This window comes from Elephas maximus, chromosome 11 (assembly GCF_024166365.1).
Source record: "Elephas maximus indicus isolate mEleMax1 chromosome 11, mEleMax1 primary haplotype, whole genome shotgun sequence".
NCBI lineage: Eukaryota > Metazoa > Chordata > Mammalia > Proboscidea > Elephantidae > Elephas > Elephas maximus.
The window spans coordinates 106,713,154-106,834,219 of NC_064829.1; the positions used below are offsets into that span (position 1 = coordinate 106,713,154).

A 121,066-nucleotide genomic window follows, 5' to 3' on the forward strand; every position below is an offset into this window, starting at 1 on the left:
GTTTCCAAGGAGCGCCTGGCAGATTTGAACTGCACACCCTTTGGTTAGCAGCCATAGCACTTAACCACCACACCACCAGAGTTTCCTAAAAGCCCTTCTCAAAATGCCACTTCCTCAGCTCTTCCCAGATTAACGAAAGTGGGAGCCCCGGTCAGCACCAAGGACAGGTCCCTCACATTAGGTCTCAGAGCCAGACAACTCACCTAGTCTGGGGGAAAAAAAAAAATTGCCATAGAAGTCGATTCTGAGTCAACCCTATAGCAACCCTATAGCAAAGTAGAACTGCCCCATAGGGTTTCCAAGGCTGTGATCTTTACAGACACAGACTGCCAAATCTTTCTCCCATGGAGTGGCTCCCAGAACTAGTGGGTTCAAATCCCTGACCTTTTGGTTAGCGGCTGACTACTCAACCACTGTGCCAGTAGGGGGTGCAAATGTCAAGGAAACGGCGAAATGCCATCTGTCTTAGTCTTCCAGTGCTGCCATAACAGAAATACAAGTGGATGGCTTTAGCAAAGAGAAATGTGTTTTCTTGCAGCCTAGTAGGCTAGAAGGCATATTCAATAAAACACAAGTAAACATCTTCGTGGTATTCTCTGCTTTCAGCCAAGATCCATCCAACATCAGCAATGATATCCCTCCTTTCACGTCCTCTTCTGAATCCAGCTTGAATTTCTGGCAGTTCCCTGTCGAAGTACTGCTGCAACCATTTTTTAGTTATCTGCACCAAAATTTTACTACTATGTGATATTAATGATATTGTTTGATAATTTCCATATTCTATTGTATCACCTTTCTTTAGAATGGGCACAATATGGATCTCTTCCAGTCATTTGGCCAGGCAACTCTCTTCCAAATTTCCAGTTATAGACGAGTGAGTGCTTTCAGCGTTGCATCCATTCGTTGAAACATCTCAATTGGTATTCCATCGATTCCTGGAGCCTTGTTTTTTGCTAATGGCTTCAGTGCAGCTTGGACTTTCTCCTTCAGTACTATCAGTTCTTGATCATATGCTACCTCCTGAAATGGTTGAACATCAACCAATTCTTTTTGGTACAGTGACTCTGTGTGTTCTTTCCATCTTCTTTTTATGCTTCCAGTGTCGTTCAGTATTTTGCCCCTAGAATCCTTCAATACCGCAACTAGAGGTTTGAATTTTTTCTTCAGTTTTTTCAGCTTGAGAAATGCTGAGTGTGTTCTTCCATTTTGGTTTTCTAACTCCAGGTCTTTGCACATTTCATTATAATGCTTTACTTTGTCTTCTCAAGCCAGCCTTTGAAATCTTTTGTTCAGCTCTTTTACTTCATCATTTCTTCCTTTTGCTTTAGCTATTCGACATTCAGGAGCAAGTTTCAGAGTCTCTTCTGACATCCACTTTGGTCTTTTCTTTCTTTCCTGTCTTTTTAATGACCTTTTGCTTTCTTCATGTATGATGTCCTTGATGTCATCCCACAACTTCTCTGGTATTCCGTCATTAATGTTCAATGTGTCAAATCTATTCTTGAGATGGTCTCTATATTCAGGTAGGATATACTCAAGGTCATACTTTGGCTCTCATGGACTTGTTTTAATTTTTTTCAGCTTCAGCTTGAATTTGCATATGAGCAATTGGTGGTCCATTATGCAGTCAGCTGCTGGCCTCATTTTGACGGATGATATCGAGTCTTTCCATTATCTCTTTCCACAGCTGTAGTTGATTTGATGCCTGTGTATTCCATCTGGTGAGGTCCACATGTATAGTCACCAATTTATGTTATTGAAAAAAAGTATTTGCAATGAGTAAGTCCTTGGTCTTGCAAAATTCTATCATGCAATCTCTGGTGTCATTTCTATGACAAAAGCCATAATTTCCAACTCCTGATCTTTCTTCGTTTCCAACTTTTTCATTCCCATCTTCATTGCATGTTTGATAAATTTCAGACTGCAGAAGTTGGTAGAAATCTTCATCTTTGCCCTTAGTGGTTGGTGCATAAATTTGAATAATAGTCTTTTTAACTGGTCTTCCTTTTAGGTGTGTGGTTATTATTCTGTCACTGACAGCATTGTACTTCAGGATAGATCTTGAAATGTTCTTTTTGACAATGAATGCAACACCATTCCTCTTCAAGTTGTCATTCCGGGCATAGAAGACCATATGACTGACCGATTCAAGTGGCCAATACCAGTCCATTTCAGCTCACTAATGCCTAGGATATTGATGTTTATGCATTCCATTTCATTTTTGATGATTTCTAATTTTCCTGGATTCATACTTTGTACATTCCAGGTTCTAATTATCAATGGATGTTTGCAGCTGTTTCTTCTCATTTTGAGTCGTGCACCATCAGGAAATAAAGGTACTGAAAGGTTTACTCCATCCATTTCATTAAGGTTGACTCTACTTTGAGGAGGCAACTCTTCCCCTGTCGTCTTTTGAGTGCCTTCTACCCTAAGGGGCTCATCTTCCAGCACTATATCAGACAATATTCTGCTGCTATTCATAAGATTTTCTTCGGCCAATTTTTTTACAAGTAGACTGCCAGGTCCTTCTTCCTAGTTTGTCTTAGCCTGGGAGCTCTGCTGTAAACCTGTCCACCATGGGGGACCCTGTTGGTATTTGAAATGCCAGTGGCATAGCATCCAGCATCACAGCAACACGTAAGCCAACACAGTATGACAAGCTGACCAGTGGTGAACTTCTGAAAATTAGCCAGTGAAAGCATTATGGGTCACAACAGGATATTGTCTGACTCGCTTGCTTTGGATACATTGTCAGTAATGATCAATTGCTGGAGGAAAACATCATGTTTGGTAAAGCAGAGAGCCTAAAAGGGCAAGGGAGACCCTCACTGATGTGGGTTGGCACAGTAGCCGCAACAATGGACTTAAATATGCTGGTGATTGTGAGGATGAAGCAGGATATGGCAGTGTTTTGTTCTGATGTATATAAAGTCACTATGAGTTGGAGTTAACTTGATAACAGCTATCTATCCATCCATCCACCCATCCACCCATCCACCCATCCGTCTATCATCTATCTCCCTCCCTCCATATCTATCATATATAATTTAATACAATAATATATACATTTTTAATTGGTGAGGAACACAGAGATACACAGGAGAAAATAAACAGAAACAGAGGAAAGGAAAATAAATGCAGAGAGAGAGAGATCAGTTGACAGGAACAGACAGAGAAGCAAGGCCAGTGAGATAGAAAGAGAAGCACAGACTCAGAGAGACAGAGCAAGAGCGAGACAGAGACTGAGACTGACAGAACTACAAGGTGTCCCTCCTTTAACACGGACGCTCCACGAGGGAAGGGATTGTGCCTGTTTACTTCATTACTATATCCCCAGCACCTAGAGCAGTGTTGCTCAATTTGACAGGAAACCAGGCTAAGCAAGCAGAGTGTTGCAGTTCCCAAAGCTACCATGAGGGAGCAGTATCCCAAAGCCCTGAAGCCTCCAAAACTCCAGGACAGAGTGGTAGAGGACTTGCTGCCACAGGCATCTGACTTTCAGGATATCTTTCTCAGGGCTCAGCCTCGCCTCCCCACCCTGCACAAGCCTCAGGCGGTGAGTGACCTTTCCGCCTGAGACATCCTCTTCTTCACTCCCCTCCACCACCCGGCCTCTTTAAACAACACTTTGTCCTTGACGCCTTCCGGCTGGGCCCTGAGGCACCTGGGTCCTTTCCAGACCCGGAGATAGGGCTGGGATGGAGGTGTGGCAGCTGGGACAAGGCCAAAGAAAAGTCCCAGAGACTTTGAAATCAGTTATTCCAGGCTTCTGGGACAGAGGAGTCTGGGACTCAATGCTCTCCTCTCTCAGGACCCAGGATTCTAGGTCCCCAGACCCCCTAGCGGTCCAGGCCCCCACCCCTCCTCCCTCAGACCCAGGAACCCAGACCCCTAGCCCTTCCTCCCTCAGGCTCAGGAGCCCAGGTCCCAGCCCCCTCCCCCCTCAGACCCAGGAGCCCAGGTCCCTGCCCCCTCCTCCCTCAGATCCAGGAGTCCAAGCTCCACAGTCCATACCTCTAGCCCTTCCTCCCCTCAAAGCCCTAAGAAGTGGCCCCTGGCCCCTTCCTGTCTGGGCAGATCTCCACTTTGAGGTCCTCTGGTATTTCCCCTCCCTCCCTTCTGCAGAGACCCCTCTCCCCCTACACCCCCTTTAGGGCTGAGACCAAGACTGAGTCACAGGAAGCTCAGGCCCTGAGTCACCCCAGCCCCCCACCCCCAGCTCCTCCCTGGGGTGAAGGGAGCTGGCTCTGGAGCTGTGTGTCCTACCAACTGAACCCCACAGCCCAGAGTTTCCATGTGGAGGCAGGTGCCCTTCCCACTGTGACCCCATTGCTGCCCACCCTGGCATGGCCCATGCCCAGCCTTCACTGGTTTTTCTCTTTTAGTTGTGGTCTGTTTAGAGACAAAATCTCTCCCTGCTCTAACTTCAACATCTTGATCTAACTTCTGCTTCCTCTTCACCTCTGGGTTTCTCTCTCATCTCTGATTCTTAACTCTGTCTCCCTCTCTTTCTCTCCTCTCTCTCTTTTCTCTCCATCTCTCTCTCTCCTTCCCTCTTTCTTCTCCCTTTTCCTCTCTCTCTTCTCTCCTTTTCTCTCTCTGTCTTTTTGTCTCTCTCTGTGTCAGTAAAGATCTCTCTGAGATCATTCAACTCCAAGAAGGTAATCAATGCCACTAAACTTTACACGTAGAAACTGTTGAATTGGTATACGTTCTGCTGTGTATATGCTAAAAAAAAAAAAAAAAATGCTCAACAAACCAAAAAATACCCAATCCCATTGCCATCCAGTCGATTCCGACTCATAGCGACCCTATGGGACAGGGTAGAACTGCCCCATAGAGTTTCCAAGGAGCACCTGGTGGGTTTGAACTGCTAACCTTTTGGTTAGCAGCTGTAGCACTTAACCACTAAGCCACCAGGATTTCCATATGCTCAACAACAACAACAAAATAAAATGAATTATACAACTTAAACAAACAAACAAAAATCTGTCAGTCCTGTGTCTGTTCTTCACAAGTGCCTACACTGGGTACAAAAGCTGTGCAGGGGCTGAAGCAGGAGGTCTCTGTCTCAGGAGCTCCGACCCTCTCAGGCTGCCGCGGTCTCTGTGTCTCAGCTCTTGGTAGCTGACTGGCCCTTGGCCTCTAAGTGCGGCTGGGAGCGGGGGATGCAACTGGAAGTGCAAGGGTGTCCCAGCTGTGCTGGCGAATGGGTGGAGAAACCGAGGCAGAGACAAGCACAGAGAGGCCGAGAGAGAGAGAGACCCAAAGGTCAGAGAAACACAGACACAGAGAGAGAGATAAAGTCAGAGAGAGACAGAAACAGAGAGCACAGACAGGGATGGTGACAGAGAGACAGAAAAACAGAGACACAGGCAAGGATGAGCACCAAGAGAGGTGTGGAGGCAGAGAGACAGTGACACAGAGAAAGAATGAGAACCACAGGCAGAGATGGAGACAAAGAGAAGGAAGAGAGACATAGACACGCCAAGAGGCCAAGAGAGGCAGAAACAGAGACAAAAGGACAGAGAGGCACAGAGATATTTAGAGAGACAGAGATATAGAGAGACAAAGGCACAAAACCAAAAACCAAAAACCAAACCCATTGCCATTGGGGTCAATTTCCAACTCATAGTGACCCCATAGGACAGAGTAGAACTGCTCCATGGGGTTTCCAAGGAGCAGCTGGTGGATTTGAACTGAGGACCTTTGGGCTAGCAGCTGAGATCTTAACCACTATTCCACCAGGGCTCCAGCAAGGAGAGAAAAGCAAAGACAAGAGATAAAGACAAACCCAGAGGGCTTCAGAGCAAGAAAGCCTGAGAAAAAAGTCCAAGTCCAGGGAGGCCCAGAAACCCAGAGAGGGAGGAGTTAGGCACAGACAGACAGGGTGCCCAGGCTGCAGCCTCAGGGGTGTCTGTCGGCAGCACCTTCTCAGTGGACACGTGTGTGGTTTCTGGGAGCACCCGCCCGGGTGTGTCTCCAACAGTCTCCTGTTGCCGCATCTGGCCCCGAGTAGGAATCATGTGTGTGACTTGGGGCGGGGCACCCACACGGGTTGTGTTTTTGTCACTGGGCATGTCTGTGTGTATGGTTTGGTGTCTCTGGGTGTGTCTGTGTGGGTTGTGTTGGTGTGTTGCCAGGCATGTCTGTGCGTGAGTGTCTCATTGCTCTGTGGCTGGCGGGTCCGCGTCCCTGTATGACATGGAGCACTGGGGGTGCAGGGGTTTGTGTCTGTTCCTCCGAGCCTGGTAACCCCAAGAGCCCCACCCCATGTCACAGAGCAGTGTGGGGTGCTGCGCAGGTCACTCTGAACCTTGAGGTATATTGGGGTTTCTTCCTTTCCTCCACTCAATATGTGTAGTGTGTGTTTGTTGGGCTGTGTGTTACACTGTGCTGGAGTGTGTCTCTCTGTGTTGTATATGGTGGTGTTGCAACACTAGGTTTCAGCTGGGCCAGTGGGTCACATCTGCTGTCTTTGTGAAATGAGGTGCTTGTGGAGAGTTGTGTTGGGCAACGTTGTGTCAGTGTGTTTTGTGTCACCATGTGTTTATGTAGTTACATGTCACCGTGTATTTACACAGTTTTCTGTCATCTTGTGTTTGTTTAGTTTTCTCTCACTGTATGTTCGTGTAGTCTTGTTACCACCTGTTTGTGTAATTTTGTGTCACCATGTGTTTGTGTAGTTTTGTGTCACCATGTGTTTATGTAGTTTTGTGTTACCACCTGTTTGTGTAATTTATGTCACCATGTTTGTGGAGTTTTGTGTCACCAAGTATTTGTGGAGTTTTGTGTCACCACATGTTTGTGGAGTTTTGTGTCACTGCCTGTTTGTGTATTACTCTGCATATGTTGTGTCTGTGTAGCCACGTGTGTTGGAATAGAGCATGTGCTGAGCTGTGAGTGGGTGTTGTATGTGGTGTTCGGGTGTGGCTTGTGGGCAAGAGGCTGCCGGGCATGTTTTACTCTGTGTGCCACATTTGGGTGTTGGTGTCTATGTCACCTGTGGCCAGGGGCATCATTCTAGAATGTGTCTCATGTGGTGAGCCAAAATATATTGGAATGTCTCACCTTGGGCAAGTGCTGCTTGCTTTTCTGTGTGTCACTGTCCACTGTAGGTCTCTGAGTGTGTCCATTCATGTTGTTCTATGACTATAATCTCATTCTGCACCAGGATGTAGTGTGTGTCTGGGTGAAAAAGTGTGTGTCGTGAATCATCCTGTGTACATATCTGCCTGAGTCGCCGTGTGCCATGTGCTGGGTGCGTGGGGGCTGCCATGGGTGTGTCTCTCAATGTTGTGTGTCTGCCCATGTCGAGGTCATTCCATGGTTGTATAATGTTTGGGACACCATGAGTACATTGTGTACGTAGGTGTGTTGTGCATGACATTTGGATAGCTCTGTGCCAATGCATATTGTGTATTTGTGTATCACTTGGGGTATGTTGTGTTTGTGTAGCCATGGATATATTTGGGTGTGGCCGTTGGTGTCGGAGAATATGCTGTGCCAATGTTGAGTGCCATGTTTGTGTCTGTGCATAGACAACATTTGGGTGGCTAAATTTTTTTTTTTTTATGGGCCAACCGTACACTGCCTGCCTTGCTGAGTGTTGGTGTGTGTCACACCATGTGTGTGGTGTCTGGGTGTGGCTGTGGGTTTCAGAGCTTGTCGGGAGTTGTGAGTCACCCTGTGGACATTGTGTTGTGTGGCTACGTGTGTTCGGTTCTGTCTCCTGCCATGTGAGCATTTATCACCCGGCACTGTGTTGTGTAGTGTCTGGGTGTGGCCGAGGGTAGGTGTGTATCACACACAGTATAGACAGACCCTTGTGTGTGATAAAGCCCACTGTGTATCATTGTGTGTCTCTCTCCACGTGGATAGACGCCTCTTCCTTGCTGTGCCCCAAGACACACCCTGGTCTCTCCTTGGTCTGGGAAGGGGGGTTGGGGAGCCTCCCCTTGCCCAGGGGCGTCCCTGGCCCCTCCCCTCCCTGCCCAGCCGTCACCACCCCCCAGAGGGCACAGTGTTCCACGGTGCCTCAGAGCCAGAGCCCCAGAAGGAAAGCAGCAGGCTGACGACCTGCAAGCCACAGTGGCTGCCCTTTGCCTGCTGCGAGGTGGGGGGCCCTGGGCGGGAAGCTGGCTGAGCCCCAAGACCCGGGGGGCCATGGGCGGGGAGGTGGTGCCGAGCCTGGGGGCCCTGTGGCGCCGAAAGCGCCTGCTGGAGCAGGAGAAGTGGCTGGCGGGTTGGGCGCTGACGCTGGCGGGAATTGGCATCGTACTCATGGTGCTGCACGCGGAGATGCTGTGGTTCGGGGGCTGCCCGGTGAGTGGAGCCCTGAAGCTGGGGCATTGGAGGCAGGGGCCAGGCCTCCTCGGTGTGAGGGAGGAGGGGCTAGGGGTCTGGGCTCCTGAGTGTGAGGGAGGAGGGGCTGGGGGTCTGGACTCCTGGGTCTGAGGGAGGAGGGGCTAGGGGACCCGGATTCCTGGGCCTGGGAGGGGGCTGGGGGCTAGACTCCTGGGTCTGAGGGAGGAGGGGACAGGCTGGGGACTCATGGGTCCGAGGGAGGAGGGGGCTAGAGACTGGAACTCTTGGGCCTGAAGGAGGAAGGAGCTAGGAAATGGACTCTTGTGTCCTGAGAGAATTAGATGCTGGGGACCCACTCTGTAAGAAAAAGGGAACGGCATCACAGTGTCTCAGTCTTTGAAGGTGTCTAGATGACTGAAGGTCCAGGACCCCTGGAGTCTTGAGTCTCCCAAGGGCAGATTAGGGGAGAAGTAGCCCAAGCTTGGTGAAAGGAGGGTGGGAAGAAAAACTACTTCTTCCAGTAGGGGGAGGTTCCTCGGTCCTTATCTAACCTCTAACGTTTACCCATTGCCTCAGCGGCCAAGGGCAGAGCCCAGAAGAAACTGGCTCTGGGTGGAGGTGGGAAGTAGAAAATAAGTTCACCTCCCCCCATTTCCAACATTAAGGGGCTCAATTTCCTGTAGAATCTATGTGCTACTTAGTCTGGGAAATAATGGAGAGGTAGGTTTATAGAAGCCTGGACTCCTGGGTCTAAGGGAAGAGGAGGCTTGTGGCCTGGACTCCTGGGTCTGAGGAAGGAGGGGCCTCAGAGACTCTTTGAGGATGAGGGAACAGACTCGGAGGATGCTGGTGAGTGGGGAGGAAAAGGGCAAGTGGAGACAGGACAGGTCTCAGCAGATTCTAGCACATTTCAGCTCTGGTCAGGACAGCAATGGGGGCAAAGGTCTTGAGGACAGAGATCAGAATCAGGGGCTTATGGGGATAGCAGAATTGCTCGACAGGAGAGAAGGGGTTGGAGACTTGTCTGGGGTGAGAGTTGGGAACTGGGCTGGAGCTGCACCCAGTTTGAAGATTAGTTGGAAGGGCCCCAGGAGGACTGAGGCTCAGGCTGGGTTTAGGGGTGGGAGAGGCGGGCAGCTCTGAAGTGCCACACGGATGTCAGGGCAGGCTGGCTTCCTCTGGCCAGACTGTCCAAGGCAAGGGCAGCGGGCACTGGGGGGGTGGGGGTGGGGCCGCTGAAGTCCATGCCAACAGGAAGCATGGCCAGGGCCTGCCGGCCTCTCCCACGCTCACTACCCACCCAGCAGAGGAGGTGGGGGCATGGTGCCCTGGCAGATGGGAGGGGGCACAAAAGTCCTTCCTGCCCCATCCCCACCCTCCACCTTCTCTCCTCTTGTTTCTTCCTTCCCTCCATTACCTGCCAGGCCACTGCCTCCAGCTTTGGGACTTTGAGGATGCTGCTGCCTCAGTTTCCTCACCTGTAAACTGGGTGCAAGGGTCAAAATACATGACTCTAAGGGTCCTCCTCAGCCCCCTCTCTAGGGATGCCTTGGTAACATCCATGTCCCCTCCCCACCTCCATCTCAACCTAATGGGCTCATTTTACTGGGACCCAGACACCTGCTCTCCAAGGGGAGGGGCTGAGGGGAGGCAGTTGCCAAACCCTGGGGGCACACAGAGGTACTGGCACCGGTGGGGCAGAGGGCGAGGGATGAAGGGAGGTACAGAGAGGCAGAGACTGAAAGAGACAGAGATAGAAAGAGATAGAGAGTCAGATGGAGAAAAAGCCAAATGGAGAAGAGAGAGAAGGAGATGGAGGAAAGACCATGAAACCCACCAGGGAGAAACACCTCAAAACCCAAATACAGACAGAAGCAGAAACATCCCCAGAGATGCGGAAATTCAGAGCCAGGAGTATGGGCCAAAAATGCAGACAGGTCCAGGATTTGGGGGGCAGAGGAACTGGAAAAGTAGAGACAGCCACAGGGAGGTGAATTGCATGGGGGAGGAGGGGGGAGTGTGGGTGTGTCTAGTGGAGTGGAGGTTGAGAAACACTAAAGAAAGAGACAGGGAACCTGGGAGCCAGAGAAGGATGAAGGGTGTGGGAGAGGGCTGGGGACAACAGTCCCATTGTTCAGAGTGGGGGGCAGGGAGCGGGTAGGCCCCCTGCAGCAGGAAACTGGCCCTTTTCCCCTGCTCAGAGGCTGGGCCCTGGCCAGGCCAGGGGAGCTAACATCCGTCTTAGAAGAAACAGGTGTTGGGCTCAGCATGGGAACTCAGGTGGCCCCCTCCCCTTGACAACACCCCCCAGACAGGAACCCACCCACTTCTCCCTAGAGAATCTAGGGGTCCCCCCACCAAAAAAGAAAAAAAAAAAAAAACCCACTGCCATCAAATGGATTTCAGCTCATAGCCACCCTATAGGACAGAGTAGAACTGCCCCCATAGGGTTCGCTGGTGGATTTGAATCACTCTAAATCCTACCCTCCAGAATTCTAGATTCTTCCAAGGTATTGCCACACAAAGAGAGGAAAAAAAATTACTTCTCCGTGGTTTCTGGAGGCCCTGTGCTTCCGGCCAGATCTGCCCTGGGCTTAGAGCCAGGAGGAAGGGCAGGAGGGAGGGGAAGAGACACAGGGGGAAGGACTGGGGGGGCCACTCTGAGCTGGGGCTGGGGTCTCAGGGACTCAGCCCCCTGGATGAGATCAGGGCAGAGTGTCATTCATTCCTTGGAGACTGAGTGGTAGTTTCTAGGCCCCTCTGGAATTGGGTATAGGGGTGTTAAAGCTGGTTGTCAAGGCAGGACTAGCTGGGCAAGAAAGGAAGGGGAGGGGGCATTCTCTAGAGGCCAGATGTCTGTTTCTAGATACCCTCTCCCCACCTCATCAGGGCTGAGGAACTATTTTTGGTGGGAAGGGGGCTGGGGAATTAAGAAGAAAATAGGAGTTTCAAGGCTTCCCTTCAGAGGTGTAGGTCTTAGGAATAGAGCTGCAGAGGAGGGTGGACACTGGCATCTGGGACAGGGTTGTCTACTTAGGAAGGAAGAGGTCACTCTTCCTGGGGACCAGATGATGGTTTTGAGACATCAGGAGGAGCCGTTTTACATGGAGAAAGAGGCTAGGAAATTGGGAATTGAGAAGGGATGGAAGTTTTGAAGGAAAAGACAGGGAAAAGGCCAGGTGGAGACCTGGAATCTCACCCCCTTTTTCTATCCCTCCCCAACAGTGGGCACTCTACCTGTTCCTGGTTAAATGCATGATCAGCATTTCCACCTTCTTGCTCCTTTGCTTTATCGTGGCCTTTCACGCCAAAGAGATCCAGGTAGGACAAACCCTGCCTCTAAGCCCCTTCCTCGCTCCCCCGTAGCCCCCACCATGCCCTGTCAGCTTACACTTTCCATCCTCCTTTCATCCTCCTCCTCCTCCTGGGCGGAGTAATGAGGTTCCTCCACCTTGAGATGTGTCCACACCCTCCCCCATCAGGATGGGATGAACCACAGACAGACAGACAGACAGACAAAGCCACCTGAGGCAGCCCCAGCCTTCCTGCACCTGCAGCCCCCAGCCTCCCCTTGCACACTGCCCAGCCCTTCCAGCTCCCCCATTTCCTCTGATTCATACCCAGGGATCTCTCCACAGGTCCCTAGCAGCCTCACCTTGGGCCTCACCTCCCAGATCCCTGTCCTCCATCCCTTAAAAAAACCGAAATCAAACCCAGTGCCGTCGAACCGATTCCGACTTATAGCTCCATCCCTCGTTCACCATCAGTCCCAGACCCAAGCAGCCTAAAATCCCAGCGCTGTGTTCACAGGACCCTCGCTACTCCTGACTCTCCCCCTGCCCAGCCAATCTCCCCCAGACCCAAGAAGCCTTCTCATCCATAGCCCCCCATCTCCCCAGACATTCGACTCCCCACTTTCCCCCTCCAGCCTCATCCCCCAAATCCCATCCCCCATCTCTCCAGATTCTGTTGCCCTGCACCCCTTTCCCTCTTTCCCCTACCCTCCCAATGCCTTCCCATATAAAATGGGGATTATTGGCCAGGCGTGGTAAAGCCAGAAACCCTGGTGGCGTAGTGGTTAAGTGCTACGGCTGCTAACCAAAAGGTCGGCAGCTCGAATCCCCCAGGCACTCCTTGGAAACCCTGTGCTGCAGTTCTACTCTGTCCTATAGAGTCCCTACGAATCGGAATCTACTCGACGGGAACGAGTCTTGGTTGATGGTAAAGTCCACCTCAGCATCTGACATACAAGAGGTGCTCAGTAAAAAGTACACATTATCATTAATAACAATCATTCCAGCAGTTAAGTAACCTGGGTTTGTAGCCCAGCTGTGCCACTGCCCAACTGAGGGGCCGGGAGCAAATCCTCTCTGGGCCTTGGTTTCCTTCTCTGTAAAATGGGGGTAAGGATCGTCAAATCTCATAGTGTTGTGACATTCACTGAGTTACTCCACATAAAGGATGGAGACATGTTAGCCCAGCACGTCTAACGTGCCTGCTAAATGTTAGCTATTGGTACTGCTAGTATTATTAGTATCACAATTACTGCCCGTGCCCCAAAAGACAGGGGTAGGAGGGGGCTCCAGGGATGCGGAATTTGGGCTCCACTGAGGCACCCAGGTTCTGCCTATGTTGTTCACGCTGCATCCTCAGCACACGAAACAATGCCAGCCACACCGTAGTTGCTCAATAAGTGTTCATGGCCTGGAAATTCTGCAAGTGGACTGAAACTTGGGGGGCATGGAGTACGGAGAGATGTCTTCCTGAGGCTCTGCTCCTCTTTCCCCCCAAACCTCCCCAGCCCCCATCTCTGCACTGTCTCCTCCCCACCCGCCTCCGGGGCCAGAGTGCCCCCCTTATCTGGCGGTGCAGGTGGGCCGGCTGTGGCCTGATGCCAGCTCCCTGTCCGACCCCTCCCCGCAGCTGTTCATGACCGACAACGGGCTCCGGGACTGGCGCGTGGCGCTGACCGGGCGGCAGGCGGTGCAGATCGTGCTGGAGCTGGTGGTGTGCGGGCTGCACCCGGCGCCCTTGCGGGGACCGCCTTGCACGCAAGGCGCGGGCTCGCCGCGGGGGGCGGCGCAGAGCTGGCCCGGCTTCCTGAGCCAGGAGGAGGCGCTGCTGTCGCTGGCCATGCTGCTGCGCCTCTACCTGGTGCCCCGCGCTGTGCTTCTGCGCAGCGGCGTCCTGCTCAACGCTTCTTACCGCAGCATCGGCGCCCTCAACCAAGTCCGCTTCCGCCACTGGTTCGTGGCCAAGCTGTACATGAACACGCACCCCGGCCGCCTGCTGCTCGGCCTCACGCTTGGCCTCTGGCTCACCACCGCCTGGGTGCTGTCGGTGGCAGAGAGGTGAGACTGCTAGAGGCCCTGGAGCTGCAGCCAGCCACCCACTGCCGCCCTGTACGGTGGCACAGGTTGGGAGCCAAGCAGTGGAGAAAGCTCACATTTTCCATTCTCATCCTCCTGGCTGAGGTCTGTCCACACCCTCATCCACTGGGCTGAGGAACCAATCGGCCAGCCCCAGCCCTTCCTCCACCTGCGGGCTCCCGTCTCTTGGCCGCATACACAGACCTTAGGAAGCCCTTCCCTTCCGGCTCCCGGGCCTCCCCTGCCTCAGGTCTCCAGACATCTGTTCAGGCTCCAAACCCAGCCGCTGGCACCTGGCAGGGATTGCATCCGTCTAAGAGGAAACGGAGCCTTTTCAGAATTAGCACAGAGCAGAGGCGTAGGGAGGGGCTGTTAGAGAGGGGCATTCGTCCCCGGGGGCAAGTCCTAGCAGGCACCGGATAAGGCCTGCCGGCGAATCACGCCCCCCACCCCAACCCGGGTCGAAGAGGCCAGCGGGGAGAGGGTGCAAATTTGAGATTGCCCTTGGGCGCTTGTTACCCTTGCTAAAAAAAAATTTGGTAAAAGGACACTGTAGGTGCTAGAAGTGACCCTGGAATGGGAGTAATTAGGGACTGCTTGGAAGAAAACCCTATAGAGCAGTTCCACTCTGTAATACATGGGTTCGCCATGAGTCAAAATTGACTCCACAGCAGTGGGTTTGGTTTTTGGTTTTGGGGGTTAAAGAATTCCCTGTAGGGATTGGGATCCAATTCTAGGCTGCCTGGTAGATCCTGATACTGGCTGGATCTGTGCCCTTTCAGGGCTTCAATTTCTCTCTCCCAGAGAAAGAAATCGTGGAGAGTGTTAGCCAGTGGTTCTCCAAGTGTGATTCTGGGGCCAGCACCCTCACCTGGGAACTTGCTGCAAATGCACATTCCCAGGCCCCACCCAGACCTACTGAATCAGAAACTCTGAGGGGTGGAGCCCAACAATCTGTTTTAACAAGCCCTCCAGGTGATTCTGTTGTCTGTTCATGTTTGAGAAGCTCTGGTTTAGTGTATCTGGCCAAGAGCAAGAACAGCTGGCTTCAGGCCTTGCCTCCGGTTGTCTGTGTGACTGCTCACCCTCTCTGCGCCTCAGGTTCCTCTTCTGCAAAATGGGTGTCAAATCCCATCAGGTTTAAAGTCTCCCTGGCAATTTTAATCTTTGGTGGTTTTTCAACTCTTTCACCTCCCAGGATCTCAGTTTCCCCAATTTGGAAATTGCTCAGGATCAGTTTCCCTCTTGAAAAATGGAAGAACAGGAAAGGAGTCAAAGTCCACAATCCTAAGGCCAAAACCAAACCAAACCTGTTGTGGTCAAGTGAATTCCGACTCAGCGACCCTATAGAACACAGTAGAGCTGCCCCATAGGGTTTCCAAGGAGCAGCTGGTGGATTCAAACTGCCGACCTTTCAGCAGCCGTAGCTCTTAACCACTGTGCCACTAGGGCTCTCGTCCCAAGGCAGAAGTCCTAAAACTTGAATGCACTTGGGATGGGGGGGGATGAGTAGAAGGGCCTGTTAACAGTGCAAATTCAGGGCCCACCCCCAAGGATTCTAATTCAGTGGATCTGAGGTGGGGCCCCTGAGGCTCTGGGTGGCACAAAGTGCATAGCAGAAAGGTTGGCAGTTCAAATCCACCCAGAGGCGCCTCGGAAGAAAGACCTGTCAATCTGCACCCATAGAGAGTACAGTCAAGAAAACCCCGTGGAGCTGTTCTTCTCTGTAGCACATGGGGTCGCCACGAGTCGGAATCGACTCAACAGCAATGGGTTTGGTTTGGTTTTTAGCTTCTATAAAGTGAGGGGAAAGAAGGGCAGAGTTTCAACAAACCTTTTTGGTTCCAACTTTTTCTTTACTATAGGGCCACCTTTAGGTCACACAGCAGCTTTGTGAAAGTTAGAAAAATGCACCCCTTCCTCTGGGTGGATGCAGCCTCTGCCAGGGTCTGACAAGTGGACGTCGGGCTGGGTTTTTGTCCCGCTTGCCCCCTCAACCACGCACTTTGAATTTGGCAGCCATAGACAGGCTTTGGAATTGGCCAGACCAAGGTTCAAACCCCACAGCCCAGAGAGGTTGAGCATCTTGCCCAGGTTGAACAGCAAAGGGAGGATGCCCAAAGCTCAGAACTTATTGTTTTTTTGGGGGGGGGGGAAGGGAGGTCTAGGTGCTTCTTGGGGCTGTGGGAGCATACTGAGGGGAAGGGTAGTAAGCATATAAAAACCCCTGGGGCAGGGTTTCAGAACTAACCCACCTTTCCCCATAGACAGGCTGTTAATGCCACTGGTCACCTTTCGGACACGCTGTGGCTGATCCCCATCACATTTCTGACCATTGGCTATGGGGACGTGGTGCCGGGCACCATGTGGGGGAAGATCGTCTGCCTCTGCACCGGGGTCATGGTGAGTACAGCCCCCTCAGGGACCCTAAGCCTATCTCAAACTACTCATCCCCTAGGCCCAAGGGGACGATGGAGCCAGTACAGGCTTTCAGGGATACCCCCGAGAAACTCAAATGTCCAGACCCTTCACCTCCATAGCCCACTTCCTTACCAGGACCAAGACATCCAGCCCCATTTCCTTTTCATATTCACAAACCCAGCCCTCACATCCTTGCTTTCTCCAGAACCTAGGACCCCAGCCCTCATCCTCCTGAGGGACCCAGGTCACTGACTTCCCAGCCCCATTTCCTTCCAGAATTCAGGATTCCAGTCCCCAGCCTCATCAAGGCTCAGGCACCCTGGTTTCTCAGTCCTAGGCTCCTCCAGCCAACAATAAGCCAGCTGCTGTTGAGTCAATTCCAACTCATGGGGATCCTATGTGTGTCAGAGTAGCACTGTACTCCATAAGATTTTCAGCGGCTGCTTTTCTAAAGTAGATCACCAGGCCTTTCATCCAAGGCACCTCTGGACGGACTCAAACCACCAATCTTTCCTTTAGCAGCTGAGCACATTAACTGTTTGCACCACCCGGTGACTTCTAGGCTTCTTCAGGACCTAGGAATCCTGCCTCTCAACCCCCAGCCATTGTGAGACCATAGAATTTAGTCATCAAGAACATGCCTGAGGTCCCAGGCTACCTGGGTTCAAATCTTGCTTCTGCCACTGCCTAGCTGGAGGACCTTAAGCAAGCCACATAACCTCTCTGTGCCTCAGTTTCCTCATCTGTAAAATGAGGATGACAGTGCCAGTGTATTCCTCATGAGGTTGCTGAAATCAAATGAGTTAAACCAGGTAAAGGACTTCAAACAGTCCCTGGCACACAGGAAGTGCCCAGTTAATGGAGACGGGGGACAGTTGTGATAGTGTTGGTCCCAGGCACCCAGCAGCCCCAACTCCAACTCTTGTGCCCTCAAGGACTAAGGCAGAGGCTCTCCAACCCCAGACTCCAGCCTTTTCCCCAGATTCTGCCTCCTCCTGATTCCAGCTATCCGTCCCCTTTTTCCTGTAGACCCAGGCATCCAGCTTCCCCCACCCAGCCCCTATCCCCCTCTCGGACCCAGCACCCAATGCCTTGGCCTTCACTTCCCTGTGAGAGATCATCCCCTTTACCCTCAGGGACCCAAGCCACCAGCCCCCAGCCCTCAGCGCTGATGTTGTCCCAGGATAACCAAAGAATGACATGTTGAAATGTGTACCCCACAATGGTGAGTCTCAGGGACTAGGGAAGTGGGGCAGAGACCCAGCCTGGGAGACACTCCCAAAGAAAGGGTCAGTGACCTTTGTTTAACAAAAAAAACTTGAGACCTAGAGAGAGAGCGGTTTGCACTAGAGTTCATAGCCAGCTTCAGGCCAAGAACTTCCATGGCTCAATGGAATATAATAGCTACCTTTTACTGAGCACATACTCTCTGCCAGGCTCTGTTCTAACCACTTTCCAGGGGCTAACTCATGGAATCCACAGAGTAACAGTGTGAGGGGATGCCCATTTTACAGACAAGAAACTGAGGCACTGAGCCTCAGTTGTTCAGAGCTGGGACCGGAAGTCAGGCAGTCCCCAGAGCCAATGTTTCTAAACATCCAAGCTCTGAGAGGTCAAGAGCCGAACACGTGGTGGGGGGAGATGCTTCAGAGGAAGAGTCATTCCACCCCAAGGAGAAATGAGCAAGGGTCACAGGGCCATTGGAATTTGATGGGGCCCTGAAAGATGGAAGAAGTCCTTAGATGGTGCAAACAGTTTGCCATCAGCTACTAACTAAAAGGTTAACAGTTCGAGTCCACTAAGTGGAAGAAAGGCCTGGCGATCTGCTTCCATAAAGATTACAGACAAGCAAGCCCTATGGCGCTAAGCTCTAGTCTGTAACAAATGGAATGAGTTGGAATTGACTTGACGGCAACTAGTTCGGTTGTGTGTTTTGATTTTTTTTTTTTTTTTGAAGGCTTCAAGGCCTTGGGAGGAGGGAGGGTGCTCGGACCAAGGTGCTTGGGCAAATGAGGCAGAATATGGCCAGGGCTGTGAGTTGTCTGGGAGGTAGGTGGGGTGAGGAGGCAGCAGGGAGTGGAAGGCCTTGAATGCCGGGCTAAGAAGTTCGGGGCAGTGAGAGCCTAGAAGGAGATTAGAGTGTGGCGGCAGGGTCATAACTGGGTGTTAGGTCCCTCTGGGGTCGGGGTGGGTGCAGTGGGAGGCCAGAGATGGTCCAGGAGGGAGAGGACAGGGCCAGACCTGGGGGAGAGGCCAGTAAGGGTGGGAGGAAGGTGAGGGCACCTTGGTGATCAAAGTGGCAGGACCTGATGACCAACTGGATGTGAGAGGAAGGGGTATTGAGGGACCTGAGGTCCGCCCCCACGCAGGACCACCCCTCCTCCCCTCACACCCCTAACAAAAGTGGAATTCTGATGGTGTGAACACAAGGCACCGGATTTGGCTTGGGACATATGTGGTTTCCGATCCTAGCCCCCTCACTTCCAAACTGCGGTACCTTGGTCCCCTCTCTCCTCAGTCTGCTTGTCCACCAGTTGGGAATGGTCATACCTAGTAGAAGGGTTCAAGGAGAGATAGTGTACAGGGCTGGCCCACAGGCCCCACGGTGCCTGCTGTGCCCACAGGGGGTCTGCTGCACAGCCCTGCTGGTGGCCGTGGTGGCCCGGAAGCTGGAGTTTAACAAAGCGGAGAAGCACGTGCACAACTTCATGATGGACATCCAGTATACCAAAGAGGTGAGAGTGGGCCGGCAGCGCCTGGAGAACACCTCCTCCACCAAGGCCCTAGCCCTTCCTCCCTTAGACCCAGGAGTCCAGGCCCCCAGCCCCTCCTCTCTCAGACCCAGGAGTACAGCCCCCAGCCCCCTCCTCCCTCACACCCAGGAGTCCAGGTCCCAGCCCCCTCCTCCCTCACACCCAGGAGTCCAGGTCCCTGCCCTCTCCTCCCTCAGGCCCAGGAGACCAGGTCCCAGGCCCCCCCCAGACCCAGGAGTCCAGATCCCAGCCCTCTCCTCCCTCACATCCAGGAGTCCAGGTCCCTGCCCTCTCCTCCCTAGGCCCAGGAGACCAGGTCCCAGCCCCCTCCTCCCTCACACCCAGGAGTCCAGGACCCAGCCCCCTCCTCTCTAGCCCTATCTTCACTGAGGCTGTGCCACCTGCCCCCAGATGAAAGAGTCCGCTGCCCGAGTGCTGCAAGAGGCCTGGATGTTCTACAGATATACACACAGGAAGGACTCTGGAGCTGCCCGTAGGCATCAGCGCAGGCTGCTGACTGCCATCAGCACGTGAGGGCTTCTCTGTGTGCGCAAGTCCATAGCTCCTCTCTGCATGGTGTGGGCGTGCGCCTATGTCGGGACACCCACAGTGGGGCAGAACACACATCTGCTCGGATCTGACCGTGACTTTTTTTTTTAGATTGTATTAGATCTATTTAGATTGTATTAGATCTATCGTTATGTAACAAATTACCTCCAAATTTCACAGTTCAGATCAACACACGTTTATTATCTCCTAAGGTTTCTGAGGGTCATGAATCTAGCAGCAGTTTAACTGGGAGGTTCTTGCTTAGCTCCCTGCATGAGGTTGCAGGCTGGATCTGCATGGTGTATCTGTGTGTGTCTCAGTATCTGTGGGTCTGTGCCCTCTCTCTGGGTGCCTGGTTACCTGGGTCTCTACCAGGGACGGGCCCAGGGATGCAACCATGGCCTCCCACCCCTTGGCTCTCTGGCGATGTTTCCTTTGTACTGTACCTGTGTGGGTCTCTTCTCCCCTTATCCCGCCCACGAGTTCAGGCCACATCTGTGGACCAGGCTTTTAGGAGAACTGACCCCCTACTTACTCTTCCCACAGGTTCCGCCAGGTGCGGCTGAAACACCGGAAGCTCCGGGAACAAGTGAACTCCATGGTGGATATCTCCAAGGTACCGGGAGTCCTGTGGGAGGGGGTCTGGAAGAAGGGTGGGCTGGGGTGGCTGCAGGGAAATCTAGCCTAGACTGGGGAGTATGGGCAAGGGCCTGGCACACACGGGAACTCAACAAACATTTATGGTTGAATAAATGATTGAACGAATGATGCAATACAGTTTCTTAAACTCATTTAAGGCACAAAAAGCCAAAAGCCAAACCAGTTGCCACCGAGTCACCTCTGACTCATGGTGACCCGTGTGTGTCAGAGTAACACTGTGCTCCACAGGGTTTTCAATGGCTGATTTTTCAGAAGTAGGTCACCAGGCCTTTCTCCCAAGGTATTTTGGATGGACCGTTTGGTTAGCAGCCGTTCGCACCATCCAGGGACCATTTAAGGTCCTTTTAAACGAAGAAAAAAAAAAAGAAGAAAAGAAATTGCACAAAAAATCCCAGTGTCTGTTTTCATTGTCAAGTTATTTACTAAAACAAAACCAAGCCCATTGCCAAAGAGTGGATTTCAACTCATAGCGACCCTGTAGGACAGACTAGAACTGCCCTGCAGAGTTTCCAAGGCCGTAACCTTTATGGAAGCAGACTGCCACGTCTTTCTCCCGCAGAGCGGCTGGTGGGTTCAAACCGCCGACCTTTCAGTTAACAGCTGAGTGCTTAACCACTGCACCACCAGGACTCCTTAAGTTACTTACATGTGGACAGCTATAAAACTCCTTCCAGCTAGACTCATATAACAATAAAACCCAAAGCAAATTTACAAATCAAGTTCAAACATAAACGGCAAAACCAGTAAAATTCAAATTTTATAACAACCTCGATAGAAACACTGCTGACATTGTTTTAGTAAAGCCCAATCTCTGCTGTTATCTTGGAGGGTGTGCCCAAGGCCACAGGTGCGGCCACAGGTGCTGCCACAGGTGCTTCTATGCAGGGCAAGCTGGCCTGGGAGAACTTGGCTCTGCCACCTCTTTCTTCTTCTGTGACCACTTGATTCTGCAAGCACTCGGGGACGGGGATGTCACACCCCTTTGGCTTGGCTCACGGCACCTTTGGCTTATCTGGTGGCCTTTGGTTTTTCTCAGTAGTCTGCAACAATTCAAACAGTGGTAAACACGGTCACAGAGGCAGAACCCAAAACGGCAGGACAGGTTTGGTGAGAAGGTGGTGGCCCAGATCTGCCGGAAATGGCAAGTTGTAATTTCTGAAGATTATCAAGCCAAAAATGCAGAATTGAAAAATTTCCATCAAGGAAAAAAAAAAAGAATTTCCGTAGATAGTTCACAAACTGCTGAGGGTAAAGCTCTGACTGTAGTGAAAGGGCTATGTGAACTTTAAAATCAATTATTCATCAATTCCAGAAATATTTAATGAATACGTACTGTGTCTGCCTTGGAAGAAGTACAGCCAGAATGTTCCTTTAGAAGCAAGGATCTCACTTTGGACGTGCTATCAGGAAGGATCAGTCCCTGGAGAAGGACGTCATGCTTGGTTGAGTAGAGAGCCAGAGAAAAAGAGGAAGACCCTCAAGGAGATGGATTGATATGGTGGCCACAACAACGGGCTCAAGCTAACGATTGTGAGGATAGTGGAGGACGGGGCAGTGTTTCGTTCTGTTGTGCATAGGGTCGCTATGGGTCAGAATCGACTTGACAGCACCTAAAAACAACTACACAGGAGGCCTGGATTCCATTCCCAGCCAACGCACCTCATGTGCAGCCACCCCTCATCTGCTGCTGGAGGCTTGAGTGTTGCTATGATGCTGAACAGGTTCGAACGAAGTTTCCAGACAGGAATAAAGGCCTACTGATCTACTTCTAAAAATCAGCCAGTGACAACACTATGAAGCACAAGGGTCCAATCTGCAACCGATCCTGGGGATGGTGCGTGCGGGACTAGGCAGTGTTTTGTTCCATTGTGTGGGGGGTTGCCATGAGCCGAAGGCTGATTCGACTGCGGCTAACAATCATGCTCTAGGCTCAGTTCTAGGTGCTGCCTCGGGCATGTCATTTAATTGTTCTGGGCCTCAGTTTCCTGCCCTGTACAATGGGAACAGAATTCCTACTCCCCATGGCTTTTGGGAGGATTATAAACCATGCAAGTAGTCCTGGTGCTGTGGTGGTTAAGCACTTGGCTGCTAACCTAAAGGTTGGCGGTTCAAACCCACCAGCGGGTCCATGGGAGGAAGATGTGGCAGTCTGCTTCCATGAACGTTGCAGCCTTGGAAACTCTATCGGGCAGTTCTACTCTATCCTGTAGGGTCCCTATTGACTTGACAGCAACAGGCTTTTGTTTGTTTTTGATTTATAAACCATGCATGAAAAAGCACCTGGCAAAGTAGCTGGGACGTAGTAGGAGGTCAGTGGTAACTGTTATCATTAGAATAATTCTCAAAAACCTGTGTTGTTATCTGCTGTTGAGTTGATTCCAACTCATGAGGACCCCAGGTACGCAGAGTAGAGCTCCCCCGGCAGGTTTTCAAGGCTGTGATCTTTCCGAGGCAGATCGCCACGCCCTTGTATTCTAAGACACCTCTGGGTGGGTTCGAACCACCAATCTTTCAACAAGTAGTCGAACGCTTGACCTTTTGCGCCACCCAGGGACTACTAAATAGATGCTGGCTCCATTGCCCACCCGGCCTGCTGACCCTCGACCCTCTCTGCCTGCCCAGATGCACATGATCCTGTGTGACTTGCAGTTGGGGCTGAGCAGCTCCCACCAGGCCCTGGAGAAGCGCATGGACACCCTGGCAGGAAAGCTGGACGCCCTGACTGAGCTGCTCAGCACTGCCCTGGGGCCACGACAGCTTCCAGAATCCAGCCAGGAGGCCACATAGCTGGTGAGGGGGCTGGGACTCAGGCAGGAAGGTGTTCTGGAGGGAATGCCGGTGACCAGCACCCTGTGTGGCTAAGGGGGTGGGGCGTGGCCCGGAGACAAGGTCACCCTTGGTCTTCCGCTCCAGCTGTCTGGAGGAAAGGCATCTGAGTTTGGAGCTGGACTGGCAGGAAAGGAAGGAGACGGTCATTCTGCCTGCACTGACCCTCATTGCCCCTCTCTCATTTTCTTTGCTTGGCTTCTGTCTCTCTCTGCCTGTCCCTGGGCTCTGTCCATCCTATGCCTTTGTCAAAATGCCACCTGCACCCTGGTCTCTTGGTGTCCGGGGACATGGACCCTCTCCTCCGTCCATCTCTGCCCCCTGGTCTTTGTCTGCCTCCCCCTTGATGTGCCCCCACTGTCGCTCTCCCTGGTTTCTGCCCTGCCTGTCCACCTATCTCTCTGTTTTTCTGTCTCCCCAGAACTGATGGAGGAGGAATCAGACTACTTGCCCGGGTGATGAGGTGAAGGACATCCGCCTTGCCACTCCTGATCCAGCCCCTCCCACCTCAAGTGTGAGGACTGAAGGGGCCCACCTGGGGGTGGGTTGAGTCTCTGGTGGCTGCTGGAGGGGACACTGGCTGGAGGAGGAAGCCTTGGCCCAACCCTGCAGCCCCAAGTGGGAAAATGGTCGCCCTCCCCCTACACACTCATCAAAGACTTTCTCATTATGCTGCTATAGACAAAGTTAGAAGCGGAAGTGTCTGGGGGTTGGGACTCCTGGGTCCTGGGGTAGGAGCTGGTTGGGTCCCTGGAGTCCTGAATCCTGGGGAGCCTCAGTTACCACTGGATGGCATAGCTCAAGGAACAAGGTCTGGGCTGATTTGAGGAGGCAGGAGGCGGTGCCCCCTAGTGGAAGAGCAAGGAAGACACCATTTTTCCAGAGCTGCAGAGATTATCTGGCAGGGGATGGGGGGCCAGCCTGCCAGTCCAGTCTCTGTTCTTGTACTTTGTAATAAATATACGACCAAGTCAGAAGTGGTTGCTGTTTCTTCTAAACACGTGCAGACTCCAAACAGACAGGTCATCCAGTGGAAAAACCTTGCCCTGACTCAACCTCCATTTCCCCTCCAAGTGTCCTCCCAGCTCTGCAGGCTGGGGAGTCCTTAACACCCTCCCCATGCAGGTCAGCTCCAAGGCTAAGAACAAGGGCTTCAGATTCAGACCAGTCAGGGTCCAAATCCTGGCTGTGTAACCTGGGACAAGTGGCTTCACTTTTCTGTACATTCTACCTCACCTGTAAAACGGGGCCTCCTGGCCCTGGTGGTGCAGTGGTTAAAGCTAGGCTACGAACCAAAAGGCCGGCAGCTCGAATCCACCAGCCGTTCCTTGGAAACCCTGTAGGGCAGTTCTACTCTGTCCTATAGGGTCACTATGAGTCAGAATGAACTTGGCAGCAACAGGTTTGAGTTTTGACCCACGGAACTATCGTGAAGATTAAAACAAGGAGCGGCGCAGAGGGTTGGGTACATGTGAGATACTTTATCATTTTATTATTGTCACCGGTTTTCACACACAATGCATGCCTGCCTGCCCTTTTTCTTTTTTCTGCTGCCTTTTTCCCCTCTAAGGAGCCCTGGTGGTGGTTAAACGCTTGGCTGCTAACCGAAAGGTTGTGGTTTGAACCCGTGGGTCACTCCTTGGGAGAAAGATGTGGCAGTCTGCTTCCGTAAAGATTACAGCCTTGGAAACCCTAGGGGGCAGTTCTGCTCTGTCCTATAGGGTCGCTGTGAGTCGGAATCCACTCTATGGCAATGGATTTGGTTTTGGGTTTTTTTTTTTTTTTTCCTCTACTCCCACCTCCACCAGAACCTAGATGGCAACTCACCATCAAGAGACTCACAGGAGACCCAAACCATCCCACACACCTGTTTCACATCTGTACCAGGGGAGCCTGCTAGATTCTGAAAGGAAAAGGGTAGGGGGTTGACGCTTACAGAAGCCCTGTGTGTGCCCAGCAATTCCATCCCTGCTTTCAATAAATCACCCCAACATGCTTCCCCCACCCCACTCCATCCCCATTGTGCAGATATAGAAACTGAGATTCCATGAGGAGCGGGGTCCAGGAAGCTGCAGGCTCCGGATTCACACCCAGCCCTCCCTCCCTGTCCCACCTGAGGTGAGTCAGGGGCAAGGTGGCCTTGAGCCTCAAACCCAGGTCTGACTTCACACAGTGGCTTTCTTGCAGTATGAGGGGCTGATTCATCCTCCAGGCAGGTGGGGGGTGGGGAGCCCAGTTTATGTGTCATCCTCTGCTGAGCTATCTTTGGATTTCCCTAAAAGTCCACAGTCAGCCTAGCCCCTCAGTCCTGGAAACTAAAGCGCGGCCCTCACCACCCACTGCCACAGGAAGCTTGCTCCTGCCCTCCTCTAGGTGCCAGCCCAGCTGGGAGTAAAATGTGGGGGCCTGAGACAGGAACAAGACCCCTGAAAACATCTTGAACACCTTCTGAAGGAAGTCCTTCTAGTTGTGTTGCCAAAATTTCCCACCATTTCTCATTCCTCAGGGACCACTCTGACCTTCTCCCCCTCTTCAGTTGGCACACTCCTTCCTCCTCCTCCTTTAAGCTGTCACCTCCTCCAGAAAGCCCTTTATGAAGCCCCTAGATGGGCCAGGTACCTCCCCTGGGCTCTCCCAGCCCCATGAACCTGTCCCTATCACAATAATAATATCGAGCCAAGCACCATGCTAAACCTTTGGCATAAACAAAATCCCTACAAAAGGAGCCAAAGTGGGTATTGTTCATCTCATTTTACAGATGAGGAAACTCAGGCACAGAGCAATTAAGAAGCCTGTCCAAAGCCACAGCAAAAGAGGCAGAGGAGCTGAGATTTGACCTGGGTAGACCCTGGGTGGCACAAATGGTTTGTGCTCGTCTACTAACCAAAAGGTTAGCAGTTCAACCCACGGAAGAAAGGCCTGGTGATCTGCTTCTGTAAAGATTAAAAACCCATTGCCGTTGAGTCAATTCCGACTCACAGCGACCCTATAGGACAAAGCAGAACTGCCCCATAGGGTTTCCAAGGAGTGCCTGGTGAATTTGAACTGCTGACTTTTTGGTGTGCAACCGTAGCTCTTAACCGCTACGCCACCAGGGTTTCCGAGTTACAGCCGAGAAAACTCTATGGGGCTCAGTTCTACTCTGTAACACATAAAAAAAGATACGATCACCATAAATCAGAATTGACTCAATGGCAACAGGCTTATCTTTTTTTTCAGCCTGGCTCCAGATCCCTTGCCCTCAGGCCCTGGCCCATGCAGGCACTCAGGCACCTTCACACAGTACTTTTTGTTTACTATTGTAACTTCCACGCCAAGGGCGTTGTATATGCAGGGCTTCAGTGAATAGCACTGAGTGTACACACTGAATACTTGGCAGGAAGCGAAGCACCTCGCCTTCTACTGCTCGTTGTGTTGGTTTCACCTGAGACAAGTTAAAACTGTTGCCATCGAGTAGATTCCGACTCATAGCAACACCATGTGTGTCAGAGTAAAACTGGGTTCCACAGGGTTGTTTTCAATGGTTGATTTTTCAGAAGATCACCAGGCCTTTCTTCTGAGGTGCTGGGTACACTTGAATCTCCAACGTTTCAGTTAGTAGCCAAGGGCGTTAATGATTTGTACCACCCAGGGACTTCCAGACAAGGTCAGAAGGGACTTTTTATTAAGAAACTGTGAAAACCCAGGAGGTCCCTAGCTTTGAATTTTCTCAGGTCTGCCGCCACCTACCTGCCCCCATTCTCCTCTGGGGCACTCTGATCCCAGCGCCCTCTCTTGGCACTTTTAACACTCCCTTTCTCACTGAATCAACGCTTCCTGCAGGTGCTGTGCCCCGTGATGCAGCTGCAGACCTGAATAAGGGGCCTCTGTCCTAGAGGGGCTCATTTTTCACTGACTTGGGCTACTTCCCTCTCCTACTTTTTCTCTTCCCCACACCCGTGGGAGGACTGGCAGGGAAAAAGGGGATGGGGCATGCCCGGGGCTAAACAGTCAGTTATGGGCTAAGGCTGGGGCCAGGCTCCAGACTCTCCCTTTCCATGCATCCCCACATGGCCCCCCTGAGGACCTTTTTAACACTCAGACATGATGGGGCTTCTTCCTCACTCTATATTCTTCCATGGCTCCCACCAGCCCTCCCGTCAAGGCCTACCTCCTAAGCCAAGCTCTTTTTTCCTTTGAAATCTAATTTACATGCAATAAAGTACGCACATTTTAAGTATTGTTGTTGTTAAAAACCCGGGGCCGTCGAGTCAATTTCGACTCATAGCGACCCTATAGGACAGAGTAGAACTGCCCCACAGAGTTTCCAAGGATGTTGTTGTTAGGTGCCATCAAATCGGTACAACAGAACAAAACACTGCCCGACCCTGTGCCATTCTCAAAATCGTTGCTGTCTGGCCCTGTTGTTGCAGCCACTCAGTCATTCCACCCCTTTGAGGGTCTTCCTCTTTTTAGCCAACCCTCCACTTTACAAACATGAATGTCCTTCTCCAGGAATTGGTCCCTCCTGATAACATGTCCAAAATATATGAGACAAGTCTCTCCATTCTCGCTTTTAAGGAGCATTTTTGCTGTACTTACCCCAAGACAAACTTGTTCATTCTTCTGGCAGTCCATGGTATATCCAGTATTCTTCGCCAAATGCCATAATTCAAAGGCGTCAATTCTTCTGTCCTCCTTATTCATCGTCCAGCTTTCACATGCATACAAAGTAATTGAAAACGCCATGACTTGGGTCAGGCACACTTTTGTCCTTACAGTGACATCTCTGCTTTTTAACACTTTAAAGAGGTTTTTTGCAGCAGATGTGCCCAATGCAATGTGTCCTTTGATTTTTTGACTGCTGCTTCCACGGGTGTTGATTGTGGGTCCAAGTAAAATGAAATCCTTGACAACTTCAGTCTTTTCTCTGTTTATCATGATGTTGCTTACTGGTCCACTTATCAGGATTTTTGTTTCCTTCATTTTGAGGTGTAATCTGTACTGAAGGCTGTGGTCTTTGATCTTCATCAGTAAGTGCTTCAAGTCTACTTCACTTTCAGCAAGCAAGGTTGTGTCAGCTGCATATAGCAGGTTGTTAATGAGCCTTCCTCCAATCCTGATGCGTCAATCTTCTTCATATAATCCAGTTTCTCAGATTATTTGCTCAGCATACAGATTGAATAAGTATGGTGAAAGGATGCAAACTTGATGCACAACTTCTCTGACTTTAAACCGTGCAGTCTCCCCTTGTTCTGTCTGAATGACCGCCTCTTGGTCTAAGTAAGTACAGGTTCTTCATGAACACAATTAGTGTTCCAGAATTCCCATCCTTTACGATGTTGTCCATAATTTGTTATGATCCACAGTTGAATGCCTTTGCATAGCCAATAAAACACAGGTAAATGTCTTTCTGGTATGTTCTGCCTTCAGCCAAGATCCATCTGACATCAGCAATGATATCCCTGGTTCCGTGACCTCTTCTGAATCCAGCTTGAATTTCTGGCAGTTTCCTGTCAATGTACTGCTGTGACCGCTTTTGAATGATCTTCAGCAAAATTTTACTTGTATGTGATATTAATAAGGTTGTTCAGTAATTTTCACATTCTGTTGGACCACTGTTCTTTGGAATAGGTACAAATATGTATCTCCTCCAGTCGGTTGGCCAGATAGCTGTTTTCCAAATTTCTTTGCATAGACAAGTGAGCACTTCCAGCGCTGCATCTGTTTGTTGAAACATCTCAATTGGTATTCCATCAATCTCTTCAGTGCAGCTTGGACTTCTTCCTTCATTACCATCGGTTGTTGATCATATGCTACCTTATGAAGTGGTTAATGTTGACCAATTCTTTTTGGTATAGTGACTGTGTATATTCCTTTCATCTTCTTTTGATGCATCCTGCATCGTTTAGTATTTTCCCCATAGAATCATTCACTATTGCCACTCAAGGCTTGAATTTTTTCTTCAGTTCTTTCGGCTTGAGAAATGCTGAGCGTGTTCTTTCCTTTCAGCTTACTAACTCCAGGTCTTTGCACATTTCATTATAATACTTGACTTTGTCATCTCGAGCTGCCCTTTGAAATCTTCTGTTCAACTCCTTTACTTCATCATTTCTTCCTTTCTCTTCACTACTCTGTGTTCAAGAACAACATTCAGAATCTCTTCTGACATCCATTTTGGTCTTTTCTTTCTGTCCTGTCTTTTTAATGACCTCTTGCTTTCTTTGTGTATGGTGTCCTTGATGTCATTCCACAATTTGCCTGCTCTTTGGTCATTACTCTTCAAATCTATTCTTGAGATGGTCTGTAAACTCAGGTAGGATATACTTGAGGTCATAATTTGGCTCTTGTGGACTTGTACTAATTTTCTTCAACTTGAATTTGCATATGAGCAACAATGTTCTCTTCCACAGTTGGCCCCTGGCCTTGTTCTGACTGATATTGAGCTTCTCCATCGTCTCTTTCCACAGATGTAGTCAATTTGATTCCTATGTATGCCATCTATCGAGGTTCACGTGTATAGTGGCCATTTATATAGATTAAAAAAGGTTTTTGCAATGAAGAAGTTGATCTTGCAAAATTCTGTCACTTGATCTCCAGCATTGTTTCTATCACCAAGGCCATATTTTCCAACTACTGATCCTTCTGTGTTTCCAACTTTTGCATTCCAATCACCAATAATTATCAATGCATCTTGATTGCATGTTCCTGCAATTTCAGACTGCAGAAGTTGATAAAAATCTTCAGTTTCTACATATTTGGCCTTAGTGGTTGATGTGTAAATTCGAATAGTTATATTAGCTGGTCTTCCTTGTAGGCGTATGGATATTATCCTATCACTGACAGCACTGTGCTTCAGGACAGATCTTGAAATGCACTTTTTGATTTTAAGTATAGTCTCAATTAACTTCTACAGTGCATTCACCTGGGTAATCACCACCCAGATCAAGCTATGAAGTTTCCAGCCCCCGAGGGCTTTTGTTCCCTTTCCAGTCAACACCCTCCTCTGCCCCAGGTCACCGCCAACCCAACCTCTATCACCACTATTCATTCTGCCTGTCTTTGAACTTCAGGTGAAAGGAATGTACCTGCCTTTGAGCTCCTTATAATGGCCGTGAGGTCCATCTTGGCCTCTCATTCTTTTCCACTTCACAGTAGTGTTTCACGGTGTTGATATATACCCACAGGCCTCACCTTGGGGGCTCTCCAGATCTGGCCTCTCCCGGTACTGGCTGCTCTAGCCACACTGGGCTCCTCTTCTTTCCCAGACATTCTTTGTGAGACCTGCCCACTGTTCTCCCCTCCCTCTTGCTCCATCCACTTGGAACAAACATCACCTCTATTTACCCAATTTTTTTTTATGACCCATAAATTAAAGGAAGCAATATCATCTACATCAAAACCAGACTGGCAGTCCAAAGACTCGCTTTGAGCTTTGATGTTGTATGGAATAGCTCCCAACCTATAAAAACCAGGAGAGTGGTTTTTACCATTTGGAAGGGGGAGTGTACAGTGGTAAAAATTTCCTTTCTTTTACTGGGGGTGATCTGACCCTAGTTCAGTTCACGTCCAACCCTTCTTTCTACCTGTGTCCTGCTCATACCCCGTCTCACCTACCCAAGAACAGGGCACTTAAGTCTATCATCCTTTTTCCCTGTATGATTTCATCAGCATACAAACATGCTATAATTTGTCTCCGTTTAAAAACAATCTCCCTAGAACTTGATGAAATATTTTGGGTTCTCCATTATCCTTGAAGTTCACTACTATGCACCAACATCCTGGAATTAAAATCCAGCATCTTTATTTTATTTATTTATTTTTTAAAATTGTGCTTTAGGTGAAAGCTTACAGCTCACACAAAAATTTATACACACATTGTTATGTGACCTAAGTTGCTATTCCTATAAATGTGACAGCACACCTTCCCTTTCCACCCTGGATTTCCCATGTCCATTCAACCAGCTCCTATCCCTTTCTGCCTTCTCATCTCACCTCTGGACAGGAGCTGCCCGTTTAGTCTTGTGTATCTAACAGTTCTGGCTCTAGGTTAGCAGACAGTCTGGGGGCCATGTCTTCTGGGGTTCCTCTAGTCTCAGTCAGACCATTAAGTCTGGTCTTTTTATATGAATTTGAGCTCTGCACCCCACTTTTCTCTTGCTCCATCAGGGACTCTCTGTTGTGTTCCCTGTCAGGGTGGTCATTGGTGGTAGCTGGGCACCATCTAGTTCTTCTGGTCTCAGTGTGATGGAGTCTCTGGTTTATGTGGACCTTTTTGTCTTCTGGGCTAATATTTTCCTTGTATGTTTATTGTTCTTCATTCTCCTTTGCTCCCCTACATCCTTATTTTAGAAGCTATAAAATACCCAGTATGTAGAAATCCTTTTAAGGTAAGCTCTTACAGAACAAGCTCTTACTCTATGTAACAATGTGAACACTCTCACAGACATAAAGAGCTAAATTAAAGCCAGACACGCAAGAAGACGTGCTCAAAGATTTCATTTATAGAAAGTTCACGAAGAGGCACTGCTAATTTATAGTGACAGAAATCAGATTAGTAGTTGCTTCTGGAGTGGAGGAATTGATAGGGAAAGGGCACGAAGGAATTTCTGGGCTGTTGGGACTGTTCTCTATCTTGTGCTGGGTGGTGGCTATACGAGTATTTACATTTGTAAAACTTCATTGACCTGTATGCTTAACAGCCATGCCCTTTATGCATCTACAGCATTTAAGTTTATACCTCAATAAAAAAAGTTATAGAAAAAAAAAGTACTTATAAACTTGTCCTACGGAACCTGTATTATGATATTGAGAAGTTTCCATAACATATTCAGACTGGAGGGAAAAACAGGCTTCCCTTGACCTCGTAAGCAACACTGGTGGCATGGTGGTTAAGCGCTTGGCTGCCAGCCAAAAGGTTAGCCATTTGATCCCACCAGCCGCTCCTTGGGAGAAAGGTGTGGTGGTCTGCTTCCATAAGGATTACAGCCAGGGAAACCCTATGGGGCAGTTCCACTCCAGCCCATGGGGTCGCTATGAATTGGAATTGACTAGACACCAACAGGTTTTTTGTCTTGACCCCATGTCCACTTTGGCTTCTTGTATGTATCTTCACTCCCCTTTATAGTAAAATTTCTCAAACAAGTTGTCTAGACACATCAAGCCCACTCCAACCCCACCATCGATCCGCTAAGTCCAGTTGTCAAGGTCACCAATGACCTCCACTTTGCCAAATCCAACGGTCGATTGTCTCAGTTCTTTTGACTCTTGACATCTTTTGAGCATCTAACACGGTCAATTGCCTGCTCTTTGGAACTCTTTGTTCCTTCAGCTTCCAGGTCACCAGTCTCCTGATGCCCCTGCATCCTCACTGGCTGCCCCCTCTCAGCCACTCTTTAGGGTGCTGCTCCTTTCCCAGAGATCCGTACATGTGGGAGTCCCCAAGGCCTTGTCTCTGCTCTCTCCAACCCCTGGGACTGGGTGAGCTCAGTAAATCACAGGGCTGTAGAATGTTTGTTGTTGTCGGGTGCCGTGGAGTTAATTTTTGACTCTTAGCATGGGGTCAAGACAAAAAACCTGTAGCTGTCTAGTTGACACCATTGCATTGAATTATCAAACCCAGTAGAGAAGTAGAGAGTGCCTTGGGAGGAACGGTTGGTGTCAGAATTGGTAAGGATGGCAGACAAAGGAGGCGTGTGCCTGACCTCTGCCTCATCAGAATCACCCTTGGGCTATTGATCTTGATTCTCCTTCCCCCTGGTGAAGTTAGAGGAGGTCAGGCACCATCCCCATGCCATTTTTACAGTGTGGGAGGAGAAAACGGAAGGAAGCAGTAAATGTCCATGCCTGTCAAAGCTGGGTGATGGGTAGGTGGGAGTTCTTTGTGCCATTCTACCTTTGTGTTGTTTTTAAAATTCCACAATGAAAAGTCAGGGAAAAAAGGTCTATATCCCCAAACCCAGGCTTCTCTCCCTAATTCCAAACGCTTACTCCATGCTCAGTGTGCTCAAAGTTAAGAAGTTCAGAGCCTTAATTAGTAAAAAATGTCTGCCTCGAGCATCATGCTCTTTTAAGATCTATCTACAATGGATCAAATTACAACAGCAACTTGGAAGATTACATAGGAAACTTAGGAGGTAGTGAATTTATGTTAACGGGGGAGGAACAACTCAGAAAAGGAGGGTGAGAATGGTTGCACAACTCGAAGAATGTAATCAATGTCACTGAACTATACAAGTAGAAACTGTTGAACTGGTGTATATTTTGCTGTGTACATTAACATATTAACAACAAACAACAGCAAAGAGTTCAAAGTTTGTCAATTCCCAAGACTACTCCATAAAAAGCACTACTCTTCATCCTGTTGGTCAGGCCCCGAACCTTTAGGACTATTAAGTCATCCCTGACTCATGCTTCCTCTCACACCCCACATTTAATATCTTGGCCCTGCCTTGAAAGCAGATACCAGTTCTCGATCCTTCTCACCTTCTGTACCAGTACCACCCTCCTGGCCAGAGCCACTATTGCTTCACACTTGGTGGGATATCAACTTCCTCATCTCTCAGCTGCAGGCCATTCTCCTCACAGCAATCAGCATTGTTCGTATTTAACTTTTTTGTGCAGAGATAATAGTCATATGGTTCAAAAAAGGTAAACCGTTTCTAAAAGTATGTATTGAAAATTCTTCCTTACAGTCCTGATTCACACGCGCCCATAACCATCTGTTACTTTTTGTATACACTAGAGGAATCTTTATAAGATATACATCGGAACATGCTGGTCGTCTTGGTTACCTAGTGCTGCTATAACAGAAATACCACAAGCGGATGGCTTTAACAAACAGGAGTCCATTCTCTCACACGTCAGTAGGCTAGAAGTCCAAACCCAGGGCGTCAGCTCCAGGGGAAGGCCCTCTCTCCGTTGGCACTGGTGGAAGGTCCCTGTCATCAATCTTCTCCTGGTCTAGGAACTTCTCTGTGCAGGAACCCTGGGTCCAAAGGACACGCTCTGCTCCGAGTGCTGCTTTCTTGGTGGTAGGAAGTCCCCCTGTCTCTCTACTCGCTTCTCTCTTTTATATCTCAAGAGACAAACTTAAGACACAACCTAATCTTGTAGATTCAGTCCTGCTTCATTAATATAACAGCTGCTAATGCCACCTGATTAACATCATAAAGGTAGGATTTACGACACATAGGAAAATCACATCGGAAGACAGAATGGTGGACAGTTAGTTACACAATACTGGGAATCATGGCCCAGCCAAGTTGACACACATTTTTGGGGAACACAATTCAATCCGTAACAAGGAGCCACAGAGATCCTAAATCCTCTTGATCTAAACTGCTGAGTCAGAGGCCGGGATGGGCAGAGTGAAGGAGGCAGCACAGTGGAGTCTCATAAGCATCAGTGCATAAAACCTACAGGAGATAACCGTGTTAGGCCTCTCCTTCCTCTTCCCCTTGGATGTGTGGGGATTCTCTGTATTTATTGTCTGTGGTTAGATTTATTTGCTTTCTCAGACTTTTGGGATATAACTATTAGTTGATGGGAATGGCTGAAATGGGAAGAGTTGACACATAAATAGAGGTAGGACCAACGTAGATGGTGAATTTTTTTCTTTAAACCAGAGCTTTTACCACATATTGATTTCATATTTTTTCCTATCTCTGCTTACTTTGGAAACCCTGGTGGCGTAGTGGTTAAGTGCTACGGCTACTAACCAAGAGGCTGGCAGTTCAAATCCACCAGGTGCTCCTTGGAAACTCCATGGGGCAGTTCTACTCTGTCCTATAGGGTCGTTACGAGTCAGAATTGACTCGATGGCAGTGGGTTTGGTTTTTTGGTTTTGCTTACTATTAGTTGTTAGAGCCAACAAACATACAAAAACAAAGTCAATAAGCCTAGCATTATTTTGTGTACGTACTGGGTTTTTATTTTAGTACAATAAAGATAATCACTTGACAGAACTTTGCATTTTTATTACTGGGACAGCAGCAGTATATCCTATGATGGTATAAGAATGAAAGCCTCAAGAAGATCTTTGTGCTTGCTCTTGAACCAGAGATTGGTACTGTTGTCAATTGAATTGTGCCCCTCAAAAGTATGTATTGAAGTCCCTGTCTCTGTACCTATGGATGGGATCCTATTTGGAAATAGCATTTTTCCTTTACTATGTTGATGAGGCCATACCAGAGTAGGATGGGTTCTAAACCTAATCACTTCTGAGTTATTAAAAAAAAAAAAAACTGAATAGACATAGAGACATACACAGATGGAAGATGTCGTGTGAAGACAGACATACACGGCAGATGTATCTACATGCCCAGGAATGAAAAGGATTGTCACAACTACTAGAAGCTGAAATAGACAAAGAAGGACCTTCCCCTAGAGCCAGTCCCTGATTTCAGACCTCCAGCACCCTGAACTATGAGAAAATAAATCTGTTTTTAAAAGTCAGCCACTTGTGCTATTTTTTAAACAGCAGCATTATGTAACTCCTCCACTTGCTGTGCAGCCTTAGGCAATTCATTTAATCTCTTTGAACCTCTTTTCCCACATCTGTTAAAGGAAAGTTATGATAACAGAATGAGACATGTAACCTGCCCAGCTCAATGCTTGGCACATTGTGTTAGCTTGACAAATGTTTAATTTCCTTCTGATGTTAAAGAGTGGTGCTACCTTTTACTCTCATGAAAAAGAAGTGTTTTAGGCTGGGTTCTCTAGAGAAGCAAAACCAGTAAAGCATGTAAATATATATACAGAGAGATTTATATCAAGGGAATGGCTCATGCAGCTGTAGAGACTGGAATGTCCCAAGTCCATGGGTCAGGCTGGAAGCTTCTCCTGATTAATGTAGCCACAGAGGCTGGCAAGCCCAAGATCGGCAGGTCAGAGAGCAGGGGTGTTGCTCACGGGCTTGGAAGATTGATGAATCTCAAGATCAGCAGGCAAGACAGCAAGTAAGCAGCTAGCTCATGTCCCAGGAACTGGAGGTCAGATGAGCAGGAGCCAGCAGCAAGATCCAGAGAGAGAGCAAAAGCCCACAAGCCTTGCCAGAATGTTCACTTATATTCCACAGGCTCAAAGAAACTTCCTTTCAACTGATTGGCTACTCACAGCAGATTCCATCATGGAGGTGATCACATTATATCAAATTTCATCATGAAAGTAATCACAACATCATACAACTGCCAAAACAGTGAGAATCATGGTGCAGTCAAGTTGAAACACAACCTTAACCATTACACTGGTCAATGGCTTGCTACACTTAAAGTACATTCCAAAGCCTTTATCATAGCTTGCAAGACTCTATGAACCATCATTCTGATGAGGGACAAAATAGATGGTCCCAGATAGAATGGGAGAAAAATGTAGAATAAAACACAAATTCTTAAAAATGGCAAGAAACCCCCAGGACTATTGGCCTGAGATACCCACACCCAGACATCATGTTTTAGCTCAGTAACAGACTGGCTCATAAACAATATCACCCATGAGTACTGTGCTCTTTAAAAAAAATCATCTATATGAGACCAAATGATCAACAGTTATTCTAAAGCAAAAATGAGAAGGTAAGGGCGGGAGGCAGGGAAGCTAGATTAATGGAAACAGAACAACCAGAACGAAAATAATGAGACTGTTGACACATTATGAAAAATGTAACCAAAGTCACTGAATGATATGTATAACCCACTGCTGTCACATTGATTCCAACTCATAGTGACCCTATATGACAGAGTAGAACTGCCCCATAGGGTTTCCAAGACTGTAAATCTTTACAGAAAGAGACTACCACATCTTTCTCCCATGGAACAGCTGGTGGGTTCGAACCTCTGACCTTTTAGTTAGCAATTGAGCTTTTTAACTATTGTACCATGGGTGCTCTTTAATGGTATGTACAAAAATGGTATGTATTTTTTTTTTTTTTATAGAAACTGTTAAATGGGAACCTAATTTCCTGTGTAAGCTTTCACGAAAAACACAATGTCTTAGTTATCTTGTGCTGCTATAACAGAAATACCACAAGCGGGTAGCTTTAACAAACAGAAATTTATTTTCTCACAGTTTAGGAGGCAAGAAGTCCTGATTTAAGGTGCCAGCTCTAGGGGAAGGCTTTCTCTGTCGGCTCTGGGGGAAGGTCCTTGTCTCTTTGAGCGTCTGCTCTTGGGTGAGCCCCATGTGGCTGAGCATCTCTCTTCCCCCATCTCTGCTCTCTTGTTTAATCTCTTTTATATCTCAAAAGAGATTGACTCAAAATATACCCTACACTAATCCTGCCTCATTAACATAACAAAGAAAAACCCATTCCCAAATGGGATTATACTCACGGGCATAGAGGTTAGGATTTACAACACATATTTTGGGGGGACATAATTCAGTCCATACATTCCACCCTTTACCCCCTCCCCATTCATGTCCTTGCCACACGCAAAACACATTCACTGCATCACGTCATCCCAAGTCTTAAATCAACTCCAAATCTAAAATCTTATCTTTGGACTCATCTAAAGCGAATATGGGTGAGACTTTAGGCATATTCCATCTGGAGCCAAAATTCCTCTTCATCTGTGAACCCATAAAATCTAGAATACAAGTTATCTATTTCCAAAGTACAATTATGGAACTGGCACAAGGTAGACATTTCCATTACAAATGGGAAAAATTGGAGGGAAAGAAGGGCTAACAGGCACCAAGTAAGTCCAAAACCTAGCAGAACAATTTACATTAGCTCTCAAGGCTTGAAAATAATTCTGTCTTCTGAGATCTTTTGGGCAACGGCCCCACCCTCCAGATTCTGGGTGTTGGCCACACTCTTTGGATTCTGGGTGGAGTCCCCTAAGCTCTGGGCTTCAGCTCTGCCTTCCAGGCCACTGGAATGACAATTCTACTTCCTTGGCTTAGGGTGGTCCCATTCTCCTAGTCCATCTGAGTGGCCACCCCATCTTCCCCTCCTCCTCCCTGTAGTCCCTGTTCTTCTGCCCCCTGGGTATGGCAGCCCCACCCCCTCAGCTTTCGGTGGTGGCCCTATCCTCTTGGCCAAGCTGAAAGGCAGCCCCACACTCTGAGTTGGTAAAGATCTGACTCATTGAAATCAAGGAGGCAGTGGCTTTACCCTTGGATAACCCAGAGGCCTTGGCCCCACCCTTTGAGACTGAGGCATTTCTGCTTCAAGTGCTCCAACAGTTCTGTTGATCTCTGAGCTGCTCCAGGGATGGTTCTTTTCTTTCCCTAGAGGACAACAGATGACGCTCATTTGGCCTGTTTCTTGCCTGCTGAATTCTAAGAGGCAGACAGCATGCTTTCCAGTAGTTCTTTTTCTGTCCCCTTCGGTCTAAACTGATGGGTTTTCTGCTGTGGTAGTTGGTGAGATCCATCAGTCACAGGCTTAATCTCTTTATCAAAAGATTGTGTAGCCACCTCCTTGGTCAACATCCTAGGTCACATGTCCTTAGTCTGTACAACAGAATTTTCCAAGTCTTTAAGTTCTGTTTTCATTTTGCACAGTTCATTCTTAAGTCCATCTCTTTCCTCTTGCATTTTATTACAACCAGCAAGGAGAAACCATACAGCCCCTTTAAGATCTTGCTTAGAAATTTCATCAGCCAGATACCCAAGTTCATTATAATTTCTCCCTTCCGCCAAACATTTGAATACAAATCAGACAAGTTCTTTTCCACTGCATGAAAAGCATCGCCCTTTCTCCATTGTCCAATCACGTTCATCATTTTCTTTTAAAGCCTCACCAGAAACACGTTTAATGTCCACATTTCTAGCAACATTCTGCTGCTGGCGCCATAGGTGTTCTCTGAGATGATAGGGATTTTCTCTATAGCTCTCCTCACTTCCTTCTGAGCCCTCACCAGAATTGCCTTTGGTGTCTGTAATTCTACCAACAGTCTCTTCGAGGCAATCTAAGCTTTTACTATTAAGCACCTTAAAACTCTTCCAGCCTCCACCCAATTCCAAACCACTTCCACATTGTAGTTATTTGTTAGAGTGGCACCCCACTCTTCCGGTACCAAATTGTCTTAGTTATCTAGTGTTGCTATAACAGAAATACCACAAGCGGGTGGTTTTAATAAACAGAAATTAATTTTCTCACAGTTCAGGAGGCTAGAAGTTCAAATTCAAGGCGCTGGCTCTAAGGGAAGGCTTTCTCTGCCTGCGCTGGGGGAAGGTCCTTGTCTCTTTGAGATTCTACTCCTGGCCCTGGCCGATCTTCATGTTGCTTGGTATCTCCCTTCCACATCTCTACTCTGCTGTCTTGTTTAATCTCTTTCATATCTCAAAAGAGATTGACTCAAGATACGCCCTACACTAAACCTGCCTCATTACAGTAACAAAGACAACCCATCACCTAATCAGCTTAGAGGTTAGGATTTATAGCACACGTTTTGGGGGAACATAATGGAATCCATAACACACACACACACACACACACACACACACACACTCTACAAATCTGGCCACTGTCTACACCTCTATCCCTAATACTCTTACCTGTCTTCCCCTCCCTTGCTCTGCTCCAGCCACTCTGGCCACCTTGATGATCCTTGAACAGCCAGGACCGCTCCCACCTCAGGGTCTTTCCACTTACCGTTCCTCAGCATCTTTACATGGATTATTTCCTCCCTTCTTTTAGGCCTCTCCTCAAACTTCACCTCAGAGCAGCCTTCCCTGACCACCTGATGTAAAATAGCACCTCTGTCACTCTCAATTCCCTTACCCTGATTTTTTCTTCCCAGCGTCTTTTACCTGATGTCATATTTTATCTGTTGTTGTTGTTAGCTGCCATTTAGTTGACCTCCAACTCATGGTGACCCCATGCACAATGGAATGAAACTCTGCTCAGTCCTGTGCCATCCCCAGGATCAGTTGCAGGTAGGTCTGTTGTGACCCACAGGGTTTTCATAGGCTTATTTTTGGAAGTAGATTGTCAGGCCTTTCTTCCTAGTCTTATTCTGGAAGCTCCACTGAAACCTGTTCAGCATCATAGCAATAAGCAAGCCTCTACTGACAGATGTGTGATAGCTGCATGTGAGGTTCATCGGCCAGGAATCAAATCTAGGTTTTCTGCATCGAAGATGAGAATTCTACCGATAAATCACCAATGCCTTTTTTAATATCTAGTCATTTATTTTTTTGCCTGTCTTACCCACTAGAATGTCCACTCTCAGAGGGCACGTGTTCTGCCCCGTTCTCTATGGTATCTTCTGCTCCTACAGTGGTGCTTGGCAGACAACTAGAGCTCAATATCTGAATGAAGGAAATGAACAGAGCAGTGAATGAATAGATGAAAATAGATCATTTGACAATGGCCCTCAGAATTCCCAAAGCACAGACACTTTGATCCACCAATTCCACTTAAACAAGGTATTCTACAGGTCAAACTACCATATACGTGTAATCAGATGTACACGCGTAGTAATTGCAGCAAATGTTTGTAATAGCAAAAGTTCAGGGACAGCCTAACTGCCCGTCACTTGGGGAATGGTTAAATAAAGTATGGTACGTCCACTTAAATGAAGTGTGGTACATTCACACATCGGCATACCTTGCAGCTAATAAAAGAGAATAGGCGGCTTTCTGAGTGTCTGACCACACCACTGACTCACCACCAGGCAGGCTGCCCGGTGCCAGGGAAAAAATGTGAGTTTGCCCTGGAGTAACACAGGCTTGGGTTTGAATCCAGGCCCTGCGGCTTCCTGGCTGCGGGGCCTTGGGTAAGGCCCTTCTCTTTCGGGCTCATTTTCTGCATCTGTTAAATGAGGAAAGGGGAAGTTTTGTGGTGAGGTACATAAACCAGGGTACACAGTGAGCCCATGGTCAATGCCGGGCCCCTTCTTTTCCCTTTCTGAAGTCATTTCCACCTCTGAGGGGTGGCTGCCCAGATATGAAACTGGCATGGAGAATGGTCTGGAGTTGAGAAATTCAGAAAAGGAAAACAGACCTGGCCTGAGAGGGAGGTGCTAAAAACGGACACTAACAGACAATACACAGATGGCCTATCACATGTATTTCCTAGTAAATACTCAAAATCTTCTGGAGAATTTGTAAACAGGAGAACTCGGTGTGACTGGCCCTTTCATCCAGTCTGTGGCAGCCTGGAAGGTCCCTGGGTGGTGCAAACGGGGTGTGCTCAACTTCTAACCTAAAAGATTGGTGGTTAAATCCACCCAGTGGCACCATGGAAGAAAAGCCTGTCCATCTGCTTCTGTAAAGATTAGCCAAGAAAACCCTGTGGAGCAGTTCTAGTCTGTAACACATGGGGCCACCATGAATTGGAATTGACTAGATGGCACCAGGTTTGTTGTCTTTTTTGGTGGCAGCCTGGACAAATGCTTTTGCCATGCACTAGTTGAGGGGACGATGGCAGTAGGGACGAGGCCTGGACGTAATCGGGCAGCTCAGAATCACCCACCATCATCATCATCACAGATCTCAAAATAATGACAACACGTAATGCTTATTATGCACCAGGAACTGTTCTAGGCACTTTCATACTCTTAACCCCGCTGGCAACATTATAAGGTACCTTTGAATTATGGGGGTGACGAAGAGTATTGAATATGCCACGGACGGCCAGAAGAACGAACAAATCTGACTTGGAAGAAGTATAGCCAGAATGGTCTTTAGAAGCGAGGATGGCGAGACTACCTCTCACATACTTTGGACATGTTATTAGGAGGGACCAGCCCCTAGAGAAGGACATCATGCTTAATAGCGGGTCATCAAAAAAGAGAAAGACCGCCAATGAGAAGGATTTACACAGTGGCTCCAACAATGGGCTCAAGCATAATGACTGTGAGGATGGTGCAGGACTGGGCAGTGTTTTGTTCTGTTGTACACATGGTTACGGAGTCACACAGCACCTAGCAACAACAGGATAACCATTTTACAGATGGGGCTGTAGAGGCAAAGAGGGTTAAGGCAACTGGCTAAGGTCGTGCTGATATTTACGTCAGCCCAGTTACATGCTCCTAACTCCAGTGCTTTGCTACAACAGTAGCTCTGGAAGGAAACACAATAAACTGGAAACAATAGTGACCTTTAGGATGGAAGATGGGGGCCGGAGTAGGGTATACTGTGCATTACTTCGGCTGCTTAAATTTCGTCGGTAGCTACATGTACTGCTGTTGTTAGCTCCCACTGAGTTGGCCCGGACTCGTGGTGACCCCACGCACAATGGGATCAGACCATTGGGATCCATAGGGTTTTCACTGGCTGATTTTCAGGAGTAGATGGCCAGGCTTTTCTTCTCAGTCCGTCTCAGTCTGGAAGCTCTCCGGAAACCTGTTCAGCATCATGACAACACCTAAACCTCCACGGACGGAGAGGTGGTTGCAGCCGCGGAGCATGAGGTGCGCTGCCTGAGAATCGAATCCGGCTCTTCCACACGGAAGGTGAGCGTTCTACCACTGAACCACCACTGCCTCCTCTACATGGATTAAATTCCATTGCCACTGAGTCAATCCTGACGCACACCAACCTTACAGGACAGAGGAGAACTGCCCCATAGGGTTTCTAAGGCGGTAGTCTTTACTGAAACAGGCTGTCACCTACTTCTCCCGCCCAGCGCTGGTGGATTGGAACCACCCACCGTTCAGTTAGCAGCCGAGAGCTAACCACTGAGGACCAGGGATCCTTCATGTACTACCCGCTCAAACATAATTTTTAGAGAATTTTGTTTAATGAGATTTCAAATGAAAAGTGGTAAATTTCCCATTTACCTATATATCTATGAGCACGTGTGTGTTTAGTTCCCTCTCATCTTAAAAAATCTTTAATTTCCCATCGGACACCACCACCACTAGCTTTACACTGCGCATGCGCTCTCCGTAGGCTGCAATCCCCGCCCATTTTCCTCTTTGGCGCGAACAGGGCTCCGCCTGCAGGCGTTTCAATTTTTGACCTTTTTTTTTTTTTTTTTAAGTGAAAAAGTGGAGACCCTGGTGGCATAATGGTTAAGTGCTAGGGCTGCTAGGGCTGCTAACCAAGAGGTCGGCAGTTCAAATCTGCCAGGCGCTCCTTAGAAACTGTATGGGGCAGTTCTACTCTATCCTATAGGGTCGCTGTGAGTCGGAATCGACTCCATGGCAGTGAGTTTGGTTTGGTTTAGTGAAGGAGTTAATAGGCGGTTTTGCCCTCCCCCCGCCGCGCCATCAGTGGTTAAGCTGTTGGGCTGCTAACCAAAAGGCCCGCAGTTCGAATCCACCAGCCGCTCCTTGTAAACCCTATGCAGTAACCTCTTCTTAGCTATTCCCCCCGCCTGGAGTACACCTGTTCGTCCTTTAGGGTCCAGCCAGACCTGCACTCTTTCATATGTAATTTGATCCCCTGGCTGTCTCCCTCCACAGAACAAGCGGGATCTTTTCCAGGGCACACGTCAGGTCTGATTCATTCCTGTGTTCTCAGTACACAGCCGCACAGGACCCTGAAATCTTCCCTGCTGCCCCACCCCACTGCATCTCGCCAACATCGCTGACAGGGCGGGACTCGAACCCGAAATCTTCGAAGTCTCCTCTCTCTTCTCCGTGACCCGTCCACCACCAACCCCCGCCCAGCGAAGTGCATGCGCACTGAGGCCGCCTCATCCACGCATGCTCCGCTTGACGCTCACGCTCGTTCTCTCGCGCCCAGCCCGCAGCGCATGCGCACGGCCGTCCGTCCGCGGGACCAGACCTCAGTTTGGCACCGCGATACCATCTGTTCCTATCCCTCTTTCGGACCGGCCTTCCGTGGGTGCCACTTCCGGGAGGCCGGTTCTGGAGCGCCGGCTGCTAGCTTGCTCCTTCTCTCTCCCACGCTTCCGGCCCCCCAACGCCGTATACCGGCCGCACCTACTCGTCCCCTTTACCACCTTCTACAACGCGCCCCAACAACCATTCAACTGCCGCCCTAGGTAAGGAGACCGCGTGCCCTCAGGAGGCGCGCGCACCGTCGGGGGCGGGGCACGTCATCGAGGCCCCGCCCCCGCTCCCTCCCTCGACCGTTAAATCGTCGCTCGGACGCCCCAGCGGGTGTGAGGAATTGAGAAGGGAGCCGGGGTCACACTGTCCGGTACCGACATGGCGGAGGGGCGGGGCGGGAGGCAAATAAACAATGTGTAAATAAAAACCTCAGTTCTGAGAGTACCCTTGAGAGGCCTGTAAACTGGCCGAAATGTACTGGGGAGAGCCCTCCTATAATGTGCAAAGAGAATGTTAAGTTCTGGCGGTACCCTGATATGCGTCCTGTAGCCAGACCCTTAAATATTGGGAGGTCCTCCAACTGGTGTGTAAATAGAAACGTGAGGGGTTTTCCACAGATGCGTGTAAGCAATTGACTAACTACTGGCGAAGACCCTGAATAATAATAATAGGAAAAGCCCTATTAAAAAAAAAAAAAAAAGCCACTGTCATCGAGTTGATCCTACAGGACATGGCAGAATTGCCCCATACGGTTTCCAAAGTTGTAATCTTTATGGAGGGGCCTTGGTGGTGCAGTGGTTAAGCGTTTGGCTGCTGACCAAAAGATCGGCAGTTCGAATCCACTAACCCCTACTTGTCTGGTCTTCTGCTATTAGTGTTCAGTGCATCGAATCTGTTTTTGAGATGGTCTTGAAATTCAGGTGGCATGTACTCAAGGTCCTATTTTGGTTCTCCTAGACTTGTTTTAATCTTCAGCTTGCGCATGAGCAGTTGATGGTCTGATCTGTAGTTGGCCTCTGGCCTTGTTTTGACTGATAGTATTGAGCTTTTCTACAGTCTATTTCCACAGAAAGAGTGGATTTGATTCCTGTGTTTTCCATGTGGTGAGGTCCGCATGCACAGTCGGCACTTATGTCCTTGAAAAAAGGTTTTTGCAATGAGGAAGTTGTTGGCCTTGTAAAATTCTGTCATGAGATCTCTGGAGTCCTTTCTATCCTAAGGGTGTATTTTCCAACTAAGTGTTCTTCTTTGTTTCCAGTTTTGCATCCCAGTTACCAGTCATTATTGATGCATCTTAATTGCGTGTTGATCAATTTGAGACAGCACAAGGTGGTAAAAATCTTCAATTTCTTCAGCTTTGGCATTGGTGCTTGGTGTGTAAATTGGAATCACAGTCCTTTTAACTGGTCTTCCTTGTAGGTGTGCGGATATCTTCCTCTCACCAACAGCGGTGCACTTCAGGATAGATCTTGAAATGCCCTTCTTGGCAATGAATGCAACGCCATTCCTCTTCACGTTGTCATTCCCGGCACAGTAGAACACATGATTGTCTGACTCAGAATGGCCAATACTGGTCCATTGGAGCTCAGTGATGCATAGGTTATCCATCTTTATGTGTTCCTTTTCATTTCTGCCCAGTTCCAATTCATACTCAATACATTCCATGTTGTGATTATTAATGGGGGTTTGCAGGTGTTATTGTTATTTTGAGTTGTGCCACAAGAGCAAATGAAGGTCTTAAAAGCTTGGCCCCATCTACATCGTTAAGGTCGACTGTCCTTTGAGTGGAGGCCCTGATGGCATAGTGGTTAAGTGCTGTGGCTGCTAACCAGAAGGTCCGCAGTTTGAATCCACCAGGTGCTCTTTGGAAACCCAATGGGGCAGCTCTGCTCTGTCCTGTAGGGTCGCTATGAGTGGGATTCGACTCGACGGCAATGATTTTTTTGTTTGTTTGTTTAATCTTTATGAAAGCAGACTACCACATCTTTGTCCCAGGTAGCCATTGATGGGTTCGAACCGCCAACCTTTCAGTTAGCAGCGGAGCATTTTGACCATTGTGCCACCAGGGCTCCAAGGCCTTTAAATATATGCTTAAGTACATAAGGGGCTGTAGAAAAAAGTGTAGACTCTTAAGTTTTTTTTTTTTTTTTTTTTTTGGGTGGAGGAGTTCCTCCTTGGGTTGGGCATAAATATAGAGTTAGAAATTGGGGGAGTCTTCCCAAATAATTTACAAATAGGCACTTAGATTCTGGGAGATCCCCATAGGGCATGTGAAGAGATGTTTAAGAACTGAGGACGTCCCCCAAAGAATGTGTAACTAGACTTGTAATTTCTGACGGGGTCACCATAGGAGTCCTCTAAACAGACAGTGAAGTAGACTGGCTTTGTGAGTTTTGGGGGAATCCCCAAAAGCCTATAAATAGCATTAGGGGGTTCCCAAATTATGTGTATGTAGCCCATAGGGGTATAGATAAAGCCAGATACTATGGAAGTATCTCTGTGGGGCAGTTATACTCCACCCTATAGGGTTGCTGTGAGTCAAAATCTACTTTATGGCAATGGGTTTGATTTTTTGGTTTTTGGATACTTATTTGCAAGGGACAAGGATCCTCACAGCTATGTAAACAGACACTTAAGTGCTGGGACAGAATCCCCACTGAGGCATGAAAACAGACACTTAAACACTAGGGAGATCTCCAGAGTAATGTGTAAACAGACACTTAATTGCAAGGGAGGAAGTGTTCCATAGTTGGTGGGGGGTTCAGTCTCAGGGACTGTAAACAGTCATTTAGGTGATGACTGAATCACTTTTCATAAGTATTTGTAAACAGGCCTTTGTCCTCCTTTGTCTAGGAAGACAAAGTCTTGAACCCAGTTTGTGGCTGGGCAAGAGGTCACACCAGTGAGAAAGGAGCTAGACAAGTCCCTTCCTGGGTATCGAGATTACCCCTGCATCCTGTAAACAGACACTTAAGTGTTAGAGAAAGTATTTCTCACAGGGACTTGTTAATGTACTAAGGTGAGGGTAGGAGATTCATAGAGTGATTTAACAGGAGCTGTGAGTCGGTTGTTGTGTTTTTGAGTCAAAATCGACTCAACAGCAATGGGTTTGGTCTGGTGACGCAGCGGTTAAGAGTTTGGCAGCTAACGAAAAGGTGGGCAGTTCAAATCCACGAGCCACTCCTTGGAAACCTTATGGGGCAGTTATACACTTGTCCTATAGGTTGCTATGAGTAGAAACTGACTAGATGGCAGTGGGTTTGATTTAGTTTTAAGAACTAAGCAGGGCTCAGCAAATTTTTTCTGTAAAAGGCCAGAGAGTAACTGCTTTAGGCTGTGCAGGCTATACTGTCTCTTGTCACAACTCTGCCATTGTATCAAGAAGGCAGCCATAGACAGTTTGTAAATTGATGGGTGTGGCTATGTTCCAGTAAAACTTTACTTACAATAATGGGCCAGGCAAGATTTGTCCCATAGGCTGGTAGTTTGCCAACTCTGACCCCTGGGCATGAACAGATGGCCCCATAAACCCATTGTCAGAATTGACTCATAGCAAACTGTCTTGGTTATCTGGTGCTTCTATAACAGAAATACCACAAGTGGATGGCTTTAACAAAGAGAAATTCTGTCACAGTTTAGGAGGCTAGACATCTGAATTCAAGGCGCCAGCTCCAAAGGAAGGCTTTCTCTCTCTGTCTGCTCTGGGGGAAGGTTCTTGTCATCAGTCTTCCCCTGGTCTAGGAGCTTCGCAGCACAGGGACCCTAGGTCCAAAGGACGCACTCTGTTCTTGGCTCTGCTTTTTTTGTGGTAGTAGGTCCCCATGTCTATCTGCTCACTTGTCTTTTATATCTCAAAAAGAAGGCATTGACTCAAGATACAACCCAATCTTGTAGATTGAGTCCTACCTTATTAACATAACTGCGTCTGATCCTGCCTCATTAACATCGTAGAGGTAGGATCTACAACACATAGGAAAATCACATCAGATGACAAAATGGTGGACAACCACACAATACTGGAAATCATGGCGTAGCCACGTTGACATGCGTTTTGGGGGGATACAATTTAATCCATAGCACGACCCTGTAGGACAAAGTAGAACTGTCCCATAGGGTTCCCCAGGCTGTAATCTTTACAGAAGCAGACTGCTACATCTTTCTCCCATGGGTTCGAACTGCCGACCTTTCAGTTAGCAGCCAAGTGCTTAACAACTACGCCACCAGGGCTCTTCGGATGGCCCCACAGAGTACTGCAAAGAGATAGTTATTACTCAGAGACTCCCCTAGAATGACGTGTAAACAGCTGGGGGAACTCTTCCTGGGGATCTGTAAACAGATACTTAAAGGGTGGGGAATGGGTTGTATAGGTAGATATACATTTTATGACATCTTAAATAGGATAATTTAAGCACTGGTGGACCTTGAAATAAAGTGAAATTCAGAGTGAGGGTTAGCAGACCGTCAGGAATAGAAAGTAAACACGCTGAAATGTAGACAAACGTTTGTGTAGTGACAAGCTAAAAGATCCTTGAATGCTGGAACCTCACTCCCCCATCCCCACATACGTGAATAATGGATAAGCAAATGTCATGTTACTGATTTGTAAGGAAATGCCTTACTGTATTTTGGGAAAGAGAATGTCCCATTTTTATGTGAACTTGCCCATATGAATTATATCTATGTTGGGGCAAAGTGATTAATAGTTAGGAATAGTTTGGCCTGCAAGTAAAAGAAATGTATTTGGTTTTCACTGCCCCCAGAGGTAAGCAATTCAGAGTTCATATGGGACCCCCCAAACCGTATATCTTTCTACTGTATCTGTCTTCTGTTAAATTGCTTCACAGTCCAAAAGGGCTACGTGCATTCTAGCCTCTACACCCACGTTCTAGGCAGCCAGGAGGAAGAAGGGGCAAAGGCTCCCTGGAAAGGAAGGTTTCTAAGAGCTGCCAAACCACACTTCTGGTTTCATACCATCGGCCAGAAAGAACCTAGTCAAGGAGCTATGCCTAACTGTAAGCACGGCTGGGAAATGAGTTCTGCATAGCCACGTACCCAGCTAGGGACTGAGGGTTCTGTTTCTCTGGAAGTGAAGAATGGATATTGGGAACCACATCCACAGGGCTCTCTTCTGAAAGGAAGTGTCTCATGTAGCCCACCGTAAGCCAAGGAAAGCAGGAGAGATGTCTCTTCATCCTGGAATCCCCTCATTCTCTCTATAGGTGACCATGTCAGAGTCTGGGCACAGTCAGCCTGGGCTTTACGGGATAGAGCGGCGGCGACGATGGAAGGAGCCTGGCCCTGGCGGCCCCCAGAATCTATCTGGGCCTGGTGGTCGGGAGAGGGACTACATTGCACCGTGGGAGAGGGAGAGACGGGTGAGTGTCTGGGTCCAGTGGCAGTGTCCATTCATCCATTCATTCCACAGATACTCATTGTGTACCTGTCAGGTGCCAGGCACTAATCTGGATGCTGGGAATAGATCTGTGAACAAAACCAACTGCCCTCATGGAGTAAGAGGACAGAGAGTGGTAAAGGGGCTGTTTTAGATGAAATGGGTGGGGAAGGCCTCCCTGAATAGGTGACTTTTGAGCAGAGACCTGAAGGAGTGGGGGAGAATAAGCTGTGCCAAAATCTGAGTGAAAAGCATTCTAGACAGAAAGAACAAGTGCAGGTGGCATGTTTCTAGTGTGTTCTAGAAGTAGCCAGGAGGCGGTTGTGGCTGCTATGGATGAAGAAGGAGGGAAAGGGATAGGAGATGAGGTCCAAGGTGTAACTGGGACCAGATCACTGATGCAGGGCCTTGTAGGCTTTGGAAAAAACTTTGGGTTGCACTCTGAGTGAGCTTGACATTGGAGAGTGAGCAGAGAGGTGCCATAGCTCATGTTTTAAAGAGTTGTGTAATAACAGCAACTGTTTGTATTGATTGTGCATACTGCATGCTGGCACTGTGCTAAGTGTCGTACATCTTTTGGAAATTCTTGAACCCTCACAGCAGCTACTTCATGATGTTGAACCTGTGATAGATCTGATTTCAGCCTCAGAGGTGAAGGGACTTGCCCAGAGTCACAGAGTCCATAGGCTAGAACCCAGGCCCAGCTGAATCTCAGGAACAGCACCATTCTGCTTGCTGTAGAGAGGGTGTCCTGGTCTTGGAATCGGGGGCCATGGTTTGGGTCTAGGCCTTGCTTTGCTCCGCTCATGTGCTTAGGTGACCCACTGCTGGAGTTTGCCTGCCTCTGAGAACTGTTTCAAGGGTGGAAGAACATTACAGTTGCGACCAGTTTCTGGGCCCTAAAACTATGCAACACGAAGAACAATTTACCTAGCACAGTGAGCTAGACTCTTGCTTGTTTCTTCTCTTGGGTCACAGCGTAAGTGAGAATGCACAGTCTCTCTTTCCACACACATCCTTGTGGGGAAATGTTATCATTTTTCTACATCTCCAGTCCCTGTACAAGCAACTCCCAAATCCCTGTCTTTGTCCCTGACTTTGCCTCTGAGCTCTGGCAGCCTCCTCACTTGGCCATAGGTTTCTCACATCCTCCATGTTCCCTGCCCTGCTGACCTCAGCATCTTCCCACCATTTCTCCTCTTCCTTCCTATACCAATGACGGCTACATCATCCCGGATGCCTCTTTCCCCTGCGCCCCTCTCACCCACCCCTAGGCAGGCACCAAATGGCTGCAATTCTACCTCCTGAATGTATCTCTGATCTCACAGCCTCGGTCCTAGGTATCATCCAATCCACGCTGGACCTTCGCACCTGTCTCTGTCCCTGGCGGCCTGGAAGCGCACAGCCTCTCCTCCTCCAGGTCTTCCCCCAGCCCCAACTTGTCTTCTTTCCGAAGCATTTTCACATCATCCTTTGGTTTGTTCTTCATTAGAAGCCAGTGAAGTAAGCAGGGTTTCAGTAGGTAACCCCAATATATAGGTAAAGAAGCTGAGGCCCAGTGAGGAATAAAGACTCCCCCAGGGTTACTGAAGGAATCGAAGAAGGCCCAGGACTCAAACTCAGGTCTCTCCCCTGTCAAGCAGATCAGGGATGAGTCAGAGGAGGCGTGAAGAGACAAGATTTGGGAATAAGTCTGTCAGCTTGGCTAGAGTGATAGAGGGGCTGAGAGGAGAGGAGAGGTGACGAGGATAGCACATGCTACCAGCAGCTCTTAGTTAGTGAGTGCCTGCTCTGTGTGTCCCTTTCATCCTGAAAATAGTCCTGTGAAGAAATTCCTATTCCCATTTTGATGAGGAAACTGAGGCTTAAGTGAGGGTGGTTTCTTATCCAAGTTCATGCAGCCAACAAGAGGCCGAGCATGGTTTAAACCCAGACCTGTCTAGCTTGAGAGCTCTAACTCCTTCCACCTGGGCTTGCTGTCTAGCAGAGGCAGCTCGATGGAGTGGTTGAGGGCATGGTTCCAGAGCCAGATTGCCTGGGTTCAAATTCAGGCTCCATACTTACTGGCTGTGTGATTTTGGGGAAGCCACTTAACCTCTCTGTTCCTCAATTTCCTCATCTGGAAGATGGGAATAATAGTACCTACCTCATAGGGTTGTTGGTAGGGTTGAGGGGGTTAATACATGAAGGTGTTCAGAATGGTGCTCGCGCATGCAAATGTCCAGGAGAGTCGGGGAGTCATTCTTGAGTAACTACCCTCCCTCACCACAGGATGGCAGCGAAGAGACAGGAGCTTCGGTCATGCAGAAAACCCCCATCATCCTCTCAAAACCTCCAGCAGAGCGGGTGAGCAGGGAAGACCCTTCAGAAGGAGGGAGGCAGGGAGGGATTAGGGCAGGGACCTTTCCCACTGACTGGAACCTACTTGCCTCCATAGTCAAAGCAGCCACCACCGCCAACCCCAGCCCCTGCTGCCCCGCCTGCCCCGCCCCCTCTGGAGAAGCCCATTGTCCTCATGAAGCCACGGGAGGAGGGGAAGGGGCCTACGGCCAGTACAGGCGCCTCTACCCCCGAGGGCACTGCCCCACCACCCCCTGCAGCCCCTGCACCACCCAAGGGAGAGAAGGAAGGGCAGAGACCCACACAGCCTGTGTACCAGATCCAGAACCGGGGCATGGGCACTGCTGCGCCAGCGGCCATGGACCGTGAGTTGGGGCTAGGCACAAATGGGTGGGAGCTGGCACTCCCTCACGCATAAACCCTTACCCTTACCGTGTCCTCTCTCTCCTGCTTTCTCCCATCTCCAGCTGTTGTGGGCCAGGCCAAACTATTGCCCCCAGAGCGCATGAAGCACAGCATCAAGTTGGTGGATGACCAGATGAACTGGTGCGACAGTGCCATTGAGGTACCGGGGGTGCCTCCCTGCTGAGCTTCCCCAGGTCTCATATCCTCAGCCCCTACCTCCAGCCGCTTGGTAGGCAACACCAGCCTGGACAGCTTTCAGGGAATTGCAGCAGTGAGAGGGGGTAGAATCAGAAAGTTCTCACCTAGCGAGGGCTGAATTTCAGTAGCTTATGCCAGCTTAGCCGTGCTGGTTGTTAAAATACTGGAATACTTTGATGCTGGCTGTCAAAGAGGTGCTCCCACTGCCAGCCCATGTGTCCTGGGATCTCCTGCATCGTCCCACGCAGGGGGCCTGCTGCACTCAGCTCCAGTACTCCTACCCTTTCTGAGTGTTCAGAACTATGCCAGTGTTAACGATTTTGAATGTTACTCCCCAGAGGTTCCCCCACTTCCCTCTCAGTGGCCCTCACTCTAGTTCAGACTTCACTCTCCTGGACCTTCGTACCTGCCTCCAGTCTCCCAGTCTTCATTTTCCCACCTCTGCTGTCACCCCTGCTCAACTCAATACCCTGCCCAATAGCCTGGACTCAGGACCACCTGCAGACCCGCTGTTACCTGGCCCCATCTTATCTCTACCTCCACTTTCACATGGATGTCACCTAGGAAGCTTTAAAAAAAAAAAAAAGGCCGATACTTAGGCCATACCCGTCGGCATTGTCCTGTAGAACTCTGCAATGATGAAAATGTTCTATATTTGGGCTATCCAATATGGCGACCATATTGAACAGTATAGCCCTAGTATATTCTAATTTAACGTGTCTAGGGTTTTTTTTTTTTTTTTTTAGGGTTGTACTCAAGAGTTGCTTTTTTTCTTTCTTTCTTTTTTAAGTCTCCATGTGATTCTAAGGGGGGCAGCCACAGATGAAGACATAGATGTGTCTTTCTGGAGGAGAGTGTTGTTTGCCCTCTGGTGGTGAAAAGTTAGCAGAGGTGGTGGCCCAGAGGTGAAGGTCAGGAATTTCCAGAAGGGCTCCAAATCCCACAGACGAGAGCCAGGACAGACTGATCTCCCCTTCCAATACTCCACTCCCTTTCTCATGCTTCCCATGTTTTCCCAACCTGCCTAAAGCCAAAAAGCCTCCCAGCGTTCAGTCACTGGGTCCTTTCTTCTCTGACACCCTTCCACTCACCGTTTCTTCCCAAAAGAAAAAAAGGCCAGGCTTTTTTTTCCCTCTGTGTTACAACCATACTGAAGTCCTTTCAACTTCTTGACCACACCAGGCTCTTTCCTACTTCAGAATCCTCACAGCTGCAGTTCTCTGTGCCAGGAACATTCTACACACTGCTATCACCACCATGTAAACACACAGGGTCTTTGCCCAGTTGAGGGTACTAGGGCTTTAGAAGTTTTTCTTGAGGTGGGCGAGCCACAAAGATCCCTCCACCCCCAGCAGCTGACATGTTTGACAAAGATACATCCCTACATCTTCCCACAGTACCTGTTGGATCAGACGGATGTGTTGGTGGTTGGTGTCCTGGGCCTCCAGGGGACGGGCAAGTCCATGGTCATGTCATTGTTGTCAGCCAACACGCCAGAGGAGGACCAGAGGTGAGGGGCACATCAGATGTTTGTGGAAGGCCAAGATGGAGGCTGTCACCGCCACCTGGGTGGGGGAGGGGTAGGCCTGGGGATTGTAATGGTTTTACTTAGGGACGTTGGGAAGTTGCTTCCTCTCCCTGGGCCTCAATGCCTTTATCAGATGACGATGATTATGGACTGGACCAAATCTGTGTAGCTCCCATTTTGTTCCTTCCTTCCTCCCTTACCCAGGAAATGACACAGAGCACAGCTGGGAAGTGGGATGATGCAGTCATTAAGGCTTTCAGTTGAAGCCCACCTCAGTCTGGCCCTGCTGCTCACCAGCTGGTTGACCTTGTGCAGATCACTTCACCTTCCAATATCCCACTTCCTCACCTAAAAGTGGGTTTTGGGAGGATGAAATAAGATCGGGTAGGCAAAAAGTTAACAAGCACCTGGCACACAGCACAGGCTCGAAGGATGGTGGATGACATGGCCTGGGAGATAGAGTGGGGAAGGAGAGCTAGATGCAGGGAGCTGGGTTCTAGCCAGCCCCTGATGTGTCACTTTAGGAGAAGGGCTTTACCTCTCTGGGCCACGGAGGATTGTTCAGGAAGATTTCCTGGCCTGAACAACATTCTCAAGTGAAGACGTGGCGTGACCATGAAGATAAAGGGTGGAAGCTACTGTAAATAAAGGGTTTTGAGGAAAGTAGAGCTTCAAACAGATGACCCAAAGGTAGGGACAAAGAAGGAAAAAGGCAGGGATTAGGGAGTGGGGTAGATAAGCAATCTAAGGGAGAATCAAAGTGGGGGATGAGAAGGGGCAGTAGTGACTTGGGGTTGTAAGAACAGAGATTCATTTATGTTATCTCCAAAAAATAGGGGTTTCTTTCTTTTATAAAGTAGGAGATATTACTCCAGATTCCACGGATGGGCCCTGGGGACCGTGAACCCCTTAACAGTATGTGCAGAATTTTGCCCACATCTGCAGTCAGGCTGTTCTTCAGTAGTTTTCACCAGATCTCTGAGGGGGCTGATGGAGACCTAGAAAAGGTTGAGAACCACTGTTGAGAGCAAGTACATCCACTGGAACTGGGTTCCGAGGTTTTTCCACCTTTGGTGGACTACCTGCTTCCTTCTTAGGTCGGTTCTCCTCTCTGCTCACTAATAGCTTTAGCTCAACTTGGCTCCACTTGGCAATAATATTCATTTCACCTTCTACCCACAACTAGCAAAATTTACCTCTGACTCTGGGTTCAGATTCCTGAGATAGCATCCTATTGGCCAGCTTGTCTTTTTGAGCCATCTCAGCCTCTGGTATGGTGGCCTTTGGTGCTAACACTTGTCATCAAGTCCTATCGGTTTTACCTCCTAATTTATAATTTGTCTGCTTCTCACCCCCTCTACTCCCGCTTCCCTGGTCCAAGCCACTTGCATCTCCCTAAAAAAACGCTAAAAGCCCCTAACTGGTCTCCCTGTGTTTAGTTCAATTCGGCAAGTACTTATTGAGTGCCTACTGTATGCCATGCACTGTTCTAGGTGTTGGGGATACAGCAGTAAATAAAGCTGACAAAAATCTTTGTCCTCATGGAGATTTCATTAAAAAAGACAGAGTAAGCAAAATAAATGTATTTGGTATGTTAAAAAAGGGTTAACACAAGGGAGGAGGTTATAGTTTTAAGAAGGGTGGTCAGGAAAAGCCTTGCTAAGGGGGACATTTGAGAAAAAGCAGACTTGAAGGAAGTAAGCATTCCAGTCCGAGGGATTGGCAGGCTCAGCACCTCTGAGTCAGGAACTCGCCTGGCATGTGTGCAGAATAGCTCAGAAGCTGAGTAGCTGGAGCAGCATGAGCAAGGGGAATCACAGGAGATGAGGTCAGAGAGGCAGAGAGAGGCCCAGTAGTACTCGTAGGCCATTGTCCACTCTTTCCAGCCTGCAGTCCTTGCCACATTGTAGCAAGAGGAAACTTTTTAAAACCAAAATCTGATCTGATCACTCATCTGTGTAAATCTCTTCAGTGGCTTCTCCAGGCTCATAGGCCAAAGCTCTCCTCCTTACTGTGTCCCACAAGGGCCTGCGTGGCCTCTTCTTGCCACTTCCCCTCTTCCTGAAATATTCTTCCTCTGCTTCTGTCCTCACACACACATGCCCTTGCATAATTAACTCTGTTTTTCTCTTTCGCCCTCAGCATTGTTATTCCTCTCTTCGGGGCAGCCCTCCCCAGCCCCACACACTAAGTCATCCCCACTCAATGCACTACTTACAGCTCCTTCTAGTACCCACAGTTACTGATTTACGTTTATTCATAAGCTAGACCAGAAGCTTCGTGGGAGCAGAGACTTTGTCTAGTTCCCTGCTGTATTCCTTGGTATCTGGCACACAGGAGGTCTTCAGTACCTCTTGTGTTTAAGTGGGAGTCTGCCTGCTCTTTGTCAGACAACACAAAGCATCTCAGAGAGGTAGGAATTTCCCTTTGAGAGGTAGGGACTTTTGTCCTGATTTTACAGATTGAAAGAAGTAAAATCGAATTTATCCAGATTGTTAGGTAAAAATCCACTTATCCCAGTCATGGGGTGACCAAGCTGAGCTAAGTGGTTTAGAGCAAGGCCCAGCCCTACCTGCTTTGCCCTCATGTCCACAGCACCCAGCACAGGTAGAAATGAGGGAGACTTCCTGATGGGGAAGAGTTGGGAACCAAGACACCAGACTACCTCTAACCGTGGGGGTATTCAGTGCTGTATCCCCAGTGCCTGGCATAGAGCAGGTACACTTGGTAATTAATAGCTAACAGTAATATACCACTATCTGTCAGGCACTTTTCTAAGGTTTTTACATGTATTAACCTCACAGTAACCCTAGAGGCTTGGTACTGTTGTTACCCTCATTTTACAAATGAGGAAACCGAGGAGAAAGAGGTTAAGGACCTTGCCAAATACTATGCAACCCGGAAGAGGCAGGGCTGGGATTTGAGCCTCAGCAGTCTGGGAGTCCTTGCTCTTAAACGCCTCCGTCTACTGACTTTGTTAAATGAACTAACAAATCTGCTAATAAGTAGGAGTGAAGCCATATGGTACAAAACATGGCCTCCCCAGACAGCAGGGCCATCGAATGGAAGGCTTTGTGGGCAGGCAGGGAACCTGGCCTCACATAATCACTTCACAAGGTCACGTTCTGGAGACATCAGGGGTACCTCTCATGTACCCCGACTCCCTCCTCTCCTCAGGGCGTATGTTTTCCGGGCCCAGAGCGCTGAAATGAAGGAACGAGGGGGCAACCAGACCAGTGGCATCGACTTCTTCATTACACAAGAACGGATCGTTTTCCTGGACACACAGGTGCCAGCCCTCACCTGCCCCATCCTGCTGCATGGCTCATCTACCCCCATCCCTGAATGCTTTCAAACCAGAACCCTGCCTGGGTCCCATGTCGTTCCAGCCAAGCCACAGGCATGCCGGGTGCCTTTGGGCAAGTTGCCCTGAGTCTCCTCTTGTCAAGTTTTGTGTCCCTCCCAACCAGCTTCTACCTAGTAGCCTAAAGAACTTTCTGGCACAGTGGTTAAAAGTATGGGCCCTGGAGCTAAGCTGTCTGTATTCAGATCCTGCCCTTAGATCTTACTATCTGGGTGGCTTTGTATAAGCTTTAATCCCTGTAGATCTCAGTTTCTTCAATTCTAAATGGGAATGATAACTGTACTCAATTTCATAGGGTAGTTGTAAGGAATCAGCGAAACAATCCAGGCAGTCTTGCCACAGGACCAGACGTGTGCTTAGCCCCCAGGCTCGTCACTACTGTTCCAGCTGAGCTACCATGAGTTCGTTGACTGGCAGCTTTCCTCACCTTCTTTGCTCTCAGGCAAAGTCTGTGTTTCTCATCCTGGCATTCAGAGCCTGTGAGAGCTTGACGCCTTCAGACTCTTCTAGCCTCCCCCTCTGCAGTGTGCTCACCAGCCCCACCACCACACATGCACCAAAGGCCTCGCATAGTCTCTCCCCTCTGGGCTTTCCACGTCCCCTTCCCTCTACCTGGCACCACCTACAAGCCGTCTGACCTTGACCAAGTTACTTAACATTTCCACTCCTCAATTTTCTTTTCTGTAAAATGGGGGAAACAGTATTGCCCACTTCCTAGGGTTTTTGTGAGTTTCAATCAGTTAATACAAGGAAAGGCTTTTTGACAGCACCCAACACATCAAAAAAAAAAAAAAAAAAAACTAAACCCACTGCCATCAAGTCAGTTCTGACTCATAGCGACCCTATAGGGCAGAGTAGAACTGCCCTGTTGTATTTCTTAAGGAGCAGCTGGTGAATTCGAACTGCCAACCTTTTGGTTAGCTGCTGAGCTCTTAACCACTATGCCACCAGAGCTCCAAACTTGTTACCATCAAGTGGATTCCAACTCATAGCGACCCTACAGGGCAGAGTAGAACTGCCCCATAGAGTTTCCAAGGAGTGGCTGATGGATTTGAACTGCTGACCTTTTGGTTAGCAGCTATAGCTCTTAACTACTGCGCCACCAGGGCTAACACTCTTAGCTGTTAGTACCATTATTATTAGAACACACTTTTTCTCCTTGCTTTTTTGCCTATTTAATGCTTTCTCCAGGGAGCCCTGGTGGTGCAGTGGTTAAGCACTGAGCTGCTAACTGAAAGGTTGGCAGTTCAAACCCACCAGTGGGAGAAAAGACCCAGTGATCTGCTCCCATAAAAATTACAGCCTTGGAAATGCTAAACAGCAGTTCTACTCCGTCCTGCAGGGTTGCTGTGAGTCAGAATCAACTTGAGAGCAACGGGTTTTAAGGAGCCCTGGTGGTGCAGTGGTTAAGCACTCAGTTGCTAACTGAAAGGGTAGTTTGAACCCATCATCCGCTCCACGAGAGAAAGACCTGGTGATCTGTTTCTGTAAAGATTACAGCCTTGGAAACGCTATGGGGCAGTTTTACTCTGTCCTGTAGGGTCGCTAGGAGTCAGAATTAACTTGACAGAAACAGGTTTAATGCTGCTCCTCCCCAAACATGCAGCTGGGATGTCACCTACTCCTGGCAGCCTTCCCCTCCTCTGAGCGTCCACTGTTCCTGTGTCTTAGTGCTGTGCACGGCTCCCTCTCCACCTGCCTAGAGTGCTTTAGGTGAGGAGCCCTGGCTCTGTTGTTTGGACTGGGGTACAGGCCTGGCCCATAGTCAGTGCTCAGCCAATGTTGGTAGAACAGAGGGATTCTGGTCACTGGGCATTGATGACACAAGAGTGAAAAACATTCTACAAATATGGCGCCAGGCCGTGTGCAGGGGCCACCAGGACCTCAAGCCAGATTGAATACACTGCGAGCTGGGTCATGGGCCTGTGGAGCAGAACAGAAGTTAGCAAACCAGAGTAGAACAGAACACTGACTACGTTTGGTGTTTTAGAAAGTGAGCGGTCTAAAAGAAGCCTCTTCTAAAAGAAGCCTCGTGCAATAAGAACTCAACAGACTATCAAGCTAATTTAGCTCTTGTAGTCTAAATTCTGAGCCCTGGTGGTACAGTGTTTAAGAGTTTGGCTGTTAACCAAAAGGTCAGCAGTTGGAATTCACCAGCTCCTCCTTGGAAGCTCTGTGGGGCAGCTCTACTCTGTCATATAGGGTCGCTATAAGTCAGAATCAACTCAACGGCAATAGTTTTGGTTTTTTCAGTCTTTAAATTCAGGGCTCCTTTAAGAGAAGTTTGGTGAGCTCACCACTGAGTCTTTTCCATCCACTGATGTGATTTTTAAAACCTCACCAATTTTCACACCATTGTTTTTTGACCCAAGTAATTATCTTAACAAAGTTTTGAAAGTATTTCAAACAACTAACAACACAAAGGGTTTCTAAGTGCATGACTCATTCACATAAATGTTATTAAATTTATTGGCATGAAGTGATTTTTCCTCTTTGGCCATGAAGCACTCGAGAGCAGCGCTGACTGTTTGAAAGAGTTGGGGAAAGTATCTGCTTTGAAACTTTTTTCTTGAGCCTCACAGAGTCTTGCTGGCTAGCACTGTACTAATGAGAAGCTGCCCGCTTGTGTTTGTGGCCTTTTTTTGTCCGGGGGAGTGGCAGTGTACTTCCCTTCAACACGTGGAACTTGGGTAATCAAGACCCCTAGGATCCTGTCCCCCCAGCTTCCCTGACACCCTCTCCTCTTGCTTGCATAGCCCATCCTGAGCCCCTCCATCTTGGACCATCTCATCAACAATGACCGCAAACTGCCTCCGGAGTACAACCTTCCCCACACCTATGTTGAGATGCAGGTGAGATCCCCCCTCCCTGCCCCAGGAGATCTGCGATGGTGAGATAGATAGGGTTGACCTGGTTTCTGCTTCATAAAAGCCTGGATGCCCCAAGGGCTGTAGGGTGAGGAGGCATGGAGAGTCACCTGGTTCCACCCCTGGCTCGGCCCCTCAGGAGAGTCACTCCTACCACACTCTCTTCAAGCCTCTGTACCACCCGTGTAGAATGGAGTGGTGATTCCTACCTTGCAGGATTTCGGGACGGCCCGTATGGAAAGTGCTTAGCACAGTGCCAGGCGCACAGTGGATGCGCAAAGGCTCTGTGGCCTGTGCTCTGCTGCCCCCTCAGCTGAGTCCTAGAATTCTGCAGAGGGGGCCCCCAACTCTGTTGTCACTTCCTGTCCACGCTCAGTCACTGCAGATTGCCGCCTTCCTCTTCACTGTGTGCCACGTGGTGATTGTCGTCCAGGACTGGTTCACCGACCTCAGTCTGTACAGGTGAGGAGCTGCTGGAGGCAGGAGGGGGTGAGACAGGAGACAGTGCCCGAGGGTCTTGGAGCCATTGGCCTGAGGTCTCACAAGTCCTGTACAGCAGCCAGAGGGACCCTTTTAAAATGTAAGCCAGAGCAGCTCCCCCTACCCTTTCCGCCCCCGCCCCTCCCCCCCGCCCCCACCAAACACAAAGGCTTACAACCCTCCACTGACTTTGCACATTGCTTAGGACACAACCTAAAGTCCTTCCGTACTTGGCTTACATGATCCTGGTGATCAGTTCCTTGTCATCTCTGACATTGTCTCCCAACTCCTCCCTCACTTCCTTCTTGCAGCCACACTGGCCTCCTGGCTGCTCCTCACCCTGCCCAGAGCCTCTGCTCTCCTCACTGCTCAGCTGGAAACACTTCCCACGCTTCCCTGCCCTCGTGTCCTTCAGGCCGCCCTCAGACCTTCCCCGGCCATCTTCCATATCCCATTACTCCCCCACAACTCTGCTGCATTTTCCTTCACTGCCATTATCAGCCTCTAAAGTTTGTGTAATAGGATCTGTTCATGACCTGTCTCCCCCACTAGAATGTAAGCCTCAGGACGGCAGGGTTCCCAGCGCCTCACACAGTGCCTGGGACAGGGTAGCTAGTTAATACAAAATTGTTGAATGAACAGTAAGAGGAGCTGGCTGTTGTGGTCCTCGAAGCCTTGGCCATCTCCTCCAGGCATGTGTGTCGCCGCCTTGGTCCCCTGGCAGGCGGGCAAGGAGAGGGAGTCAGGGCTTGGCAGAGATTCTGCCTGAGGCAGCCAGAGGCTCCGCAAGTGCCCCCTCTACCAGGCTGACTCAGAACCTGGGGCCACAGTGGTTCCCCTTGGCCTCGGGCCCCGGTAGACCGATGGAGGAAGCCAGCAGCTTTGGGCACAGGGCCCAGGCAGAGGGAAAGAACAGGAGCTCACAGGGAGGGAAGAGCCGGAATCGAGGAAGCAGTTGGCTCCAAAGTCAGGCAGCCCTGGGTCTGAATCCCAGCCCTTATCAGGCGTGTGTCTTCCTTCTTCTCATTTCCTCAACAGCAAAACTATTTTGGGCAGGTTAAGTGAGTTAAAGACTTTAAAACATTCAGTATAGTATCTGGCACATAAGAAGTACTTGATAGATGGAATCTCACTGGTTTATGTTAGTAACCCTGGGGGTGGGGTGAGCTGTGGGTCTGACGGGCATCGGTAAAGACTTGCTGGGGCAGCCAGCTGTTGCAGCCAGATCTGAGTGACTTAATTCTGAAACACCCCTCCCACCACCGTTGTCCATTGGGATTTATTCATTCAACAGACATTTGGACCATCTATAGGGTTGCCAGATAGTGGGATATCTGGGGTGCTAGTGCAGGTGTGACAAGGTCTCACCCCAAATCCCAAGGTTCCTCCAGACAGCAGAGATGGTGAAGCCCTCCACCCCATCCCCCAGCCATGAGTCCAGCAGTTCATCAGGCTCTGATGAAGGCACCGAGTACTACCCCCACCTGGGTGAGAGGCTTTCTGGGGGGCTGGCTGGGCGGGCAGGAGGAAGAAGGGGAAGGGAAGAGGGTGAGAAGCCAGGAACACTCTGGGGAGGTGGGGAGGAAAGGGAGGGTGGGAAGCTGGGAGGAGTCCTCTTTTGAGAGTTGTGAGGAGGGAAGTCAAAAAGGATTAGGTGCCACTTCCTCTCAGGCTCCCATTCCCTCAGCCCAGCCCTGGCCCCTCAAGGTCTGGCCACCCGAGTTTGGGTCTGGCTCCGTGATTAGACTGCACGTCTTTCAGGGTCACTGGCATCTCCCAGCCCGGGTTCAGGGAACGAGTGTTTAATATGAGTGGCCCCCGTCCACCCTGTTCTCCCTCCTCTACGTTTGGTTCCTCTGCCTGCCATGTCCTTTCTCGGCTGTGCTATTACACTTGTCTTTTGCAAAGTTCTAGTTCACTTATGATCCCACTGCAGGCTCTGGCCTCACTAAGCCCCTTGTGCTTCCTCCTGTCATACACCTGATCATGGGGGCCATGTGCCTTACCTCTCTTCCATCAGACTGGGGGCTCCTTGAGGGCAGAAAGAGATCTGCCTGGTGCTAAGTGAAGTTAGGTCCATGTTTACCCAGTGAGGGGTAAGGGCAAATCCTTGGGGTGAGATGGGGGGTCCTTGGGGCCTTGACCTGACCGGGGCCCCTTTCCCCCTCCCACCCTCAGTCTTCCTGCAGAACAAAGCTCGCCGAGAGGACTTCTGTCCTCGAAAGCTGCGGCAGATGCACCTGATGATTGACCAGCTCATGGCCCACTCCCACCTGCGTTACAAGGGTGAGGGTGTCCAGTCCCCCCAGACGCCGCGTTACAGGGGTGAGGGTGCCCAACCCCCCCCAGACACCGCGTTACAGGGGTGAGGGTGCCCAACCCCCCCAGGCGCCACGTTACAGGGGTGAGGGTGCCCAACCCCCCCCCAGATGCCACGTTATAGGGGTGAGGGTGCCCAACCCCCCCAGACACTGCGTTACAAAGGTGAGGGTGCCCAACCACCCCCAATGCCGCATTACAGGGGTGAGGGTGCCCAAGCACCCCCCAGACACTGCGTTACAGGGGTGAGCATGCCCAAGCACCCCCCAGACACTGCGTTACAGGGGTGAGGGTGCCCAGCCCCCCAGATGCTACATTATAGGGGTAAGGGTGCCCAAGCACCCCCCAGATGCTGCGTTACAGGGGTGAGGGTGCCCAGACCCCCCCAGATGCCGCGTTACGAGAGTGAGGGTGCCCAAACCCCCCGAGATGCCGTGTTACAGGGGTGAGGGTGCCCAAAGCCCCCCAGACGCCACGTTACAGGGGTGAGGGTGCCCAACCCCCTCCAGATGCCACGTCACAGGGGTGAGGGTGCCCAAACCCTCCCAGATGCCACGTTACAGGGGTGAGGGTGCCGAAACCCCCTCCCCCCGACACCACCCAGCAGCCTCCTAGCTCCTGACCCAGCCTGTGCACAGACCTCAGGGTAGCCTCCTGACCCCAGCTCAACCGTGCCCCCTCCCCACAACACAGTACGTGCAGGCTGACACGGTTTCTCCTGTAGGTACTCTATCCATGTTACAGTGCAACGTCTTCCCGGGGTTGCCACCTGACTTCCTGGACTCTGAGGTCAACCTGTTCCTTGTGCCTTTCATGGACAGTGAAGCAGAGAGTGAAAACCCACCAAGAGCAGGTGCAGTCACTTCTCAGGGGTATCTGATCCATAGAGAGGCAGATCCTTCCCTGGTCTGGGGTGACATGGACCCACTCTGGTCTGAGAGGAGACTGGGGCGGTCTTTGTCTGGGGGTGACGTGGACCTGCCCTGACCTAGGAGTGACATGGGTCACCCTGGTCTAAGAGAGTGTCCCCAAGACACTTAAACCCTTTCCTAGGAGCCTATTTCGGAGTCACGCAAATACAGGGGGAGCTGGGCCAGGCCTTACCTCCGAGTACTCCCTGAACTCCAGAATACTGGTTGACTGGAGGAAGGCCCTCTCTAGTAGCCTGTCCCCTTACTCTCCCTGAAACTTTCCAGGACCTGGCTCCAGCCCGCTCTTCTCCCTGCTGCCTGGGTACCGTGGCCACCCCAGTTTCCAGTCCTTGGTGAGCAAGCTCCGGAGCCAGGTGATGTCCATGGCCCGGCCACAGCTGTCGCACACGATCCTCACTGAGAAGAACTGGTAAGAGTTCTTGACAGAGGAGTCAGTTCAGGTGTCCCACCCAGGTGCAGACAGAGGAGGGGTCTCCCAGAGATCTGTGTGACCCCAGTAAGGCCCTGCCCCTCTCTAGACCCAGTTTCCTTTTCTGGAACATTGGCAACTGCTGCCATCTTGTGAATAATTCTTCCATTCTGGCAATCTCCAGTCTTGAATTTTTCCTCATGATTAATGAGTGATTTGTGGGGAAGTTTAGGCTCAGAGAGGAAGTGACTTGTCCAGGGTCACAAAGGGAGGAAGTACCTGTGGTCAGGTGTGGTTTGATCATTAGAAGTGGACCAGTCAGCCCAGGGAAGCTTATAGAAAGAACGTCTGTAGCTTAAGAAACTTCCTTATAAGAAGCTTATAGGGATACGTTCTGGGGGCAGAAAGCATAGCCTCACAGGAGACAGGAGCCAGCAAGCTGGCGGAGCCCCAGAAGCTGCACCTTCCAGCTCTCCCCAGCTTGCGTGACCTCGTCTTCCTCTCCTCTTTCCTCCCTCTCTGTCTGCTGGCATTCTCCACCTGGCTTTCGCACAACCCTACACCACCTCCCCATCCCCTACTCTATGTGACTGCCTATGTCCAGAACCCACAGCAGACGGATCCAGGGACACCTCATCTTATTTCCAAACTCCTACAAAAGAGAAATAGATCGGCCTCTGGCCTGGCTCCCCTGGGTCTCTTTGAGGTCAGCTTTGGCCAGAAGGGGCAAGGGATGCAAATGACAGCAGGAAGCCACTCTGGTGAGCGCAGGGCAGGAATGGGCGGAGCAGGCTTTCAGTCCCAGTTCTGCTCTTCCCATTGACCTATCCAGGGCCCAGTGGGGAGGAGGAGAATTTGGGAGTGGAAGGTTGTATAGCAGCTGTTCACTGTTTCTCATCATCACAGGACTGTGGAGGAAGCTGGAGATAAGAGCCCCACCCACACAGGGTAGAGTGGGAGGACTTTTGAACTTGGGGGTGGGAACCTGAGGTCTTAGTCCAAGCCCAGCACCTTCAGCTTTGCTTATCCTGGATGAAGTAAGAAAAGCAGAGTTACCTCCCTTCACTGCCAGCATCTTAAGTCCCAGTTGTGGGGACTGGGCTCTGAGAGGCTCAGACCCACACCTCAGGTCAGACGCTGGGCCTCAGTTTCCTTACCTGTCCAGGGCAGGTGTCAGTTGGGGTGGGACCCGACCAGGGCAGTCCTGACTACTGACCTCTTCTCACAGGTTCCATTATGCTGCCCGGATCTGGGACGGGGTGAGGAAGTCCTCTGCCCTGGCAGAGTACAGCCGCCTGCTGGCTTGAGGCTGAAGGAGGAATGTCATGCAGGGAACTCCCTTCTGGGTCTCCAGGGGACAGCAAGGGAGCACACGTGTCCTCCCTTCAGCACGTGGAGAGTGGCAGCAGGTCTGAGGAACGAAGGCCACGGCTTCCTCAGCCTGAGACGTGAGGTGTCCAGGGCCAGGCCCACCTCAGTAGAGGATTGTTCAGGTGGCGACTTAGAGATCGCACCCCAGCCTGCAATGGGGCAGCACCTCCTGAGTCCCCCGCACAGGGACAGGCAGTGGGAGGAGCCTGAATGGTCATAGCAGGAAGCCCAAGCTCCACCTTGACCTCTCTCAGCAGGGGCAGCAGCTACAGCTCCCTTTTCCCTGACTCCAAGGAATACAGGGTGAGGCGGGGTCTGGAGGGCTCTTTCTTGGGACACATCTGGTGGTTCACATAAATACTGTCACGCGAGCCTGGTCTCCTACTCGTATTCCTCTCCACCCAGCATGCCGTCTTGGGAAGCAGGGCACATTTGGCACCCGGCTTTTGTGGTCAGGTTGCCCTCGCCGCCAGCTGGAGCCTGAACTTCCTGCAGAGACACGTCCACTGTAGGTCATAGGGTTGTGTGGAGCAGGTGGATACTGGAACTCCCTAGAAAGGGGTGTTCTGTTTCCCAGGGTGCCATCAAGCCTCCCATCTTGGTGTGATACAGATGGGAGAACACAGCACACACCCTCAGTTAAATACAGTACCACCCTCGTTTGTTCTCACTCTAAGACTGTGCCTGTTAAAAAAAAAAAAAAAATAAGTACCCTTAAATACAGTGTCTCCTTGTGGCTACAGAATAGAACATGTCCTCAGTTAGACAGATACTTACCCTTAGTTGATAAAGTTCTTATTCTTGTTCAAATACCATAGTTGCCCTCATAGTGCGTATGGTTGGCTAAATATGGTGCCTTCCTTCCCTTATATTCCTTGTTTACTCTTGGTGAAAAACAGTCCCTACCCTGATGGTGCAGTGGTTAAGCTCAGCTGCTAACTGAAAGGTTGGTGGTTCAAACCCACCCAGCCGCTCCGCAGACCTGGCAGTCTGCTCCCGTAAAGATTATAGCCAAGAAAACCCTATGGGGGCTCTTCTGCTGTGTCACATGGGGTCACTATGAGTTGAAAATTGACTCAACAGCACCTAACAGCACCTTTAAATCCAGAAACTACCCTCAGGTAAATACTCTTCTACCTTTGGTATAGTACATCATCTTAGTTCAGTGTTTCCTCAAGTGTCTCTCCAAATTGACGTGTTCACCCCACCCACCCCAAGGTAGCCCTGACCTTCAAATCATGCCACTCCATGCTGTCCATCAGTTCTCCAACCAGCTGAGTGCCTCGTCCACCCACTACCCCCATTGCCACTTCTTTGGCTTCCCTTCGCCCTTGGCATACCTGTACAGCTCTGCTGTGCGTGGAAATCCATGGACCTTTTGAGAAAAACAGCAGAAGGAAGTGGGGGGCAGTGAAGAGCAGTCAGCAGGCCTGAGAAGGTCGGGCCAGACGTGGTGATCCGTGCACATCTCTGCAGAGGGGCTGTGGGGTACAGGTAGAGCTGGAGCAGCCTCTGCACTGCCACTGCTTCCCTGACTGTAAGCCTTAGGGGGCACCCTCCTCTCTCTGGCCCTCCCTTATCCCGACATTAAGGTAATCCTCAAGGCCCCGAAAGCTGTGACATTCACTCCCCTTTACGGAAATGCTTCTCAATCCTTTGCCGCACTGCCCCAACCTGCACTGAAGCTCCTGTCCTTTCTAGGTACTTACGTACTCTTCCTATGCCCCGTGTCCCGTCCGCTCTCCCTCCTTACTAGGGGTACTCTGGTTGACTTGGTGGTTCACCAGAGGGGGGAAAGTGGGAGCAGTGCCCAGAGAGGGCGTAAGACCAAGGGCATAAAGACACAAGACACTGCAAAGCCCAGTAGAGTTGGAGCTTGAGTTTCTTCTTTCCTATCCCCCAGCCCTAGCCAGCCCGGGGACAGAGTCTTTGTCCTCCAACCTCTTTCCTACCACCTCTGGCTGACCTAGGCTCATAATTCTTCAGATTCATCTGGGAGCCTGTGGTCGGAGTTGGTGAGGAAGGCCTTGATTGTACACTCTAGGTGTCCTTGACTGCCACATCCAAGGACATGTGGAGCATCTGGTAGGTGGTGACAAAGGAGATGCTGCAAGTGGCCCAGGTGCCCGAGGTAGGCATAGCAGATCCTGGGTAAAGGCAGAGGCCCCTCCAGAGGCCTGGCCCAGCACTTCCACCACCAGCGCCTCAGTAACCTTGGTCCATGGGCCCTGTACTGCTGCAGGGATTTAAGGCAGGGGCTGGCCTGTCTGCTCCCCCACCTTGCCGAGGGCATTGCTGTCTGGGCTGAAGCTGTGGTGGTAGTCTCCCAGATAGCGCACGAGTGTGTCCAGGTCGCATGACACACCCTGTATGTCCAGCACAGGGCTCAGGTTGATGGCACAGACCACTGCAGCCCCAGTACTGTGGTGGCTTGCCTGTTGCTATGATGCTGGAAGCCATGCCACTAGTATTTCTGAGCGTAGGTTGGGAGGGGACCATCCGTCTTGTGCATCTGGAAGCCTGGGATTTCCCTCCCATAATCTCCTGTACTCCCTTTAGTGCAGAAAGGCCCATGTGAACCCCAAGTTGTCCTGACAGAGCCCATGGGGTAGCCTTCCAGGAAGAGAGGAGCCCTTTTCACAGAGCACAGAGCTCTTCAGGAAAGGGAACTGACACCCCTTTAATCCACCAGGAAAAATAGGCCGTCTTAGGCTGGCCACTGCCTGTCAGTTTGCTGCACAGTGGTGGCTTGCATGTTATGATGCTGGAAGCTATGCCACTAGTATTTCAAAAACCAGCAGGGTTGCCAATGGTGAACAGGTTTCAGCAGAGCTTTCAGACTATGACTAGGAAGAAAGGCCTGGCAATGTTCTTAAAAGTAGCCAGTGAAAACCTTATGGGTCATAACAGAACACTGCTTTGGACACATCATATGGAGGGATCAGTTGCTGGAAGAGGACATCATGTTTGGTGAAGCAAAGATCCAGCAAGGGTGAGGGAGACCCTCGGTGAGATGGACTGGCACAGCAGCCACAGCAATGGACTTGAACGTGCCAGCATCTGTGAGGATGATGCAGGGCCAGGCAACATTTCATTCTGTTGTACATAAGGCCACCAGGAGTTGGAGTTCACATGATGGCAGTTATCAATATCTTAGGGTTTCCTAGGGTCAGAGGTAACCTGAGGCCCCAAAATGAGGCTAGAGCTGTCACCAGATCCAGGAAGCTATCCGCAGGGAGGAGACGCAGGTACTAGGGTTGAGGCCCACACTCAGGTCCCCGGCCATCTCTAGCCCTGTACACACCCTCCAGAGCCGCCTCGTGATCGTCACAAACCTTGAACGGTTCCCCCAAAATTTAACAACCCAGGTGGGACCGTGGACCCCAACGTTTTTCCTCAGTGACAGTCAACCTGTTAAACCATCCAGGCCCCCATGATGAAAAAAGAGGCAGCAAAACCTGGGAGCTGACTCGGCTCCCCAGTTATTCTGTTACCCCCTAAGATGGCCGGGACTGCCTCTCCCCCTCAATGCCAGGCATCCAGGAACTCTCTAGAGGGAGGCCTGTGTCGTGTCGTGTCATGGTCAGGCTGCTTTAGCTGAAAGATGTGCCTCCCTCACCCACTCAGATGCTGAACGCCCCTGCCCGATCACTGGCCAGTGGTTCCGCCATCTTCCCCTGCCCCTTCGGGTTCCTCAAGCCACGGAGCTGAGCTCTCATCCTGAGCTGCCAAGGTTATTGCCGTTGTTAGCTGCCACCTAGTCGGCCCCTGACTCACGGTGACCCCATGCACAACAGGGCAACAAGTGTCCAGTCCCGCACCATCCCCATGATCAGTGTTGAATAATCCGACCATTATAAACCATAGGGTTTTCCCTGGCTGGTTTTCAGAAGTAGGTCACCAGGTCCTTCTTCCCAGTCAGTCTAGAAGCTCCACTTGTTCAGCATCTTAGCAAGATGGAAGCCTCTGCTGACAGCCGGGTGGTGGCTTCGCTTGAAGTGCATTGGCCAGGAATCAAACCCAGGTCTCCCGCATGGAAGGCAAGAATTCTACCACTGAACCACCGCTGCCTCATTGCCAAGGTCATCCTGCCCCGGAATCAGCTCGGAAGGAAGCGTTCTTCTCCACTCCTGCTTATGGGTGCTTGGTCTAACTGTCATGCTGGGTGGTGAATCAGCTTCCCTCTTTGTGTCCCTATTAAGCCTTGACACCCCTGCCCTCCCAGACCCTTTGCCTCGAGGTATGCCCCACCAAGCTGTCCTACTGGCTCCCACCACACACCCTACCACATTGTAGACTCCATCCCTTTGCCTGTACTAAGCTCCAACCTGGGAATTCACCCTTCTTTGTACCTACATCTGACCCTTCAAGGCCCACTTAAATGCTGCCTCCCCAGAAAGCCTTTCTCTGACCCTTGTCCACACCCACAGAAGCTCTTGGGGCACCACCCCCCGCCCCAGTCCTGTTCTAACCCCCTGATCTGGTAGTTCTTTCATTTTTTGAATGGGTGAATCTTGACTCAGCAGGTGAGTTCAGGCTTGGGCAGGTCTGAGGACATCAGATTCATTTTTGCATCCCCACGGAAGGGCCTGGAGGATCAGGCTGAGTCCAGCACAGAGCAAGACACCTAGTAAGGGCTTCAGAGCTTGTCCTCACAAGACACTTGGGCCACACAGAGACCTTCCCCCATTGTGATGCAGGCACCTACCCTCTGTCACTCAAAGACGCCTGCAGCTTTCAGAAATCCCTACGCACAGTAGCCCTCACAGCCCGACAGCCTTTCATTGCAACCCGGATATCCCCACATGTATACATCCATCACCTCGTTGAAACAGGTGAGTCTGGTCTCAGTGGGTGGCTATTTTAGAACTCCACCCCCGGCATCAAACTCATGGAGACGCAACCAAGATTCCTCCCCATCTCACACACACACAAGTTGGCATCGAGCCCATTCTGACTCATGGCAACCCCATGTGTGTCAGAGCAGAACTGGGCTCCATAGTGTAATTGATAGATTTTTCAGAAGCAGACTGCCAGGCCTTTCTCCAGCATGCTTCTGGGTGGAGTCAAGCCACCAATCTTTTGGTCAGTAGCTGAGCAGCTAGCCATTTGCATCACCCAGGGAGTCCATCACAGACACACCTGAAATCTTAGCCCCATGCACTTTCATGCTCAGACACACCCATCATCATTCTGAAACAATCCTTCCAGGTCACCCAGTTCCATCCTCTTCTCCCCTGTCCTTTGGTGCACACGGAGACTGCCTGCTCACCCCTCACCACCTCCACTCTCATTCTGCTTTCCCCCAAGCTCCCATGGATGTGGGCCCAGTGGTCATCTGACCTCCCTTCTCCTGCCAACGCCCACCTCCATCACTCATAAGCAGCAGGGCTGGCCCAGGGTGGCCCACCCTCCCCCACCTCTTTCACCCCAGTTGCTAGGCACCATTGTGCCAATCCTGAGCACAAATTGGGGGCCTTTGGGACATGGCAGGGGAGGAGCGGTTCTTAGAAAATGACATGAAATAGAAACTAAAATAGAGCCTCGGCAGACCACTAGGCCCACTGAGCCACCCACGTTGGTTGGTGGTTGATGCCCATCTTGGAACCCAGTCAGGCTGTCCCATCACCACACAAACTCCCCTGACCACTTGGGGACCGGGGAGGGAGACATGATCAAGGAGCCCTCGGTCCACCGTCTAGACCTCGATCCTCCCTCCCTAGGCCACCTCCAATCCCAGTTCCGTATGTCCCTCTTGGACTGGGGCCCACCTGCCTCTCTCATACCCTCCCTCCACTGTCCCGCCCATGACAAGCTCTTGTCACCCCCTCCAGATCACCTCAGCACCCCACACCCTCCCCTCAGCCACAGAGAAGAGCCCTCGTTTTCACCATATTGGCCTTTTTTGGTTGGTTTTGTGAAGGCTCGGTTTGTGGGTGAGGGGTGGGGGTGGGGGCGGGGGCAGGGGTTGCACTTTCATTTCTCCTCTGACAAATCGCGCTTCTTCCAGCTGTCGAGAATGTACTTGAGAAGGAGGCCAAGCTTCCGGCGGGCCGAGAGGGGGGCTTCCTCACTGGCGCCCTCCCCGGAACCCCGCTTTTCCACACCGCTGTCACCGGCGGCCTCCAGGCTGAGCTGGGGCTGCGGCTCGTCCTCCTCCAGGGCCTTGATGCGGACCCTCTGGGCGTCCTCGGCCATCTCGTTGAGGCAGCCCTGCAGCATGGTGTACACGGTGCCGAAGCTGATGCCGCCAGCCACCAGCGTGCCAAACACCGGGATGCCCTTCTCGAAGGCCCGCGCCACCCGCATGGCGCCGTCCGACGACTGCGAGTAGAGCCGCAGCACCGTCTCAGGCGACACCTCGTTGGCCAGCGGCGAGCGGATGACCGAGCGCAGGTCGCCCGCCTGCTTGCCCACCTGCTCGGCCAGCTTGGCCAGCGAGTCGTCGTCCAGGCCGAAGCTGCGGTGGTAGCCACGCAGCGAGCGCACCAGCAGGGCGTCGTCGTAGGCGGCCGCCAGCCCCGGCACCGGCAGGGCCTGGATGACTCCGGACACCAGGGCGGTCTTCAGCACCTGCTCCTGGAGCATGTCCTTCTTCTTCTGCAGGGCTTCCAGCGAGATGTCGGGCAGCGACAGCAGGCCAGCGTGGCGCCGGTGGGCGGGCAGGTCGTGCTCCCAGGTGGACATGAGCAGCGGGAAGTCATAGCGGGCTGGCGAGAGGTTGGACACCAGGAAGATGCGGGGGTCGGACATGCCGGCTGCCCGCAGCCGCTCCACGCAGTGGTCACGGATCTCCTGCAGGACAGCCGCCTCGCTGTAGCCCGAGGGCCGCTGGGTGCGCGTGGCCGCCAGATCCTCGTCCACCTTGGTGCGCACAAAGTAGAACTTCTTGCCCTGGCGCAGGATCTCAGAGGCCAGGCGGCTCTCTACAGCCCCGCAACGGCGGGGGGACACCAGCAGGAAGAAGTCATAACGGCCAAAGTCCACCTGCTTCAGGTACTTGTCAGCGGAGCAGCCCGGAGAGCCGGCGCCCGGAAGGTCCCACAGCGTCACGTCTGGAAACTGTGGGTGCGGGTAGGGCGACGGCTGCATGGTGGTCTCCACGACGCCCGTGAGCGCCGCGCCGGGGTCCTCGGCCCCCAGGCCCCGTAGGGCATTGATGAGGGACGACTTGCCAGCTCCTGACTCGCCTGTGACACCCACCTCCAGGCGGGTGCACTCGGAGGAGGCCAGCAGCTCGCGGAGCCGCGATGCGGCCTGGGGGAGGTCGCCCGACTCGAAGGCAGTGCGCAGGGCCTCCAGCTCTTCCTTGGCCATGAGGATGGTGGTCTCCTCCCCGGGCACCACCTGTGACTTCGAAGTAGCCATGGTGGCCACGGTTCAGAGGGCGACAGGGTATGGGGGAGAGTCACAGGATGCGTGATCCTAGGTGTCTGTAGGGGAGAAGGGATCCGGTCACACCTTCTGGGCCTTGGCAGGGAGAAAGAGAGACATAGGGTGTATGAAGGAAGTCTGCTTGGGATCCCACAGCCCTCTCCACCTCAAGAACCCTGGGTACATTTTTGGCAGGAGTTAGGGGACTTTAGAAGTCCCCAGATGGTGCAAACGGTTAAGGCACTTAGGGGCTAACCAAAAGGTTGGTGGTTCGAGTCCACCTAGAGGCGCCTGGTGACCTACTTCCAAAAAACCAGCCATTGAAAACCCTGTAGAGCACAGTTCTACTCTGACACACATGGGGTCACCTTGAGTCAGAGTTGACTCAACAACTGGTCACTAGTAGAGTTTACATCCCATCTCTGCCACTAACTCACTGTGTGACCTGGAGCAAAAAGAGGCCCCTCTCTGAGCCTAGCTGCTTCTCTGGGTAACAGGAATAATGATAGGCCTGCCTCCAGAGGCCCTGTCAGGAGTCTCTGGGGTAAACGGTGAGTCACCCAGGGACCGGTGCTGTCACTGACTAAAGTTCTCATTTTTGAGCAAGGGGCCCCACAAACTGTAGCAGAAGGCCCCCCCCCAAAAAAAGAGAGCATTTGTGACGTTTGCTGCTGCTGCCACCGTTATTGGGAGGCAGTGTAAGGTAAGGATGATGATGACTGCCCAGACCCTGGATCCAGGCTGCCTGGGCTCAAATCCTGACTTTACCACATACTCACTGAGTGACTTGGGGTAAGTTACTTAACAACTCTCTACCTCACTTTTCTCATCTGTAAAATGGGGATACCAAAAAAAAAAAACTAAACCCATTGCCAAGTTGATTCTGACTCATGGTGACCCCATGTGTTACAGAGTAGAACTGCCCCATAGAGTTTCCAAGGCTGTAATCTTTATGGAAGCAGACTGATACAGCTTTCTCCCTTGGAGCAGCTTGGTGGGTTCAAATTGCCAATCTTTTGATTAGCAGCCAAGCGCTTAACCACAGCGCTGATCAAACCCAGGTCCCTGGGCTCCTTCTGCCCCACTGAAGAGCTGCCATCCCTTTAGCCGCCTGTCTTTGCCTCCCCTCTTGTCCCCTTTGTCTCCCCCCGCCCCGCCCTACCCCACCCTACAGAATTGTCCTTACCACACTGCTCCCACCAGATGGGACCCTCCTATGAGGTGAGGGGATTTCCCCACCTCTTTTACCTTCCTTCCACCTCCCCCTCCTGCGCCCTCTATCCCTAATCCATCTCAGGGTGTGACCTGGGTCAGGGAGAGTGGGGTCCTGGGACAGGTCACAGCACCAAGGAGCAGATGATTCAGTGGCCCTGGGGTGGAAATGGGGTTGAAGGAGTTGGAGTTGGGACAGGAAACCCCTGCCCTAGCCCACCCTGTGGGCCCAGCCCGACAGCCTTGCCCTCAGGGACTCACCTGCCCTCAGGACTCACCTGCCCTCAGGGACTCACCTGCCCTGCAGGCTCTCCCTCTCCCCTCACACTCTCCCCACTGGTGGGGTCTCCTCCCATTAGCCAGGGTCAGGCCCTGTTGCTGGGACCCATTATAGTAGGAAGCAACAGCTTATTGGCCAGTCTGCCCTCATGCAATAATGTGACAGTGATGTCAGGGGGTGGGGCCCAAGGTGGGGCAGGGACCCCACCCGCAGCTACTCATGGGGCCATGACTGGGTCACCGTGGGGTCTCAGTCCCCCAAGTGGTCCCCAAACCAAAAACTCATTGCTGTAGGGTCTATTCCAACTCGTAGCAACCCTGTAGGACAGAGTAAACTACAATATAGGGTTCCCAAGGCTGTAAATTTTTACAGAAGCAGACTGCCACATCTTTTTCACACAGAGCAGCTGGTGGGTTCAAACCGCTATAATCTTTTGGTTAGCAGCCAAACACTTAACACTGTTCCACCAGAGCTCCTTCACATGGGTCAGAGAGATCTTTTTCTTTCTAACACCCACAGTTGTTCAAAATCTTTCCATGGTTGAACGTAGATCTACCATATGACCCAGCAATCCCAATCCTGGATATAAACCCAAAAGATTGGAAAGCAGGAATCAAATTTGTACACCCATGTTCACTGCAGCACTTTTCACAATATTCAAAAGGTGGAAACAACCTAAACGGCCATCCACAGACAAATGGAGAAACAAAACGTGGTACAAACACACAATGGAATGCTACGCAGCCATAAAGAGAAATGAAGTCTGATGCACGCCACAACATGGATGAACCTCCATCAAGCTGAGCAAAACAAGTCAGACGAAAAAGGACAAACACTCTATGATCTCACTTATACCAGACAAGCAAATACATAGAAACCACAGATTGTTAGTGGTTACCAGAGGTCGGAATGCAGGAGAAAGGGGGAGTTTTTGCTTAGGGTGCATTGAGGTTATGTTAATGATGGAATGATTTTGAAAAGGATCTCGAGAATGACTGCACAACTTGAAGAATGTAATCAATATCACAGATTGTACATGTAGAAATTGTTGAGAGGGTGTGTTTTCTTCATGTATATTTTCACCACACACACACACACAGAAAAAGCCCTTCCATGGTCTTCATCATGCTCTGAACAAATTTCCAGCTCTGAAAGGGGAATGATCGGCCTCTACGCCTCCCATCCAGGCTTCCTAAGTAAAGGCCCAAAGCATTCTTTGATAAGGAGGCTGGGAATTGGGTCACCTTCTCTCTCCCAGTTCCTTCTCCTTATCGGAGGAGTCTTCCTCCTGTTCTGGGCAGTTATATCTGTTCCCAGTGGGGACAGAATGGGGTCCCTCATGCATAAGAGGGGGGAAGTGCCAGATTGTAAGAGCTGGTCTGGAGGGGGAAACCCTGCTGGCGTAGTGGTTAAGTGCTATGGCTGCTAACCAAAGGGTCAGCAGTTCGAATCCACCAGGCGCTCCTTGGAAACTCTGTGGGGCAGTTCTACTCTGTCCTACAGGGTCGCTATGAGTCGGAATTGACTCGACGGCACTGGGTTTGGTTTTTTTTTTGGTTGGTCTGGAGGGTTGGATTGCGGGAAAATAGGCTTTTTGAGGCTGAACATGAGTGCCCTCACGAGGTCTGCTAGTTCACTACTGTTTGCTGAGTCATTCTTATGTAAGCCCCTGGCTTGTAGCCTCTATTGTCCACCACCACTATAAAACCTCTGCCCTCCCACTACGGAGTGTGGATATCTGCTTTGTTCTCGCAGCCACCCAGGATTTGGCCTCCTTTGCAGGTCTCGCTAATAAATTTCTTTGCCACCGCCCCGAAGTTGCCCACCTTTTTTCTTCTGTCTCTTGGCACCCTCCATTTTTGGAGGTAAATTTCATATTACTGGTCCATGCCTGGACACCAGCTCCTCACCTGTCGTCCCATGGCCTAGCCCTGCTCCCCACCCCACCCTTTTTCTCCCTACCCAGGGGACTCTCAGTTCCTCAGACAAGTCATTCACTTCCCCTTCTCAGTACTATCTACTTATCTACTCATTTCACGAGGAGTTGTACATGCTCTGAGGGTAGTGATTTAGCTTGGCCAGCACTGGCCAGGACAAGAGGAAGATGGTGACATGGGGGAGGGGAGAGATCTGAACTGCCAACATGGTACCTGCCCACCTGGCCCTGCTCGGCACTCACAGCCCATGGTGGCAAAGGGGCCGCACCCACACCCCAATTCTGAATCTGTTACACAGATTGCTGAGCTCCGGCCTTCCTTCTTCCCTGGGATTTTAACTTCCTTATTACCCACCCCCAGCCCATCTTTCGAAACCCAACTCAGGTGTCAAAACTCTTCTACGATGCTTTGCTCGATCCTGTCTCTCCCTCCTCTGTTTCCTCATGACCCTCTAAAATTGTGTCATCAGCTGGACATGTGAAGATTGTAGAAACGGCAAATGTTTTGTTACCTATATGTTTACCACAAAGAGAAAAAAAAAAAGAAGTCCTAAAAAAATTGTATTGGTGTGATAAAGAGGAAGATGCAAGCAGAGAGAGACATGAATGAGGAAAGAGAGATTAGCAAAGGCCCTCAAGAGATGGGGAGTTAGGGTGGAGGAAGAAACTCCCCAAAAGAAAAACAGAGAGTCAGGCAGGAAGACTGAGTGAAAGAGAGACCAAGTCAGAGAGAGTCACAGAAAGACAGACTCGAGACAGACAGGCTCTGCAGAGAGTCTAAAGAAGACATAGAGCTAGAAAAATGGGAAGCAAAACATGGAGACTGAGACACAGGCAGAGAAGGAGCCAAAGGTCTAGAGAGGCCAAGACTCTGGACACCCAGCCAAACTGGGGGCACCCCAGGCTCCAGCAGCACCCCTTGGCCCCATCCTCCCTCTCTGCAACTTCTAAGCATTCCTCCCAAATCCTCTAGTACTATTATAACCACCCCTGCCCCTCTCCCCTCCTGGCTTCTTTTCTACACCGGCCAGGCTCCATGGGGCCTCCTTTCCCGCAGTGTGCCCACAGACCCTGCTACTCAAAGGATTTTCCTGACATCCGCAGTTCTGAAAAGGAGCCTCCAAAAACAACTGAGTTGGAGCTGGAGGCCCAGAAAGGGAATAAAACCAACCAGTTGCCATGGAGTTGACACCGACGTATGGCGAGCCCATGTATGTCGGAGAAGAACTGTGCTTCAGAGGGTTTTCACGGCTCGTTTTCCAGAAGTAGATCACTAGGTGTTTCTTCTGAGACACCTCTGGGTGTACTTGAACCTCCAGCCTTCCAGTTAGCAGCCGAGCACTTTAACCATTTGTACCACCCAGAGGCTCTGAACAAAAAACGTAGACCCTCGAATGCAGAGTAATTAAAGGAAAGCAAGATGCAAACAAACATAGAGGTACCAAAACCTCACAGACACACAGACAGACCGACTACAGAGACAGAGCTCCACACAGACAACATGTACAGACTGTATCCCTGAAACCTGTATATCAGTTTATGACCTTCATTCACTCTGCCCCAGCCCAGATAGCCCTATAAGCCCAGCCCAGAGCCAAAGCCGCAGAGTTGTGGCAGCCCAGCTACTGCCCTAGGGGTCCCAGGCTGAGGAAAGAGTGGGGTGACTGTGAGCCAAGACAGAACCTCAGGGCACCTGCACGCAAACATCCAATGAAGGCCAACCACTGTTTTAAGCACATGAGACAGAGTAACTCATTTAACTGGGACCAGAATTCTGTTCTCCCAACCTGTCAGCCCAAGTCAGACCTAAGACCCAAGTGCTGAGACTGGGATAGAAAGACAGGGACAAATGAGATGAACACACGCATTCATCCATTCCTTTCAGGTTCCAAATATCATCAAATCTAAGAGGCCGTTGGTTGTAAAATGCGTTACTTTATGTGCCACTAACAAAGGAAAAAATGGTGCCAACGAAACTATGGCAATATTTCCTTATCATTGAAAATTGCTATTTTATGCTTCCTCAAAGAGTTCTTGGTGGGCTTACTTAGAGAACACAGGTTTTTTTAATTCTATACCATTTGTGTGCACATAAATAGGAAAACACAAGGGAAATGCAGGTGGTCCCCAACTTAGGATGGGGGTTCCACTCTGACAACTCCGTCGTAAATTGGTTCTGACGAAAGTTGAATACCTCGTTTTTTTTTGTTTTTTTTTTAGTTTTCATTCTTACTGCCTTTAATTATCAGCATCTTTATAAATCCAATCTTTGTCTTTGGGGGGTTAGAAATATTACCTATAAATTTACAGATATATTTTAACATTGTATGTAGTACATATTACTAACAATAATATGTACCAAAAAAAAAAAAAAAAAAACCACAAACGGTAGTAGTGCAGTTCCTCGTAGCTTGAATACGTCATAAGTCGGGGACGACCTCTATTTGGTTAAGCTTTTCCTAAGGCAACTCAGAGTCTGACTCTTTGGAGCCACTTTTTGCCTTCGAGGTGCTAACGTTCAGGCTTTAACACAACGGTGTCGTCCTCCGCACCAGTCGGGAGGGGTGATGATGCTATTGAACACCCAGGCAGTGACAGCTACGTCACAATGACTGCCGGGTTGGCAACCATCATAAGGTGTCAACTATCAGCTCGAACGCTTCCTGATTTCAGAGATGTTAAAATGTGAAAGAAAAAAGTTCACCTCACTAGCAATGAAAAATATGCGCTTCCTGAGCGACCACACCGCATGGCCAGAGGGGGAGCAGAGCGGCAGCAGAGACAGCCTGGCCCCGTGTTACGGATCGAATTAAAACCGAAACGACTGAACAAACAAAGCCACGGCCGTGGAGTCAGTTCCGACTCCTGACGACCCCATGTGTTGCACAGTGGAACTACTCCGTAGGGTTTTCTTGACTGTAATCTTCGCAGAAGAAAATCGCTGGACCTTTCTTCTGTAGCGCTGTTGGGTAGGTTCAAACCGACAACCTTTAGGTTAGTCCGCCATTGGCCATTGCCGTCGCTTGGATACTGACTTATAGCGATCCTTCATGTTGAGAACGCTCCCAGACCTTGCTCTGTGAGTCTCTTATTTGTATTCTTTTTGCTGTAGTAAAACTCTAATTGTAAGTCTAACGTTTTATGCAAGTACTGTGAATTCTAGCACATTATTGAACCCAAGGGAGTAGCCTGAGCCGGCAGATCAGAAGTGAGGAGGCATGGGGACCTCAGATCTCAGGACTCGTAACCTGAGGGGATGGATGGAACTCCCGAATTTGTAGCCAGCAGGTCAGAAGTGGGATTGTCACGCAGACCTCCAAGCTTTTGGCTGGCATCTAAGGTCTTGGGCAGACTTGGCAGTCTGAAGGATTGTGTCCTTTAACTTGTGAGATGTGACCTAGCTCTGGGTGGTTAGTGTCAGAGCAAGAAGACCTGCTTGTGAAGCTGGTGTCAGAACAGAAGTGACAGAGACCTTACAGGACACAAGAGAAATGTGAAACAATTCACATTCTTAAGAAGTCCAGAATTGCAGCACCAGTTGAGACTAGACCACTCCTTGATACTATCGCCTTGAGATACTCTTTAAACCTTGAACCAAAATTATCCCTTGAGGCCACCTTTTAGCTAAATAACGGATTGGCTCATAAAATAAAGAACATCACCCATGAATAATGAGCTCCTTTTTTTTTTTTTTTTTTTTTAAATCATCTAATGGTCAAAAATTACTCTAAATTGAAGATGAGAAGGTAAGGGGACAGGGAAGGTGGAGTGCTGGAAATGCTAACAACCAGAAGGGAATGAATGTGAATAACGATACATTGTGAAAAGTGTAACCAATATCACTGAATAATTCGTGTAGAATCAGTTAATGGGAACCTAAACTGCTGTGTAAACTTTCACCTTAAACACAATAATGTTAATTTAAAAACAAAACAAAAAGAAATGAGAGAAGTGGGGATTTGATACTTTTCCACTCACCTTCCTTCCAGTCCCTTGCTTCCTCTTCTTCCTACTATTTCTCCTGCCCAATCCTAATCTTTCTCCCTTCCTCCTCCTTCCTCCTTGTCCTTTCTCTCTGTGTCTCTTGAAATCATAAAGCACTTACCCAGGAATATCTATACTTGCAGTGCGGTGAATTACTTAATATGGGCCTGATAGCCATTGTCTTTGTGACTCCCACACAATGATTGGGCGGGACTATGCAAATAAGGTGCTTGTGGTCCACTACAGGGATTGGGCAGCTTGCTGCTAATGCAAATAAGGTGTATGGAATCTCTGATGGTTAAGGTTATGTATCAACTTGGCTGGGCCATGATTTTGGTGGTTTGGCAGTCATATAATAATGTAATTTGGCAGTTATGTAATGATGTAGTCATCCTCCATTTTGTGGTCTGATGTAATTGTCCCCCATTTTGCCATCTGTGTAATTATCCTCCATTTTGTGATGTATTATAAATTCTAGCCTCAGTTCCTGTGGTTATGGTCCCATTTAGAAGTCAGCTGTCCATTATGTTAATGAGGCAGGATTAGAGTGGGATGTATCTTGAGTCACCACCATAATAGAGGGTGTGACTCAAGTCACAACCCTTCCCCAGTCACCATCTTTATTCAAGTCACATTCTTGCACTGACTTGTTCAAGTAAGAGAAATTTCCTTGAGGGTATGATCTACATCCAATATATATATGAATGTGCGGGAGAAGCTCTCTTTCTCTTGGTCTAGATCTTGCATCCGGCTCGTCACCATCTGACCTCTTGTTCTTGGAACTTGAGCCAGCAGCCTATCACCTGACTTAATTCGCCACCTTTGCAGCCTTGTGAGCCAGTAGCCTGTCATCTGACCTGCCAGTTTGAGTTCATCAGCCCCTGCAACCACATGAGTCAGGAGAAGACTCCACCCTGATGCCTGACCCACAGATTTGGGACTTGCCAGCCTCCACAACTGTGAGAGCCATTCCTTGATGGTTTGTGAGTTCTGTGAGATTTTGCAGTAAATTATGAAACCCAAAGATGGGAGGGAGAGTACTGAGGGGAGGAGGAGTAGTTGATGTTAGGTATGATGGAGTGGTACAACAGTTTGGAAAAGCTGGACATTCGGGACATCTTTAATCTTCACCTCATAGGAACCAGCTTTGGGCTGATCCTTCTAAAAAGAAATTATTTTTTCAACACATCATGGCCTTCATCCTCTCACCATTCTCCATAACTCTAGGTAAACCTAAACTTAAAAACTCATTGCCATTGAGTCAATTCCAACTCATAGCGACCCTATAGGACAGAGTAGAACTGCTCCATAGGGTTTCCAAGGCTGTACTCTTTACAGAAGCAGACTGCCTCATCTTTCTCCTGGAGAGTGGCTGGTGGGTTCTAACTGCTAACCTTCAGGTTGATAGCCGAGCACTTAACCACTGAACCACCAGGGCTCCTTAAACCTAAACTTAGTCCCCAAGAATTCATTCATTCATTCATTTAAATATTTATTGTATGCCTTCTCTGTGCTAGGCACAGTTCTAGGCACTGATACTGTGGTGAATAAGACATAGTCGTTGTCCTCATGGGGCTTATATATATATATTTTAGAGAGACCAAGGAGTAGGAGGGAGGGGGAAAGGGGGCCGTTGCCTGTGGAGTACTGAGCTGCAGTCCACGGTGATGGGAAGATCGCGTTGACTGAGGGTAGGGTTGCGCAGCTGATTGGCGCAGTTGCTGTCAATAAGTTGCACACTTGGGAAGAGCTGATGGTTCCCTCTGGACTTCAGCCACACCAGCAACTGCTCCTGGAGGGTATGCAATCCTCCAAGCTGTGGGCTTCCTCTCGCGCTGCGCCCTGTGTACCTGGAGGTTGTGCTTTCTCCTTTTCCTGAGGCCCATCCAGTTCTGCAGTGGAGTCCACCTCTGTTTCCTGAACTGGGACTGAGATAGGTTTCTTCTCAGCTGTGGCAGCTGCTATAGCTTTTGCCTCTTCTTCTTTCTCCTGATTTTCTTTTCAAGTTCCTTTCTCCTCTTCTCATTATCCTGACAGGACACGTGGTCAAAAGGTTTTGAATACCTGCAACACCAAAGCCTGAGCTATACCCCGGTACAGTTAGACAGGTGGCACAGCAGGTGGTAGAAGTCGGTCTTAGAGTAGAGGAAACTGAACAGCATGTGCAGAAAAGTCCTAGACGTTGCCCACAGGCTGCAAGATGCCCAGTGGGTCTGTTTTAACAACTCGCTGACCCAGACTCCACGTTGACTGGCCAGCCCAGGAGGAAAACTCATTGTTAAAATAAAAATCATATTAAGCCAATAATAGAAATTGAAGTTTATTTGATATACGATTTGCAAACCGGGGTAACATTTTGACTAGAGAGTCAAAAATGTTCTAAAGATGAGCAGCGTCTTAGCTATCTAGTGCTGCTATAACAGAAATACAAGTGGATGGCTTTAACAAAGAGAAATTTATTCTTTCACAGTCTAGTAGGCTAGAAGTCCAAATTTAGGGTGCCAGCTCCAGGGGAAGGCTTTCTCTCTCTGTCGGCTCTGGGAGAAGGTTTTTCTCATCAATCTTCCCCTGGTTGAGGAGCTTCTTCGTGCAGGGACCCAGGGACCAAAGATGCACTATTCTCCTGGCTCTTGTTTCTTGGTGAAATGAGGTCCCCCTGTCTCCCTGCTTGCTTCTCTCTTTTATATCTCAAGAGAGATTGACTTAAGACAAAACCTAATCTTATAGACTGACTTCTGCCTTGTTAACGTAACTGCCTGTAACCTTGCCTCATTAACATCATAAGGTAGGATTTACAACACTCGGGAAAATCACATCAGGTGACAAAATGATGGAAAATCACACAACACTGGGAATCACGGCCTAGCCAAGTTGACACACATTTTGGGGGGACGCAGGTCAATCCACTAGAAGAACTTCCAGAATTCTTTTACCAAATTTTATCGGCATTGCCATGGAAATGGTGAAGGAAGCAGAACAATGTTTACATAATAACAGTTTACCCTAAAACACAGCTTCCAGTCAGGCCCTGGAGTTCCTGTTTCTGGAACCCTACTACACATAATTTTCTAAAAGTGCCCAATGCCTAAGGCAAAACAGTCTCCACTAAGCTGTGTACTAGGCTATTATTTGACTTAAAGGTGACTTTTAGGAACCCAGTTTCTTCCAGGCTAACGGTTCAAAAGGACACCTAAGGGCAAATGGTCTGGGTGGGGGTTGCCTCAACTCCATGAACCCCAGAAATCTGGATTCCAGGAGAATTAAAATGGTTTCTCACTATGTGCTGCTGGAGGATGGTGTGGAGCAACTCCGGGGCTTATATTCTTTGCAGAGATTCAGATAATAAACGGAAGTAAGAAAAAAAGAAGAAAAAGGAAGTAAGGGTAAAGGGACTTGGTGGAGTTGGTAAAAAACAAAAAAAGCCCAAACGCATTGCCTTGGAGTCACTTCTGACTCATGGCGATGCCCTCTGTTGCAGAGTAGAACTGTGCTCCATGGGGTTTTCTTGGCTGTAATATTTACAGAAGCAGATGGCCAGGGCTTTTTTCACACTACTGCTAGGTGTGTGGAAACCCTGGTGGCGTAGTGGTTAAGTGCTATGGCTGCTAATCAAGAGTTCCGCAGTTCGAATCCTCCAGGTGCTCCTTGGAAACTCTTTGGGGCAGCTCTACTCTGCTCTATACGGTCGCTATGAGTCAGAATCGACTCAATGGCAGTGGGTTTTGCTAGGTGTGTTGGAATCACCAACCTTTAGGTAGTAAAGCACAAACCATTTGCACTACTCAGGGACCTTGGGGATTACCAAAAATATGGCCGCCCACATCTCCTCCCATCCCTGTACGCACACCCTGCTCTGTCCATCAAGAAGTAGAGCCTCTTTCCCTTCTTTGAATCCGCGCTGGCCTGCCTCGTGACTGGCTTTGATTAATAGAATGTGGAGAGGTGACGTCCTGAGGCTTCTGAGCTCAGGCTTTGAGAGGTGGCAGCTTCTGCTTTCTCCTTCTTGAAGCCCTTATCTACCACATAGAGAGGTCCCACTGCCCTGCTCCCCGCTGGACCCCTGTAGAAAGAGAGGGGCTACAATACCACTTTCTTTAAATGCTGTCTTGACACAGCTTCGAGGCCCTGGCTGGACGCCAGTCTGTTTCCCTTCTTGAACAGCTGATTGAGTCCATTCTCCAACTACCCCTCTTACCAGATTCTCACACTTCTGGGTCACGATACACCCCTCCTAGTTACCCAGAGCCAGGTACCCAACAATTAGGGACAGTCCCTATGCCCCCTGAGCCTGCAGAATTATTCAATCCCCAATCCCCAGGAAAGCTGTGCAACCTAGCTAACCCCATCCTGCTTGGCACACATAAGCCTCTTGTACAACTCCAACTTATTGTTACCTTGTCCTGAGTGCAGCCCCTGTGTGGCCCTGCATTGTGGAATGCTGTGACTCCCAGTCTCTGGAAACTGTGAGTCTGATAAACCTAGGTCCCCAGGTGGCACAAGTGGTTTGCTCTTAACTGTGAACGTAAAGGTTGGCAGAATGAGCGCACTGAGTGGTACTGTGGAAGATAGGCCTGGCGATCTGCTTCTGTTAAAATTACAGCCAAGAACACCACATGGGGTTGCCATGACTTAAAATCGACTTAACGGGAACTAACAACAACAAGTTACTTTTATATAGATGATTTTCAAAAGAAGCACAGTACTCATGGGTGATAGTCTTTATTTTGTGAGCCAGTCTGTTTTTTAGCTAACAGGTGACCTCAGGGGCTTATTTAACTTCAAAGTTTAAAGAGCATCTCAGGGCAATAGTCTCAGAGAGTCCTCCAGTCTCGAACAGTCAAGTAACCTGGGTTTTTTAAGAATTTGAGGTTCTGTTCCACATTTTTCTCCCATTCTATCCGAATCCATCTCTTGTGGCCCTGGTCAGAACCGTAGTTAGTGGTAGCCAGGCACCATCTAGTTCTTCTGGTCTCAAGGTAGATGAGGCCATGGTTCATATAGACTATTGTCCCATAGACTAGTTTCTTCTTTGAGTCTTTGGTAACAACAAGTTACTTTTCATGGCTTCCTTCGCTCTTTTTCCTCTCATGACGCCTGACATATCCTTCCACAAATCTGTTATAGAGCAGAGGCCACATGGAGATGAGCCTGAAACCATTTAGAACATTCCAGCCCCACCTACCCCTTGACCCCCACCTTCAGGATTTCATACTTTTAATTTTTAACTGGAGCTTTCCATTTCATTCCATTATACATTTTATTTAAATGCATTAAAGGGGCAGATCATCCAAGCTTTTAAAATTTACTCTAAATTATTTAATGCATGAAAAAACATAACAGATAATAAACACTCCTCTCATCAGGGTGTTAACGGCCAAGTCTCTCAGAGTGGGAGAGGGGAAAAAAGGAAACAGCGTGAATTCCCCTCAGTGGGGTAATGACTGAATAAATTTTGGCAAAATCACACCAAAATTACTAATGCAGCTGTTAAAAAGGATGAATCAAATGACTTGGAGGATGTCCACGAGGGACTGTTGAGTGAGATGCAGAGAGCTGTGGCTAATATCCTGTTATTGGAAGACAAAAATGAAAACCCTGTACATGTCTGTAGATAGGTATATATGGGATTATTTGAGCTTGGAAAATAATGGAAGGAGTTGTATTAGGTTGCTAATATAAAATTTCCAGAGGGAAGTCCCTTAAGGTGGGGGGCTATGGAGACAAGAAAGAAAGGAGATACCCATGCAGAAAAGGAAAAGGGGAAAAAAACTTCACTTAAAAAACAAAAAGCATGTGGGTATGCAGCAAAATCATAAATACCCTGTTCAGGATGAAGATTCTCTCAGGAAAGGAGGAAGGGAAGGGGAGGTGACCAGGGAAGGGGGCTTTGATGTTTTCTGTTTTTAGTTAAATGGTTAAAAACAAAACTAAACCCACTGTCATTGAGTCAATTCCAACTCATGGCGACCCCACGTGTCTCAGTGTAGAACTGCACTCCATGGGGTTTTCAGTGGCTGATTTTTTAAAAGGAAACCCTGGTGGCATAGAAGTTAAGTGCTATTGCTGCCAACCAAAAGGTCGGCAGTTCGAATCCCCCAGGTGCTCCTTGGAAACTCTATGGGGGAGTTCTACACTGTCCTATAGGGTCGCTGTGAGTCACAATTGACTTGACAGCAGGAAGTGTTTTGGTTTTGGATTTTTTGAAAGCCGATCACCAGGCCTTTCTCCTGCAGAGCTGCCGGGTGGGTTCAAACCTCCAACCTTTTGGTTAACAGCTGAGGTCAAACTGTTTGCAGCACTCAGGAACCTGATTGGTGAAAAAAAACCGTTGCTGTTGAGTCGAACTGCCCTATAGGGTTGCCAGGGAGCGGCTGGTGGATTTGAACTGCCGACCTTTTGGTTTGTCTCTGTAGCTCTTAACCACTGTGCCACCAGGGCTCTGATTGGTGAAAGGCTGGCTTATTCTTTGTTTTTATACATTTTAAGTAATTTGTAATAAATTTTTAAAAATTTGCGTAGTGTGCTCCCATTTATGGCCTTATGAAAAATTTAGAAAGATACAATAAAATTAAACTCTCTGCCCAAGTTACCATCATCACTCTTCTTTCCGCCCTGAAAGTCCACCTGCAGACTCCAGGGTCTTCATCGTTAACTGACTTCCGCCGGCAAACATTTCCTGAGCACCTGCCTGTGGGTTTGGGGCTCAGCCAAGATACATCAGATCCTGGCTCCATCCCCTGAGCCTCCAATCTGGCAGCGATTTCTCCTTCCTTCCTCATTTCCTCCACAGCGGTCCCTGGGATCCTCCACACCAACACTTTATAGGGCTGACATCCTCCATGAGGGAGGGCATGTCGGGGAGCAGAAAGAATGGGGCTTTTGGAGGTCCTTGCCCTCCCCGTTTATAATAGTAATGGCATTCACTGATTTGTATTGGGCTTTTTAAAAATTAATTAATTAATTAATTTTTATTGTGCTTTAAGTGAAAGTTTACAAATCAGGTCAGTCTCTCTTACAAAAATTTATATACATCTTGCTATACACTCCTAATTGCTCTCCCCCTAATGAGAAGTTTTTTTTCTTTTAATGAGATAGCACACTCCTTCCCTCCACTCTTTATTTTCGTGTCCATTCGGGCAGCTTCTGGCCCCCTTTGCCCTCTCATCTCCCCTCCAAACAGGAGATGCCAACACAGTCTCATGTGTCTACTTGACCCAAGAAGTTCGTTCTTCACCAGTAACATTTTCTATCCCATGTTCCAGTCCAATCCCTGTCTGAAGAGTTGGCTTTGGGAATGGTTCCTATCTTGGGCTAACAGAAGGTCTAGGTACCATGGCCTCTGGGGTCCTTCTAGTCCCAGTCTGACCATTAAGTCTGGTCTTTTTACGAGAATTTGGGGTCTGAATCCCACTGCTCTACTGCTTCCTCAGGGGTTCTCTGTTGTGTTCCCTGTCAGGGCAGTCATCGGTTGTAGCCGGGTGTATTGAGCTTTTACAGTATTCCATCGAGTCTCTGGGTAGTGCAAACAGCTATGCAACTGACTAATAACCAAAAGGTTGGTGGTTTGAATCCACCCACCGTCCTCTCGGAAGAAAGGGCTTGGCGATCTGCTTCTGAAAGGTCACAGCTGGAAAACCCTATGGAATGCAGTTCTGCACTGACACACAGTTCTCTGCACAAGTGGGGTTGCCATGAGTCGGAATCGACTCCTTGGTAACTGGTAACCACATGCCATGCACTGTTCTGAGTGTTGTACACATATCGATTGTTTCAACTCTCACCCCGTCTCCGTGAATAGGAATCATTATTGCCCCATTTCACAAATAGGAAAGCGGAGGTCAAGGTATTTGCCCAAGGTCATAGAACTTATAACTGGCAGACAGGCTTTAAACTTCAGACAGACTCGTGCAAGAGCCCATACTCTTGACCACTGTATTGGTCTCTGTCTTTGGATGTGTCTCCTGTCTGCATATTGAACTATTCACTTTGTGTGTGTGTATGTGTTTGTCTTAGTTATCTAGTGCTGCTATAACAGAAATACCACAAGTGAATAGCTTTAACAAACAAATTTATTCTCCCACAGAAGTCCAAATTCAGGGTGCCAGCTCCAGGGGAAAGCTGTCCCTCTCTGTTGGTTCTGGGGGAAGGTCCTTGTCATCAATCTTCCCTGGTCTAGGAGCTTCTCAGTGCAGGTACCCCAGATCCAAAGGACACACTTTGCTCCCGGTATTTCTTTCTTGGTGGCAAGAGATTCCTGTCCTCATTGCTTGCTTCTCTTATATCTCAAAAGAGATTGACTCAGGATACAACCTAATCCTGTAGATTGAGTCCTCCCTCATTAACATAACTGCCTCTAATCCTGCCTCATTAACATCATAGAGGTTAGAATTTACAACACATGGGATAATCACATCAGATCACAAAAAGGTGGACAACCACACAATACTGGGAATCATGGCCTAGCCAAGTTGACATACATTTTTGGGGGACACGATTCAATCTATAAACAGTGCATGTGTGGTAAAATACACATAAAATTTACCATTAGTGATATTTAGTACATTCACAGTGTTGTGCAAACATCACCACTGTCTACTTCCAGAACATTCTCATCACCCCAAACGGAAACCCTGTGCCTCTTAAATGAACTCTTCACTTTCGATGGGATCCTTGGGTGGTACAAATGGTTAAGCACTAGGCTACTAATCAAAAGGTCGGTGGTTCAAATCCATCCGGAGGTGCCTCAGATGAAAGGCCTGGCAATCTGCTTCCAAAAGATTACAGCCATTGAAAACCCTATGGAGTGCAGTTCTATTCTGCACACATGGGGTCTCCACGAGTCGGAATAGACTTGACAGCAACTGGTTAACTGGTTTCACTTTTGATATGATTTTTCTGTGGAGGTTTAGAGGAATGCCACAGTCCCATGGGTGAGGAGAGCTCTCCGCTGAAGGACAAGGACATTCTAGGGCCCTTTAGCTTGGGTGGAAACCCTGGTGGCATAGTGGTTAAGAGTTATGTTTGCTAACCAAAAGGTCAGCCGTTTGAATCCACCAGTTGCCCCTTGGAAACTCTATGGGGCATTTCTACTCTGGAATTGACTTGATGGCAATGGGCTTGGTTTTGGGGTTTTTAGCTGGGGCAGCCATGTTAAGCTGTCATCATGCTTTATTTTCTTTCATCATCGCTCCCAGAGAGCACGCGTATCACAGATGTTACAGGTGTAGGCTGTGATGCACGCTGAACTGTTTATGGGTGAAATGTGATGTCTGGGGTTTGCGTTAAAACATCTCAGCACAATAACAAGGGAGAGAGGAAAGCAGAAAATAGGAAGGGGGGAAGGAGAGAGAAAGGGAGGAGAAGAAGGGAGGAAGGGAAGAAGAAGGAGAGGAAGAGAAGGAGAGAGGGTGCAAAGGAGGAGGGGGGAAGGAAAGAACGAGATAACTGGCAAAATGTGGATAATTGTTGACGCTGGAGGACTGACAGCCAGGAGTTCATTTTACTATTCTCTCTACCTTTGTGTACATTTGGATGTTTCCTTAATATTTAAAAGGAAAAAATAGCATGCTCTAGGGTCAGACAGAATGCTGCCACTTACTGGCAATCCTTTATCTTGCCTGATCTTCAGTCTCCTCTATAGGGCGCAGATGGTAACACTACAGTTATCATGATTATTAACAACCCTGGGAGGTAGCTACTTCCATCTGTTGAAAGCTTAGGATGTGCTGAGCCTTCATTTTACAAAAGAACCCAGTGCCCTCAAGTACGAACCTGTAAAACGGGACTAGTAGGAGAAGTAGTACAGAGCCCTGGTGGCACAGTGGTTAAGAGCTACGGCTGCTAATCAAAAGGTCGGCAGTTCAAATCCACCAGCCACTCCTTGGAAACCCCATGGGGCAGTCCTAGTCTGTCCTACAGGGTCGCTATGAGTGGGAGTTGACTTGATGGCAATGGGTGTTTTTTTTTTTTTTTTTTTTGATTTAGGAGTAGTAGTAGTGTCTGAACCTGTCTAACTTTGTGGGAGATAATGAGAACCACCATCAGCACAAAGCTGATTCCCATGAGGTGGAGGTCAGACGTACCTCCATTCGGCAATCTTGTCTATCAATTCTGACGCCAGCCGTCCCTCTCACAGTACTCTCTGCTTCTCTTCTGGGTTCAATCATCCGTTGCAATGGCCACATAGAACTCATAGACCATACATACAGTTAAGTGGTTTATTAAGTAAGTAACAGGGTACAATTCGGGATCAGGATCAACAGGGTACAACTCAGGGTCAGAATCGGGAAGCACGTAGGCAAAGTCTGGAAGACTCTCCTAAAGTGAAGAGAACATCCCTCCTTTTTCAGTGCAGAACTGATCTGTCAGCTCCTCTGGGCCATGCAGGTCTCCCTCCCTCCCTCCCTCCCTCTCTCTCTCTCTCTCTCTCCACAGGCTCCTTTTGGCCCTGCCATCTGTTGCCACCGGTTCTGCTGCTGGGCCTCTCCTGGGCCGCTCACTGTCTTCAGTGTTACAGCTCTTGACCATGTTACAGCTCTTGACCATGTTACAGCTCTTTTAGGAGGTTCCTTGCCTTCTCTCTCTCTGCTTCTTCTCTCTTCTTTCTGCTTCTTCCTGCTGCTTCTCTTCCTGCTTCCTTCTGTCTGAAAAACCTCTGTGAGTTTGGCTGATTATATACACAACTCTTTGTCAGTTTCAAGGCACAGTCCCTCCCAGTGAGGGGGAGCACAAACTGGCCAATCCCCTCTTGGAAGGCCACAGACTCTTCATTTGCATAGTAGGCTACAGTCACCTGATTTGCACAGCCTATTGACCAGTCCTTGCAAGGTGCATACCAATCACAGGGCAGGTTGCAACCCAGGACCAGACAAAAGTATCAAACCCAGCTTACCCAGGAAATGTCAATCACCCTGGACAAAAGTTATAAACCCTCTGCAGTAGAAAACTAGGGCAAAGGTAACTGCTCAGGGCTTGGGAGAAAAATCTCTCGAAATGTTTTTCCAAAGCACAAAGGCAAAAAGCCACATAAAGGAATTCATTTCACAACAGTACCTTACAATAATACCTTGCCATAATGTGAAGTTGAACCATTATTATTTCCCTTTACAAATGAGATCACAAGGCTCAGATAGGTTATGAGACTTGTCCAAGGCCACACAGCAGATAAATTGTGACTCCACACTATAAATCCAGGTCTGTTTAAGTCCAAAGACCTTAACCACCAACCTATCTAGGGCAGCAATTTGAGCTATTTGATTCTACCCCCAACTCTGCCGTCAATTTCCTTTGTGACCTTGTCAGGATAGGCCAGGTAATGCTGAAGTAACACACAGCCCCAACATCTTGGTGGCTTACAATGCATCAAAGTTTATTTCTCATTCAAATTACATGTCCACTGGGTGTTTGCCGTGGCCCTGCTCCACATTGCCTTCGCTCCAGATGAGGAAACTGGGGCTGAGAGAAAGGAAGGGACCTACTCAATGTCATCATTATGAGAGACCAGTGGCCTTTCAGCCCCATCTTCATCTTTCTCTGCTTGGTAATGCTGGGGCTGAAAGCTACATTTTCCAGGCTCCTTTGCCACCTGACTTCTGCAAAGGAACCCTCTCTGGAACCTTCTGGTCATCATGGAAGAGAGAGAAGAGTCACAGCAGACTACTTGCCAGCTCTTAAAGCTTCTACCCAGAATCGATTCATGTTGGTTCTGCCCACATTTCAGAGTCCCTGCAAAGCTGTTCCATCCTTTTAACACTGGGCATGGTGACCTTCAAATCCACGTGGACCATGAATCAATAGACGAGTCTAGCTACTTGCTGTGGACTCAGAGGTTCCTACCCCTCATCTGCAAAATGCCCTCGTAGGAATTATACGCCTCATTAGATGAGGCATTGTTTGAATCAACAAGATAAATTATGTGAAACACCCACCCAGTGCTAGCTAGAAATATTATCTTCTTCCCTGTTTTCTTTAAGTGACATTCTACTGTTAAACTACTATTGGCAACGTTTCATTCTGTTGTACACAGGTCACCGTGAGTTGGAGTTCACTAAATGGCAACCATCTACCTATCTATCTAATCTGTCTGTCCATCTGTCCATCCATCAGTCCATCCATCCATCCATCCATCTATCTATGCTCTTTTAGAACCTGTCATTCCCCACCAAGAGTAGAACCTGTTCCCCCCACCCTTGAACCTGGGCAGACTTTTGTGACTGCCTTGATGGATAGAATGTGGCAGGCGCAATACTGCCTGTCTTCTGAGACTAGGTCATAAAAGGTGCTGCGACTTCTCTCAGGATGCTTGCCCAAGAGCATCTGTCGCTGAGTGACAAATTACTGCAAAGTCCACAGCTTATGAGAGCACTCATTTATTATCTCACAATTCTGTAGGTCAAAATCTGGATGGCCTCAACTGGAGGTCTCTGCTCAGGGTCTCAGGGGGCTGAAATCAAGGTGGTGGCTGGGCTGGGCTCTTATCTAGGGCTCTGGGTCCTCTTCCAAGCTCATTCAGGTTTTTAGAAAAATTCAATTCTTTGTGGTTGTAGGACTGAAGTCCCCATTGGCTGTTGGCCAGGGGCCATCCTCAGCCCCTAGAAGCCACCCTTGGGTCCTTTCCACATGACCCGCTCCACTTTCAAGTCAGCAATGATACACCGAATCCCTTTCATGCTTTAAGTATCTCTGACTTCTCTTCTGCTACCAGCCAGAGAAAACCATGTTTTTAAAGGGCTTATGTGATTAGATTAAACCCACTGGCTAAGTTCCCTTTTGATTAAAGACAACTGATTAGTCACTTAGGGTTTTAATTATATCTGCAAAAGGCCTTTTGCCACGTAACATAACATAATCATTAGTTTGATATTTCATCATAGTCACAGTCCCAAGAATTAGGATTAGAAATCTTGGGGGTTCATTTTTTTTCTTATTGTGCTTTAGATGGAGTTTTACAGAGCAAATTAGTTTCTCATTAAACAATGAATACACATATTGTTTTGTGACATTAGTTGCCAACCCCATGACATGTCAACACTCTCCGCATCTCAACCTTGGGTTCCTGTTACCAGCTTTCCTGTCTTGTGGGGTTATTTTTGAATTACGTCTACCATAAACCCAGAGGTCACATTGTGAGGAAACTCAAGCCATGTGGAGAGGCCACATGTGGGTGCCACAGCTATGGTCCAAACCAACTGCCAAGTGAGTAAACCTTCACATGAGTCCACCTGTGACCGTCTAGCCTTCCAGCTGATGATCCGGACATACTGGGTCAGACACAAGCCATCTCCACTGTGCTCTGTGTGAATTCCTGATTCATGCCCCTGAATTAAAAAGTGATTGCTTTAAGACACTAAGTTTTGGTTTCCTTTTTGCTCTCTGGTTCCTTCTTTTGCTTTCCCAGCCCTTCCAACACAGTGTCGGTAATTCCCTGAATTAAATGCCCTCTGTTGAAACACCTGGAGCCCTGGTGGCACAGTGGTCAAGAGCTACAGCTGCTAACCAAAAGGTCGGTAGTTCAAATTCACCAGTCGCTCCCTTGGAAACCCTATGGGGCAGTTCTACTCTGCCCAGTAGGGTTGCTATGAGTTGAAATCAACTCTACGACAGTGGGTTTGGTTTTGGTTGAAACACCTAGAGTGGTTTTTCTTTTCCTGATCAGTCCCTACTGATCCACCCCCATTCTTACTTGCCTGTAGAACCCCATTGTGTCCAGAATTTGGGGCAGCCATGTACCTCAGGAGGAGCCCCTGGGTGGTACATCTGGCTAAGTGCTCAGCTACTAACCAAAAGGTTGGCAGTTCGAATTCACCCAGAGGTGTCTAAGAAGAAGGACCTGGCCATCTGCTTCCAAAAGATTATAGCCATTGAAATTCTATGGAGCACAGTAGTGTGAAACACATGGGGTCATCATGAGTCGGAGTCAACTAGAGGGCACCTGGTATGTACCTTAGGAAAGGCTGGAACTTTCCTCAGCACAGAGACAGAATCTTGATTAGGCAAAGCCAGTCAAGGTAAGTCCACCACCTTGCCAGTGATAGCTGACTCAATTTTGGTCATTGAGGAATAACAGGAAGCCTGATAGGGATTGGGATTTCTGGGAAGACAGGGATGAGAGGCCATCTCCTCCAGCTTTGGATATGATTGTACAAGGACATGATGCTGGAGCCGTTGCCATCACTGACCAAATACCAACGTGCAGAGGATGGCAGAGCAGAAAGGTCGGGCTTTGATGACTCTTTGAACTGCTGAACCAATGAACCCTGAATACCCCCTACTTCCATTCTTTTTGTTACATAACGTAATAACTTTTCCTTATTGCTCCAGCCTTAGGGCCTTTGCATTTGTAGTTCAGATGCCTGGAAGGCCCTCCGCACCCACTCCCACACCAGACATCTGCCTGGCACACTCCCTCACTCTCTTCAGTTCTTTACGCAAATGTCACCTTACTGAGGCCTCATCTCACCATGTATAAAATTGCACCCCTTCCGCAGCACTACCCATTTTTCTTTGCTGTGCTGTTTTTTTCATGCTATTTATCACTACCTGTTATTTTGTGATATTTATTTATTACCTGTCTCCCCCATTGTTATGGATTGAAGTGTGTTCTTCAAAAATGTGTGTTGGAAATAAACCTTTGTGGCCTAGTGGTTAAGTCCTACGGCTGCTAACCAACCGCTCAGCAGTTCGAATCCACCAGGTGCTCCTAGGAAACTATAGGGTAGTTCTACTCTGTCCTGTAGGGTCGCTATGAGTTGGAATTGATTCGATGGCAGTGGGTTTGGTTTGGTTTTGGTATAGTGGTTATACTCCCATTTGGGAATTGGTTTTCTTTGTTACGTCAGTGAGGCAGTATTAGTGCAGGGTGTATCTTAAATCAATCTTTTTTGAGATAGAAAAGCAGATTAAGCAAGGAAGTAAGCAAGCAGAGATAGGGGAAGATCAACTCCACACCACATGAGATCTGTAAGGAACCTAGGAACAGAAGCTGAAAAGAGACCAGGACCTTCCCCCAGAGTGGACAGAGGGAAAGCCTTCCCCTAAAGCTGGTGACCTGAATTCAGACTTCTAGCCTCCTTAACTGTGAGAAAATAAATTTCTGTTTGTTAGAGCCGTACACTTGTGGTATTTCTGTCACAGCAGCAATAGACTACTGAGTAGAACTGCCCCGCAGGGTTTTGTAGGCTGTAATCTTTACACCACATCTTTCTCCTGGAGAGTAGCTGGTGGGTTCAAACCGCTGACCTTTTGGTTAGCAGCCAAGTGCTTAACCACTGCACCACCAGGTCGGCAATTCTAATGCACCAGCTGCTCCCCAGGAGAAAGGTGTGGCTGTCTGCTTCTGTAACGATTACAGCCTTGGAAACCCTACGGGCAGTTCTACTGTGTCCTATAGGGTCGCTGTGGGTTGGAATCAGCTCCTCGGCAACAAGTAGATAACTAAGACATCCACCAAAACACTGAGCTCCGTGAGGGCAGGGACTTTTGTTTACTCTGTATCCCCAGTGTCTACAGTGGTGTTTGGTCCATAGCCTGTGCTCAGTAAATACTGACTTAATGAATGACGGATGAATTGTTTTAGCTCCAGTTCTTTAGTTTAGTTTTCTGTTACTTTCAGCTGAAAGCAAGTGGTGCCTGGCATTCTGCCCTCTGTGAGTTTCCCGTTCACCTTTCTGCACAGTCCTTTTGGCTCAATGCTTGCTCCAAAAGGACACTACCTACAGACCGAGCATTTGATTCTATGTGCACCCTGGCTCCCAGACATTGCCAGAGGCAGCACCCCACCCAGATGCCGGAATCCCCAGCCCATAAGAGACCTGGGCTCCCCTAGCCCCAGAGGAGAGAGTAGACCACATTAGGGCTCTGTTTGGGGCTGTAACTTTAAAAAAAAGGGAAACCCAAACCACTTGGCATTGTGGCATGTGATTCATCCAGCTTTGGTTACAGCTGGGGGGGATTGAGTCCAGAAAGAAGAGTGATTTCTCACCCCACCCAAGCCCCCTGCCCATTCTGGCCCATGGTAAGAGTGGAATGGGCCACCTTAAAAGCCTGAGAAGGGTTGTATTTAGTCCACAAGCCCCACCTTGGCTGCTCAGACTTTGTTAGACCCTAAAGAAAGAGACAGAAGAGAGAGTGGCTTCCAGTGTTTGCAAGAAGAGACACAGCCCTACTCTGAGGGAGCGGCCTGGTGTTGGGGACCACCTAATTTGAGGAAGGAGGCTTAGTCTTTGGGGGCCCCTGGAGCCCTGGTGGTGCAGTGGTTAAGAACCTGGCTGTTAACCAAACGGTTGGCAGCTCAAATCCACCAGCCGCTCCTTGGAAACCCTACGGGGCAGTTCTACTCTATCCTGTGAGGTGGCTATGAGTCAGAATTGACTTGACCATTACGGGTTTGGATTCAGTCTAAAGGAATGTGTAGCCATGGAGGCATCTTTGAGGACTTACAACCCTTGTCTGAGGGAGGAGGCCTGGCCTTGGGGAAGTCTCTAATCTGAGGGAGGAAATACAGCCCTAGTTGAGCAAAGAGGCCTGGCCTCAGCTGGGGGTCGGTGACTTCAGTCTGAGGGGAGAAAATACACCCACAGTCCGATGGAGGAGGCCGGGCCTTGGGAAGCCCTAGTCTGAGGGAGAAGGCTCGCGCCTGGTTCCAGACTTCCTCACCAGGAGCTTCTAGGCCCTAGAAATGCCTCAGCAGCGGGGAGCCAGGGCGCCATCTAGCGACATGCTGAACACGCAGGGGAGCTGGGTGCTGGGGGGTAAGGGGTTGAAGCGGGGTCCGTCAGGAGAGTGTTGCAGTCCCCAGGGCCACCACCAGCAGAGACAGGGCTGGGCGAAGGCCGGGCGCCACGCCCGAGAGGCACTTGGAGTCCAGGATGGCGCGCTGGCTGGAGCTGCAGTCGGGCCTGGCGGCCAGCCGGTAGCCCGCGAGCGCCAGCAGCCCCTCGGACCCGGGCAGGGCATCGCACCGGTGGCGGGAGCCGCAGCCGCGCACGCTCACGTTCCGGCCGCCTGCAGAGACAGGGTGAGAGGAGAGGGCGTGAGGACACGCGCGCAGACACACGTCCGCGTCTACACACCCGCTCCAGCGCGCGCCCCCTGACTCACACTGCACCCACCAGCCTGGCGCTCCGGTTCCCAGACTTCAGAGTTGCTCTGGCCAAGCAAATTTCCCTAAAACTCCCGCCTGCGCCGCAGGGTCTCCTCGTTTATACTTCACACGGTCAGAGGCCAGGGCCCCCCCAGCTTCGCTGAAGTTTTGTGATAAAAAAGACAGTCACAGCAAAAAAGGAAAAATGGGGCGGGGCCAGCCTCGGAGTGAATGGCAGGCGCGTGAATGCACATCTTTTCTGTGAAACTGACCGGAAATGTTCTGTTTTTTGAGCTGGGGATTGGTCACTCTGTCCCTTTCATTGTTATACTTTATATCTTACACGCATATGACAGATGGATATTCTTTTACTTGTCTTCAATATTAATAAAAGCTATCTTAAAGACAGCGTAAAGGTTAATGCGCTGGACTGCAAAGGTTACACCCTGAGGCACCTGGAAGAAAGGTCTGGCGATCTACTTCTGAAAAATCAGCCATTGAAAACCTTATGGAGCGCAGTTCTACTCTGACGCACCTGTCAGAGTCAGCTCCACGGCTACTGGTTTGGTTTTTGGTATCTTAATGGCACTCGGCAGCCACTCTGTTTCACAAATTCCCACAACCAGTTTGGTGCACAGCTTTCTACACTTGTTTCCTATGCTTCTTCAGTCATATACAATACGATATAATTTAATGTGATATGAGGTGACGTATTTATATATAGATATAAATATACAAATGTAACTACTTTGTTGAGGGCTTGGTGGGTGATATGAAAATGAAATGATCTTATTTTTTCAGTTAAAAGCACCTCACAACAATTGTAGGTTATTTTAAAGTCTCCCTCTCTCTATATATATATGAAAATGCTTAGGATGAAGTGCTATGATACTTGAGTTTGCTCCAACGTAATAACATGAGGTGGCAGAGCTGACCAAGACTAGCCAGGAGTAGATCATCAATCACCAGAACTGAAAGATGAGCACATGAGGGTTTCTTATACTGTTCTCAATTCTCATCACCTTTGAACGCCTCCATTAAAAAAAAAAAGTAGCCTCAAAGTCTGGTTCATATTTTAATAGTGTCGTTTTGCCCCGAACCGGTGTGCACTTCCTCTTTTTACTTTTTTAATGTGGCTACTAGAAATTTTTAAATTATATATGTGATTCCCATTATATTTCTATTGGACAGCGCTGATCTAGAAGTTTAGTGGGTTACCTTATATAATACTCAAAACAATCTTGTGAGTTCCCGTAAAAAAAAAAAAAAAAAAACAAGCCGGTGCCATCAAGTCCATTCTAACTCATAGCAACACCATAGGACAGAGTAGAACTGCCCCATAGAGTTTCCCAGGAGCACCTGGTAGATTCAAACTGCCAACTTTTTGGTTACCAGATGTAGCTGTTAACCACTGTGCCTCCAGGGTTTCCAGAGAACTTCCTCACAGGGTTTCCACAGAGCAGCTGGTGGATTCAAACTGCTGACCTTCTGATTAGCAGCCAGGCTCTTAACCACTGTGCCACAGAAAGGGAAAGTCATCTGCCCGAGGTCACCCAGCTGAAAGCAGTGGATCCAAAATTTGAACCCAGATAGCCTGGCCTGAGTCCTCCTCCTATCCCCTATACTCAATCACCTCTCACTTCACATACCCACTTCATCCTCACAAAATCCTGCAAAGTGTACCCACCATCTCCATTTACCAGAGGAGAAAACTCAGGCTCAAAGAAATGACGCTGATTGCCTTAGGCCATTCAGAGAGTAAATGGTAGAGGCAAGACTCCATACTCAGGCATTCCTGTCTCCAAAACCAGTGTGCTCAAGCTAAAGTGCCCACACATGTACACACACACACACACACACACACACACACACGCTGCCCCCATTATCTGCTTCAGGCATCAGGTCCAACTGGACACAGTCTCCCCACTGGGACACTGCATGTAGAAGGAAGCATTGCAGGGCCCCTGGGGGCCCCCAGAACATGTAGGACACAGGAACTGGCTCGAGGTGCGTAAGGCCGGCAGAACTGCTGTATAAAGGAGAATGACAGTCAGCCGGGAAGACTTTCAAGACCTTTCAGGGCCCTCAGTGCTCTCATAGGCTCTATCACAGGGGAATGACTTTAATGGACTTTCCCACTGAGCTGGGGTCAGGATGCTTTAGGCAAGTCTGATTGGGAAAGGAGAGTTGAGCGAAGCTCCTGCCTGCCTGCCTTCCTCAACCCAGGACAAGCTCTCCTCTGAAGCCTCCCACCACTTCCTTGGCCACCCATCTGACTACTTTCTGGTGGCAGCGTACTGAAAGGAGTGGGCTCCTGGCAGTTGCCTTGGCAACAAGTGACGTTGACCTAGAAGCCAAAGTTAGCATTGTAGGTCAGGGCGGAGATGGAGTTGTTGAATTTGCAGTTGTTTGAGGCCACAGGAACCATTTCTCCAGGTGGCAGAGTTGCCATTCCCCAAGGCTGGAGAGATACGGAGAGGAGGTGAGTGAGAAAAGGCAACCATCAGCCACCACTCATCTGAACCCCCAAAGTGCCCCCTGAGTTTCACACTGTTGACATTCACTCTGCGCAAGATTCCCGCCCCCCCACCCGCCCCCATAATACATGTAAAGCCTGCCATTGTTCATCAGGACACATAGTTCAGGAACCTTTCCTCAACACCCTGCCTTTTCCCCTTAGGGTTCCAATCAACAGGGTGGCTCTGGACCTGTGATGTCCCCCCTATGAGCACCTCATGTGCTTGGTCAGATATCTCTGGGATCCCAGAAATATCCAGCACCGGACCTGGTATACTATTGTTACTCTACCTATTTATGCTACTCAAAGACAGCAAAGAGCTGGTTTCAAGTTCAACTCCTCTTCCTGTTTACAGAAGTGACCAATTTTTGCCTTTATGGGGACAGATTGACAGGGGCTTTAAGGAGGATCCCTGCCCAGAATGTTGTAGTAGATACCAAGATGGCCACAACTATATCTCCCATCCCACGTGCTCTTTTGCCACAGGACTTTGCCACTCCCCCATCAAGAGGTGGGGTCTATTTTCTCACCCTTTAATTCTGAGCTGGCCTGATGACTTGCTTTGGCCAACAGAATGTGGCAGAATGGATACAGTGCCACTTCTGGGCCTACGCTTTAAAAGGCCTGGTGGTTTCTACTTCTTCCCTCTTGGAAGACAGCCACCATGCTATAAGGAAGCTCAAGCTAGGCTAATGAATGATGAGAGACCACGTAGAGAGAGGTCCTGGAAAATGAGAGGCTGTCTTGAATGTTCCAGCCCCAGTCAAGCTCCCAGCTGAATGCAGCCACATAAATGACCTCGGCTTTACCACTTAAAGCAGAAGAACTGGCCAGCTGAGCCCAGTCAACCCACAGAATAGTGAGAAATAATACACCCTGGGGTGCAGTGGTTAAGCATTCAGCTGCTAACTGATAGGTCAGTAGTTGGAAACCACCAGCCACTCCAGTCACTGAAAAATGTGACAGTCGGCTTCCATAAACATTGCAACCTTGGAAACCCTATGGAGCAGTTCTGCTCTGTCTTATAGCGTCGCTGTGAGTCAGAATTGACTCGGCAGCAAGGGGTTTTTGGTTTGGTGTTGTAAGCCATTAAGTTTTGGGGAGGTTTGTTTTACAGCAATATATCACTGAAACAAATATGGTATTAGGTTTTAAGCTTACACCCCCATCAGCACCCCAACCCCTGTCCTCCAGGGCCAGGAAAAGGCTACCATGGCTGGATTTGACAATATGTACACACACAGACATGCAGTGGCAGGAAACATCCCATGTCGGGGGACCAGGAGAGGTCTTGCTGTGCCCCAGACCCTACTTCTGCCTCCCCTACCCCCATCCTGTCCCTTGAGCTTTCACCTCTGATGACTGTCCTCTGAAGGCAGGAGTTCCTGTCCTCTGAAGGCAGGAGTTCCTATCCTCCAGGCAGGGGAGAGGGTCACAGTGATCCAGGTCTGAGCAGGTGAAGCAGATGGTGACCTTGGCCTTGTGGGTTGTGTTTGCTTAGGGACCTGGGGAGAGAGGCAGAGGGGCTGGCTGGAGGACAACCTGTGTGTGTGTGTGTGTGTGTGTGTGTGTGTGAGTTTCTGGGCACATCAGTGTGTGCCTGTGGGTGTGCACTTCTGCATGGATGCAGTTTGTGTGTGCGAGCATCCAGGCCTGTTTCTCTGTGCACACATGTGGCTGTGTGTGCTCGTGGATGACTCCCTGGGCGTTCCAGAAATACCTGTCTGTGAACTGGTGGGGCTGTTTGTGTGTGTGGGTCTGTGAGTCTCGGTATGAAGAGGTGTTTGTGTGTACATCCATGGGAACGGATGTCTGTGTTTATGTGTTTATGCACAAGGGTGGTTTTGTGAGTCAGTGTGTACTTCTGTGTCTGGGTGTGTCTGTGTTTCCAGCAAGGTTTGGGGGTGCTTGTAAATATATGTTGGCATACAGATGTGAATATTCATGCATGTTGGTAATGTGTTTCAGGGTGTCTGTGAGTGTGTGTTGGGTGCTTTTGTATATTTGAGTCTGTTTGTACCTGTTGCTTTTGCAGCCCATATTGATCTAATAACTAATGCATCCATACATGAATATGTTATGTGTCTGTAGTGACTGCATATGCAAAAATTAGGTAGATGATAGATAGATAGATACCAAAAAACCAAACCCATTGCCATTGAGTCAGTTTCCGACTTATAGCAACCCTATAAGACAGAGTAGAACTGCCCCATAGAGTTTCCAAGGAGGGCCTGGTGGGTCTGAACTGCTGACCTTTCGGTTAGCAGCTGTAGCACTTCACCACTACGCCGCCAGGGCTTCCAATAGGTAGAGAGATAGACAGACAGATAGTTAGATAAATAGAAAGGTAGGTAGGTAAGTAGGTTGGTAGACAGGTAGATGGACGGACAGGTGGATGGATGGATGGATGATAAACAGATAGATACAGCTGCTGTCAAGCTGACGCTGACTCTTGGCAATCTCAGGTACAACAGAAGGAAGCGTTGCCCAGCCCTGCATCATCCTCATGATCTCAGGCATGTTCAAGTCCATGGCTGCAGCTGTTACGCCCATTCATCTCACCACGGGTCTCCCCCGCCCTTGCTGGCTCTCCGCTTCACCCAACGTGATGTCATATTCCAGCTGGTGGTAATCCTATTTTCCCCTTTTCCTCTCTATATCATAAATTTTGAGCTCGCCAGGTCTGCCTTTTCTTCTTCATTGTTGATAATAAATTTCATCTACAGCTTAGTTTTGAAAAGTAAAATTCTGAACACCTGGTAATCTGAGACAGCCAAGGTGAGATAGCTCCAGTTTTGCTGCAGATGCAGCAAACGGATCTTCTTCTGCCTCACAGAATGGTCCTTGCTGATGTGGCTTCTAACAAAGGAACCTTCTGGAACTCAGAGAATGCTGCTCCATCCAGGGATGACCACCTCTCACCTCTAAAACTGCTTGTCATTCCCTTCAGTTGCCTCACTTAATAACCTGTTGCCTTGGAAAATACTATTTCAATTAACATCCCTTTCTGGAGGGCGAAAATGATTGTGAATGCTCTTTGGTAAGCCCAAAGAAGCCGATTGGCAAATCTCTCTTCTTTCACAAACAAGGAAGTGAAGAAAAGAAAAGAAAACACACACACACAGTCTGTCGGATTCCTTATTTAAACAGAGTTCAGAGCGCTGATCTCACTTACATAACAGGATGCTTGGGTTTGGAAATGTGTGCACCTCTGTGAGTGGGTTTTGGGTACTGGGATATACAAGTGGACATTGGTGGTTGTGTGGATGTGTGCCAGTGGGATTGTCTGACTCTCAGCACGTCCTAGGTGCTGTGTGTGTGTGCACATGAATGATTGCACTTCCTGGGAGCACTGTGGGGTGGGGGTGTGCTGGGAACACATAGGATTGGGAAGAGCATGTGGGATCCAGGGAGTGGACAGAGGGTAGGGTTTCAGGAAGACAGGGTTCAGAGCACCTGGCTGTGTGGGAAGAACCTGGAACTTGCATTCAGGAATGGCAGTGAGATGAAATCCATACTGCTCAGGGTCCAGGGTGGTATTTGCTGGCAGCTGGCAGACCTCCGACGTAGCACAGACCTTCAGGATTTGAGGACCCCCTGCAGAAACAGATCAGACTCCCTCCTGGTCAGAGCCTGGTCTCCCAACTTGATGTGGGTATTTCTTAAAGTTCTGTCTCTCTTAGCAGCCTCTCTTGGTAGTTCTACATGATTCGTTTTCAAATCTTCCTGATTAGTTTTGGCAACCTCTTATTGCCTGCTCAGAAGCCCCTGGGTGGCACAAATGTTTAAGTGCTCAGCTACTAATCAAAAGGTTGGTGGCTTGAATCCACCCAGAGGTACCTCAGCAGAATGGCCTGGCAATCTGCTTCTGAAAGATCACAGCCTTTGAAAGTCCTATGGAGCACAGTTCTACTCTGACACACAACACAGTGGCAGCTCGTTTTTGTGATTATAACTTTATTCCTTCAAATATATCACATATATATATATATTATATATAAAGAAACCCAAAACCAAACCCACTGCCGTTGAGTCAGTTCGGACTCATAGTGACCCTATAGGACAGAGTAGAACTGCCCCATATAGAGTTTCCTAGGCTAAAAAAAAAAAAATTTTTTTTTTTTTTTTAATTACTACAGAAGCAGTCTGCCATATCTTTCTCCCAAGCAGAGCCACTGTTGTGAAGAAGCCCAATCTAACCAGTGTGGTGAAACCACGTGGAGACGCTCTGAGTCTACACGTATAGACAGAGGGGCTTAGCAATCCCCTATTTGCCGTGGGCTCCCATAATTTCAGCTCCAGCTAGCCTCTGACCACAACCATGAGAGGCCCAGAACTGTCCAGCTGAGCACTTCCTGAATTCCTGACCCACAGAAACTGTAAGAGGTAATAAAACGATTGTCATTGCTTTAAGGCATCGTTACACAGCAATGATTTATTACATAGCAATAAATAACCAGAACACGCATGCAAATGAACCTCAACACTTATTTCTGCAGGTGGGAGGGAGATCTACCATGCAAATGACCTTCTGAGGGGTGCCTTACCTCCTCCACTCCATGTCCCGTTGATGGTGACACACACAGTCTGGTTCCCAGCTCAGTTCATGACAGAAAGGGTGTCATGTGGGGCTAACTTTTCCCCAGAACAGTAATGACACTGCACTTCGTTGGGCTGGGCCTCGGACTCCACCTCTGGTGAGAGTGGGCATACTCAGTGCTACGGTTTGAATTGCGTCCCCAAAAAACATGTTTTGTAAATCCTAACCTCTACGCCTGTGGTTACAATCCCATTTGGGGATGGGTTGTCCTTGTTATGTTAATGAGACAGGATTAGTGTAGGGTGTATCTTGAGTCCATTTCTTTTGAGACATAAACCCACCCACTGCCATCGAAAAGAGATTGAACAAGCAAGTGGGGGGGGGTGCGGGGCGGGGATAGATACCAAGCTATGTGACACAGAGATCTCCAAGGAACCAGGAAACAAGCTGAAGAGACAAAAGACCTTCCCCCAGAGCGGACATAGAAAGCCTTCGCCTAGAGCCAGTGCCCTGAATTTGGTCTTCTAGCCTCCTAAACTGTCAGAAAATAAGTTTGTTTGTTAAAGCCCCCGACTTGTGGTATTTCTGTTATAGCAGCACTAAATAACTAAGACAGTCAGGTTGGTGGGTGCTGAGGCATATCCCATCTCAGCCCTCCTTCTCCCACCAGCCCTCTGTTCTGCCCACCCACCATCTCTGGACGCCTCCATCCCCCACAGTCCAGATCATTTTCTTCCAAAGTGGGAGCAGTCTGTTCCTAGCCGCCTCCTTCTAGACCCTGGGGACTTGGTCCCAGCAGCAAACAGAATAGATGGTGGAGCTGGTTTCACACTATTCATTTGTCCTCAACAAATCTTCAGGCTGGATCCTGAGGGCTCTTTTATTCATCCCACAAGCATTTCTTGAGCACCTACTATGTGCCAGGCTCTGTTCCAGGCACTGGGAACACAGTAGTCACCACAACAGATACTACCTCTGCCCTCAAAGACCCAGAGTACCAAAAGCGACCAGAACGTGGTCTTGTTATTTTAGGTTTCAGGCGTGGTGGTGTTCTGCCAAGCACAGAACTATGGCTTCTCCACGATCCAACTAATTTTGAGAGCTTTCTTAGAGATCTGAAACATTTAAGAGGAAGCTGCTTCAGCATATTTTTTCTAAGCCAAAATGAAGCCAGGAATAGTTTTAAAAAGTAATATGGGCTCATATTGAAACATTGGCAGGTATAGAAAAGGAGACCAAAGAAAACATTACTAGAGAGCTGTGCTGTCTAATACAGTGGCCACTGGCCACATGTGGCCATTAAGCGGTTGAAATGTGTGCAATCTGCTTTGAGTGTAAAATACACAGCGAACTTCAAAAGCTTAGTATGAAAAAAAAAGACTGCATCTCATTAATAATTGTATATTGATAGTGTTTTTTGTTGTGTGCCATCAAGTTGATTCCAACTCATAGTGAGCCATGTAACAGAGTAGAAGTACCCCGTAGGGTTTCCTAGGCTGTCATCTTAACAGATCAGATCACCAGTCTTTCTCACTCGGTGGATTCGAACTGCCAACCTTTTGGTTAGCAGCCGAGCTATTAACCACTACATCACCAGAACTCCTTATATTGCTAGTAGGTATGTTGAGACGATAATATTATAGATACATTAGCTTAAGTAAAATATATCATTAAAATTAATTTCACCTGTTTCTTTTTACTTTTTTTTTTTTTATTGTGTAATATATAGGTGGAGCCCTGATGGCATAGCGGTTAAGAGCTTGGTTGCTAACCAAAAGGTCGGCAGTTCAAATCCACCAGCCGCTCCTTGAAAACCCCATGGGGCAGTTCTACTCTGTGTTATAGGGTCGCTATGAGTTGGAATCCACTTGACGGTAATGGGTTTAACGAACCTTACAAAACATTTGCCATTTCTACAATCTCCACGTGTTCTTTTTACTTTTGAGTGTGGCTACTAGGAATTTTAAATTATCTATGTAGTTCACACTATATGTCTGTTAGACGGCGCTGGTCTAGACCCTCTACCAAAAGACAATTACCGTGAGTATTTCAGCACAGTCCCTTCCAGATCTTTCTGTACACAAAAGAGTTTTTTTTTTTCAAATGTAGTTATAATCACAATTGACATTCTGTAGACTAAATAGCCTGCCTAGCCCTCAGCTTGGACATAGCTGCTTGCTTTTGTTGAGTTGCGCAATTAAGGACGAGGGAAAACACAGTTATTTGAAAAAATTGCTAGTAACCCCAAGTGTGGAACAGCCTGAGGTCCCCCCATCACTCCCTCTGCTAAATACAAACTTCTTCTTTGGAGAAGAAGACCAAGACACAAGGGAATGATTAGTCCAAAGGACTATGGATCACAACTACCACAGCCTTCATCAGACTGAGTCCAGCACAAGTGGACGGTGCCTGGCTACCCCCACCGACTGCCCTGACAGGGATCAAAATAGAAGGTCCCAGACAGAGCTAGAGATAAATGCAGAACAACATTCTAACTCACAAAAAAAGACCAGACTTACTGGTCTCAGAGGGACTGGAGAAACCCCGAGAGTATGGCCCCCAGGCATCCTTATAGCTCAGTACTGAAGCCACTCCTGAGGTTCACCCTTCAGCCAAAGATTAGACAGTCCCATAAAACAAAACAAGACTAAATGGGTACACCAGCTCAAGGACAAGGCTGAGGAGGCAGGAGGGGACAGGAAAGCCAAGGTTGAGAAGGGGAAAATGTTATGTCATGGGGTTTGCAACCAATGCCACAAAACAGCTTGTGTATTATTTGTTTAACGAGAAACTTGTTTGCTCTGTAAACCTTCATCTAAAGTACAATAAAAATTTTTAAAAAGTTCTACTTTGGCGAAATAGCCAAGAAACAAAAAGTGAACTTTATCACCACCCAGGGAGAAGACTAGGGTAAGGCAAGCACTTGGCACCTAGGGTGCAAAGTTTACAGAGATGCTCTCTCTCATGGTGGTCCCGGTGCATGACGAGCTGCTGAGAGTGAGCGCCTCCTTAAATTTTATGCTCTGGATGCCTCACTTGCCTCACCCTAGACCTGGTCCTGTTGCCACCATAGCATTTCTTGTTCTGCCTGATTAGCTTTCAGGGGAGTCCCTCTCCTGAGAAGAAATGAGAGTCCTGGGCTTCTCTCCAGACCCTCCAAAACTCAATAAACACAGCTACAATGTATGGAGTGTGCCTGCCGTGTGCCAGCTGGGCGCATCCCCTGCAGAACTTATTTAGCGCCCATTTTACAGACGTGAAAACTGAGGTTCTATGTTGTCCCAATCAACCAGACAGGAAGCTGCATAACCAGAAATCAAGTCCAAGTCCCCACAGCACCCTTCCTGAGTATGTGGCCCCAGGCCCCAGCCAACACACCTCGTCGGAGAATCCTGCTGTGGTGGTTTTCACAACAGTCTGTGCTGATCCAGAGACTTGAGCTGGGGCCATAGGTCAGGGCGTAGACACCTTCTTGGCATTCCCCGAGGGCCACACATGACCTATTCTCGATGAGAGTCCCATTTTCTGGGGTTAGAGGTTGTGGTGGGAGATTAGAGCCCCTCCCCCTCCACTGAGCCCTACCAAACCCTTGTCCCCTCTGCAGCAATCCCCAGAGATAAACCTAGAACCTCAGCTAGCATTGAGTCCACCGCCACTCCCACCCCAGAGCACCAAGCTGAGCTATGAGGTTTGCAAACTCCAGCCCCACTGGGTAGCTCGTCCTTGCGTCTCCCTCCAACCCCTGCCACCCCCTTCATCCATCTTCTCTGCCCAGCTCCCATCCGGTCCCCCACCCATATACATCTGGCTGAACAAACAGGAATCCTGGCTGGAAGGACAAGTTATTGTGCTGCAGTTTTCCAGCAAAGAGCAGACTGGACATGCCTTGGAGGTTCCTGTGGGCAGAGAAGAGTGGTCAGACCCTGCGATTTGAAAAGGAGAAAGAACACACACACACACACACACACACTTGATTCAAGAACTGAAGGTGGGGCACGGGGGTTGTTGGGAGAAGGTCAAGGAATATTTCCCTGGAGGTGTGGAATGGTGTTCTGGTCAGGTGGGCTAGCACAGGCAAAGGCTTGAAGGTAGAAAGCACAGAATTTTCCAGCCGAAGCTGATGGCAACCAACCAGTTGCTGTCACGTCGACTGACTCATGGTGAACCCATGTGTGTCCGAGTAGAACTGTGTGCCACAGGGTTTTCAAAGGCTGATTTTTTCAGAAGTAGATACCAGGCTTTTCTCCCTAGTCTGTCTTAGTCTAGAAGCTCTGCCAAAACCTGCTCAGCATTACAGCCACACACGAGCCCCAGGGACAGAAGGGACAGAAGGGTGGTGGCTGCACATGAGGTGCACTGGTCCAGAATCAAACCAGGGTCTTACCTGTAGAAGGTGAGAATTCTACCACTGAACCACGACTGCCCCACAGCAGCCGTGGAAACTAATAGGCCAGCTGCCATGGAGTCAGTTTTGACTCACGGGGACCCCATGCATGTCAGAGTAGAACTGTGCTCCATGGGGTTTTCAATGGCTGATTTTTTGGAAGTAGATCATCAGGGCTTTCTTTCGAGGTACCTGCGGGTGGACTCGAACCTCCAACCTTTCAGTTAGCAGCTGAAAGCGTTAACTGTTTGCACTACCAGGGGCTCTGGAGCTGCTGGCTCCATCTAATCCACCAGTTCTCACCATGGAACTCTTTGTCTAAATGACCTCTCCCTCATAAGCCCAGAGCTGAGCAGCAAAAGTGGGATTCCTGTTGGTCAGCTGTGCTGAGAGAAATTCTGTCTCTGTAGCCATCCTTCCCCTGGGCCTCCAGAGAGGGCCCTGAGGTTCTTCCAAGAAACCTCAAGGCTCTAGGGAACACAGCCTGAAAACTGCTGACCTAGTCTCAGGACTTCCTGTTATTGGTGAGGAAACTGAGGCACAGAAAGGTTAAGTGGCTTGCCCAAAGTTACGCAGCTAAGAAGTGCCAGAGGCAAGATTTGAACCTGGGCAGCCTGGCTCCAGACCTATGCTCTCTACCACTCTGTTGAGCTGCTTCTTGCCAGACAACAAGCTCAGGTGGAAGGAGCGAGGGCTCAGACTCTGAAGTTGGACTCCTACCACCCATGTGACCTTGGGCTGACCCTCTCCTTTGCTGAGGGGCCACAGCTCTGCTCACCTGCAGGGGCAGCTAGTGCTCCCAGGAGCACCAGGGTGGGGAAGAGATGAAGCATGATCCAGGCTGGAGAGGAGGAAGCAGGCCGAGGGTGCCCTGGCCTTTTTATTCAAGGGCCTTGGCTACAGTGGCAGCCCTGGGAGAGGGAAAGCAAAGAAATGGGGAGATAGCAGCCCCACCTGCCATCCTGGCCACTGGTGCCCTGGCAGGTGAGAGGGCTTGGACAGCACTGAGATGGGGAAACTGAGTTTTGAGAGGGGTGTGAGAGAAGCCAGGGTCTGCCCAAGGAGGCCAAAGAGAGACAGAACGGCATGTTGCTGGTATTATTACTATTATTACTATTAATAAGGTCCCTGGGTGGTGCAAACCGTTTGCGCTTGACTTTTTTCCACCAACCTAGAGGTTAGCAGTTTGAACTCACCCAGAGGCACCACGAAAAACAAAGCCCTGGTGATCTGCTTCCGTAAAGATTACCAAAAAAACCCCAAACCCGTTGACACTGAGTCAATGCCAACTCATGGCGACCCCATGTGTTTCAGAGTAGAATTGCATTCCATAGGGTTTTTCAAGGCTGTAACCTTTTGGAAGCAGATTGCCAAGCCTTCCTTTGGGCTGCCTCTGGGTGGGTTCGAACCCCTGGCTTTTTGGCTAATTGTCAAACACTTAACCAATTTCGCCACTCAGGGACTCCACTCCAGAAAGATTACAGCCGAGAAAAGTCTATGGCGCAGTTCTGTTAACATGTTGGGTTGCCATGAGTCATATTTGACTCGATGGGAAAAAGTTCTTTTTTTTTTTTTTACTTATTATTAATAAGTTGCCTGGTCATTGCATTCAGATCTTAACTCGCTGAGTCCTTACAACAGTCCTTCAAACAATTATTATTAGCCCCAGGAAAAATATTCAAGGTATTTGACCATCAGTCAGTGTAGGCCAGGTTATGCAGCAGTAACAACACAACCCAACTGCTGGAGCAGGGCCTAGTGGCCTCCACTGACCTAGCGTTTCCTCTTGAGTTGCAGGAACATGGGGAGCGGGGGTGTCAGGAGGGTCCAGAGATACCATAGGGGCCATTCAGGTTCTCAGAAAGGTGGGTTTTTATCAACCAAATCTAAAAGCATCTCACTCCTTTAACAACTGGTATGGTTGAAATCAAGGAGCCCTGGAAGTGCAAACGGTTAAGCACTCGTCTGCTAACCAAAAGGCTGGTGGTTTGAACTCACCAGGCACCCTGCAGGAGAAAGACCTGGCAATCTGTTTCAGTAGGGATTCAAAAAAAAAAAAAGCCATGCTGTCAAGTCAATTCCAACTCATAGAGACCCTATACAACAGAACAGAACTGCCCCACAGGGTTTCCAAGGAGTGGGTGGTGAATTCAAGCTGCCAATCTTTTGGTTAGAAGCTGAGCTCTTAACCAACCTACAAAACCCTATGGGTCAGTTCTACTCTGTTGCATGAGGTCACTCTGAGTTGGAACTGACTCACGGCGCCCAACAGCATCTGAAATCAGCCCTAAGTTTCCAAATGTTGCAGGAAGGAAACTAAGCCTCAGAGCAGTCAAGTCCCTTGGTCAGGCTACAAAGTAGGGAAGTCAGCACAATCAGGATTTGAACCAGACTTCTCTGATTTGACACCTGGGCGTTGCCAAAAGAGGAAAGTGGGCACAGCTCCCTGCTCCATGCCTTCCCTGGAAATTGGCCTGCCCTAGCTGGATGAGGCCTGCACTGCCTCCTGCCCCATCTGTGACTGGGCCTTGATTTTCGATTTTCATGTCTGTTCAATGGGAATAAGGTCAATTTCAACCATTCCAAGAGGGGCCTCCCAGGCTGGGTACTTGGCACATCTCTGTCGGAGTCACCCTTTCAGTGGTTTTGACCCCTACTCTGTCTCTTCTTTGGAGTGTAGCTCTGGGGAAGTCCCGCCCCCTATTTGGGCCTCAGTGTTCTCATCTGCTGAGTGGGTGCAAGCCAGGCCTTGGGTTAAAATAAGTGCTCAATAGACGGTGGTTACATTAGTTTGGGAGAGATTTGCAGTGGTGGTATCTAAGCATTAAGGAAACTACACACACACACCTAGGGGAGAGAAAAAACACTTTGGAGCCAGATAGCCTGGGTTCATATTTGACACCTCCAAACTCTGTGGTCTTAGGAAAGACATTTCACTCACACGAGCCTCACTTTCCTCATTTATAAAATAGGACAACTAAGAAGACCTACCTCCAAGGGCAGCTGTGAGGATTAAATGAGTCGCTATGTGTAAAGCACTAAGAATGGTGTGGTGTGGTTAACTGCCCTCAAGTCGACTCTGACTCATGGCCACGTCGTGTGTGCAGACTAGAACTGCTCCAGAGGGCTGTCAAGGCTGTGACCTCTCAGGAGCACAGCTGGCTAGTAGTGAGCACTTCACTGTTTGCACCACCCAGGGACTCCTTGCCATGCAGAAGGTGCTACATAGGCGTTAGCTGCTATTATTATTATTATTTTATTTAGCAACGCGCCTGGCAAGGCTGGGGTTGGCCTCTCCCCTCAGCTCAGAGTAGAAATCCCCAGGAACAGAAGGGACCAGCCAAGGTCACCATGGGCCTATTGGCCTTCCCAGACTCCCCCCACAGGGCCCTCAATCACTGTGTACAATCAGGGAGTTTGCTTTGGAAGGTGCCAAACCTGGTGGGTGGGGAGATAGGAGCCCGGGGGTGCAGTGGTGGGGAAAATTTGGGAGACAAAGCCCATCTCTTTCCCGGGTGGGCCCAGGGCCCCTCTCAGGAGAATTGAGAAGAAGAGAGAGTGGGCCCCTGGGAGATCCTGGGGTCTGGGAGAAGCGAGCGGCTACTGGTCCTCCGTGACTAGAAACCAGTCTCCTCAAAGGTTAGTCTCGGGCTGATAACTTGGTCTGGGTAAACAGGCCAGGAGTGGCACAAACACGGGCTTGTGGGGCAAAGAGAAGTGCACAGGGCAGACAGGCAGGGAGGAAACCCTTCTCTGCCCTTAATTTGAAACCTGGAGGTGAGGGGCTATTACCAATACCAAAACCAAACCTGTTGCTGTCGAGTTGATTCCAACTCATGGTGACCTCCTGTGTTTCAGAGAAGAACCACTCAATAGCGTTTTCTTGGTGGTAACTCAGTCATATCGGGTGGCTATGAGTCAGAATCCACTCCACGGCATACAACAACAACAACAACTTTTATGGCACCAAATTGCCAGGGCTGTCTTCTGCAGTGCCACTGGATACATTCAAACCACCAACTTTTAGATTAGTCGTCTAGCACAAACCACTTCTGCCACCCAGAGACCTCTGAGGGGCCATTAGAGGAGTCATTTAATACATACATGCAGTGCAGTGAATTACTTAATATGGCCTTTTTAGCCATGCATGGTTTTGTAATGACTGGGTGAGACTATGAAAGTAAGTTGCTTGTGGCCCATAGTCTGCTAATAATGCAAATAATGTGTGTGGAGCCCTAACAAGGGGATTGGTCAGTTTTGCCATCCTGCTAGGCTTAAAAAGACAACCAATCCCAGAGCAGAGATGGGACCTCATTACCATCAAGAAAGAAGAGCCAGGAGTGGAGTGCATCCTTTGGACCAAGGGTCCCTGTGCTGAGAATCTCTTAGACCCATGAGACAGAGAGCTGTAACACGAGATAGCAAGAAGTGGCAGCAAAGAAACAGTGGCAGCAGAGCTAGGAGACTGGAATGAGATGGCACAGTGGGTTTCCCAGCCTACAAAGCAAGGTGGGTAGAGTAGGTGTGCCTACCCATGAAGCGAGAGAGCTGAGTGTCTTCGGCAGAGGCTTACTGGTGGAGTGGGCTGCCTCTGAAAGACTTGCCGAAGCAGAACAGAGGCCAGGCGGAGGGGCCCAGAGGCCATGAGGCTGAGGGCCAGAGAGAGGCCTGCCTGTGGGCATGGCTGAGAAGAGGTTGTCCTGATCAAAGAACTGTATCCTAAGTGGTAACTGACCTGTTGCTTCCTTAATAAACCCCACAACTGTGAGTATGGTCCATAAGTTCTGTGTGGCCGTTGCAACGAATTATCAAACTCAGCAGAGAAGTAGAGAGTGCTGTGGGAAGGACGGCTGGTGTAGAACTAGTAAAAAGTTTGGAGAGTGGAGGCATGTCTGACCTCTGCCTCACAGGAAAAGTAAAAAGTTTGGAGAGTGGAGGCATGTCTGACCTCTGCCTCACAGGAATCGGCCTTGGGCTGTTGATCTTGGTTCTCCTCCCTCTTTGTGAAGTTAGAGGATGTCAGACTCTGTCCAAATGCCATTTTTACAGCATGCAAGCAAATATGGACAGATGCACCCCCTTTTTTGCACAAACGTCGGTGTACCTACATACTGCTCTTCCTGTAGATTTTTCCATTTGACAATAATTTAACCTGAATTGCATAAAGGGTTTCCTCTTTCTTTCATCTCTCGTACAGTTAGGTATCTTTCCAATTTGGTATGACAAACTCTGCTGCAACAAAAAACTTTGTTCCCATATCATTTCATACGTGCCCCAAGTTCCCAAAAGTGGTAAGTGGTTTTGCTGTGTCAAAATGGTTTTGTACCTACGTGCTTCTGAGAGCAATTGCAAAATGGCCCTGCACAGGGCAATACATACTCACAACAGCAACGTAGGAGAGTGTTTGTTTCCCCACAGCCTCACCAACTCAGTGTATTAGAGTCCCTGGGTGGTACAATCGTCAAGCTCTCAACTACTAGCTGAAAGGTTGGCGGTTCAAACCCACCCAGAGGCACCTTAAAAGGTCACAGCCTTGAAAACCCTACGCAGAGCAGTACTACTCTGCACGCATGGGGTCACCATGAGACAGAATTGACTGGACGGCAACTAACAACAACATACCCTAGCCAAGTTGACACGTAAAATCAACTCAACATACTATTAAGCTTTTATTTATGCCAATGCCGTTAAGTGTTTGGCTGCTAACCAAAAGGTTAGCAGTTCAAATCCACCAGCTGCTCCCTGGAAACCCTATGGGGCAGTTCTACTCTGTCCTAAAGGTCACTATGACTCAGAATCAACTCAACAGCAACAGATTTTTCTTTTTTTAAACAATTGTTAGGTTAAAAAAAGGTGTCGTAGAATGCAAAGGGCCGCAAATGCAATGTAGCTCCTTCCATCAAGAGATGGAGTCTAGGCAAGCGGCCATCTACGGTCTCAGCCTACCTGGAGCAAAGGAGAATGAAGAACACCAAAAACATATGGTAAAGATGAGCCCAAGAGACGGAAAAGGCCACACAAGCCAGAGACTCCATCAGGCTGAGACTGGAAGAACTAGATGGGGCCCATCTACCACCGATGACTGCCCTGACAGGGTACACAACAGAGAATCCCTGATGGAGCAGGAGAACAGTGGGGTGCAGATCTCAGGTTCTAGTAAAAACACCCGGCCTAATGGCCTGACTGAGACTGGAGGGACCCTGATGGTCATGATCCCCAGACCTTTTGTCAGCCCAAGACTGGAAACATTCCCAAAGCCAACTCTGCAGACAGGGATTGGCCTGGACTATAAGGTAGACAATGATACTGGTGAGGAGTGAGCTTCTTGGCTCAAGCAGACACTTGAGAGTATGTGGGCAGCTCCTGTCTGGAGGGGAGATCAGAGGGCAGAGGGGGACAGGAGCTGGCTGAACGGACACGGAGAATACAGGGTGGAGAGGAGAAGTGTGCTGTCTTTTTAAGAGGAGAGCAGCTAGGAGTACACAGCAAGGTGTGTAGAAATTTTTGTATGAAAGACTGACTTGATTTGTAAACTTTCACCTAAAGCACAATAAATAAATTTTTTAAAGAAGAGAGAGAGTCTAGAGTGATGGTTGCACAGCATGATTAATGGAATAGCTATCATTAAATTAATTACACACCTGAAAAATGTTGAACTGGCTAATGTTTTCTTATACATACTTCTATAACAATTTAAAAAACTGAAAACAAAACAACAACAAAAAAAAAACGGAGAGAAATGGAGTCTCTTTCCCTTCCCTGGAATCTGAACTGACCTTGTAACTTGCTTTGACCAATAGAATACAGTAGAAGTGATGCTTTATGAGTTCTGAACTTAGACCTCAAGAGAACTTGCAGCTTCCGCTCTTGCTTCCTTACTCCTGGCAACCTTATGGCCACAGGCTGAACGAGTCCAGGTTAGCCTACTGCAGGGTGGGCAACCATCCCAGCTGAGGCCCTAGACACACAGTGAGGCCGTTCTAGATCACTCACGCTCAGCCGAGCCAGCCTAGGCCAGAAGAAGGGCCCAGCCAACTTCAGCATCTTGAGACATAATAAATGTTTGTTGTTTTAAGTGTTCTTTGGGGTGGTGGTACACAGCAAAAACTAATTGATACAGATGGTATTTTAGTGTCGTTTGTATTAATGAGGTTGAGCATCTTTTAAGAGCCATTTGTGCTTTCTTTTCGGTCCTTTGCTGATTTTTCTATTGATTCATTCATTGTTGTTGTTGTTAACTGCCATCTGGTCGGCTCTGACTCACAACGACCCCATGTATAAAAGAACAAAATGTTGCCCAGTCCTGAGCCATCTTCATGATTGTTGGCACATTTAAGTTCAGCTGGACAATAATCTGTTCTGATCCATAGAGTTTTCATTGACTAATTTCTGGAACTAGATTACCAGGCCTTTCTTCCTACTCTTAGTCTGGAAGCTCTGCTGAAACTTGTCCATCGTGGGTGACCCTACTAGTATCTGAAATACCAGTGACATAGCTTCCAGCATCACAGCCACATGCAAGCCACTAAGGTACCAGAAAATGACAGATGGGTGGTGGTACTGATTCATACCAAACAAAGCCGATTGCTGTTGAGTCAGTTCCGACTCATGGCAACTCCATGTGTTTCAGAGTAGAACTATGCTCCATAGAGTGTTCAATGGCTCTGATCTTTCAGAGGTAGATTGCCAGGCCTTTCTTCTGAGGCATCTCTGGTGGATTTGAACATCCAACCTTTCAGTTAGTAGCTGCTAGGAGCTCTTTATATATGAGGAACATTAGCCCTTGAATGCCAATGATTAGCTTTGCTATTGCAACTAGGTGGTAGAACTAAGGAGCTGCAAAGTGCTAGAGGCAAGGAAAGTTTTCCTCTTTGCGCAAACTCAGCAAATTTTTCTTTTCTCTGGGTCTGTCTTCTCTCCAGATCACCTCCAATCTCATATAGCCGGAGAGAGACGTGGCAGAGGTTGGAAGAGATGGAAAGATGTTGGGATTGGGAAAGTTCAGGAAGAAACTATTAGCTCCCTGTGTTGGATTGAACTGTGTCCTCCTAAAATGTGTGTCAATGTGGCTAGGCCATGATTCCCAGTATTGTGTGGTTGTCCACCATTTTGTCATCAGATGTGATTCTTCTGTGTGTTGTAAATCCTACCTCAATGATGTTAATGAGGCAGGGATTAGAGGCAGTTACATTAATGAAGCAGGACTCAATCTACAGGATTAGGTTGTTTGTTGAGCCACTCTCTTTTGAGATACAAAAGAGAGGATCCAGCAGAAAGGAAAGGACCTCATACCACCAAGAATGAAGAATCAGGAGGGGAGCGCATCCTTTGGACTGGATGCGCTCCCCTCCTGGTTCTTCATTCTTGGTGGTATGAGGTCCTAGACCAGGTGAAGATCCACGATAAGGACCTTCCTTCAGAGCCAACAGAGAGAGAAAGCCTTCCCCTGGAGCTGGCACCCCGAATTTGAACTTCTATCCTCCTAAGCTGTGAGGGAATAAATTTGTCTTTGTTAAAACCATCCACTTGTGGTATTCCTGTTATAACAGCACAAAATAACTAAGATACTCCCAGACCCTTGCCCCCTTCCCTACCCAGGTTCCCCAGGGCAACAACCCTCAACATGGTGGTTGTAAGTGTGGACAGTAGGGACAGACTGCCTGAGTTGGAATCCTGACTCCATACTTACAAGTCATGTTAGGCAAGTGTCTTACACTCTCATGTTAGATTCCTGTGGCTGCTGGAACAAATTACCACAAATTTAGTGGCTTAAAACAACACAGATTTGTTCTCTTACAGTTCTGGAGGCCAGAGGTCTAAAGTCTGTTTCGCTGGGCTAAAATCAAGGTGTCAGAAAGGGCTGGCTCCTTCTGGAAGCTCCAGGGGAGAATCTGACTTCCTTGTCATTTTCAGCATCTAGAGCTGCCTTAGGCCCCAGTGGTTAACAGTTTGGCTGCTAACCTAAAAGTCAGCTGTTGGATTCCATCAGCTGCTCCTTGAAAACTCTGTGGGGCAGTTTCACTCTGTCCAACAGGGTTGGCGCTGAGTCAGAATCGACTTGATGGCAATGGACTTGACAGACTTGGAGAGCTGCCTTAGGACGCCCTTGTGGCACAGCAGCTAAGCAGCTCGGCTGCTAAGCCAAATGTCGGCAGTTTGAGACAGAATCGACTCATCAGCAACGGGTTTGGTTTTTTTGGTTTACAGCTGCACTCTTTGGCTCATGACCTCCCTCCTCCATCTTCAAAACCAGCCTGGTAGCATCTTCTCTCTCTGACTCTGCTTCCCTCTGCTTTCATTCGTCACATGGCCTTCTTCTCTTCTGTCTGTCATCAAATCTCCTTCTGCCTCCTTCTTATAAGGACAATTGTGATTACATTTAGGGCCCCTGAATAATCCAGGGTACCCTTACCATCTCAGGATCCTTAATTTAATCACACCTGTAAAAATGTTTTTTTTTTTTTTTTGTATAAAGTGACATTCACAACTACCAGGGATTAAAAACCACCAGGTGCCACCGAGTCGATTCCAACTCACGGCCACCCCGTGAGTGTCAGAGTAGAACTGTGCTCCATAGGGTATTCCAGTGGCTGTTTTTTTCAGAATAGATCACCAGACTTAGCACCCAGATGGATATCTGTGAGGTGGGCCATTACTCAGTCTACCACACGTCTCCAAGGCTCAGTTTCCTCATCTGTAAAATAGGATGCTATGTGGATAAAAAATTAATACAGAAAAAGCACTCAGCACAGTGCTTGGAACAGCACAAGCACTCAGTAAGATTGAGAGGGGCAAATCCTCATTTAAACTTTCTCCCTTGGACCCCAGTTTCTCTGTCTGTAAAATGAGGGCAGAGCGGTGCTGGACTTGAAGGATTTCCCAGCTCTTTCATTCCTAAGGTGGTTCCCCTTCTGTTCCCATGTTCTCAGAGGGAAAGCTGAGACGGAGAGGAGACATCACCACATCCAGCAAGCGGCCAGACCAGGACTGAAAAGCCACGTCAGCAGTTTGTGTCAGGCTTTCTGGACAAGGGGAGGAAATTGCCTTGCAGGGAAGGGCCCTCCTTGCATCCAGAGGGAAGTCACTTCTGCAGGGCAGGTGGCAAGAGGCTGAGACAGTCCCAGAAAGACACACTTGCTCACACACACTCACGAATGCACACTAACAGTGTGTCTTAGTCATCTAGTGCTGCTATGACAGAAGTACCACAAGTGGGTGGCTTTAGCAAACAGAAATTTATTTTCTCACAGTTTAGGAAAGGCTTTCTCTCTCTGTTGGCTCCGGAGGAAGCTCCCAGTCCATCAGAACAGCCCCTTCTCAGCCTTGCCTGCAGGCAGGCCTCTCTCTGGCCTTTGGCCCCTGGACCCAGCCTCTGCTCTGTTCGGGCAAGTGTTAGAAAGCTCTTTAGCTCTGCCAAGAGCCCAGAGGCACCCCACTCCACCAGTGAGCCACCTGCCTGAAGGCACTCAACTCTCTCGCTGCTTCAGGGGTCGGTATACTCACGGTAGCTGCCTCACTCCGTGGGCCAGGAAGCCAACTGCACTGCTGCCTCTGTTTCTCTGCCTCAGCTTCTCCCCATCTTGCGTGGTCCTGGCTGTTACAGCTCTCTCTATGTGTCTCCTAGTTCTAGGAGGTTCTCAGTGCAGGGACCCCGGGTCCAAAGGACGCGCCTCACTCCTGTCTCTTCTTCTTGGTGGTACTCAGGTCCCTCTCTCTGCTCGCTTTTCTCTCCTTTTATCTCTTGTAAAATAAAAGATGTGGCTCAAGCAAAGGCGTGGCTTGAGTAAGGATGGTAAAGGGTGGCAACTCAGGATACATCCCACCTTAATCCTGCCTCATTAACACATAGAGGTCAGGATTTATAACACACAAAATGGAGAATAATAGGATAATTACGTCAGATCACAAAATGAAGGATCCTAGCCAAATTGACACATATTTTGGGGGGGATACAATTCAATCCATGACACAGTGTCTCTGTGTTTGTCTCTGAAGGCAACTGGGCATTGTTCTCTTTAGCTCCCTCATCATCTCAGCCTCTCTCTCGTATTTTCTGTCCCTCTATTTCTCACTGATAGTGACCCTGGTGGCACAGTGGTTAAAGCACTCGGCTGCTAACCAAAAGGTCAGCAGTTCGAACCCACCAGCTGCTCTGTGGGAAAAAGATGTGGCCGTCTGCTTCTGTAAAGATTACGGCCTTAGAAGCCCTACGGGGCAGTTCTACTCTGTCCTATAGTGTTGGTATGAGTTGGAACTGACTCAACGGTAATGGTTTTTTGTGTGTGTGTGGCGGGGGGGGGGGGTTGGGTGTTTCTCACTGAGCAGTGTAAACAATTTGCACTCAGCTACTAACCTAAAGATTGGCAGTTTGAACCCATTTCAAGATCCTTAACTTAATCATATTTGTAAAAAATCTTTTTTTTTTCATATAAAGTAACATTCACAAATTCCAAGGATTAAAAGTCACCAGTTGCCACAGAGTGGATTCCAACTTTTGCAGCATGGTGGAAGAAAGATCTGGTAATCTGTTCTATAAAGATTACAGCCAAGAAAACCTTATGAAGTTCAGTTCTACCCTGTAACACATGGGGTCGCCATGGGCTGGAATTGACTCAACAGCAATGGGTTTGGCATTTTTGTTTTTTGTGATTTCTCAGTGTTTCTGTTCTTGTCTCTCAGTTTCTGCTCTCTTAGTCTCTGTCTCTCCTTCTCTGATTACCCCGAGTCGGTGTATCTGTTGGTCTCACTCCCTCCTTTTCTCTCTGTCCTCCCCCTCTCTGTGCCTTTGGCTTGTTGTCTCTCTCCCTCTGTCTGTTGGTTTCCCTGTCTTTCTTGCTGTCTCTTAGTCTCTCTGTCTTTGCACGGAATTCTCCTCTCCTTCGCAGCCGGGAAGTCCCCGAAACCTGTGGGCCCTGCCCAAGGCCCATCAAGCAGGCAGGAGCTGGGTGACACCCAGGTGAGTCACCGGTAGGAAGGAGAGGCCACTCCTGCAGCTCTTCTTGGGACTGCAGATGGCTCTGACTCCTGCCTGCCAGCTCCCTTAACACGTCGTCACAGGACCTCACTGGCAGGTGTCACTTGAGGGAATGACAGAGGGAAAGAGTCAGAGAGGGTCAGGTACAGAAAGAGACAGGCAAAGACAGAAACAGATGGGTGGACATGGACAGAGACAAAAGAAAAAAGGAACAGAGAGAAGCAGAGACAATGACACAGAAAGACAAAGAAACATAAAAACATATAAAGACACAGTGAGAGACAGAGTCAGAGAGAGGAGGATAGAGAGCTAAAGAGACAGAGACAAAGGAAAAAAAGAAACAGAGAGACAGAAAAAGAAAGACAGAGGGACACAGAGGGGGCAGAGACACAGCAGGAGACAGAAATTCAGGAGACCAGAGTAGTCTGGGGTGGGGGTGGGGATGCGTGGGCTTCAAGATGCCTTCCTTATTCTTTAAACAAAAGAGGAAATTGTGGCCCAGAGCGGTGAGGTCACCCCCCCCCGGAAGCGGTAGCACCAGACCCCGCAGCTCTGTGTGACCCCCAAATCTGAGCTTTCCTTTCACTGAGAGACGCCTCCCACCCACGCCAGAACCATTTTACAG

The 121,066-nt window shown here is 49.1% G+C and overlaps 3 protein-coding genes and 1 long non-coding RNA gene across 6 annotated transcripts; 3 read left to right on the top strand and 1 right to left on the bottom strand.

The window, feature by feature from the left end:
- Positions 1–7,881: 7,881 nt before the first annotated feature.
- On the top strand, positions 7,882–23,856 carry KCNN4 (potassium calcium-activated channel subfamily N member 4). Of its 2 annotated transcripts, XM_049900114.1 has the most exons (9): positions 7,882–8,325; positions 11,533–11,628; positions 13,231–13,658; positions 15,944–16,079; positions 18,722–18,832; positions 19,262–19,380; positions 19,946–20,015; positions 22,682–22,849; positions 23,307–23,856. In XM_049900114.1, the coding sequence occupies exons 1-8, from the start codon at positions 8,167–8,169 to the stop codon at positions 22,844–22,846; spliced, it is 1,284 nt and encodes a 427-aa protein (XP_049756071.1). In that variant the 5' UTR covers positions 7,882–8,166; the 3' UTR covers positions 22,847–22,849; positions 23,307–23,856. The 2 variants fall into 2 exon arrangements, with proteins under 2 accessions (XP_049756071.1, XP_049756072.1); XM_049900115.1 differs by lacking the exon at positions 23,307–23,856 and having other exon boundaries at positions 22,611–22,775.
- Positions 23,857–43,527: 19,671 nt separating this feature from the next.
- On the top strand, positions 43,528–65,530 carry SMG9 (SMG9 nonsense mediated mRNA decay factor). Of its 2 annotated transcripts, none has more exons than XM_049900116.1 (14): positions 43,528–43,766; positions 48,774–48,929; positions 51,218–51,292; positions 51,384–51,651; positions 51,754–51,851; positions 53,287–53,399; positions 56,595–56,706; positions 59,538–59,633; positions 60,025–60,110; positions 61,510–61,616; positions 62,307–62,414; positions 63,172–63,300; positions 63,644–63,788; positions 65,017–65,530. In XM_049900116.1, the coding sequence occupies exons 2-14, from the start codon at positions 48,780–48,782 to the stop codon at positions 65,093–65,095; spliced, it is 1,566 nt and encodes a 521-aa protein (XP_049756073.1). In that variant the 5' UTR covers positions 43,528–43,766; positions 48,774–48,779; the 3' UTR covers positions 65,096–65,530. The 2 variants fall into 2 exon arrangements, with proteins under 2 accessions (XP_049756073.1, XP_049756075.1); XM_049900118.1 differs by lacking the exon at positions 43,528–43,766 and adding an exon at positions 43,871–43,924.
- Positions 65,531–71,135: 5,605 nt separating this feature from the next.
- IRGC (immunity related GTPase cinema) lies at positions 71,136–72,527 on the bottom strand. The gene has a single exon (XM_049900119.1). It carries the CDS (start codon positions 72,525–72,527, stop codon positions 71,136–71,138), a length of 1,392 nt encoding a protein of 463 aa, XP_049756076.1.
- Positions 72,528–80,080: 7,553 nt separating this feature from the next.
- LOC126085120 (uncharacterized) lies at positions 80,081–102,640 on the top strand. The gene is made up of 3 exons (XR_007519170.1): positions 80,081–80,904; positions 102,009–102,171; positions 102,380–102,640. It is a non-coding gene; the product is annotated as an uncharacterized LOC126085120 (long non-coding RNA).
- The last annotated feature ends 18,426 nt before the right edge of the window (positions 102,641–121,066 follow it).

Coding starts and splice junctions, on each gene's coding strand:
- SMG9 (XM_049900116.1), top strand. CDS start 48,780: ATGTCAGAGTCTGGGCACAGTCAGCCTGGGCTTTACGGGATAGAGCGG. Junction 59,634..60,024: donor ACACCTATGTTGAGATGCAG/GTGAGATCCCCC, acceptor GTCCACGCTCAG/TCACTGCAGATTGCCGCCTT. Junction 62,415..63,171: donor CTCCCACCTGCGTTACAAGG/GTGAGGGTGTCC, acceptor TTTCTCCTGTAG/GTACTCTATCCATGTTACAG.
- KCNN4 (XM_049900114.1), top strand. CDS start 8,167: ATGGGCGGGGAGGTGGTGCCGAGCCTGGGGGCCCTGTGGCGCCGAAAG. Junction 11,629..13,230: donor TTCACGCCAAAGAGATCCAG/GTAGGACAAACC, acceptor CCCTCCCCGCAG/CTGTTCATGACCGACAACGG. Junction 19,381..19,945: donor CTGCTGACTGCCATCAGCAC/GTGAGGGCTTCT, acceptor CTCTTCCCACAG/GTTCCGCCAGGTGCGGCTGA.
- IRGC (XM_049900119.1), bottom strand. CDS start 72,527: ATGGCTACTTCGAAGTCACAGGTGGTGCCCGGGGAGGAGACCACCATC.